This window comes from Terrapene carolina, unplaced genomic scaffold (genome assembly GCF_002925995.2).
Source record: "Terrapene carolina triunguis isolate 2854851 unplaced genomic scaffold, T_m_triunguis-2.0 Scaffold95, whole genome shotgun sequence".
Classification (NCBI taxonomy): Eukaryota; Metazoa; Chordata; order Testudines; family Emydidae; genus Terrapene; species Terrapene triunguis.
The window spans coordinates 8,608,825-8,753,003 of NW_020664446.1; the positions used below are offsets into that span (position 1 = coordinate 8,608,825).

A 144,179-nucleotide genomic window follows, 5' to 3' on the forward strand; every position below is an offset into this window, starting at 1 on the left:
AAGGGAATTTGATGTTTGTTTGCAACTTTTAGACCATCAACCTACATTATGTTCCATTACTAATTTGTGATCTTAAACAGTTTTTGAAATTTTTTGTAATCTTTGCCTTTCGTGTTTAATGAAATTTCCAAATGAGGCTCCACTCACTGATTATCCCAGTTCAGGGAATTTTTGAGAGAGAAAAGTAGTTCTTGCTAGTGTTCAGTGACTTTGAGCCAAGATCTGTGATCTGTAATCAAGCAAAACTTTGACTGACTGCCAAATATGACTCAGGGGTGAGCTGGGTGAATAACTGATTTTATCGGTTTCCTGGCGGTTTCAAAAATTCAAAAAAGGCTATTTTGGGTCGAACCAAAATGTATGTTTGTTTTAATTTTTGGCAAACTGGAGAATTAAAAAAAAATTCAGGTCAAACAATGTTTTGTTTCCATTTTGAGGTTTTGGGCATTTTTATGTTTAAAATTGAAGGACATTTCACAACAAAAAGTCATCTTGAATCAAAAAAATTAAAATGTTTTGTTTTGAAACTGTCAAAATGAAATGTTTAGGCTCTTTTCAGAATTTTTTTTTAGATTTGTTTTTACCAAAACAATTTGGCGAAATTGACATGAATCTGCAAAATATTGGGGTCAACCCAAATCTGCATATTTAATCCCCCCCAAAAAAATTTTTTTGCCAAAAAATATCATCCAACTCTATCCCAGAGACATTGTCAGTAGGGGCAATTTTCAGGAAATCTAGTATCAGTGCAGCTCTGCTGGTGATAGCAATGGTGGGAGAGCTAGTGTAGACATGATGCCAGCAAATTTTGTTCAGATCTGCTCTTTGTAGATGATCTCGTTGTAAAACACCTGTGCCATGTTAGCAGTTCTACTGCGGGACTGATGGGAAATTATTCCAAAATTGTCAGTGCAGACACAGTTATAGTGTCTCATAGCTGAGGAACTGAGGCCCTGACTGAGAATGTGTTTTAGTCCCACTGAAGTCAAGCTCAGGTTAAGTATATGCTTAAATACGTTGCTGAATATGGACCTGAGTAAATTCAGAAAAAAGTGGGTGAAGCTAAACTCTGATTCTACTGAAACATGTATAAAATCCGTCTTAAAATAAAACTATTTGGAGATGTTTATCTACAGTATCTCTAGAACATAGGCTTAAATCTGGCCCATTACTGTCTTCTAGAATTTAAAGACATCTTCTCCATGTGCTGCTGGAGCTACTGTGCCCTAAAGGTGTGTCTCCCCCTATTGCATTGTTTGGGAGTTTGTTTTCAAGTTGGGTAGTTTTGTTGTCATTACTGCCAGTTCTAGATCTCCTGGATAAACCACGAGGAAAAACCTTGTAAGGAACAATCTCCTGAAGCCAGATATGATTTTTTTTTGTCCATCTTCTGTCTATTTTCCACCTTTTTAAATATGCTTCCCCTCTAATATATTTTGACAGTCATGCTTAGAAGATCTAGGACCAAATTCTGATGTGTTAGTATCTTTCACAGTGCAATTATCATCATAGTATCTGAACACTGACCATAGGTACTTGCCAGAAAACAGGCAAGCCCTGAGTGGCATGGGGTTGGGTGGTTTTTTTGTTTGTTTTTGGCAGGAGGGTGTGTAAATGGATTTGGGAGTGGGTTGTATGCTCAAGGAGCTTTTAAGATTACATCACCTGACCCAGGAACAGCTATTATGCTCTGCTTCCAGATATGGGTTCTTGGAGGAATCTTCTGTTTGGAGAACATGAACAATGAGCAGTCACTGACCAGACTACAGATACTCAGTAAGGATAGCTTTGCAGTATACATCTGTGCCTGCTTTGGGAGCATGGGCCAAACTATGTCCAGTAGACTTAACTTTCCAAACTAATTTTTAGGCTGGATTTTAAAAGGGCAAATTCATCAGACCCATGGTTTGAGTCTGACCAGCTTTTCATTTGCCGGCCAAGCCCACAAGGGCGATTCTCCCTGCCTTAACTCACAAATTTCTGAAGCACACAAATGGCTTAATATCCGGAAAATTTAAATGAAACGTGGCAGCATCCCATAAGAAGAGAGAAGAAATTCTGGTATGCAGGGAGCATTCTTCCATGTTAGTCTGTGTCCAGCATCTGATTAAAGACCCTTGTGTTGTGTGGACTCAGCCATGCTCTCACTGAGGCATTTGAGTGTGTTATTTTTTGACAGCTGCCTCTAATTTGATAGATGTGATTAAGGGATTGATTTTAGGATTAGCCATCGTTACTTTTCTGGCCTACAAGGAATTACAATGCTCCTTAACTCTCTTTGTTAACCAAAAGGCTGGCAAAGTTGTAGCTAGTTTAGCCCTTTATTCCTGCGATCTGTCTTCAGCAACCTAAAAGGACATTTCTACTGGCCAGCCAGCTGCATAGACTTAGGAGTTGGGATATAACAATCCCACACATTTTCTGGGCAGACAGATAATGTCAGTTTCTTGACATCTCCTTTTATCCCATTACTCCTACGTTGTGTTGTATCTATTTTCTGTCTGTATGAATTACCTTGATAGCCTAGTTAATTCTGTGTGCTATTTGCATTCACTTGGTTACAATTGCTGGAGCAATTATTTAAAAAGAATAGTAAAATTGGGGGGGGGGATTCAGCTTCTAGAATTCTTGGTTAAGAGCATCTTTGCAGCTCCCACTTCATATTATTTCCATCAGGTTTTTCATCTCCATCAGCTGTTACTATAGTTTTAAAAAAAAAAATTGTGTTTTGCACAAGATTTAAAAACACCTCTGATATTTTCCATGCTGCATTTAAGAAAATAAAATTAATGCCCTGGGTGACTAGGGCCTGGTATTACAACTTTTCCTCACTTACGCTCCAATTAGCAACACGTTTAAGCATGTGCTCAACTTTAAGCTTGTTGTTGACCTGACTGAAGTCAATGGCACTACTCGCATGTTTAACGTTAAATATGTACTTAAGTACTTTGCTAGACTGAGGCCTTGAGTCCTGATTCAAAAAGCATTTAAGCAAATACATAAGTCCATTGCTATTCAGCAGAATACTTAAAAACATACTTAAAATTAAGCATGTGCTTAAGTCCCTTTGATTTAGAGACCATTTCTTAATTAATTTCTCCTCCCCTCCCCCCCGTGGTGTGTCATCTCTCTTCCCACACCTGCCTACCCATAACAATACCCAACCAAAAGCTCCTAGCCGGGTTCACACACACCTTTTGGCTGAGGTTGGGGTTTATGCTTACAGTTATGTTAACTGAAGGGTGAGTAAACACCTATCAATCTCAATGAGATTTTAACTCAGCCCATAACAAGGTTTCATCCAGTTCATAATAATATATTTAAGATCTAATTATTCCAGCTCAGCTTGGTTCTGGTCTTGGGCAATCTGTACTTGTCTGTTAACCCCTTTTTATGTTTCAGTCAAGTAACTTTTTCTGTATCCTCACCACTTTTGTTACAGCTGGAATAGCTCATGTCAGTCTGTTGAAGAGAGAATTTTCCTTTCTCTGAGTTACCTGCTGCCTGTTCCTCTAAGACACTTGCCTTTCAGATGCTCGATTGTGTTGTATGTGGGTGAAAATCCGGCACCACTAAGTGTATAGGAGTCTTTGTTGTTATCAATTTGTGTTAGGGTAGGGAGGATGATTTTGTGGTGAAGGCACTGGACTGGGACTCAGGAGACCTGAGTTCAGTTTCCTGCACAGTCACAGACTTCTTGTGTGACCTTGAGCAAGTCATTTAGTCTCTCTGTGCCTCAGTTCCGCATGTGTACAGTGAAGAGAATGGCCCTGCCCTACCTCACAGGGAGTTTGAAGACAAAATCTACTAATGATTAGAAGAGGCTTCAATACCGTAGTAAAGGAGGACATGTGGGTACGTAGACAGATAGGACGAGACCCTAAGTGCAGGGAACTCAAGTACAAGGCTAGACAGTTTTTTAATATAAGCCATGCATTGTAAGAACTCTTTTAAGCAAACCCATGAACGGAAGCCAGAGCCCAGGACAGAGATTCTTATCACATTTTTCATCGTTTATGGTTTGTTCGAATTTTTTTTCCTACTCCCCATTGTTTGCAATGACTCTCAGGGAGGCTTAAAAATAAACGCTATTTCCCCACTGGCTTTGTTCTTTTCCATTTTGGCAAGCCTTGATTTCCTGCCCTCCTAGAACAGCCTGAGACAAAAGCGACCATTTTTCTTTGTTTATTTACTTCCTCCCTGTGTTCAAACATCATTTGGTAACATCACCTCACCTATGGGAACAGGGTTTAATAAGTAGCTGCTGCTGCAGTACTAGCAGAGGGCACACAAGAGCATAACATTATTTTCATAAGGGCCTACATAAATTAACCTTTTGTTTCAGGGGTGGGGTGTGTGAGTGTGTGTGTGTGTATTAATATATATTAATGAATGTGTGGTGGATTTTACCATGCATGGGTGACATTAAAATGAAAATGCTAGTTTATGGTGCAGAATAGCCTAGGGCACCTAGATGATTCTGGGGCACTGGATTGGAAGAAAAAGGATACCTCTACACACCAGTCAAAGACCCACAGCACCAAGTCTGAGCCTGGGTCAGCGGATTCTGATTTCTGGGGCTCCGGCCATAGGGCTAAACATAGTGGTGTAGACCCTGCAGCTGAGCCTAAACCTGTACGTCTTCACTGCAATTTTTAGCCCCTCAGGCCGAGCCTCATGAGCCCCAGTCAGCTGACCTGGGTGCTGGGGATACATCTACACAGCCATTAAACACCCAGAGCTGGCCCGGATCAGCTGACTTGGGCTCAGGGGGCTGTAAATGTGTAGATGCTCGGGCTCTGAGGCCCCATGAGGCAGGGAGATCCCAGACCCGGGCTTCAGCTTGAGCCTATACATCTACACAGCAGTTTTTAGCCCCACAGCCTGAGCCTCAGGAGCCCGAGTCAGCTGATCTGGGCCAGCCACGGCCCTGCCACAGATCTTTTATTCCAGCATAGACATTCCTTGAGGATCAGTGTTGTGGGTCTTTTATTGCTGTATAGCTGTATCCTAAGAGATCTGAGTTCTATTCCTGGCTCTGCCACTGACCAGCTGTGTGACCTTGGGCAAGTCAGCTTCCCTTTTTATGCGTCTGTTTCCCTCTCTGTACAATGGGGATAAACTATACTTACGCTTCATTTATAAGCCACTTAGCACTTTCCATCCCAGAGATCTATGTAAGAACTAAATATTTGCAATTATTCTGTAGATCGAATTATGTCCCTTTCTAAATGAACCTTAAAATATACACAGACAGTTGTTTTAAACCAGATGACTCGACAATGAATTTCAGCAGCAAAACCCCTTGCGTCTGATTTGTTTTAAGGCTTATTTTGATGTTGATATCTAAAGTTATTTAAAGTGACACTGACTAACCGCTTAGAATGTGTCAATATTTAAGGAATATTAAGATCCATACAGTAATCTGTGCAACCACGTTTACCTCTATATCAGTACTGGATGTGTGGCTTCTACCTTGTTACTCATGGTGGCATTATATAAAGTTAGGATGTAAAAACACGTTCACTGAAAAGGGAAGGGCATAGGCACATGTAGCTTTTTATACTGTAGGGCATTTCACGCTGCAAGGAGGGATTAATTTTTAACTACTTGGCCCTTATTTATAACATCTTGGGTGAAACTGACTTCACCTGCCCACAGCCCAGCTAATCGTGTGCTGGGAGCCAAGTCTGGGAAGGTGAAATTCGCCCTACAGCCTATGAGAGGGAATGGGGCGACAGCTGCTATTTTATCCTATGGTCACAGCCCCTCCTCACAGTCAGAGCCCCCCATCCTCTCCAGCCTGAGCCAGTTGCATGTGATGTTAGAGCCACTGGATTCAATATCCACCCACCCCAATGTCACCATCCCAGAACCTGCCCCAAAGATCCCAAAGGGTAGAGTTCCCCCCCGAGACACGGGCACAGCTACTCCTCTCAGTCCCCATCTCTGGAGAGGTCAAACATGGGTTATAAGCGGGAAGAGGACCTCCCGTGATTATCTCTAGCTACTCTGCATCCCAGGAAACCTTCCCAAGGTTCTCCTGAAGTTGTACACCAGTTCAGCTGTTCACAAGGGATTGCCTGCCTCTCATGTGACCTTATTCAGTTTAACACTCTCTTCTCCCCTTCCATTCTGCCAGGACAGACTCCAATGCTTCAGCGCCTAGTGACCTTCAGGACCCTTCCCTCTGGAGAACTGACCCACAAAGCAAAGAATCATGAGTTCTCTTTAGCTCAGTCTGCTTTGCTGCGTGTCTGTAATTCAGAAGAAGTGGAAGGATTTGCTGAAGACAGAGTATGCCCCTTATGCATAAGAATCAAAGAGGGAGTGTAAAGACTTAAAACCAGAGGGAGCAGCAGGTGTTTGTGCATGATGGCAAACTTCAGGGCAAGTGATGCAAAGCCAGCCAACCCTCCAGCAAGGCCAGTGATTAGACAGAGGAACCCAATTTACTTTGACTGTGTTGTAATCTCCATATATAATGAAACCACCCTTGCCTTAGCTTCCATAAGCCACCTTGTGCTGCTGCCCAGTCCACTAATCAACCACTGGGTTTCTAACGACCTGATTATTCCCACTACCTTCTTGCAATTTTGCTTTTATGAATTTAGTTTGAGTTTAGCTAGCTGGCCAGCTGAGCCCTTACCCCGCTTGTTAAGCAGCCCTCCTTTGCCTTTTAAAGAGCGGAGTGTCTCGCAAATGCAATGATTAATAACATGATTGATACATATGGAACACCCAGTGAATGTTCTGTATGTGACTAATAGAAGCCAAGGCACGTGTCATTCATGCTCTCTGCAAGTGACATGGCTTTCCTTTTCTCCAGGATATTAGCTTAAAGATTAATCTTTATAAAAAGCAAATACATTTTAGTGAGGGTGAAAAATATACTTTACACATTGGAATTTACCTGTCTGGATTAGATGCATGGAATTGGTTGAATTACAGAGTCTTGGTCCTGATATGCTTATCATACTGGCACTTAGTTGCATTTTGACAAGCCAAGTTAATTAATCACACTCAACCTGACTGAAAGGTCACCTGCAAAATCAAACAAAGATTGGGTTGGGTCTCTTTTATGTGCCTCTTTATGGTCCATAAAGAAGGACCAGGGAAGATTTTTGTTTGTATGTTCTATTTTTAACCCGGATTGTTTTGAGTTTTTTTTCCTGCTTAGAACATAAGAACGGCCATTCTGGGTCAGACCAAAGGTCTGTGTAGCCCAGTATCCTGTCTTTCAACAGTGGCCAGTGCCAGGGGCCCCAGAGGGAATGAACAGAGCAGGTAACCATCAAGTGATCCATCCCCTGTTGCCCATTCCCAGCTTCTGGCAAACTGAGAGAAAAGGGACACCATCCCTGCCCATCCTGGCTAACAGCCATTGATGGACCTATCCTCCATGAATTTATCTAGTTCTTTTTTGAATCATGTTATAGTCTTGGCCTTCACAATATCCTCTGGCAAAGAGTTCCACAGGTTAACTGTGCGTTGTGTGAAGAAATATTTCTAGGGCTGTCGATTAGTTGCAGTTAACTCACGTGATTAACTTTAAAAAATGAATCGCTATTAATCGCACTGTTAAACAATAGAATACTAATTGAAATTTATTAAATATTTTGGACATTTTTCTACATTTTCAAATATATCGATTTCTATTACAACAGGATACAAAGTGTACAGTGCTCACTTTATATTCTTTTTTATTACAAATATTTGCACTGTAAAAATGAAAAACAAAAGAAATAGTATTTTTCAGTTCACCTCATACAAGTAGTGTAGTGCAATCTCTTTATTGTGAAAATGTAACTTACAAATGTAGTTTTTTGTTACATAATTGCACTCAAAAACAAAACAATGTAAAACTTTAGAGCCTACAAGTCCACTCAGTCCTACTTCTTGTTCAGCCAATCTCTAAGACAAACAAGTTTGTTTATATTATGGGAGATACTGCTGCCTGCTTCTTATTTACAGTGTCACCTGAAAGTGAGAACAGGTGTTCGCATGGCACTTTTGTAGCTGGCGTTGCAAGGTATTTGCGTGCCAGATATGCTAAACATTCGTATACCCCTTCATGCTTCAGCCACCATTCCAGAGGACATGCTTCCATGCTGTTGATGCTTGTTAAAAAAATAGTGTGTTAATTAAATTTGTGACTGAACTCCTTGGGGGAGAACTGTATGTCTCCTGTTCTGGTTTACCCACATTCTGCCATATATTTCATGTTATAGCAGTCTCGGATGATGACTCAGCACATGTTTGTTTTAAGAACACTTTCACAGCAGATTTGACAAAACGCAAAGAAGGTACCAATGTGAGATTTCTAAAAATAGCTACAACATTCGACCCAAGGTTTAAGAATCTGGAGTGCCTTCCAAAATCTGATCGGGACGGGGTGTGGAGCATGCTTTCAAAAGTCTTAAAAGAGCAACACTCTGATGTGGAAACTATAGAACCTGAACCACCAAAAAAAAAAAAAAGAAAATCAACGTTGTGCTGGTGGCATCTGACTCAGATGATGAAAATGAACATACGTCGGTCCGCTCTGCTTTGGATTGTTATCGAGCAAAACCCGTCATCAGCATAGACTCATGTCCTCTGGAATGGTGGTTGAAGCATGAAGGGACAAGTGAATCTTTAGCGCATCTAGCACGTAAATATCTTGTGATGCTGGCTACAACAGTGCCATGCAAATGCCTGTTCTCACATTCAGGTGACGTTATAAACAAGAAGCAGGCAACATTATCTCCTGCAAATTGTAACCAAACTTGTTTGTCTGAACGATTGGCTGAAGTAGTACTGAGTGGACTTGTAGGTGCTAAAGTTTTACATCGTTTTATTTTTGAATGCTGTTATTTTTTTGTACATAAATCTACATTTGTAATTTCAACTTTCATGATAGAGATTGCACTACAGTACTTGTATTAAATGAATTGAAAAATACTATTTCTTTTTTTACTGTGAAAATATTTGTAATCAAAAATATAGAGTGAGCACTGTACACTTTGTATTCTGTGTTTGTAATTGAAATCAATATATTTGAAAATGTAGAAAACGTCCAAAAATATTTAAATAAATGATATTCTATTGTTTAAGAGCATGTGATTAATTTTTTTAATCGTTTGACAGCCTTTTGTTTGTTTTAAACCTGCTACCTATTAATTTCATTTGGTGACCCCTAGTTCTTGTGTTATGAGAAGGAGTAAATAACACTTCCTTATTTACTTTCTCCACACCAGTCATGATTTTATAGACCTCTATCACATCCTCCCTTAGTCGTCTCTTTTCCAAGCTGAAAAGTCCCAATCTTATTAATCTCTCCTCATATGGAAGCTGTTCCAGGCCCCTAATCATTTTTGTTGCCCTTTTCTGAACCTTTTCCAATTCCAATATATCTTTTTTGAGAAGGGGTGACCACATCTGCACACAGTATTCAAGATGTGGATGTACCGTGGATTTATATAGCGGCAATATGATATTGTCTGTCTTATTATCTATCCCTTTCTTAATGATTCCCAACATTCTTGATTCTTTTATTAGAAATTCAGAGCTTGCTTACCCTGAAATATTCTATGGACCACCGGAGAACTGTTAGGATTATGACAGCGCAGAACTAAAGTGTGAAATCAGATTAATTGAGAGAGGAGGTAATTTTTTTGTCAGGATCTTTAGAATTCTTGGGGTTTGATTGCTGCTTGTACCCTCCTGTTTAACGCAGTTGCCCAAACAACTCTTGAAACAAATATTTTTGCTAAAGAATCGACACTTTGGTCCCTTCAGCCAATGGAGCTTTTAATCCACATCTTTGAGACCACCCCTACTCCCTCCCAAGTCCTACAACAAAAGCAGGGAAGAATAGGCTTGACATTCCTTATATTGCTAAGGTGAAAAGTATGGGGGGGACCCTTAAAGATGTCTTTCAGTCCTTCATCTGTGATAAAGTAACAATACATAAATAATGTAAATAAAACGGGGCACAACCACCTTTTTTCTTCCCTTTTGCGGATCATTGCTAAAGCGGATAAACTGAATCATACAAATGTATGGCCAGATATTGAGCTGGTGTAAATCAGTATCGCTATGGCAACTGAAATGGAGCTACACCAATTTACAGCAGCTGAGGATCTTTACCATAATTTTTGTTTAAACATTTTTCTTCCGGTGTTACAAGATTTTCCTACAACTCTCAGAAACATCTGAAGATGTGATGTCAATACAGTGGTGTCCCACCCTTGTCTGGAGCCACTAACTACAAACGACTCTAGAATTAGACAAACGATTCTCTGCTCTGGTAGCTGTTTGTGTAAACCTTGCTTATCTCTACGATCTGGCCAGCAATGTTAAATTACACTCTGTGTAATGTATAGTTAGGCGCAGACAATTAAATACCAATGAAACTGGTATCCCAGCCAACAAGGCTGAGGAGAAGCAGCCATAATCCACGTGGCAGCTGGGAGAGACAGGCAGAAAATATTAACCTTCTTACTTGTGCCTTTTCTCTCAACTCCATTTTATCTCTGTCTGTCTGTCTTGTCTTGCCAGCATTGTCTGCACGGCAAAACTTAAACCCCTACCGAGCACAACTGCCAGTAATTGATTTGGCTGAATTGCTACTGAGCATGCTAAAGACGCAGGTAGAGACAAAGAGAAACTGTGTGTTCAGCTATTGTGCTGAAGCCCAAATTCTAAGCATGGTCCTTCCTCATCCCCACTCAAAGCCTGACTGCACTCAGGACCGGTTTATGTAAACCAAAGGTTGACAACACATTGAGTGGCCCCTTAATTTTACAGTCCAGAGAAGTCCTCTGGCTTTGATTGGTTTCTAGCATGAAAAGCCCACTGGGCTCCTCATCCCATCCCACTAAGGAAGTCTGAGTGCCAAGGAATGATCAAACTAGGACTAAAGGGCCTGATCCAGTGTCCACTGAAGTTAGTGGGACTGTTTTCAGTGACATTGGATCAGAGCAAGAGCACAAGCAGAGTTGCACTCCTACTGAAGTCAATGGGAAGGTTCTGTAAGGCACGTCCTATCAGTGATCAGAGTCCACACACGAGGTTTGATTGCCAGGAGGTCCAATCCAAGGGGATGGGGCGGCGAGGCGGCTGGTAGGGTTAGGTGCGGCAGCAACATAGGGTCAGGAGTGGTGACAAGGCAGGGTCAGGTGGGTCTGAGTAGCAACTAGCGGGAATTTGCTTGTTGCTCAGACAAGTCCAGAAAGGAAGAAGGAAGTTTATATATAGCCACTAGCCAATCAGGGTCAAGACTATGTGGCCAATCAGGAAGTGAGTTGCAGAGCCCTGGACACTGACCTAACCAAGGAGTTTGCTGGTAATCCAATGTGTCGGGTGTCACAACGGCCACTGTTGCTTCCCAAAAATCCAGTGGGCCTGGGTTTGAGGCCAGGGTCCTGACAGGTTTCCATTGACTTCAACAGATGCTGGCCCTTAAGCCTTAGTTGATTTTCATTGGGAGCGGGGTACCAAACTCACTTAGGCCCTTTGGAAAAAAATCCTACACCTAAAGCCATTTCCTGCATGAAAGTTCTCTACATTATTAGTTCTATGATTCTAGACCCAAATACTCCGTGGGCATCAGGAATTTAGTTGCCTTGTAAACTAATCATGAATTGAAACCATCCATGATCATTCGCCTCCTGTTGGAGCCAGGGTTTATCATTGGGCTGAACTTTCACACAAGAAAGGGATGTGAAGGCAGGCGTGTCCAGTATTTCCACAAGTATAATTTCCATATGCGTGCAATGCAGTCTCCTATTCACCAAGCCCCAACCTATGTCACATTCAAGTCCCTCCTTAAGATTCACTTCACGTCTCCTACAATACCCATAAGAAGAGAACTGTGCCAAATATTTTAAGACCTCAAAACCCTCCTGTGAGTTCTTTCTTCTTCTCGGCTTCCCAGTAAATCCCATCTTCTCCATATCTTTTAGACCGTGAACTCTTTGGAGCAGGGACTCTCACACTCTGGGTCCTCTACAGTGCTGAATATTTTACTGGTGCTTGACAAATGTCGAAGGATTGGAGTCATGTACTCTTAGAGGCTGGCTTGTGCACAGGGTGAATTGGAGCTCTTCTAAACGACATGGTTTAGACTGGGCGCTGATGAGCCAGGCTGATTTAGGCATGTTACCTGTATAAGTGATGTTTACAAATAGACAAGCATGATGGGTTATATAAACCCCACACTGAGCTTGAGGGCATTAAAAAGCAATGCTGGGTCCATTGGCCCAGCTCTCCGGGCCTGCCAAGCCTGCTCTGACTGGAAGAGCAGGTTAAAAGGGATCTCAGAAGCCCAGGCAAAGGGTAGTGGACAGAGTGCAGGAAAGAGGAGTCCTTCTCCAGGAAGCCAGACAGAAGATTGAGCCTGAGAGGGGACTACAGAGCAGATAAGGCCTACAAGCAGTTCCGTCTCTCACCACCACCCCTTTTGAAGCCCTGCTCCTTTCGACTTTTTTGTGGTTTGTTGAGAGACTGCTTGTTTGGCCATGCCCCAAACTGAAGGGACCTAATGGTAGGAAGTAACCCAGGGAAGTGAACTTGGACTTGCTGCCTGGAAGACCCAGCCAGCAGGGCCGGCTCCAGGCACCAGCTTACCAAGCAGGTGCTTGGGGCGGCCACTTCGGAGAGGGGCGACACGTCCAGCTATTCGGCAGCAATTCGGTGGATGGTCCCTCACTCCCGCTCAGAGCGAAGGACCTCCCGCCAAATTGCCGCCGCAGATCACGATCGCGGCTTTTTTTTTTTTTTTTGGGCTGCTTGGGGCGGCCAAAACCCTGGAGCCGGCCCTGCCAGCCAGTATTGCTTTCCACAGGTCCCTAGGCTGAAACTGGGTGTAGAGGGCGGGCCTCGGTCCCCCTACCACACCACTTAAGAGCCGAGGCCCAGATGCTGGTGGAAAACTGAAGATTCCTGGCTTAAGAGCAGGAACAGGCACCACTACCATCCTGAGAGAGGGATGCATGGCCAGAAGTCGGTTGTGCTAACCATGAGGCTACCCAGCCTTCTAAGCCCCCTATCACAATGAGCTTGGCTAGAAAGTGCTCTAGTGGCTGAAGCAAGGACGAGGTAACAGAATTCTTAAGTCTTATTCCTGTCTCTGCCACTGATTTTCTGTCTGGCCTTGGCTAAGTCACTTCTCTGCATCTCAGTTCACCAATCTGTAAAACGGGGAACCATTTGGATCCATCTCTACCCATAGGTCTTGGGAGGTTTAATGCATTAGTGTTTATGAAGTACTTCGCAAGTCTTGAATGAAAGTGCCCAAGATATGCCTAGAACGTTACATGCGCTATCAAATAGTGAATAATTCTTAGCAAATAATGTATTCCAATTCTGTCTGTTTACAAATTGCCCATAACCAGCTGCTGATTTTCTCAAATTGATGTGTTATTGCTAGTTAATGTGAATGACTAGTCCCTGGCCCAGAGAGTGTTCATGAGCAAATTGTTGTTAAAGTCCAATGTTTGAATTATAAGCCATGGTGGTTGAGCCTGACCTATGTGCTCCTTAGTGCTGACTCCAGTTCACATATTCAAAATTCACTTTCTGTGGATAGTTACTTAAAATTCACCACCTCCATGTACATTTCATGCCTGCAAACTCATTCACTAGGAGAATTACAGAAAATGAACGCAAAAAAGGGGCACAAATGTATCCAGAGTGAATTCTGCTTTTTATTTCCAATATGCACGGAAAACATTTTTCAGGTACTTGTCCAGTTCTGCTACCAAGTTCTCATACAAAACCCACATCCCACTTCAGAACATCTCCCACAGAACCAACTCTGCATCTTCTGGAGAGGCCCCTAACCCCAGGGTATATCCCACGAGACTTCTGACTCCCAGTCTGCGGTCACTTTATGCCAGCGAAGCTGATGCAAAGTGGCCACACCACTGGATGCTGTACTTCCATCTGTCATGTGAGGATGATATTTGCCTACTCCATTGGATGCTGTGAGACTCAATGCACTATAAAGTGTTTTGAGATCGTTGGAAGAAAAGTTGCTAAAAGTCACTGAAACGTATTTTATTTATATTTCAATACTAATGTGAGCTCTTTACTAATAACATAATATGAGCCACCACCATGTTTCAGGCCCTTTGGTGGCCTCAGTGGAGACATCAAGTCTGCTACGAAGGTCTGGCTCTATAGAACCACAGTTGCATCAATGCTATCATCCAGCAGTGAAACGTGGGCATGGAGGAAGGTGAAGAACACCAGATTGTTTTTGTCATCTTCCTCAGCTGCTTCATATTAAATGGCAGAAATGAGGATTTTTGTAGCCAAACCCACCTCCATCAGCACTCGCTCGGTTTCAGTGGCTTTCTTGGTACAGGCATATTAGTAGGATGAAAGACCAATGAATTCCAAAGCATGTCTAACAAGTAATGCTGCTCCATGGCCGGTGAGCACGGATGTGTTCACCAAAAGCTTTGGTGGCACAATAAGATTCCAAATGATGGACGTTAGATGGTCTGGCTGGATTTTCAGTTTTAAGGACCTAACTAGAGATCGACCTGCAAGGCATTTGATCTGCCAGGAGGCTATGTCCCCTTGGGATTTGCCAAGATGATGAGCTACATAATCTGAAGTAACCAGACATAAGCAAAATAGTATCCAAACCCTGCTGAACTTTGAGGGTTCTGATTAAATATACCTTGGATCTGAACTGTCCCTTGTTTACTTCAGCTTGGGTAGATGGGGGCACATTTAAATACAGTATCATGGGCCTGATCCTGCTATTACTGAAGCTTTGTTTCTTTGCTGTTCCCCAGCAGGTGCTGCTAAATACTTTATCCCCTTTGGGTCTGAAGATGCCACTTGTGTAATGAGAGGAGATCCAATTAGAGGGTTATCCAATTTACCTTCCCAAAAGGCAAGTCCTGTTGAAAATGACACAGCAGGGCTGCCTGCTGCTGTGGCCAGTTCCTTGGATAAAGTAAGATCTTGGGAAGATATTTGTGTGGGGGTTTTCTTCATTGTGTATTCCCACAGCTTGGACCCCAGTGCTCTCTGAAATAGCAGGGAGCTACAGACGGGTCGTGTGGCAGGGGGCAGCGTGTCCTCTCTGATCACTAATAAGCAAGGAGTTAATCTCAGTTCAGCAGCCTCTCACAACCATCACCACTTGCACCCAGTGCTCGAGGGAAGGACTATATATTGGCTGTTGGGGATACAGAAAGGAGAGGAACTGCCTAGGCCTGTGCTGAATCCACAACTGGGCCTATCTTGACATTATCCTTTAAAGTGAGCTCTGGTCCCTGTGTTTTGTTTCTGCCACCTCAGTCTCCTAGCTTGCAGGGCCAAACCCAGACCCTGGCTCAGAACACTGCAAACTGCGGAGAAGTGTAGACTCGGATCTGAACCACCTAGCTGGCAAATGAGCAGCACACCCAGAACTCTCCCCTTCAGTGCTGCCACAAGAAACACTTGTTAAATTGGAGCAGGGTTTTCCGAGGCCAGGTAGGTAACCACACATATTCCTTTATCTTACCGACACCGCTCTGAGCCTGAAGTTAGGTCAGTTTTGGGAGCAGAGTTCAGTTCCATAAAGAAACAGAAGCTTCCAGACTTATGGCCTGCCAAGCACAGAGCATTTGTGTATGACGTGAATTAGTCTCTTCCTTGTCCTTCATAACCAGTAACTGTGGAACATTGGGCCATAAGGTCTATGGCCAGTATATTATCAGGCTTCCCCTAATGTTAACTTCCACACCTTGATTGAGGTGGCTTATTTAGCAATATTATCATTATTATTTGAATTCCCGGAGCATCTAGAGGCCTCCGGTCAGGATCAGGGTCCCACTGTGTTGGATGACGTTGAACAAATAAAACAGTCGCTACCCCAGAACTCACGGCCGCCTTCTTCATCTTGAAATCTCAAAGGCCTCTGTTGTCTGGAGAGACAGAGGCCATTTTGTGTTTAAAACTGGTGTGTGTTTCACTGCTTTCCCACTTGCACCTGACGTGTAATGTGCCGCACCATTTAGGTCCTTGCTGAGCTGGACAGTCTCCTCTGCTCTCCAGCTGTTGCTCACGAACTAAGAAGGAGCAGCAGTGCAGGTCAGGGGAGGAGGAGCTATGTTTCAAAATTCACTTAAAAGCAATATCAAAAAACCTGGAAAGGCTTTGATCTTTCTAAATATTCCCTTTGTTCTGTCGTTCGGCAAGTCCTGTGTGCTTCAAAGGTAAGATAACAATCCGCTCTCTGTGCTCTTCCCTGAGCTGTGGTCAGAAACTCACCCCTGAAATACAGTTTAAATAACCCAGAGTCCTATAACCTTCAAATCAAGTAATGAAGATCTTCCCACTGTTCTTTTTGTTAGATTAATAAAAGGTTACACATTTCCTCAAGGCTCTCTCCTTGTGGTTCTTTCTCCCTGTGATGTAGCATTCGCTGTTCAAAGACGTACTGGGACATTTCCATCAGTAAATAACAAAGTAATTTTGCTGCGTCTAACCATAGACAGCACTGGCTTGGGCCTAGCTCATGCTGCCCACTTACTGAACGGTAACAGTGCAGCATAGGGGAGACAGAGTAACACCTCTGCTTTAGCGTGGAGTCTTCTACCTTTAACAAAATAATAGCGGATCGCTCAGCCTGGAGGCACTCTGGGGAATGGAAGCTAAATCCAATGAGGAAGGAATGTTGTCTAGTGGCAAATGCAGGGGACTGCAGATGGGGAATCTGCCACATTCCCTGTGCGTGAAATTCAGCCACAGGGCAGGGGACCCCAGCACAAGGCCTATGTTTAAGTCCTCTTTTGAGGACCTAAGTGACGTATGAGCCGTGTGCTGGCCCTCCGCACAGGGGTGAATGTCTCTCCGTATGACCTTGGGCAAAACACTTAACCCATTTGTGAAATCGGTGTGGGAAGTTGTTTGTGGGATCGCATACAGGAATGTGAACACTAGTAAAGAGACTGGTGATTTTCCTTAATCAGGGAGGCAGTGCGGCTTAGCGGATAGGGCACTGAACCAAGCCTCAGGAGCTCTGGGTTTGGTTCCCAGCTTTATCACTGGGGGAGCCTGGCCAAATCCCTTCTCTGCACCTCGTTGTCCCTGTCTGTTACACGGGGATGTGTCTGACGTCCTTTGTAAAGTGCTTTGAGTTCCAGTACTATAAGTAAGCCTTGTTATGTTAAACGAAAACTGCCAGAGAAATGTGTATTGTTTTATTATGATTTGATTGAAACAGAAACTTTTCATTAAATCTTGTATTTCCCATGGCTGTTCTTTCCTCTCTGAGGAAGAAAACAAGCCAAACAAAGCGGCCTCACCAATGTTAGATAAGAGGGGCTTAGCGGGAAATGCTGGTAAGAAATGAAGGAAATTAATACGCAACAATAATTACACTGTAAGGCTTCCAATTTGTATTTCAATATGTCATTTACATAATAACAAAGCTGAACCATTTGGTAGCTAATGACACAGGCTGATCTCAAGGTTTTGTTTTCTTGTAAGTTCCTTTCAATGGAAGCACTTTGATGTGTGTCAGCAACACACGCTCTTTTTGAGACAGTCTCCTATTTAGTTATTGACACTGTGTCCAAGGGCTGTTTTCCCCCTTCTCATGCTTAGATATTGACAATATGTCTAAGAACTCTTCCCCCCTCCTCTCCTCTCTTCTCTATTTCCAAGGCCAAACTTGGGAGCCAATAATGGTAACTGGGCCAGAAATGTAAAAACTTGAGTCTAGGTACCTTCGTTGGGCCCGATCCTGCGTGGTGCTGTTACTGAGAGCAAAGGATTTCTTAGCCCTTTGCCCCTCTGATGGACCCTGTGCTGCAATATTGTTTCATGGGTGCAGCTTAGGAATCCGAAAACATGAATGCTGTTCCCAGCTCTGCCACTGACTGATCTGCCATGTGACAAGTAAAAATCACATGAGCGCTCTGTGCCTCAGTTTCCCCATATGTGCAATGGAGATAATATTTGATTTGGTAAAGCACTTCAGGATCTTTGCATAAAAAGTGCTCTGAGCATTAGGATTGGCCCAAATCCTGAGGTCCTTTCTCGCTTTGTATTCAGTGCTTACTCAGACATAGCTCCCTTTGATTTGAATGGGAGTTAGTACTAATGACTGCCTTATTCAGACTATTACTTGCTTGTTGTAGAGTCAACAGGGCAAGCACACAGCTTAAAGAACAGTTGCACTTAAAAAAGGTTTTTAAAAAATGAACAGAGGCTAATGAAAATGTGGGGAGACAGGTTACTTCCTGCATATCTGGTGGGGATACCCTCGCTTAGTTCTTGCATCTCAGCAGTAACTCTCTCCCATAGGCTCCTGCAATCTTTCTTATGGGATCAAGCATTGAGGAAATCCAGGAGATAACTGAATTCCCAGCTCAGGATGGCTGCAATATCTTACTGAATACAGAAAGAAAAACTGATGTTGAAACTTTGATGGCCAAACTATGGGCCACATGAGTCATGGAAAACCTGATCAACTCGGAAAGTCTACATGAGGGAGACAATCTCAAACTATTGTTAAAATTAAGGAAACACAAACCATGCCCCCATCATTTTACTGAAGCCTTTACCCCTTGGAAAGTCTTTTAATTGTTGTTCTTTGGTTGATTTGACGTTTGTCGTGTGTTTGGCTTCCTACCGACCTTATAACATGAGCTTGAAAAACAGGTGCAATGCGGAGAGATAGGTAAGCTCTTGGGGGCAGGAACTCTTTGCACGTGTACAGCGCCTAGTACAAAAGGGACTTTAAGCATGGTGCAGAGGTTCCAAGATTTACAGTACCTAAATATGAAACAATACGAACGGATAAACTAGCAGGTGAATATGCTTTCACATTAACTATGCTCCTGCCATAAATGCAACCCACCACCAATAAACTCCTGCCACAACTAGAAGAACAAAACACACATGAACAGCAAGATGAGACTGTCTGGATTACTCAAACTATATGCATGCAATTTGAGGGGGAAATCCTCCAGGTTGTGGTTGTTTAATTTGTTTGGTTTTTTGCACAATCCTTGTGCCAGAGTTCACGTGCCCGATTTCAGATTTCTAGTGATAACCAACACAAACTGATGGGCGACCCTTTCTGATTTTTGTTTGATCAAGCTGGATACAGAGCAAATGCAGCTCCTGCATAGGTTCCAAATAGCATGGCCAGCATGTGCACTAAGGGATGTTTGTAAACCCTGCCCAGTGCCAAAACATCAATCCAGTTTTGTCCATGATGTTAATAGCAGAGCATTGCTGGGATTGTCTATGTATATTTTCTTCTGAGAGAACTGCTGCCTTTTCTTTCTATAGATGGTTTTTCTTCCCATCATCACCAACTACCTCAGAGAGAGAGACAAGGTCCAGTCTGCCTCGAATTAGGGACTGAAAGAATGAATGAATCACTTAAGTCTTATATGTGGATCCTCAATTATGAGAGGTCAATGTGAAAAGAACTAGCTTGGGCCAAATTCATCACTCATTCAGTGGAGTTACACCAAAGATTAATGTGGCCCCTTGATGCTGACTTCCTCTTTGGCCTGTGGTGAGTCATTTCACGTTTCTGCTCAGTTTCTCCATCTGTAAATTGGACAGAACTAATTGTGAGGATTAGTTACTTAAAGGTTGTAAATGCTTTGAAGGTGAAACATACTGAACAAGAGTGAAAGCATAGTCATTAATACAGTAATTTCAAATCCTAATAGTACGCTCAACTCCCTTTTCTCTACGGATCAGGAACCATTGTACAAACTGTATAATGATACATTCTATCATACTGTATAAAAGTCCAGGCCTCTAGCTCTTACTCATATGAGTTGTCCCTTTAAAACCACTGGGTGTGTGTGTGTCTGTAAGGGGTGTGGCTTCAGACCTAGCACTGTACATAAAAATAGCTGGGTTAATCATTGTAGCAGCAGCTGACCCAACACTGCAGTCACCAGGGCTCCAAGCTCCTCCTTTACAGTCATAAAGGAAACTTGGTTTAATGGGGTTGGCACAGAGTCTCAGTCGTCATGAAACTCCAACCAGGAGGCGATTTGATATGAAATCAGTTGGGGTGTCAGGTAGTCAAAATCAGAAAAGGCTCAGGAAATGATTATCCACCTCTGGGGTATAAGCCATTCCTTCCACACTTTCCCCTGAACACAACCTAATTGTGTTCCAGATGATTTACTTGTGCATTGTAAAGCATCCAGGAATGCCTCTTTTAATAAGGCCTTTGCTATTGGCTCTTCAGTCCACTTATCTGTTGCTGGTGCTCCCTGGGAATCAATTGAAATTGGTTATTTGGATCCATGGAAGGTTAGAGTGAAAGGTTGGCAAGTTACACCTTGTACCACTCAGTAGCTATATTATGGTGTATGCAAAACCTCAATACATCATGCACAGGATGGTACATAAAGCAGGAAAACTCTTCTACATTCCAATAAAAATTCAAAAATCCATTGCAAAGCATTTCAGGAATTGCTATAGTTTGGAAGAAAGTGTTACTTAAAATTTTATGAATGCCCAACCATATTTTAAGGGGCAAATTCAGAGCTAACGCTGGCTTATCTTACTCAGCCGAGCAGGTCCCTTGTCTTCAGTGGGACAACTCGGATGAGTAAGGCAACAGGACTGGCTCTAAGGCAGTGCTGGATACAGTGTGTGTTTTTTCTTCCTTCTCTGCCTGCTAAGGAATGAATTCTGCTCCCATTAGAATTAGTGTGAGTGGTAGGTGTAAATCTGATGGCATAATTTGGCTCTTAGATGCATGGATGCCACAGTGATTGGGCTTGATAGAAGAACTCAAGTACATTGTGTGCAAAATTGCTTGCTGAAAATAGTCTGTGTTCCTTCTGCACTGATAATGCCAAATGACCTTCTCTTTAGCCGACAGCCTAGACTTGTTTTTAGACAGTGGATCAATCAATGTATTCCTAAGAGTGGTGTAAAATTCACATTTCAGTGACTAGAGAACTAGATCCTCCATTTGGCCCATCCCACCAGGGACATGATCTCAAGACTTTTGATGTGTCATTCCATCTACCTAAGAAGATAGCTGATCCCATCTGTGCCATACAGAGCCACCCAGACCGGTCTGGAATATCTAGCAGCTAATCCATCCACGGAAAAGATGTACCTCTCTCCTGCCGGTGCATTACAGCATGAGGCCGCAGTTGTGCTTTCCCTTTAAGGATGGAAAGAGGCACATTGTTGTTTATTATCTATATTTCAGTAGTGCCTAGCAACTCCAATCAAGGATCAGGGCCCAAAGGTGCTAGGCACGGGAGGACCAGTAATAAAGATAACTGTACCTGGGTCTAGAGAGAATACAATCTAGGTGTCAGGACAAAAATGAGACAAATGGGGGTGGGGAATTAAGTGAATGAGGTAGCCATAAAAATAATTTATCATAAAAGCAGAAGTCAGTTTGCTACATGCTTTACCTGTGCCAGACAGGAGTGGGTTTTGGGGCATCACAACAGAGGTAAGTTTCAAGGAGGGATTTAAAACATACTGAGGTTGCAGCTTTACCAATACTGCAGAGGAGTTTCCCCCATGTGCAGGAGTGTTAGAGGGAGAAGTGGACAGGTGGGCAATTGAAGCTGCCCTCTGTCAGAGTGAAGGCAGAGGTTGGTATCTCAATAAGCTAGTAGATATAGGTTGGGTGGGGCTAAATGCAGAAGGCCCTGAAAGCAGAACCAATGAGGGAACACACAGCGTGGAGTGAGGTGGTCAGTACAAAGAGCAGGGAAACTGAACGTAACAACAACCTTTTGAATAGACCTGAGGGGAACAAAGCGGCTGGTTACAAGGCTAAATAAGGGATTGCAGTAGCTAAGGGGAACAGGAGAAAGGCCTGAACAAGAGCCTTGGCAGTCCATACAGACAAGGCTAACTCTGAGAAATGTTCCGCAGATCGAAGGGGCAAGACTTGGATGTGAGCTGGACATGTGGGCAAGGGCCATGTACAAGATGACACCTGAGTAACTGGGCGGATGGTGAAGGAAAGGCCTAGGGGGATGAGGATCAAAATCTGTTTTTGTCCCTGATGAACTTAAGTTCCCAGCTGGCCATTCCCAAAGACGTCAGCTGTATCATGATTTGAGACAACACAATTTCAGAGTTGACATGACAACCAACATTTGTGGGCTCCACTTCTGGTTTTTGGAGACAACCCCTGGGTCCAAGTAAGTTTTGAACTGCACACAAACCACTCAAACCAAGAACAACTTAAGGTTTCATGTACAACTACGATGCGATGAAAACTACACTACTGTAGCCCAGCATCAAATTCATCTGTGCCACAAACCGTACTGGATGGCTGAACATGTCAGTATGAGGAGGGGGGTACTTTGAAAGTATTTCTTAGGGGCAATTAAACAGAGGAAAGACTAATTACTCTTGCGGGACAACTCAATTCATTGGACTGTAGATGTGCTACTAACTTAGGCCTGTATGAAACATAATGAAAGCAAACCACTCGGAGTTTCATGTCAATCACCTGCCTCGGGCTAGTAGACTCGGCCAGGTGCCAGGACTACTCACCCAAGTGAGGACTAATCTCATGAGTAAGGGCTGCAGGAACAGACCCCATCAACATTAGAAGCAAAAGATCCAAAAAGCCCAGGGGTTTAGGTGAAAAAGACCTGTCCATTCACCTCTGGGGCTGCAGTTCAAGTTCACCCAGCATTGAGATTATAATCATTTGCATTACATTAACACTCTCCATAGTGTGCATTGTCACAATTTGGAGTACGGGGGTGATCTTTCTCTGCTCTTCAAAATGCCCAGGAATGAGTCATGATGGAGAATGAATTACCTGTCACTCCCTGAAAAGAAGTTTCCTCCAGACAATGGGCTGAGGTCAGTGTTGTGGCAGAGTGGAGGAAAGCTGATGGAGGGTCGGGGGAGGGAGGGAAGGCAAACTTAATTTTCCAGGACTTTATGTGCTTGTAAGTTATTTTTGAAAGCATTGACATTCCTACGGTGAGAGAAGAATGTAAATCACATGCGCTAGAGTGAAATGCTTTTGTGCAAGTTAAAGATCGTCTCGTGACATAGGACCAGATCTGGTGTAAAGTTGCTGCCACAGCCTTGCAGTCAATGGAGTTGCACCCACGTCTGCCTGGGCTGCATTTGCCCCAGAAAGAAAAGAAAATGAAAGAACTCCTATATCATTTTGAATGAGTCATTGGCAACTGTACCTGATCTAAAGCCCACTGAAATCAACAGAGAGACTTCATTAAGTTTCAGATCAGGCCCTCAAAACCCATTATTGCATGAAGTTTTAAAAATCCCCCAAATTCCCTTTAAATTCTTTTAAAAAAAACTTTGCTTTTCTTTTTTCGTTGGAATCAGAAAGCTTGCAAAAGAAGTTCCCTGATCTCACCAAGTATCCCAGGTGAGGAGACTCTTGTTCGCTTTACCCAGAAATGCCCGTGAGTGACATTTTGAGCATTAAAGAAAAGAGAAAATAGCATTGATGTGAGCTTGTAGGATCCTAAAAAAGTAAGGATACAAGAAACTACAAAGGAAAACCACGGCGTGCCAATAAAATAAAGTTTCGGGAGTATCAGGTAACAGAACAGTTGTTCTGTCATCTATAGATGAAATTCACTGCTGTGCAGAGGGCTTATACACCACTTAAGTGCCACTTAAGTCATATTTTGAGGGCTTAAGCAGGATTGAATTGGCCTGTGTTGGCCTGCTGTACAGTATTACTCAAGTCTTGTCTACACTGGGATTTCAGCTACTGATGGAACTGCATGAGGGAAACCCCCAAGTGTCAACAAGGAAAGCTGTGATTGGTCCTGGTGGATTTATTCCTGCCTGCTACCAAGATAAATTCCACCAGTGCAAATCCTGCCTTCCCTTGTTGACACTTGGGTGTTGGCACAAGAGGAAATGAGCCACATTAGTGGGTGGCAATTGATTGCTGGATTTGGGGCACAGTTCCTGTGTAGATAAGTCTTAAGGTGTGTGTGTCAATGAGCAACTTTCAATAGCAAATTTCCAAAGGGGCCTTTAAAATCCCACTGGCTAACTCTTCTGCCAAATGGCTGCCTGTGCAAAATGTAAAAAGAACAGGAGTACTTGTGGCACCTTAGAGACTAACAAATTTATGTAAGCATAAGCTTTTGTGGGCTATAACCCACTTCATCGGCTGCATGCAGTATTCCTACTGTATTTTCCACTGCATGCAGCCGATGAAGTCGGTTTTAGCCCACAAAAGCTTATGCTTACATAAATTTGTTAGTCTCTAAGGCTAGGTCTACACTACCCGCCTGAATCGGCGGGTAGAAATCGACCTCTCGGGGATTGAATTATCGCGTCTCGTCGGGATGCGACAATCGATCCCCGAATCGACGCTCTTACTCCACCAGCGGAGGTGGGAGTAAGCGCCGTCGACGGGAAGCCACGGAGGTCGATTTTGCCGCCGTCCTTACAGCGGGGTAAGTCGGCTGCGATTCGTCGAATTCAGCTACGCTATTCGCGTAGCTGAATTTGCGTATCTTAAATCGACCCCCCCCGGAGTGAAGACCTGCCCTAAGGTGCCACAAGTACTCCTTTCTTTTTGCTGATACAGACTAACACAGCTACCCCTCTGAAACCTGTGCAAAATGTGTGGGTTCCGCTTTAGAGGCTGAGTTGGAAATGTATCCCTAAAGGTTTTGGAAGAAATTGAATGGATTCCTTTTAGAAGAAAAGTAAATGATGATAGTGCTGCTCTTTTATGTGTTCCCCTGGTTAGATGTGGAAAATATTTGGGTTTTATCTGTGCTTTTTTGAAAAAAAGAGAAAACAGCATTGGTGTAAACTTGTAAAAATATTACCTCTCTATACCTCTTATTAACTCTAAATAAATCATCGATTTACTGTTTGTTCCTACCTTATGTTCAGCAGCCTTTCCATATTAACAAGGGAAAGAGCTCATTAATATCTTTTTCCCATAAGTAAACCACTCCAGCCGGGGTAGCGTTAGTAGAAGAGACTGTGTCACCAAGATGTAATGTGGGCTGGGTTGCACAGAGTTAAAGGGCCAGCTTGGTCCTGAGTATCTTGGAAATTCCCACTCTCTCTATGCACCAGCATGACTCTAGACAGCAGTTGTGGCACTGCTGATAATAATAGTCTCTAGGTTTGAATGTCTGGGGCCCACGGACAGGGTGCCCTCAGTGGAAGGCCCTTGACTCTGGAATTCATTTCTTCCACTGGTCTGTCAGAGCCCAAGTCTGTTGTCATTTAGGGCACAGTGTAAGTTTCATCTGCTCCTGGTCCCATTATAATCAATAGGCGTTTTGCCATTGACTTCAGTAGAGCCATGATTTGGCCCTCGATGTCTTGCAGGAAGGGGGGGTGATTATTTAGACCCCGATCCGGCAATCCACTCTGTGCTAGTGGATCCCTGTGCCTGTGTGGACCCGCACTGAGATCAAATGGAACTTCATGTGTGCACAGGGGTCTGCTAAACATGCAGCAACAGGCAGGTTAAGGGCCACAGTCTGGAAGTTCTGTGAGCCAGAGCGTCACGTGTCATCCATGTTCAGTAACAGTGGTAAGCACAACTGGATGTCTGCAAAAGATGAGGCTAACAATGAAGGATGTGGGATGGAGGCTGAGACCCAGATTCTCAAAGATATTGAGAGGCCTCACTGCGATGAAATCAATGGGAGTTGAGGATCCAGGCCTGAGTTCATTTAGTGTCACATTGCCAATGAACACTCCGTCTAGACAGTAAGTTTTTGTATACATGCTCACAACCTCTTGTTAGAAACAGAAAAATAAAATAAAGACATCGATCAATTTGGAAATGGAAAGGCAGAGGCTACAGTGTAAACAAGTCCCAGAAAAGAAATGCTTATCCTGGCTATTGTTCTAACAATGCTTTCAACCTGCCGTAGAGTCAGCTAAGGTCACTCCCCCCCCCCCACTTTCCGTGTTGAAGTGGTATGGGCCACATATGCAGGGTCTCCTACATGCACAGATCAGTTCTTTGGAGTAGGGACCATCTTTTTGCTCCGTGTTTGTACTGTGCCTAGCACAGTGGGGTCCTGGTGCATGACTAGATGCGCTTGCAATACAAATCATAATAATGGGAGCATGATCAGGCCATGCACTTAAAGGTCAAGTGAATTTCTGATCCCTTTAGGACTCACTACACTTCCGTCACAGATTGATGTTGGTAAATCATCAGAGTGAAGTTTATTTCAAAATAATAGTAGCAGTAATAATACTCTATCACTATATGAATACTAATGTATAGAAAAACATGGAAATAGATGTCACAGCAACCCAAACCAATTCTTTTTTTCATCTTAATATTATCACTATTGCATGGAGTGAAATGTCTGCCATTGACAGATGGTCAGTATAATTATCACTAGAAAAACAGGTCCGTCCTTCAAAAAGGGCAGCAACAGACTTTTAAAGGCAGGTGAAATTTTTAAAAAGGATTAGAATGGGATTATCCCTGCGAGAGAGAGAACAGGTGCCTCAAAGATCCTCTGCTGAGAGAAAATCCACAGTCATTTTTAATGACATACTTTAAAATATTCCCTTCAAAGTCGGCGATTTGTGTTTCATACCAGCAATTTACACCCAAGATGGCATCAGTGAGGATCGGGAAGTTAGAATGGCTGCCAGAAAAACAAGTGACTATTCCTAAGTGGAATACTTTGCATGCTTGCTTTCATTCTTTGAATGAAAAATACTACAAAGGTCTGGAAGCTAAGAGTGGGCAGAGCTTTCCACTATTCCAACTAGAAAACAGGCTCAAGTCTAGCCCCTGCCTTCTATTTTTTTACAGAGCTCAGACACCAGCGCTGCTGCCTGGCCCTCCGTGAAGAAATTCTTTAAAAAAAATACAAATGTTTGTTCTGAATGCTAGTGCCCAGTGAACAACCACCACCACATCTATCGCTGCCATTGCATTGAATAGAGCTTTATGCGTGCATTTGTTGAACTGGATTAAAAACATCTGTGGTACAACTACAGATGCTGGGAAAGATCCCAGGTGGAGTTAGGTCAGTTTACCCCAGCTGCTGACCTGGCCCAATATTTTTGCTCAAATTGATGGCTTTGTTTTCAGTTGCTATGCATGATTATGCAGTAGGATATGAAAAAACAAAATCACAGATCAGTAAAGCATGTCATTCAAAATCAATATAGGCACACAATAATCCCTTGGGTTTCTGGATCTCATGGTGTCCGCTAGATTTGCACTTAAGAACATATTGTCCTGTACTATTAAACTTTCTAAAGTGGCTAGAGTTAGAACAAAGACACTTCATGTTGCTGTTTTATTTATTGTGACTCTCCCCTGGAAACTTACCACTTACATGATATGTTCCAAAAATACTGAGCTTGGTTCTCTTTCCACTTATGCTGCTGTAAATTGGGTGCAACCAATTTTAATTGATGTGCAGAGGCGTAAAACTGACCTCGCTGAGAGAAGAGACAGGCCCTCTGATCTTAGTCTGTGATCTTCAGTTATATAGGAGTACGCTCCCCTCTGTTGCACAATACGGAGGGAAACAGATGGGCACAAGTTGTTGCTCAAAGGGACCCCGAACCTCCAGCACAGATAAGTAATGCCGAAGCAATATGCTGTCTGAACAGGATATGTTCCAGTTAAGCAGCAGAGCAAATGCTCTGTCAACACAGTATTGCCAGCTCTCACAATCTTATTGTGGGTCTCACAATATTGGGTGTTTTTCTGAGCATCCCAGCTGCTGGAGTCAAGAGAATGCATGCAAAGCTCAGCTTTCATTTTAGAAAGAAGGAAGTTTCTAGCCTCCATTGCTGTGGAGAAAGACTTGAAAACAGGGTCCTGGTGAGAGCTCAGAAACCAAAAGGCAAATAAAAAGAGCCCAACATTTCTTATTTTTTAAAATGTCATGATTTTAAAGCCAATCTTGTGATTGTGGGGTCCTGACTCATGATTTTTAAACACATGGCGTTAGCAATGCTGCAATACTTCATGCTTTAACAATTGTTTGCGTCTGAGTTGTGGTTATAGTGTTTATCTCCTCAAACAACAGTATCTTTTCCCCCGACTTGTCTCTTTCTGCTTTCTTGCACAGTGCCCCCGTGCCTGTAACACACTCCTGATGTCCGTGTGCTACATGCCTACTCCTTCCTCCTCCAGATCATTCTCCCCACATGCTCCTTCTGTGAGTCTTCCCAGGATTACTCCAATGGTACAAACATGTATGCATTTTTGTATGCTTCAGTCCCTCTACGTCCGAGTGCCCCAAAATCTTTAACATTCGGCCCCATTTTTATCAAAGCAGATGGGCTCAGGCCTAACTTCCCTCTGTCCTGGGCACACAGTTTTTCTACGGGTCAGCTGTTAATGAAGCACGAGACAGCTAAGGTATATGCGGCTATAGCAGACTTACCCGCACAGGTCCCACGAGGCTGGATGAGGCAGGGGATGAGGCAGGGGAGCAGTGTTCCACTGGGGGGCACAGGCTGGGGAGGGTGGCTGAATGGGGGTACAAAGTAACAGGCTTTTAAGGCGGGGGGTCCCTCATCCCCAGCTCATCCCACTATTTGGTCCCCCTCCCTCCAGTCTGTTCCCCTTGACGACCCCATCCCCCATCAGCCCATCCCCACCATTGGGTTTTCTCTGCCTGAGCGGCCAACCCCTGCATTCATCCCCCCTGTTGGCAAGGCCCCACGGTTACCCATTGCCACTGCCATCACCCACCCACCACACATGCTGGTCAGTATCAGCACCACAGCGATGCCTCCAATAATCCAGGCAGAGTCCCTGCAGGGGACTCCCTGCTCACTCCCTGCACCCTGGCTGGGTGTCAAGGAGAGACTGCAGGTGGAGCCAGGACAGGTGCACAGGGGAGTCCAAAATCCTAAGAAGCCATTGGCATTTTCTTCTTTTCCACGTGGTAAATACAAAGGACAGAGAAGAGTTCTGGGTCCTCGCAGACACTGCCCACAGCTTGAGAAAAACCTGCTCTATATAATGACCTGTGTCTGATCCTGTCATCTTTGGTTTGTCTCTTAGATGATAAACTTCTTGGGGCAAGGACCAGGTCTATATCATGCTGATCATAGTGTTGCTGCTCAGTAGTTACTTTTAATAAATACAGCCTTAAATCTTCAAGAGTGACTAGTGATTTTGGGCACCTCCGTTTTTGTGCGCCCTGCTTCAGATGCCTTAAAGGGGTTCTACTTTCAAAAAGTGCTGAGCATCCACCATCTGACAGTCAGGGCCCCTCAAGGTGTCTCCAACTGGGTTCCCAAACACTGAGGCACCCCTAGTCCCCTACTTGTTGTTGAAAAAATATGCCTCGCAATCCAAGTTTCTTGAGGGACATCTGGACCCTTTGCATCATCTGAAATTTGCATGAACGAAATGTGTTTTCTTGGGGATGAACTTTTGGGGGGATAATTGGAGTTTGGATCATTTTGTTTTCCCTGTCATAACTTCCATGAATCACAGCAAAAATTGGACTGTGGTCAGATGAGAAGTAGGAGAGCCAGGGTCACAATTATTATGATTCTTTCTTCACACCTGTGGATGTTACATTGGGAAAAGCAGTGTAAATTAATGATCCCCAAGTCAGCACTGATTCACCCAACATGCCTTTAAAATCCCAGCGGAGGGGGAAGCTCAGGTGACTGCAGAGAACCAATAGATGTGATGAAGGTGGGAATGGGCTTGTGATCTGCTGTACAAGGTCTGAGGCTCTTCTGCGGTGGATCTTCACAAATGTTCTTGCCTTCTACGGAGACAGGGCCCAAGATTTATAAGTTCTATGATTTCAAGTGAATAGAATATTTTCCTGGTAGGCACTTTTCCTTTGCCGTGTTCCCTTCAATCCTCCTTCAGTGATGGAAAACTCATTTACTGAGTTTGAACAACTATAGTAAAATTCCTTAATATGAAGTTGTCTTCAGATTTACTAGTGTGTTGTATTCCTCTGTACTGTGTGCTGCTGAGTCTTAGGCTGATGTTGATAGTGCTGGATCTGAATGGCAATAGTCCGATTCCCTCTTACTATTCAATTCATGCTGTGGTTGGAAAGCAATAGTCTCTGTGACTGATGTATTAATGTGACTGTTTTTCAGGGCACATTTGTAAAACAGGGACTGGGTCTTATCTCAGTTAGTGCAGCTAATAAAAACTACATTTTAAAAACCCTTGGCATGTTCAAGTGGTTTAACAACACCCCAAATGCAAATTCACCTCTCATGACTCTGTGGATGACTCACATCTACCTCTCCACTCTGGACCAGTCTCCATCTGTCCAAATTAAAATCTCAGCCTGTCTTTCTGACAACTCCTTGTGGGTGTCCAGCTGCCAGCTCAAGCTAACCATGGCTAAAACAGAGCTCTTAATGTTTCTATCCTAGCCCTGCCTGCTCCCTCTTCTCAGTCACTGTGGACAATACTACCATCTTCCCTGTCCCTCTAGCTCATAACCCGGGTGTCATCTTTGACTCAAACCTCTCTCTAGAGCCTCACATGCAAACTGGGTCTAAATCTTACGGATTCTTCCTGCATAACATGAATGATAATTGGGAGTAATTTAAGAGCGTCCTACTAGATACCCAAAAAGATCAAATCCCACAACTGGTTAAAAGCTGATCTGGTTTAGAGGAGAAGTGAAGGCAGCTACAAAAAATAAAAAGTATATATAACAAAAGGAAGAAGGGGGAAGTTGATAGTCATGAACATAAATCTGAAGTTGCAGGAAATTGATAAGGGAAGCAAAGGAACACAAGAAGAAATCTATGGCTAGCAGAGTTAAGGACAATAAAAGGGAGTTTTTAAAATATATTAGGAACAAAAAGAATCCTAACAATGGTATTGGTCCACTACTAGATGGAAATGGTAGAATTATTGTTAATGCAGAAAATGCAAAAGTGTTCAATAAATATTTCTGTTCTGCACTTGGGGGGGAAACAGATTATGTAGTCTCATCATATGGTGATGGTAATACACGTTAAACAGAAGGTACTAAAGTTAGACATGTTTAAATCAGAGATCCAGATAACTTGCATCCAAGAGTTTTGAAGATTTGGCTGAAGAGCTTGATAGACTATTAATCTTGCTTTTCAATAAGTCTTGGAGCACTGGGGAAGTTCCAGAAGACTGGATGAAAGGTAATGTGCCAATTTTTAAAAAGGATAAACAGGATGACTCGGCTAAGTAGAGGTCTGTCAGCCTGACATTGATCTCAGGAAAGATAATGGAGCAGCTAATAAGGGACTTGAATTAAAGGAGGGTAACTGATGCATCATTGTTTCCTTGTGGTCCCCTGTCCGTCTGTATCCACCTTTTGTCTTATACTTAAACTGGGAGTTCCTTAGGATAGAGACTGTCTTTCTGTTCTGTGCTTGTATAGCACCTCACACAATGGGACCTGGGTCTAGGACTGGGGTTCCTGGGGCTACCACAATACAAATAATAAATAATAGTAATAAAATTGGGTAAATATTATGCATACATTTATAGAAACAAGAGATGGGAGAGACCTATTAGATCACAGATCTAGTATCTGCTGCCATTGCAGAACCTTTATTGTATATACTATTCTCCAGTGCTTTGTCCACTTGTGTATGGCCCTTCAATGACACTGTAGTGTTCTACGTAACCATTACTATGTAGTAATAGCAAATCTTTTAAAAACTAACTCCCTTAGTCTCTCAGCAAGGTACTTAAACATATGCCTAACTTTAAGCACATTACTTCAATGGAACTTCTGGCATGTGTAAAGTTAGGCACGTTCCAAAGTACCTTGCCTAATCAGAGCCTAAATTATCAGGGTACAGCTGTCAGTAGTGTCACTGGGTGCATAAGTGTTTGAATGATTGTGTCTTGAGCGGGGTTGAGTCTGATCTTGGCTGCTGAGCACCTAAAAAGCAGGCCTTAAATTGGACACCCAAAAACAGAGGCCCCTAAGATCACTAATTGCTTTGAAAATGTAGGCCAAGCTGTTCTAGTGTGCTTCTGTACAACCCTTTTCCCCCACTTAACAAATGTGGTCTCAATTTAGTCTCTAGGCGATGTTTGTAAAACCTAACATAAAACAGTGTGAGAATAAAAGTAGCATCTAATCCATGGAGCCCAAGTCTGGAACAGCAGGTGTGTTACTGCCCAGAACCAAGCTGTGTTAGCAGAGGTATCAATGGCAGAAAGAAGGAAGGTGCCACTTGCACACTGCCTATCTGTTCTATACTTCAATCAATTTCACAAACAATTTTTTCAGATTGCTTCAAGATTAAAAATTGTACAAGGGAGAGGGCACGTATCGAAACATTGTTCTAAAGCTAAGAATCATTTTGTTTATAAAGCCCACCCTAACATGCTTCGCCCACTAGTCTAACATGCTTCTCCCACTATAAATCATTATTAATCTTTAGTTTTATTGCGATAGCACAAAGAAGCCACTGATGGATTGGGGCCGTAGTGTGCTAGCCACCATACAAACACCATTCGAGTGTGGGCAGCTCTGGGATGGAAAATACACAGTTGGTATGTAGTACAGTAACAGGACACGAGGTGCCAGCTGAGACCAGAGTACCAGTGTGCAGAACACTGTATAAAGATATAGTAAGAGTCAGTCCCTGTCCCAAAAGCCAAGACAAAGGTGGTAACTTTTAGTATCCATAGAGCAGAAGCAACTGGGAGGGTCTGGTTTTTGTAGGTTTCATCAGAATGTATAAAGTGCTGTATATAGCTGGCCCAGTAGGGAAAATATTTCCTCTCTTTATTATAATTGTATGAGATGGTAGCTGAAAACCTCAGAGGTTTATATAGTGAAACGTTATCACTTGGCAGAACAAACAACTTTGCAGTTGAAAAGTGAACCCAGAATATGTAGGATTGAGAAAAAGGATGAGGCAGTAGTTTTAAGTCTTCCATAGTCAAACTACAAGCTATTCTAAATTCACTCCATCCCAACATCTCCCCCCCCCCCATAGCTGTTTTGATTGGAAGCAGGATTAACATTGTGTAGTCTAGCCTGAATTTACAGGGCCTGATGATGTACTTACTATCTGCCCAGGGAAAATTTCCATGAACTTAAACGGCGAGTGAAGAGCAGTTTAAATTAAAATAAAACCAAGTCACCCTTTCCATTCCCCTTTATTGTTTAGAACTCAACTAGCACTAGGACCACAGCGGAGTCTCGAAGTCAGGAGATCCCTTGATTCATTCAATCTCTCTCTCTCACACACACACACAAACTGCAACAAGGGCAGAGGAACAAGAGAAGTCGGGGAAAGAGCTTTAAATTGTAAAGTTTGAATTTCCAAAGCAATGGGGAAACGTGGCCGGCCGAGGAAAGAACTGAAATGCCAGGGTGATGTTTTGGCTCCTTTAGGTCAGCAGCAAGAAATGCCAGCAGCAGATATGTCCAGGTGCCCATTCAGTGACATTTTCAACAGGAGTGGGGACTCCATGGAAAAGATCAACACTTTCCTGCAGAATGTGCAGATCTTGCTAGAAGCAGCCAGCTACTTGGAGAAAATCGAGAAGGAGAATAAAAGTAAGTTTGGGTTGGGTTCCCTCCCCCTTTCTGTTTTTCTTTAAAGAGGAAACCGGCAGGAATGTTTGATGACAACAGAAAATGCGTATGAAGATGTAACAAAGAGAGAGAGCTGCTTGAGCTCTGACTGCCAGACGAGACTGTTAGTTTCATGACAACCAGACAGTGATATTCGGAGAAGGGGCAACCATTTAAAAACGCACCGAGTTTCTTCATTTACAATCATGTGCTTAGGCTAAAGTTGATTTGGTGGTTCGGTTTTTTCCAGTTGTTTTTTAAGAGCCCCAAGAACACTGGCCCACAATATGATGTGTGTATATATCGAGAGAAGCATGTTTTCATCCCAACCATAGTCCGATAAGTACAAAGACGAGTGTAAAATGCATCAAAAATGGACTAAACTAGGCTTTGAACAGGGGGGTCCAGTTTGAAGCAAACTTTATGATCAAGCAGGGAGCCAAATTATGAACAGTTCGAGAGCTTAATTAAATATCTTGTGCATATTTCAACTCTCCCCTAAAGCTAAGCGAACGTTTTTATTTTCCTTTTCCAGATTTTTTAAAGCAGTCTGAACCGAATAACAAATTAATGGGGGGGGGGGGGGGGTAATTATATGTAGTAAGGGATTTCCACCGCCAGCACCTTGGGTAGTGTACTCGTCAGCAAAAAATAAATAATCCAGAACGATTCACACGTTTGCAACGTCTCTGAGCACAACTAATAGACAATAACAGCAGGAAATAAATAGCCTGGCTGGTGTTTAATCTAGCCTCACAACACTGAAGGTCAGCGAAGGAAGAAAATAAATGATCAGATGCACCGTCTCAGCCTCCGCAATAAAAAAACAACCCCTCATCCAAACCTTAGCTCCCTTCCGAATTAAGTTGTTGATCTGTATTTAAGGGGGGGAATTGTTTGGTTTGGGGAAATAATCCTTAGATAGTGTCTCTCCCCCCCGGAAAATGATCTTTTTATGTTTCAATCGCAATTAAATCAGCCAAGCCTTTGTTGATCGCAGTCTCTTTTATAGTGGAGTGGGGGAAGTGTGTGTGTAAATAGAGAATTGTTTCCTAAAAGGATGGTGTAATAGGGCTTTTTAAGAAGAGGGGTAATACCTTGGAATCAATGGAAGCTTGATGCTGGAATCAATCAATGGAATCAATGTGAGCTAATGCCTTGGCATCAATGGAAGTAGTTCTTAGAGGGGGGGAGGGGACGTGCATACAAAAGCAGTTTCGGCTCCCCAAACAAGGGGTCTTAGATTGATCCAGGGCCGTTTCCCCAGTTTAGGGGAGTCACCAAAGAGGGGAAGGATCGTGTAGTTAACTGAGCGACACGTCCTTGTTTTCCTTTCTCTCTTCCCTACGCATGGGGACAGTCACGTAGGCAAGAAGCAAAACTAGCCAGGTAGCCAGCAGAAAAACGTGCGAGGTTGTTGTCGCTATAAAGGACTTGGCTAGAGCGAGGTTAATCACTTTATTGGTCACCTCATTTCATTAGCGCGGGTGGTAGTGCAAGTACCTAGAATAACTGGATCAGACCTGCCCTCCCAGTCTTTGAATCAGGGCAAATTGCATGCAGTTCTCTACAACACACACTAAATATCCACCCAGACGCTTATTTTTGACCCTGTTTTAATTATTCCTCTTCTTCATTTTGTTATGACTGTCAAAGCATAATGGGAGAGGCGCAGACTGAAGAAGGATCAATACATTTGGGCAGCTAGGATCCAGAAATATGGACTTGAGATACAATTGAAGCGACAGAATTCCCCTCTGATGATATTCCTTCTCTGGTCTCTGTCTCTTTCTCTGGCCTGATACCATGCAAAATATTGTTACAGCCACTGTCTGCTAAGAGATCTGGTGCATCTCTTGAAGGGCTGTAGGAATTATCTAGTATTATGCATTTGAAACATTAAATGTTAAACTGCAGCCAGAAAATCCCACCTCCATCCCTAACATCTCTCTGGAGGGGGGAGAAGGTATCTCTGCAGATAAAGCCTGCATTAAAGAATTAAATGTATTCTGCATGCTATGGGGAAATGACTTGCTTAACATCCTAATATGCGGCTAACAGTTTGCAAAAAATACTTTTTTAAAACAGGAGCCATTTTTTTTAAAGGGGACATTATCGAATTAGTATTTTTTTAAAAAAACACACAAACATCCCCTCTGTATTTACAACTGCAATCCGTACATATGATTTAAGAAAACCCAAAGCAACTACCCTTTGTGTGTCAATAATGCCTCAGATGATGAAAAGAGAGCGAATTGTTTCCTTTACACTTTTTTCTATGGTTGGTTCACTCTTTGCTCTGTCTGCTCAGGTTGGACATTAAATGAGGCTGGCCAGTTTCACTGCTTGTTCCTGATGCACTAGCCCAGTGCAGCAAATGTTTGGGGTTGCAGGGCTCCCAGGGAAATGTTTTCATCTACACCGAAGTCTAGGGGTCATTGAAATATATGTGTATATTTTTTTCTAAGCTGGAGGGTTTATTATTTTTTAAAAAGACATAAATATTGAGCCTCAACTACTTGACTGTGTCCTTTCTTGTCCTACCCTTTCCAAAGTTTATTTTGAGGCCACAATCCATCCTGCTGCTGCTGCTGCTGCCGCCCCAGGTGCACTCTGTCTCCCTGCCTGTATCACACAGCCTGCTCCCCTCATCAGTTGATCCTAGGCTCCTCCTCCCAATAGGAGCCACATGGTTTCCACATGGAGACAAACTCCTCTCATCTGACTGGACATGACCGAACTTAGGAGGCGTGGTTCAGGCTGGCCTTTCTGCCAATGGGAAGCTCCTGTGTCCTCCCTGACGTCACGCGTTGCTGAGCCTGGAGCTTAGGGGGTGGCACCAGTGGCAGAGCAGGGTACTTGTTCGGAGTTGAGTATCGGGGGTAGCTGCGTTAGTCTGTATCCACAAAAACAACAAGGAGTCCGGTGGCACCTTAAAGAGTTTTGGGCATAAGGTGCCACCGGACTCCTTGTGGTTTTTGCTGGGAGCTGTAGTCAGATGTCACAGTCGCTGCTTAAAGTGGCAGGGACAATGCGGGACATGGTACTGCTCACTAAGTTAAAGTTGGCTTTGTGATCACAAGGGAATGATGGGTGCCTGCCGAGATGTATCCCAGCCCCATCCTGTTCTGTGCAGCGGGTTAGACCGTCAAGCTCTACTTGGGCCTTTATGTTAGTACAAACCAGGTGACGAAATGCCTTGTGTGGTACAGCTGGCCTGCGTCCTTTTATGCTGCTTGTGCAACAAATCATGTGTATGCACCCTGTGTGCCTGCAAGTGGTTCTTCTTCCTCAAATGCACGATGCTCTTGTACTGCCGTTGGATGTATTTTAGGGGGAGGGGAGAGTGAACTAGTTGATGATTTTTTGCAGAGAGAGAAAAATAGAGCACCCAGCTGGTGGGATTCTTTTCCTCTGTCTTGTCAAACATGATCAGGAGCGCCATTTAGGGAGGGTGGAGGGGGCACCTGCCCCACCCTCCCCCTGAATTTCGTACCACATTTGGGTGAAGTTTGCAGTAGGAGGGAAGATGCTGCCCCTCCCCTCCGCCCTCCTGCGCGCCGTCTGCAGCAGAAACGGGAGCAGAAGCTGTTTGTGCCGCTGCACCGGCAAAGCTGCTCTGACCAGGAGCCTGCCTCCTGATCTGCTGTATAGCGTCGGTGTCCCCCTCCCCTGTACCCAGTCTCCACTGAGTGGGGTGGGGGGACAGGGAGCCTATCTGTGCTGGTTGGTGCCTGGGGCTCAGGAGTGGGTGTTGGGGGGGCTGCTGTACTGAACAAGCCTTGAGGCTCCTGAGAACTCAGCTTAAAGAGACAGTGCGCGGACACACTCAGACACGTACACAATCTGCACACATCCCCCCCACTCTCTCTTTCACATACACAGTCTCTCTGACACGCACCCAACACACACACATTGTTATTGTTACTTGATACTACCTGTCAAAATGCACAATGCAATTTATTCTCGGTGACTGTATTCTTTCAAAGTTCGTTAAGGATTACAGTACTGTTATTTTTCTGACTGGTCTGTGCATTTCATAATTTTATTTCTATCTTATGTTTAAATTCAGTTCTTTGAATAGTGAGTTTTAAAATGCCTAACCTGTCCTGGATGGAGTAATTATCATTATTACTTTTATTACCATATTGTGCTTTGTTATTTATTATTTAAAATGGTGGTACAATCAAATAATAGCATCCTTCTAAAATGTAAATTTAGCTTGTAATCACCTTAGCAGTGCCAGTTTTAAAAAATTAGCTAGTAAACACATAACTTTAGACACTGTGCAGACAGTTGCTTATTTTCAAATTGTAGATGTAGTTATATCTGGAAAATAACTTAAAATTCATACAAAAATAAATATGTTTCCAAGTCTGATACTAATAGTAATGATGGAATCAAATGTTAGTGAGTCACATACATGACTGTGATTGGTAAAAATACATGCCAAAATAATAAATAAATTTCCATTCTTAATAAAAGAGGAAAAAAACGTAATCACTTATGTTAAAATTAAGTAAAGATGTTTTTAGTGGAATGAAAAACAATTGATTAAAATGGAGTATATAATGGCAGTAACACAGAGTGTGTCTGTTACAGAAAGTAAGCAGATTTTATTTATTTTTATCTCTACTAAAGATAATGTACAAAGTATCAAACTTAGGTTTCTGATAGTTTTGGCGCATTACTACAGATATCTCAAGGCTTGGGAATATCTTGCTATATTATCTCCTGATTGTTCTAAACTTACATATGAATTTAAAATATGGCTTTAACTGGTGTTTGTATATATTTTCCTTTCCTTATATAGGAATTAGATACAGTGCTCCTGTCAGTTAATTTCTAAGTTATCGGCAAAAAAACTACCGTTTTTGGGTGTCTAAGTAGCCCTTGGAATAATGGTTAAAGTTGCCCGCTCCCACTCAAGTGCTGCACCTGGACATGATCATCACTTTAAGAATCAAAACTAAAGTGTCCCCCCTCTTTACGAAATCTGCTGTGCTTTCTGTTTGTTTTAATTTTGTGAAGCCCATTACAATGCTTGTGAATGGCACTATACAAATTAATTACCGTATATCTTCGTTGAGAAGACTGCTCTTATTAGTGGTCGCTGTCATTGAGCAGCTGCACATTTGCCATGCAGTTTTTAATATAGGATGCCATTGTTTAGTAGGCACAGTTTTATCCATACAAGCTGCAAAAGAAAGTGATCATGTTTCAGAGAAGCTGCCTTTCTATCAAAGCCACAGGGGGCATTAATTGAAAGCTGCAGCTTCTAAGTGCTAAAATATGGTTTTGCTAATACTAAATGAAAGAACAAAGTGCATATTCATATTTTAAATAGCTAAAATCACTTATTTCTTTACATGTCAATAATTATTTTGCAATATGTCTCTACAAATGACAAAACACCTGAATATATAAACAATCTAGATATCGAGTAGAGAAAACCTACACGGTACCTTACAATTTCCTTATGTAAAAAACCCTGAGAATGACTATTATGGGAATCAAATCTACTACTGCTGCTTTTTTAAAAATAATAACAAAAAACCCAGGATCTATCTTAAAGGGACACTGTCAAAATTACATATTTTTAAAACAGAGATTTCCTTACTCTTGTGGCTCATAACACCCAGTTGTTGGGGTGTTTTTTTTGGTTTTATTCTCCCCCCCCAAAAAAAATTTTTTTTGTAATTCTTATCAATTTCCTTGTTTAGTTTCTGCATTTCACTCAGCTGGGAACATGAAAATGGACAGGTCAGTTTCACTCTCTCAAGCGCCAGCTTGACACAAAACTGGAGGACTTAGGTTGGAGGAAACCTGATGGGGAATATTTATATCAGACAAAAAACAAACACAAACCAAAAACCAAAGGAAAAAAACTCTCTGTTTTCATTTAAATTTGCCATAATATTAATAATCATGAAAATATTTCTACTACTAGTAGTAGGTTTTGCAAAAAACTTTTTTATATTTAGACTATTTAAATTTCAGGTCTAAACTCCCTTTCAACAAATGGTTCATTATTCAAGAACTGCAACAACCTTGTGCTATATTCTATTTGCAGTTCAAAATACGACTGTCATAATACAGCTGGATTGTGCAGTTAGTGTGTTGCTCTCAAACAAAGAAAAAGGCTACCTCAATTAGGAGATGAACTCTCAGCATTACAGGCCCTACTATACTAAAGAAGGGCTGTAGCGGGAAGAGATGTATCTAAAAGTATATTCTCAGTCTTATTGGACAGGGATTTATGGTCTCAACTCAGATTATTGCACCAAAATGATCCTATGCTCTTTAGCCTGCCAAAGCAGGAACTATTACTCTGTGCACCCTTTGCTGACCAGCTGACAAAGGCATCGGTGATGTCTGCTCATGTATCTTCACAGCCTATACACACCAAACGGCAATAGCATAGGTGAAAAGTGCAGAAACTGTGATTCTAATGATGGATATTGCAGCAAAACTCAAGGTAATGAACATCAACATGTCTCCCCTTCCCTGCATTATGCTGATGTCACTGGACCTCTCCCACTCTTTTTGACCAGATTGTTATTATTTAATGGTTATATTATGCTAGCCTCTAAAGGACAACTAGGTCATAGCCCCGTTGTGCTAGGTGCTGTACAAACATATAGAGTGACAGTCCCTGCCCAAAAGAGCCCACCCACTAAAAGATTAGGCATAGCAGATGGATGAGACAAACAAACAGACCATAGTGAATGAAGGAGATGGGATAACAAAAAATAATAGGAATTCTTAGCCAGTCAGGAGCAGTAATCACAACTCACCCACCTACCTAGCTGTTATCAGGTGGCAGTTTTCTCTATGCGTTATTGCAGAGGTGCATTTTGAGGAGTGCATGAAGGAGGGTAAGGTGGTGGCTTTATGGATTTTGCTGGGAGTTTTCCTCATGTGGAAGGGGAGAAAGCGTGATGGTGCTTGTGGGAGAGGTGGAGAGGCAGGTGATGGAGGCTGGCATCATGGGCAGAGTGAAGGGCAGGAGTTAACCTTACAATAAGATAACAGGGCAGATAAGAGAGGCACTAAATTGTGAAGGGCTTTGAAAGTAATAAGACAAGGACAAGAAGTTTGCATCTGCAGTGGAAGAAGGGAAGCCAATGGAGGGAGTTTAATAGAGGGTAGCATACTCAGAGCGCGAGCCAGGAAGATGACCTCAGCAGTAGCAAGATCAAGTTTGCCAGCTATTCTTCTCTGTCAACATATGTTCCCTGCTTGACATACCAAGCTAATTGGTGCTTAACTAATCATTACATGGATTTAAAACACTCACAAACTTTCTTCACAGGGGATTAATAATTCAAGGGTATGGAGCCTTTCACCTGTAGGGCAGGTTGGTAGTATGCTAGCAGTTTAGTGGCCTATGAGAAATGAGTTGATGTTTTTTCTGCAGTTCCCCCTAGACATGTTTATAATCCCAGACACCATCACCATGGTTGTGATTAAAACAGAGGAGTCAAGGATCAAATGGGCCACGTGGAGACTGTACTGCCTGTTTATTCCTACTGATGATCCTTCCAGGTCAGAGATGAAGTGTCCATGGAGCAGTATAGAGATGTTGGCATCACCACTACCTGAGCAGCACATGTCCTGGGGCTAACCAGAGAGCTCCACAGTCCAGCACCTGTCACCAGCATTAAAATCCCTTACAGTGGTTAAATTCACTTTACCTTATCAGAGATCTTAACTCTCCACAAAACAATGAGCATGAGGCAGCCATGTCAGTGTGTGCTATTGCTTCATTAGAAAGATCTGTTTATCCATTTAAAACACTGTATTTGAACTATCAGGAGGTAGCTGTGTTAGTCTGTATCTACAAAAACAACAAGGAGTCTGGTGGCACCTTAAAGACTAACAGATTTATTTGGGCATAAGCTTTCGTGGGTAAAAACCTCACTTCTTCAGATGCATCTTGATGGATCAAGATGCATCTGAAGACGTGAGGTTTTTACCCACGAAAGCTTATGCCCAAATAAATCTGTTAGTCTTTAAGGTGCCACCAGACTCCTTGTTGTTTTTGTATTTGAACTAGTGAATATAATTGAGCTGTTATTTTTCCAACTGGGCTTCGGGAAATGAGTCGCACTGCTGACTGGCTGTTTGGCATAGTTCTCGCTACACCACCACCAAAAACTCAGGACCAACACATCCTGGTATGGGTTTCAAGATGACCTGTTCCTAGAAAGTTAACCCCGGTTTGAAAGAGGCAGAAACCTCCTGTGAAAAATGCCAATGGCTATTTTCAGAAATCAAAGGTCTCTGAGGGTAATCCTGTTGGCATATTGTAAACCAGGGGCAGGCAACCTATGGCACGGGTGTCGAAGGCGGCACACAAGCTGATTTTCAGTGGCACTCACATTGCCCGAGTCCTGCCCACCGGTCCGGGGGGCTCTGCATTTTAATTTTAAATGAAGCTTCTTAAACATTTTAAAAACCGTATTTACTTTACATACAACAATAGTTTAGTTATATATTAGAGACTTATAGAAAGAGACCTTCTAAAAACATTAAAATGTATTACTGGCACGCAAAACCTTAAATTAGAGTGAATAAATGAAGACTCAGCACAACATTTCTGAAAGGTTGCTGACCCCTGTTGTAAACTCTGGAACTCTACGTCAAAGACAATGATAATTGGAAATAAATTGCAGCACCCAAAAGTGGCTGAAGGATTGAGGCAATAACTGCTCTGGATTGTGGAATAAAAAGACCGTTAGAAGGACGTAGAGTGAATTAAAATGATCTGTGTTCAACAACATGGGCCCAGCTCTGCACTAGCATGTACACATGGGACTCCTCCTGATGTCGATAGCAGTCGCACAAGCATGCACTGACCTCATTTGATGTAATGTCCACAGATGTAATAGGTACAGAACACAGTATGTACTATGCTTATTACACAAATGGCTACCTGTTGCCCAGCTTCTTTTCAAAGGCTTGAGTGCAAGTGAAGACTTTTTTGGGACACTGATGTCCTTGTTTGGATGCCTAGCAGAGGTATTCAGTCATGGGACAGTTGACTTTACCCTCTGGCAGAAAATAACTACAACTTACTATAAGCCTGGCTTTCAGTTGCTAGCTATGTTTACTGACCTTGCATGCTGGGAATGGCTAACGAGTGACTTTAGAATTGTCCCTAGCTATTGAACAGTAATTTCTAAGGTAGAGGAAAATTGATCCTTGAAGGTGAATCAACACCATCTTTTTAATGCAACTCCTCCCACTGGCTGTTACTCTTTTTATCATACAGAGGTAACAATGCAAATATGTATTGCCAAGCTGTACTTAGCAAAGACAGAATTTTTAACTTCACTGTGAGCACAACTCCCATTGAATCAATGAGAGCTTTACACATGGATCAAGGGCAGTGGATGTGGTCTTAGAACTTAAAGCAATATAGTCAATTGAGTAATATAGAGCTTTTCTTCCAGCCAGCTAGCAAGGAGTCTCCATCCATTCCTCCCAGATTTTGATCTGGCCACAGTGATTTATGCATTGGTCACCTCCAGGTTGGATTACTGTGCCTCACTCTGCCCGGGCCTTGTAACAAAGTTCACGAGGAGGCTACAGCAGGAGAAATACAACAGGGCACTCAAAGGTAAAATCCTAAACCAAGAAGACCACTGCAAATTGATCATACTTCTCAATGGTAAAGCATTTTGAGAACCTCTAAAGAAATGCCTTATTTATCCATATTCAGAGAGGTTAGCTTCCTTGCATCTTACGTTAGGCTTTCTCTTCTTGGATATAACATCCTTTTTTAAGCAAGATCCTGCTCTTACCTAGCTTTGCAGTTGGATCAATCAAGGCACAAGTCAATCAAGTGACTTGACCAAAGTCATGAGGTGAGTCATGGACTCAACTTGGATTAGAATAACCTGTGGAGGAGTGCAAGTCTGAAAGCAAAGCATCCTTCTCCAATCTACCTGAAAGTGGCAGCTGAAAAACATATCTGGCTTTGGGGGTTTACTTACTGACCTGCTGTGAGATGTCCTATTGACACTTTGGCCTGGATCCTCAAAGGTATTTAGGCTCCTAACTTCCACAGAAATCAACCTTTGAGGAGCTGAGCCTTTCTGCCTTTTCCAGTCAAGATGAACAGAATTAGATTTCATGTTTAGGTCCAACAGCGTTGTTTTTTTAATCTCTTTACAACTGCAGCCTGTTGGAGGGACAGAGTATCACAAGTAGTGTAACTCAGAGGAGACTCAATCCTCTTCTGAGAGGGGGTTCAAACAGATTTGGTACAGGTGAAGGTGTTTGTGTCATGCCTTGCAAGAGTGGAAACACAAACCATATTTTAAGTGCACCGTAAGTCCTTTATTGAATGCATTGCAACAACTAGAGGGGTGCAGGTGGCAGGCTGTGCTTGGAAAGTCCTCCAGTCAAGTGAGAGAAATTCTGCCTTATGCAGTGTTCAAAGCTATCAATAAAAGAGTGGTGACTTTGTAGTTATGATCCTCATTGGCATGCAGGAGAATTGGATGTTAGTCCTCCTGGCCTCTTGTTCCGCAGGCCACCAAGAGCTGTAAGTGCTAGAGTTAAGCCCTTCAAATATTTTGTGTTCAAGCCCTATTGATCACCGGTGACCCTTCTGGATCCTGTCCACTCCTCCTTGGTCACAAGGGTGGTGGTTCTAATATAATGCTGCAAAGGCAGGATTAAAAATTGCAGAGGATTGTTAGGAGCTCCAGATATTACCCCTTTACCCCTGCAGAATATGAATTGTTAAAATACAAAGGAATAGTTGTTGTATGTCAGCTATGGCAAATGAGAGATGTACATATATAATGTTGCCATTTCTGTGGTCTTTCTGGAGATTGCAGTAACTATGGGGAGAGAAGGGGTTAATAAACTAAAAAAACATTCAGGGCAGGGATGGAACACCAATTGATTTTAACCAAAAAATAATAGCCCATGTTTAAGATTTATTTCAGGTTTGCAAAGTACTGTATTTTCTAGGGCCTGGTCTCTAGTGGTTAGAGCCAGGGATCGGGTATCAAGGTTCATGAGTTTTATTCCTGATTCCACTACTGGCTGAGTGTGTGACCTTGAATAAATCATGTAACCCTTCCGTGCCTCAGTTTACCCATCTGTAAAATGGGGAGAAAAAACTAAAGCCATGGGATCTTTTGAAGCTTAATTAATTACTTAGTGTAAAGCACTAAGAGATTCCCTCATGGAAGGTGCTACATTAGGTCAAAGTATTAAGTATTATTATTATAAACTACATCTATTCTACTTGATTAAAATAGTAAGGCAGCATTTCAGATGTAAATATTAACTGATTCCTGCACTGCAGATTTCTTCTTGGATTTAAATTGTTGCTAAGGAGGAGGGAAAGGCCATCAGGGAGATGAACAAATCCATTATTAAGGCTGGAAGTGGAGGGCTGCCGAAGTGCCATTTAATATATTGTAAAAAAACCCCTTTCTAAAGGGTGAAGCTGCAGAACACAATGAAAGTGAATCACAGCTGCCAGAGGAGATGCCAAGCAGCAAGCACTTATAACTAGAAAACTGTACTTATAGATCATCCTGAGCCACTAAATTAAATGATCTCACTGTCCCCTAAAATACCCTTTCCTCTTCCCCTCCCCAGCTTTGCATGTGTACTGCTTGACTACATTTTAATTTGACTTTGGATTTTTAGTTGGTATCAATGTATATGACATCAAGCAGCCCTAACCCTCTCAAGGAAGCTGCCTCTTGTCATTCATTTCCACCCACATTTGTCTCCATCTTGTACATATCTGGCATTTTGCAGACTGACCCTACCCACGGTAGAGGCTTGAGATGACAGCTGAAATACTCTTCAAATGCTGCTGTAACACAGCTTGCATACTTCTCGAATGCTCCTCATTCTGAAGGATGTCCTGCGTTTTTAGCCCCAAATTTACCTTTACCGTGCACAGATCTTCTGTGGTCTCTCTCTCAGGTTAATTTTAAGTTATTAGCATTAGAAATACTGTCTCATGACACTACTGCACTCTTTTGTTTCTCTTATTTTGTCTTTGCTCCCACTTTATGGAACATGGATTTCAGGTGATTGAGAGAGAAGTTGTGTCCACACATGCCACACCACCCTCTTTGCAACCCACCACTGGCTCCCCATTTTAATTCAACAATGTCCTCTTAGAGGCACTGTAAGTCCCACCTTGGGCAATCTGAAAAGCTGCTCAGCGTGAATGATGATAAAGGCCTGAGTCCTGCAATCAGACCAGTGTAGGACGACTCCTGCACTTGTATGGAACCCTAATGAATTTTGCATGGATATAGGAATCCAGATTAATGGAACAGATTTCAGGATCAGGGCCACAGAAGGTGAAACTGGGCATGTTATTTGTTTCTTAAGGGTCCTACCAGTGACCAGCTGAAGTGGTGATCAGAGGAGCTCTGAGGGCACTAAACCAATGCAAAATAGTATGGGAAAAATTCTCCTAGAAATGTTTAGACAACCAAGAATCAAGATGCTGAATTATTTGATACAGTGAGATACTTTTAAAAAAAGAGTAATATTATTTAAAAAGTCCAGATTTTTTAAAATCTTATCTAGCTCCCCTCCCCCCCCACTATATGCAGGTTTGGTCATGCAGTAGAGGATCATAGTACAAGACCATAATAAAGAGTTAGATCATTGAGGTCATACGCTTGTGAGGATCTAATCACCTGATGGAGGGACCCTATAAGATATTGAATTGATACTACATTTGACCTGAGGCAAAAACTATTTCAAAGACATTTAACAGAGAAACAACAGAGCCCTTTTCCCCTTTAGATTTTGCTAGACTTATTTGGAGGTTATAGATTTAGAAGGGAGCAATATGATAAGTAAAAAGTGGCACTGCCTAGCTCAGGAATGTTGATGGGTGAAGAACATTTTGCTAACTCTCATGATATTTGCTGTTTTTGTTATAGCCCCAGCTCCTGGAGTCAGGTGATGATGTGAGAATCTCAGCTTTCATTTAAAAAATGAAAGGCCTCCTGGTTGTGGAGGAAAGCTTGAAAATGTAACTTAGATGCATCCTAAAGACGCAGAAAGCAAATGAAAACAAGTCGTTAAAAAACAACACAATTTTTACACCATTCTAATGGGGGGGGGGAGTGTCAGAGTGATGACTTTTGGACATTTGGGGTTGGCAATACTGCATCTGCTCTGTGCCATGTCTCTCATTTTGGGTCTTTGTTCAACTTCTAAGGCTGGTGTCACACGTTCAGTCATTAGCAGGTTTCAAGCTCCGCCATAGTAACCTTAAAAGATGCTGACAGAGTTTCAAGTCCTGCACACTTACCATGATCGTTTGTCACTGTTTACAGAAAAGGAAACACTACAATATATATTTTTAAGTGCACTGAGTAGAATTGAGAATGGGCTGCAGAGCCTGTGCAGCAGTGACTCTCTCCGTGGTCTGTAGCTCTGGTCAAGTGTAGGTAGTCTCTTGGTCTATCCAAGGCCGTGATCAAGTGTCTTGATGTTTTTTGTCTTTTGGCCTTGAGATGAAAACCTTGTCTTTGTTTCTGGGACCTTGAAGTGAAAAAATTCTCTAATTTATATAGCGCTTCAAATGTACAAAACACTGCAATATCATTATGTAGTGCTACTTTGTTCTTCCGTGTCACCTTTTATACATGGATCTCAAAGAACTTTACACACATCAAAGAACTAAGCCTCTCAGAGCTCTACGTGGTAGGTAAGGGCCCTTGCCTATTTTACAAATGGGAATGAGGGACGGAGCAACTAGTTTACCAATGTCATGCAGCAAGCCAGTCGTATCAGAGCTGTGGCTAGAACCCTGATATCCTGACACACAGACACGTGGGCTAAACCTGTTCTGTATCTAAGTAGCAGGGAAACTAAAGGGTATGAAGAAAAGGGCTATTAAAAAACACCACCAACAACAACCCTAACAGGGTCCTGCATCTTTGGTTCAGATCTAAATTCCTCTTATAAAATACTAGATCAACCACTCTAGGCCTGATTCTTCATTGTCTTGTACCTTGTAGTATTTCAGAGCTGTCCAAAGCAGATGTAAAATGCTACCATTCTGATTTAGTAGCATTCTGAACCCACTTTGTACACTCTGCTTTAGTGGTATTATAGCAATTGGCCTACGAATGTGCAACACTTGGAGTATTTTTAAAGGCAGGGACACGGTTGCCTGAAAGTCACTTCTGTCTAGTGTTTGTCATGTGGCCTATGTGAAATGAATTGGTGATTCTTAGCTCTTCTTGTGCATTGGGAAATTTGACTATGTTCAGTTCCTTGCTCTAACAGAGGCTCCCTGTGTGACGTGTCGTGTAAGCCTCTATCTTGCAAGCTGCTTCGTTTCAGCATAACCCTGTGTCTGCGTGGATCCCTACTAGGCTCTGCCCATTCAGAGCAGTTTGTAGGATCAGAGTCTTAGCCCTGGTCTACACTACGAGTTTAGGTCGAATTTAGCAGCGTTAGATCGATTTAACCCTGCACCCATCCACACGACGAAGCCATTTTTGTCGACTTGGCTCTTAAAATCGATTTCTGTACTCCTCCCCGATGAGGGGATTAGCGCGGAAATCAACCCTTCTGGGTCGAATTTGGGGGTAGTGTGGATGCTATTCAACAGTATAGGCCTCCGGGAGCTATCCCAGAGTGCTCCATTGTGACCGCTCTGGACAGCACTCTCAACTCAGATGCACTGGCCAGGAAGACAGGAAAAGCCCGCGAACTTTCGAATTTCATTTCTTGTTTGGCCACCGTGGCGAGCTGATCAGCACAGGTGACCATGCAGAACTCATCACCACAGGTGACCATGGAGTCCCAGAACTGCAAAAGAGCTCCAGCATGGACTGAACGGGAGGTACTGGATCTGATCGCTGTATGGAGAGATGAATCCCTGCTATCAGAACTCCGCTCTAAAAGACTAAATGATTAAGTGCAGCCAGACACCAGGGCGGTTAGAAGAGCGCAGCAGGGTGTGCTGCGCATCAGAGAAGCTTTGAAAACCAGTTTCATGACTGGCCAGGCTACGGTGTGAAAGATCTGTTCCTTCTTGATGAAAACCCACCCCCTTAGTTCACTCTACTTCCCTGTAAGCCAACTGCCCTCCCCTCCCCCTTTGATCTCCACTTGCAGAGGCAATAAAGTCATTGTTTCAAATTCATGCATTCTTTATTAATTCATCACACAAATGGGGGGATAACTGTCAAGGTAGCCCGGGAGGGGTGGGGAAGGAGGGAAGCACAGGGGTGGGGTTGTTGTAGGGGCACCCCCCAGAATGGCATGCAGTTCATCATAGTTAGCAAAATGTTCATCATTTGCCTCTCTAGTTCTTTGGTAGGCTTGCCTGATATTCCAGGCAGGACTGAATCTCCGAAAGTCAACGCTAGTCTCGGTACTGTGGACGCACTCCGCCGACTTAATGGTCTTAAGTGGGGACACACACAATCGACTGTATCAAATCGATTTCTAAAAAATTGACTTATATTAAATCGACCTAATTTCGTAGTGTAGACATACCCTATACTCTTTGAGCCTCCATTTCCCATCTGTACATCCCTTCTCCTACCCTGTGGCCCTTTTGTCTATTTAGAATATATGCTAAAGGGATGAATTTATTTGGTCATAAGCTTTCGTGGGTAAAAAACCCACTTCTTCGGATGCCACTGGACTCCTCACTGTTTTTGTGGATACAGACTAACCCGGGGTCGGCAATGTTTGGCACGTGGCTCGCCAGGGTAAGCACCCTAGCGGGCCGGGCCAGTTTATTTACCTGCTGACGCGGCAAGTTCGGTCGATCGCGGCCCCCACTGGCCGGGGCCAATGGGGGCGGCGGGAAAAGGCGTGGGCGAGGGATGTGCTGGCCGCGGCTTCCCGCCACCCCCAATGGCCCGGGACGGCGAACCGCAGCCAGTGGGGGCTGCGATCGGCCGAACCTGCCGCGTCAGCAGGTAAATAAACTGGCCCGGCCCGCTAAGGTGCTTACCCTGGCGAGCCGCGTGCCAAACGTTGCTGACCCCTGGACTAACTCCTCCGATGCTAAAGGGATGGAAGATCTCTTCCTTGGTGTATGCTGTACTGCCAACTCCATTCATGCACCAGACCCCCCACCGCCATGAGACTTGATTCAAAATCACAAATGTTTTAAAAAATAACGGGGGGGGGGGGGATTTATTTGCCTTTTCGCTTTTGAGCTTTAAGGGGGGCCCATTTTCAAACTCTTCTCTTCCTCCTCCTTCAGAAGGGCTAGATGCTTTTATATTTTAAATTAAAAAAAGGCAAGTTGCGAGTCTCACGTAATCCCCGGACTCCGGGAGCTGATGCTTTAAGAAAACCGGGCCACCCGGCCAGAGTCAGCACCGCCCTTCTGCGCACAGCCCCTAGCGCACCGAGGCACCTAACCAATGCAACATGGGGAGCAGGAAGGACCTTTCAGGGGCCCTTCCCGCTCTGTGAGATAGGTACATAGATATCCCGGCTATAAAACCGCATGAGACCCTGGCTGCTGTCACCCCTGTTGAGGGCGTCGGCAGCGCGCAGGCCCCGGCGGAGGTTACCTTCTCACCCGCCTCGAAGCGGGGCTGCCTGAGGCCCGTCCGTGGGGTGGCCCTGCCGGGGCTGGCCCCTTTCACTGGCACCAGACTCACCTGGGATTAAAGCACGTGATGGCCGGTAAGGGGCAGCGCGCGCCAGCCTCCCCTCGGCAGGCGCGGGAACGTGCAGCCCGGCCAACGGCCGCCCGCGCGGCTTGACTCCGCCCCGAAAGGGGGGGGGGGAGAGAAGAGATACGCTTTCCCACAATGCATCGCGGCGCCTTCTCCCGCGGGGAGGAGGCGGCCGGGAACTACATTTCCCAGGCGGCTGTGGGGCAGCGGCGGCCGTGTGTCCCCTCCCCCTCCCGTGGCCGCTCGCCGGAGGTAAACAAACTGTGAGGGGCTGCTGAACGCCGCTGCCGGGCTCTGCTGTGGGGCGCCGAGGGGACGGGTCAGGGCGAGGGCTTGGCGCAGCGATGTAGGCGCAGCACCGGGGCGGGGGCAGGACCAAGACTAGAAAGGGGGCAGAGTGTGGGGCAGGAGCAGGGCTAGGGAGGGCAGAGAGTGGGTGTGAGGCAGGGTTAGGAGTGGGGGGAGGGGCAGCGTGTGGGGCAGTGTGTGGGGGGAGGGGCAGGGGTAGGACTAGGGGTATCTGGCTGTTTGATTCTCTATTGTTACCCGTTATTCCTGCCCCAGTGGATCTCTGGAGGCAGCAGGAGACGGGACTGCAGCCCCAATCCTGTGTGGCTCCCCCATCCTTCCCTCCCTGGAGGAGACGCATCCGGGGGACGCTGTCATTGATGTGAAGAGTCCAGATCTCGGGGAGAGAAGGAGCTCTGTCACCGCTCCCCTTGGCAGCTCCTGCTGCCTCAGGTGGGGGTTTGGGGTGTGGTGGTTCAGTGGCTGCAACCCCCCGGCCCAAGCCACCTACCTGGGGGCCATGGAGCGGGTGCAGATGATCAACATCCAGCGGCTGCTGGAGGCGGCAGAGTATCTGGAGCGAAGGGAGAGAGGTAATGGGGGGAGGGATGCTGGGGTGACAGCTCCCCATGGAAGGAGTGGGGTTGGGGTGAGAAGGGAGGGAGGGTTGTGGTGAGAGAATCCCATGTATGGAGGGGAAGCACCCTGGGGGTTGGTGGTGAGAGATCCCCATAGAGGAAGGGAGATTGAAGAGGTGGGGATAGGGGTGAGGGGCTTCCATGGATGTTGGGGGTGGAGATCCCTGCAGAGGGGGAAGATTGGGGGGAGAGAGAGACAATTGAAGGGGTTGAGATTGGTGTGAATGGTTCTTGGGGATCGGGGTGAGCTTTCCACAGAGAGAGAGGGGGAAGGTCTGGGGCTGCCGAGAGCCTGAAAACACAATGGGAAATGCCTATTTTACACTGTGTCCAGGTCACACAGCTTGAGCGAGGACCAGAGAACCAAGATGCCCAGGCCACTATGTCAGCTTTCAGTGTTTTCTGGGATCTGGGGTTCTCTCCCCAAGGTTTACAGGGGCTTAAACCTTCTCCCCTGGTACTGGGTTAATAGTCCCCATCTCCCATGATGACATGGCTCTAACCCCTTTCTCCCACAGAGTTCTGCCTCCCTCCTGCTTATAGCAGATCACTCGTTCCCCCACCCCCCGCACTGGGTTATTTCATGCCTCTGGCCTTCCTTCCTTAGGTCATTGGATTCAAGTAAATGAACCTTTCTTCACTGGTTTCTCTCATCTGTTGATTTTTGTGCAGAGTGTGAGCATGGCTATGCCTCGACCTTCCCCTTGTTACCAAGCCCTGGACTGCAGGATCGAAAGCCAATGCGAAGGCTGAGCCGGGTGAGGAGAAACAGCAGCGGGGGCAGCAGTACAAGCACTGCCAACAGGTACCACACTGGGAGGCAGGGATGGGAAGTCATGGGGTGCAATGAAACCCAGGGCTGGGGGGAAAAGGGGAGATGAGATGAAAGCCCCTGGCTGGAGACAGTGCCTGCTACCGAGAGGTACCCTGCTGGAAAACTGGGGGGAGTCTCAGCACAGGGAGATCCAGAGCTAGTAACTGCCATGCTGGGGACCTGATGCTGGGAGCAGAGGAGGCACAGAGGGGCTGTAGGTGGCTTGGCACTGCCACCTGATTCCACATCACAAACTTGAAGCTGGAAAGAGAGGGAGCATAGTGAGGTCTTGGGCAGGGACAGCAATACTAGTATGGCCAATAGGTGTCCCCTCTCTCTTCTCTTATGCTTTATGCTACCTTCTCATCTCAGAAGTTTGCTGCATTTCAGCAGGTAGACAGCAAGTGTAGCACTTTGGGATTGTAATGATAAATGTCAGCCAAAGGAAGGAAATGACATCTCCAAAATGGATCTGGATATTTACTAAATAAGCATCTTGTAAAATAACAGAGTGGCGTAACTGGCTTCTATACATGACACACTAAACTAGATACTAGAAAATCTCTGGCTGTCTTTCACCCAGATTCCTGGCTTTCAGAAAGTTGGAGTTTCAGTCTCCTTTCCATAAGGAGCTCCCTGCTTTCTGACTGCCAATCACAGAACTCGAGTTTAGGATTTTTTTTATAGGAGACCATGTTGTGTTGGTTGCTGGCCTGGTAAATTTAGGAGAGACAACCAGCTGCAGCCCTAACATATTGCCTCTGATTCCTTTCTGCCACCTTCTCTTCCTTCCAGCTGAGATTTAACGCCTTTTCTGTTACTTTCTCTCATCCCTGAGAGAGTGGACCATTCTCACTGGGACCTCTTGGGATGATGATGCTACAGAAATGTAAAGAATTATTATTAAACCAGGAAACTTCCAAACTAGCTATATATTCTTCAAATAGAACTCAGCCTTACTACAATGAGGCTTACATGATATGTAAAATGAAGGAGGGCTCTTCAAGTGATTAGAGCTTTCCCAAGAGCATGAGGAAGGGGTGGTAGACTGGGGTGCTCTTGTGTATTCTCTTCTATTTTCCCTACTCCACTTTCTACATGCTTGGTAATAATGTGGCTGGGAGTAGTGTTGGAACTACTTGCTACAGAGAAAGTTTCCTCATCAGGATCAGCATCATCCTGGATTGTTTCCCGTGGTTGAGAGAGGAGTATGTTTTAGTTTGCTGCATTGCATAGCTGCACGATCTTTTCCCCGTTGATTTCAGTGCAGTTCTCTTCATGTTTTTCTGCCCCTTAATCCCAATCCCAGGTCTACGGTAACTTCTGCCTGTGCTGGAAAATTATTGTGAGTGCAGCATTAAGATCTGTTTTCTACCTGGCATAGGGTGGGTCCATGGAGCCCGAAAGTTTCCCCTCACTTTTTTTCCTCCTGCACCACTTTCCTTCAAAGGCCTTTGTCATGGCGACCTTGCCTCTGACAAGGAGGGCTAGCAGCAGATCCCTTGGGAGCTTCTTAGCACCAGTGTCTGCATCTTCTATAGAGTTATGAAAAACACTCCCTCTCCTGGGGTCTGAATGCTCTGAGTACCCTGCCAGTACAGAGCCCTGATATGCAGCCCTCATGTGGTAGCATATGATATTAGACCAGTATGCTAGTGGGCAGGACATGTACAAAATAAAAATCTCTGAGGCCACAAGAAAATAGAGACAATGTTTTGTAGCCTTATTTAATACCTCCTTTGTATGCTTGGTACAGAGGGTATTGGGTTTTTTTTTTTTTTGGTTGTGGTATTAACATGAGGCATGTTGGCGCTCTTTGATTTTTGTAAAGCTGTTGCATGCATGAGAGCTTGTCATGAACTGGCTAGGGAATGTGTCTAATAGTGCCCTCTACTGGATGGAATTGGACCTGCTTAACTGTATGTCACTGGCCTTATACTGCTGACGGATAGGCTTGGCAGAATTTGATTTTTTTATAATTAAGATGGATAATATCAATGTTTATTTTTAAGCATTTTTTTCTCTGTTTATCTAGTCAGATTTTCACAGTTGCACAAAATTATGGGTTTTAAGCATTTTTTAATTTTTATCAATTACAGTTTTCACAGTTGCAGGAAATTATGGAGGTTCAGACAGTGGGGGGGCAGAGAATATTTATTTAATGACAGCAGATGTTGAGATACAAAACGTTAAAGCTTTATAACCGTTAAAACACAAATTGTCAACATCATATGTCAAAATATACAAATTAAATAGCCTTAAATCAAACTCAAGCACCATATTCCTTATTTTGCCTGTAGGTAAATTTCACTGATCATCGCTGGAAATATTTTTTTCATCAGTTTGTCTGTGTATGGTGAAATCCACATTTATCAATTTAAAAATCTAGTCCTTCCAAGCCGACTTATAGATAATGGGGATTCTCTTTTAGCTCAAGTCATAGCCAACCAGTGCTTCGGGAATGAGATGATCAGAGTTCTAAATGGCTATGATGTGCAGTATGGTGACAACTGTGCAGTTCTAGGAGACCCCAGATTTTCTAGAATCTGTTTTGCATGGCTTTGTGAATGCAGCATGAGCACTAGTTAAAATAGGGTCCATTGAGTCCCTTTCTGTTAAAATCAAAGGGTCACTTCAGTAGTCTGTGTCGAGTAATTGTCTAGTCAAGTCGTCTAAGCTTTGGTATTCAAAACCTGGTACTGGTTTATGGGTAAAAACTTAAGTTTTGTGGTGGTAGTTGTTTGTTTTTCTCCTGAGATGTGTAATCTTTAAAAAAAATCTATTTATTGTAACAAAAATATGGGAAATCCTGTAGGTGATTTCCTACAGGATTTTGAAATCTAAAGTACGATTGACAAAAAATTCTCTCAAGCACCTCTAATGAAATACACTGAATTTGTTTTGCTTTCTTTGTGTGTCTTTAAATTGGGACACTTTGGTTCATTTAAAAAAAACCATGCAGGGCTAGATGGCTACAGATCCTGGATGTTCTTGTTTTCATTGGAGAAAAGATACATATAGTTAAAATCCAAACATTTTCCTGCAGCATCTGCAACCCAGACATTGCAGCTATTTCTTTCCAGCATGTTCCATCCTGTCATGGCACAGTTACTAGAGAAACACAGAAGAATGTAGAGGCAGACTATAGGAGTGGTGATGCAGTCTCTCTTTTTTTTAAAAAAAATGTGCAAGTTCTTCCAAAGTATGAGAGAGATTTTTAATGTTATACCTCAAATGTAAATAAAATAATGAAGAAAAACATTCTCTCTATGTATAATGAAACAAAAAAGGGAACAAACAAACAAAGGTGAGATTCTATGGCCTCTTGTCATTTCCGTGCCCCAGTGGCAAATGTGAGGTGATAGTGACATCATTTAGAATGTTTGGGGCACTGCATTAGCATTGCAGCTGTGGTGGAAATGGGAGTTGCTGGATGTGAAAGACATGAAGTCCTTTTTTAGATGATAATACATGAACAGCCCAATTCAAAGCCCATTCAATGAGTGGAGTTCCTCCACTAACTGAAGTGCATTTTGTTTCCACCCCATGGTGTGGAAAGCCCCTCATGGTCGACATGAAGCAGTGATGTTCCTGGAATTCAGTAGTTTATTTCTAAATTGCTCTGCTTGTCTAAGGTGTGTCTCATGTGGTACTATGTGCTATGCTGAACACCACTTTCAGCGTCAAGTATCAGGGGGTAACCGTGTTAGTCTGTATCTACAAAAACAATAAGGAGTCTGGTGGCACCTTAAAGACTAACAGATTTATTTGGGCATAAGCTTTCGTGGGTAAAAACCTCACTTCTTCAGAGCTGAAGATTTTTACCCACGAAAGCTTATGCCCAAATAAATCTGTTAGTCTTTAAGGTGCCACCAGACTCATCACTGTCAGTGTGTTGCTTCTCTTCCCAACTTTGGCTTGGATCCTTTAGTTGATGGTACAGGGGCAGATTACTGTGGCTGTGGGGCAGTCCCTCTAAAGTTAATGTTGCTTGCAGGATTGGGGCCTATGTCTATTTTGAATAGGTATTTTAAAGGTCGCCTTGGACCAGTGACTTGTATTATATAATAACGTCCCACTACTCAAACATCTAGACACCTGATTAGTTTTACTTGCACGGTTAGTCCTGTTAAATTCAATGAGACTACTCGCGTGCTTAAAGTAAAGCACCTGTGTACGTATCTGCAGGCGAGGTTCTCTGTGCTGCAGAACCCATAACAAGGGAGAAGTTTAAAAACAAAGTGTTGTGATGCTTAACTCTTTCCTTTGCTTTAGTTAAATCCCCAGCATTTTTTAACATGGAGGGCTTTTTTACACATTCTTAACAAGATTAGGTTGATTTCAAGTTCTCTATGAAGGTGAAAAATAGTAATTTTTCATGTTCGCATGCAGTGTTGTTTATATAATTTACCATGTGTTAGGAAGCAAACATTTGTGGGACAACAGTTGATTTCTGAGAACTTGTAAGAGGAGAGTGAAATATACCATTGGAGGTTATATTTGTATTGGTGTATCAGGAGGTTACTGTCTTTGGTATTACTGGGAGCTACTTTTGTGGATCCTCCACATATCAGTGAAAGTGATTAGACCTGATACATTATACTTAAGGCCTGACGTGTCTGACTTTTATTTATAAATTTTGAATAATAATATTAAAGGTTTTTTTTAATCAATTTAAATTGTGGTATGAACAGGAAATAAAGTAAACAGGGATGCTAACTGGGATTTTACCAAAATGTAATCAGTTTAATGAAGTTAAGACTTATTACAGATCAGAAATTAAATTATAATATTTGATCATCATCATTTATATTTGTTTTGTGATCTCCCAAGCACACCGCAAAGCCTATGGTATCTTGGAGACATTTAGGGGCTGATACTGTGAGGTGCCTCATATCATATATCATATATTGCCTCTAATCCATGGTACGCCCACATCTTGGATACTGCGTGCAGATGTGGTCATCACATCTCAAAAAGGATACAGTAACTCCTCACTTAAAGTTGTCCTGGTTAACGTTGTTTCGTTACGTTGCTGATCAATTAGAGAACATGCTCATTTAAAGTTGTGCAGTGCTCCCTTATAAGGTCGTTTGGCAGCCGCCTGCTTTGTCCACTGCTTGCAAGAAGAGCAGCCCGTTGGAGCTAGCTGGTGGGGGCTTGGAACCAGGGTGGACCGGCAGTCCCCCTATCAGCTCCCCGCTCCCCTAAATTCCCTGTGCAGCAGCCACCCAGCAGGCTATCAGTTGCCGGGTAGTTCAGCTGTCCCTCCCCCACTGCCATGTGCTGCTCCTGCCCTCTGCCGTGGAGCTGCTCCCCGGAGCCTCCTGCTTGCTGTGCGGCGGAGGGGAGTGAGGGGGGCTAATGTCAGGTTGTCCCCCTGCTCCTGCATCCCACTTACCCCATCTCCGTAGAGCGGGGGGGAGGGGGGCACATGACAGGGCTCAGGACAGAGGGAGCCTGCTCACAGCAGCTGCTGTCTCAACTTGCTGATCTACTTTAAAAGGCAGTGTACTTAGAGTGGGGTCAGCGTACTTAAAGGGGCAATGCACATCTCTCTCTCTCTCTTTCTCTCTCTCACACAGGGTGTGTGTCTCTGTCTGCCATGCTGTCCCCTCCCTCCGTTCCTGCTGCCTTGTAGAGTGTGAGGCTACATTAATAACAATGTGTTAACCCTTGAGGGCTCAGCTGTTCTAGTTCATCATTTAGTAGTAAGGCATTCCCTGGAAAATATCCCACCCTTTTCCACCCTCTGACTTCACCACCTCTCTCTCTCTCTCTCTCTCTATATATATATATACTTTTGTCTGGTGAAAAAAATTTCCCTGGAACCTAACCCCCCCTATTTACATTAATTATTACGGGGAAATTGGATTCGCTTAACATCGTTTTGCTTAAAGTCGCATTTTTCAGGAACATAACTACAACGTTAAGCAAGGAGTTACTGTATATTGAAATTGGAAAAAGTTCAGAAAAGGGCAACAAAAATGATTAGGTTTCTGTATGAGGAGAGATTAAAAAGATTGGGACTTTTCAGCTTGGAAAAGAGACGACTAAGGGGGGATATGATAGAGGTCTATAAAATCATGACTGGTGTGGAGAAAGTAAATAAGGAAGTGTTATTTACTCCTTCTCATAACACAAGAACTAGGGGTCACCAAATGAAATTAATAGGCCGCAGGTTTAAAACAAACAAAAGGAAATATTTTTTCCAGGGTGGATTTGATTTAAATCCTCAATACATATTCTTCACAACTCGCCGATAGATGTAGGTTTCATTTTTAGAAGGTACACACTAAACATTTTTAAAGTGATTTATTTTGAAAACTTTTCAGATTAGTTTTACAGCTATATCAGAAAATGAATAATTGTTTGGTTATTTCATTTACCAAAGGTTATTGAAGCAGATAGTTCACTTCCCAATGACTTCATAAATATCTCCAGTTCAACAGGTTAATCATTAATATTTGGAGGATTTTCTTTCCATGCTGTATTAGGAGGAGAACATCACCAGACAGACATTTAAATTGTTTTATTTAACTGTTTGTTTCTCACCTCTATATAGTATTTTATTTAAAAACATTTTTGCTGTTAACAAGCAAGTTTTCTCTGGAGACACAAATCCACAGTTTGAGAACTGCAAAACTAAGCATCTCTGATGGTATCTTCTAGACTGAGCACTGAGACCCATTGAGTAGATAGAAAGATTAACCTAAATAATCTATGCAGAAGCCCCTGGAACCGCATAGGATTGGGTCCCTAATCCATGAACTATTGGAAATCATTTACAAAACTTTCCTTAAACATTACATGAGTATATTGTCTCATACTATAGAATTAGAATTTATAATCCCTATTCCATGATGAGATATCTTTGAGCTATAATGTATCTTAATTAAAACTATCTTTAGATAGGTTTTTTTCCTCAAAAAGCATTTTATCAAAAACACCCGATTTAAATAAAAAAAATCTGATTTTTTTTTTCATCATTGATTTTTATCCACCCTGATTTTTTCACACAACACACAGTCAATCTGTGGAACTCCTTGCCAGAGGATGTTGTGAAGGCCAAGACTATAATAGGGTTCAAAAAAGAACTAGATAAATTCATGGAGGATAGGTCCATCAATGGCTATTAGTCAGGATGGGTAGGGATGGTGTCCCTAGCCTCAGTTTACCATAAGCTGGGAATGGGTGACAAGGAATGGATCACTTGATGACTACCTGTTCTGTTCATTCCCTCTGGGGCACCTGGCATTGGCCACTGTCGGAAGAGAAGATACTGGTCTGACCAAGTATGGCTGTTTTCATGTTCTTATCTGTTCTGCTTATGACCTGGAATGAGTTTGTTGTACTACTTGACTCTGACCATGTACAAGGAGAGGATCTGAGACCACTGTCATGGGAGCTCACTTTTTCTGTTGTCTCACAACCTTCATGTGGTCCCCTTAATTTCCAAGCTCTGTTAGAAACAAAGAAGCTGATCCTGCAAATGGGAGCCAGGTGGATATTCTGGTTTCCCACTACAAACAGATCCCTTTGCAGGATCAGGGAAGAAAATCATGATTTGCCAAATAGAAAAGGACGAAACTGTTAGGGAAAGCACCCTTCTATTTAAGGCTTCTAAGACAATATGGTAGGCTCTAAAGAGCACAGGCAAATGTTTACAAGGGCTTTTCTTTGAGCATATTATTTTGAATCTTCTATTCCGAGAATGGGTTGTTGATTTTCCCCACCCTCCCGTTTCCCTAATGTAGTTCAGCTTGGCCAGACTGGTGTAAATTTCGCCTCTGATTCTGCCATGATCAAGGAGAGAAAATCTAAGTTTTCAGTATTGGAGGTGAATTCACTCTCTGGTGGAACCAACTGCATGTTAGTACAGGAGTGTGGGTGTCCTCCAGAAAATGTTTTGCCCTATAATACAGTAATATAGCACCACTAGTGTACATATCTCTGTACAGTAGGTAAATGTGCCAAATGCACAATGGGCCAAATGTCCTTCCTGTAATACCATTGGCTTTGACAGAGTTACACTAGGGATTTTGGTGGCTGATCTCAATGGATTAACAAGTGTGAGTGTCTTCAGAATCTGGTCTTTGAGCCTTGTCTACCTGGTGATTTGCCCTCATTTCATGTGCTTGCCATCAATACAAACTGCAGGTATAGACATTTACATTGCTAGAGTGCTTGAAACCAGGGTAAGTTCCGCTGATGCAAGTTGTAGACAAGGAAAGCAACACTTGGGATTTGCACAAGTGCCTGATCGCTGACATTGGAGTTAATTCCCAGTATAGACAAGGTCTCATACGCGATTTGTTTTGAGCAGAGTTTAGTGTTGTCATTCTATTATCTACAATTGTCATGTAAATGGGAAAAATACATAAAATGAGGGAAGGCCCAGTAAAAGTCATTCAGGAATGTAAATCACAGTACAGAAAAAGTAAATAGACCTTTATAGGTGAGATTAGGCTGGATTTAGTAGGGTTTCCAATTGCGAGACTCCTGTGATATCCTATAACATCTTGTTCATTTTACAACCCACCACGTGGGAGAATCCTGCAGAGTTTCAATGAGCGCTCTCCTGGTTGTGCTTTATTATTAATATAGCACCATAAGTGTACACAGCCTGTACAATAGATGAGCTGTTCCAAACACGCAATGGGCCAAATTCTTCCTTGCTGTAATTCCATTGGTTTGAACAGAGTGACACCAGGAATGAATCTCACGAATTTAGTGCTTTACCCTGCGGTTCAGGAGCCCTCAGAAGCTGATGCACACTGTTACCAGCAGCATAGGAAAAACACTACTGTGCAGTAACACAGCAGGGATATCATTGACTCTGTGCCTAATTGTCATTTATACTAAGGCACTTAAGTGGGTGTAATATCATTTAAGGCTCCTGTACGCTGTTGATGTGGTATAAAGGGGCCCTAATGTAAATAAGAATCAGGCTCATATGTTTGGTTTGTGTATATAATTTATACTGCTGTACCTACCTTCTATAAATTATTCTTCTCTATGGCCAAAGGTCCATTAACCCACTAGGAACTTAGGTATGTTGGTCATTTTAGCAAAACATCCCGTGCTTACTCTAGAAGTGGCACCACGCAGCAGGTGCCGTAGCAAAATTGTTAGCAGACAAGACTCAGGCATTCTTAGCACCATGTTCTCTAGCCCTGCTCATGGTTAGAGGAGCATGTTAAAACCACTAGTGGCCAATCTACATTGCTTACACTGGGGAAGCTGCACTGGTGCTAGAGCAGGGGTGGGCAAACTACGGCCCAGGGGCTGCATCCGGTCCTCCAGACGTTTTAATGCGGCTCCCGAGCTCTGTGTGGCTCCCAGAAGCAGCAGCATGTCCCCCCTCCGGCTCCTACACATAGAGGCAGCCAGGGGGCTCTGCCTGCTGCCCCTGCCCCAACTGCCGCCCCCGCAGCTCCCATTGGCTGGGAACCACGGCCAATGGGAGCTGCAGGGGTGGCACCTGCGGACGGGGCAGTGCGCAGAGCCACCTGGCTGCACCTCTGTGTAGGAGCTGGAGGTGGGACATGCCGCTGCCTCTGGGAGCTGCTTGAGGTAAGCACCCCCCCAGAGCCTGCACTGCTGATCCCCTCCAATGCCCCGACCCCCTGCCGCAGCCCTGATCCCCCTCCTGCCCTCTGAACCCCTCAGTCCCAGCCCGGAGCACCCTCCTGCACCCTCAACCCCTCATCCCCAGCTCCACCCCAGAGCCCGCACCCCCAACCAGAGACCTCATCCCCCCTGCACGCCAACCCCCAATTTTGTGAGCATTCATGGCCTGCCATACAATTTCCATACCTAGATGTGGCCCTCGGGTTTGCCCACCCCTGTGCTAGAGCAATGGTGGATTTCAGTAAGTGTTCGTTAGCTTCATGGCATTTTGACGTCAAGCCCCTGCTGCTGTGAAGAATTAATGCTGTGGGACAATGGAACTGGTATTTTGGCTAGCCTATGTTGTTAGTTTCTGAATTCCCCTTTGTCTGTTTTCTCATGTTTCCACAAATAAGTGTATATTATGTACAGCACACAGTTGATTCCCTAGTTTTAATTAGTATTCCTTGTTCGTCAGTTTTTTGTCTCGCCCTCATTTCACCCCTGCCGTGTCTACTTCTGTCTGGAGTGCTTTGTCCACAGCTCGAGTTTGTGTTAACTCACAGTCTTGCTGTCTCTAAAGTTTAAACCTTTGCTTTAGAAGAGACTTGGTTGATACCTCTAGAGTTGGCTCCACTGGCTGCCCTGACTCTTAGTGGTTTTATCCTTTTCCTCGTTATTGAAGGCAGTGAAGAGAAGCGAGTGTACTTGCTTTACCTTTGGCTCCTGGTTGAGCTTTAAGATCTGATTCTTTGCTGGCCAGAGCTTCCAGTCCGTTTTTTCATATCAAGCTGCTGAGTTAATTGTCTTGTTTTTTGGAGTTGCCACTGTTCATTATCTACCAGGCCCTCCTGACAAACTTGTGCCTGAATTCAAAGACTGGCTTCTTTTTTTTCTCTTTCTGGGAAACGTGTCTCCTCCTTCTCGCCGCCTTTGAGCCAACAATGATACGATTTGTATTTTTGTTGTTGACTATTTTGGACTCTCTCTTGATTGGAAACTGTGGGTCTTCAGGGCTGTGCATGTGGCTGGCCTTTGCCCAGATCTTGAGACACTGTCCTGTTGATCTTGTAGGGAACAGTCATGCATTTTCCATCCCTCTGGATATTTTCCCAACTCTTATTTCTGTGTTTTCTACTATACATCCATTCTTTGGTCCTAGTTTGATTTTCATAGATATTTTGTTTCAGTACTCTGTTGTTTTACCAGTCTAGGTTGAATTAATCTGGATGATTTTAAACATGATCTTAATCTGTTGTTTGTATCATGCTTTCTTCTTACAAAGCTGGCATGGACTGAGTTTTAAAATGTTGCTCTTTCTGCTACATTGATTAAAGTTGCTCTGTAAGATTCTCCCCACCCCACCCCTCCCTTTTTTTTTTTTTTAAAAATAAAGCTAGGCCAGATTCCTCTGTTATGCCATTTTAAATCAGAAGTAACTGAAAGCAGAATATACCTGTCTGTTTCTTTGCCTTTATTTTCTATAGGTCTCCTAAGTGCTGAGATACTACACTCCTGTAGATAGTGCTCAGGCCTAGAAGTCAGAAGACCTGGGTTCTATTCCTGACTTTGTCATTGTCCTGTGACTTTAAGCACATCTGTGCTTTTGTTTCCCCAACTGTAAAGTGAGGATGATGATAGGTATCCTTCTTTGTGATGTGCTCTGAGATCTAGAGTTGTAGATAATATAATGGCTAAATTGTTCCAATGAGACAGGCAGCTCACAGTTCTGAGCAGAAATGTAAAAAATCTTGTCTAATTGGAACTTTGTAAGTACAATCATTTTCTCTTCAAACAAAGTTGTTTTTAACCAAGTGGCATTTTGAATCAAATAGCCCCATTTCCAGCTCTCTCTCAAGGGAAACCGCCCTCATTTGGGGGAACTTCCCAAGGTAAGAAGCAGTTCTCACAGTTTGAGCATGGTGAAATATGTTTTTCTCAACAGAGTTTTTCATTGCAGTGGACGTTTCTGAGGCTATTTCTGGACGTGACCCTCTTACTAAAAAGTAATGTCACGTGGGAAGAAGCATGGTGTAGGGCACAGGGCTGGGATTCAAGAGTCTTGAGTTCCATTCCTGACCCTGCCACTAACTTGTTGTAAGACCTTAGGCAAGTCATTTAACATTTACAGATCCTGCCATCTAGAAAACGAGGACAATTGGTAAAATTTTCAGAAGTACTAGTCCCATTTTCAGAAGTGACTTACGCACTATACACCCCTGGCTAAAGACTTCCTTTTGCTACCTATTTCTAGACTTGTTTTGGTTTGCTTGTTTTTAATCTCTCTGATTATCATATAGTGAAGTTTGGATGTGTGATTAGTGTAGTGTACACTTACACAAGCTGATCTCATCCTTCTGTAGGAGGCTCCCAGTAGAGATCCGGAAAGGGAGCCTGTGACAATGTTAGGAACGTTCTGTGCAGGAGAGATGTTTATCTCTAATATTGACCATTGGAGTGGAGGACGACAGAGATGTCTTGACCTCTTCTCAATATATTGTAGGTGAGGCTAGTAGCACTGCCTATTTTAAGGTTGCCTGATACTTCCCATTCTAAGACCTTGTTTTCAGTTACATATAACTTTGCTAAACTTTAACTATTTGAAATAAAATTGTTTGTACTGGTTGTCTGTGTCAAGCTGAATTTTTCTTGAAAGTTTCAGCCAAACGGTTCAGCGGTTTCCAAGAATAAGGCTAAAGAAAAATGTTGTCCCCCCCCCCCCCTTTTTTTTTTTTTTATTTTCTTAGGACCATTTTTTGAGAAGCTCTAATGCCCCCATGCTTTGCAGCATGGACTTGAAATTAGTCAGGGTATGGCCTTAATGTTGGAGATATCTTTTCCTGTTCCTGTGAAAATCTGTTCAAATCTGGCAAATTTATAAGACTTAAAGTTTTAGTTCACACATGCTCAATTGAGACTTCAAGAGCTTTGCTGCCCAAACTTTGTAGTTTCTGTTTTCACTGGACATGTTCTAGCCCCTTATTGCTCTTGCGCCCCGAGTTCCCAACCCCCCCCCCCCCCCCCGCCCCCAGAGCACCGAAGCATGCATCATCCCAGGGCTATGCGATAAATCCAGATTTTCCTATAATCGCTGTTATGACTTTAGCCAAGATGGTCAGGGATGCAAACCCCACGCTCGGGGTGACCCTAAGCCAGCCAGAAGCTGGGAGTGGAAGATGGGGGCGATCACTCTAACTGCCCTGTTCTGTATATGCCGCCTGATGCTCTGTACTAGCCACTGTCAGAGGCAGGATAATGAGCTAGCTGGACTGTTGGACTGACCCAGCATGACAGTTCTTATGATCTTATGTTCTGGTTCTGTATGGCCAAATCCTGCCCTTTCCCCGGGTGGAATGGAGTGACTCTTCTACAGATATTGAGGGCAAGATTCTAGGATCAGCACCCTTTATATGGAGCCCTGCATCCCAGTGTGTAAGTTTGTAATGGATTGGTTACATTGCCGTACATACCATTCTCTCCTGTTAGAGCTGAGTATAAGATGGTGCCAGCATCGCTGCAGCTTTGGCCTGTGACCCCTTGGGATACCCTGGCTTCTGTGCTAAAAATGGGGCTTGAAAATATCCTTTCATTCTATAAAGCTGGGATCCAATATTACTACGGGCCTTTTAAAGTAAAGTCAGTGGAGTTCCTGGCTGTGATTTGTGGGACGCTTTGTCCCAGTAGGACACTGTTTAAAGTGTCTGTCTGAAGACTTTGCTATCCTGCTCTCTATTGAGGGTCTCTTCCCCATTGTCTGCCCTTCCCCTGATTAGTAACTGAGACCATCTGCATGGCCATTGCTTCTTTTGCAAGTATGAGTAAACGGTAACAGATGCCAGTGACTCTGTGTCCCCTGCTCTGCTTCCCTGTTGGAGACTGAGAATGTGAACTCTGGAAGGGGACTCATTTGGTCCTGGGAAAAAGGCTTTGATCACAGCCTTGGAAGGATTCAGATGTCAGTCTAAGAGTAACAAAGGAACCAGCCAGAACTTGGGGCCACATTAATCTGGTGCAACTCCAGTGACGTCAGTGGGGATGTAAACCTTAGCCTATTCTGCCTTCTCAGTTTAGTCCCTTGTAGAAAAACGTTTTCTTCAGATACCAAGGCCAGCACATCTGAGGGGATTGGAAAATAATGTTGGACAAAAATGCTGAATAAGAAAAGAACCTATGGCTGTTGCGCTACCCACCAGGAGGTGTTTGGGTTCACTGATAAATGAAGTTGAGCTGGGACTGTAGTATGTGGCATTTGTGACTTTGGACTGTGGTTTTTTCCCAAAGAACGTTTAGGCCCACAAATCTCATAGAAATTCAGTAGGAATTGGGCAGCTAACTCCCTGAAGCTCCTTTGAAACTCCCAGTCATGAACTTCTCCAGCTTAACCAAAGATTTGGTTGTTTCATGCACAGGCTGTACTATTACTATGATTTGCATTACTGTAGCACCTAAAGGCCCTAGCCAAGATCCGGGCCCCATTGTGCTAGATGATGTACAAATCCATGGTAACAGATAGTCATAAGAACGGCCATACTGGGTCAGACCAAAGGTCCATCTAGCCCAGTGTCCTGTCTTCCGACAGTGACCAATACCAGGTGTCCCAGAGGGATCGAACAGAACAGGTAATCATTAAGTGATGCAGTCCCTGTCACTCATTCCCACGATTGCTAGTTTATGGCACAAAATATTAGATCAGTTTTCAAAGTCATGGTTGCTTGGTTGCACTCTCTCTGTATGTCCAAGGAAGATACTTAGATTGCAAGCTCCTAAGGGCAAGGGTGGCTCTTGTTTTATCTGTGCACAGAGCCTAGCGCAACAGGGCTCTAAATTTCCCTGATTATGGCCTCTAGGCACTACTGCTATACAAACAATAAATGGTAAGAGAGAGTTAAAAGTCCTATCTATATAAAACATGGAATTTGTGAGGACATGCAGTGTGTCTTCATGGATCATCTAGCCAGCAGGCTCTCTTACATCCCCCACATACTGCACCAAGCATTTTATCGTAAGAGGGCTAACACACTATATTAATGAACTGCTTCTAGACAAACTCACTGCATCTTAGCTGTTGGAAGGAAAGGGGGATGGAAGATGAGGGTAACATTCATAGAAAGTGCACAGGGCCTGATCCCGAACCTGCTGAAGTTAATAGGAACCCTTCTTTTGACTGTAATGGACTTTGGATCAGGCCTATGTTTTCATAGACTAGTTATGAGTTTGATCCACTGCCTTTGGAAGCCAATGGAAAGACTCTCATTGACTTCACTGGGCATTAGTTCAGGACCTATGTACGCAACTAGGTGACTCTGGATCAGGGCCGGCTCCAGGCACCAGCTTAACAAGCAGGTGCTTGGGGCAGCCAAAGGAGAGGGGCGGCACCTGCTGCAATTCGGGGGCGGCAGAAATGCTGGAGCCGGCCCTGCTCTGGATCAATTAATAAAAATAAATAGAGACAATAAAACAACCATTGAACATTCCAACTTTCCATCTGCCTAGCCACTGTCAGTTGGCACCTTTCCAGCAGAAGTAAGTTTGAGGAGAGATCTGAAGGAGAAGGGGTCAGCATTTGATGTACTAGTTCTGAGAGGATGATCCATGCTCACAGGGTAGCATGGCAGGGTGTGTGTTGGAGGAGTAGATGGACAGGTGATCAAAGGTTACAGTAGTTGGCAGAGCCAAGGGGTGGCGCAGTAGAATACCAGAAGGGATAAGCATTTGGGGGGTAAGTTGTGAAGGGCTGTGAAACTAATAACGAGAATCTTATATTTGATGTTCTAGAGAAGGGGCAGCCAGTGGAGGGACATGAAGGGGAGAGGGTGATGTGGCCAGAATGACAGGTCACTGGCAAGACAGATAGGGTATACAGGCAGTTCCAGTATCTATCAATATTATATTATGGGATTTCCTAAACTCAGTCAAGGTAACTATATTATGGGCTAGAAAAATATCTTTCATTATAAGCCTCCTCATGGTGAAGGGAGGGATGAGTAGATTTTTGTCGGGGTTGCTGGGCAAGGACCATCTTTTGTGTTTGTACAGCACCTAGCACATCTGGTCCTGGACCATGACTGTGTTCTCAAGTGCTACAGTCATACAAATAATAATGCTAATTTTGCAAAGCTGAGCTATATACTTTATTTCTACTAACAGCCCAAAATTGCTCCCTGAGGATGAAATTCCCTCTACTGTGAAGGCACAGCGGAAAGCTCTTTGTAAAACCTCATGGCAGAGCTGTGTGTGGGGCTTAGGGTAGAGTGGTGGCACAGTGAGCCTTTACACCCCCCATAAGCTGTGGAGGTAGTCTCCTTGCCACAGCAGAGTGGTCTAGGTTGAAGGTCCATGCTTATACAGATTCAGAGCCCTAAATTCCCCCATAGGAGAGTCAGCTATTCCATGGGATAATCTCTGTCACAGCCACATAGCCTGCCTGTGGATTGGGTCTGTGGGTAAATTCTATCTTCTCTACCCTAACCTTGCTTTGTTCACTACATACAACCCAATTCTTCAGTTTGTGTATTAGAAGTGACTTTTTGCCCCAGAAGGACTAGTATTTTGCATTCATGTATTTTGTTGAAACTATTATACTCAGAGGATTGCAGCCATTACTGCAATTTCTGCTCCTGTGAGAGGTTGGGTTGTGATGCTGTTCAAATGGAGATGCAACATGTATAAAGAAATCCCCATGATTTGTAATGAATTCCCAGGAAAGCAATAAAGCTGCTATCCTGTCAAGCATTTCTTGCTGTACATCGGTGGGTGTCGAAAGCTTGTCTCTTTCACCAACAGAAGTTGGTCCAATAAAAGATATTACCTCACCCACCTTGTCTGTTGGTGTTAACCTTAGGCATTCATGAGACTGCTGATTTGAAGAGAGTTAATTAGAACTGGGCATTGATTATGGGCATTTATTTTTCCAGGTTAATTTCATATGCCATGAGAAAACATATTTTATTTAAATAAAAAAACTGGGCTAAGCAGATGTATTATTTACTGTGTCTCACTCTTAGTTTGGTGTAGCTTAATATTTCAATAACACATTATTAGAAAAGGACTAGGATGACAAAGTTGTTTATAGGAGTGTAATAGCTTATTGTGTATTAAACTATAGTGGATTATTATAGTCCTTGTTTTGCATGTTTTCTATATGGACATAATGCTTTATTATTTTTTGCATACAGCTGTAGAAATCTATGTGATGAAGGCTTTGGGAAGCTCTTATTTCAGTCTCCATTTCAGGTTTCATATTAAAAACAAACATTGTGGGGAACTGGCTAACTGCTCCATTATTTCTGTCATATAGTTTCCTGAACTTCTCGTGCTTTAATCTTTTAAAGATAACTCCTGATCTCTTCATGAGTTGTTTCCAAAATATCTTAAATCGGGTCCTGTTGTATTAATTTGATGGAATATATAGGCTAAAGGTGTTAACATAACCCAGTCACTGTCCAACATTAAACTTTATTAAACTAGGTCTGGGGTTTGGTATACAGAGACCTCAGCCTGCTTAGTACTATGGCGCAAACACCATTTAAAAATCCTTTTAACCTTTAATTAAAGACACAGAAAAGAAGGAAAAACAGTTAAAGCATTTGAAATGTTAAGTATTAAATAAGACTTTCATTTTAACAACATCGTGTTTTCCTTTAGCTGTAGACAATTTTAGTTAGGGGAAAAAACCCTGTTGTAGATGGTATCAAAGATGGTAATAACTGTCCTTTTTGGGGAAAGGAGAAGTTATAAATCCAGTGTCTTGTATTTAACTGTGGTACTCTTTTTGTACTTTTTCCATATCCTGGGACCAACACGGCTACAACAACACTGCATACATGAAGAGGTTGGCATATTTGGGGAGCCACCCTAGTAGTCATGTCTGTTCCCATGATTTGGACAATGTGTTTTTGTTTAATGTAAAATTGTTATGGATGAGTTTGGCGATGTATTTGCGGTGGATATCTGTCCACTGGGTTGTCCACTGTCTTGTAATATTTGAGGCAGGCAGCTATGCTATCATTGTTAGTGATGTTGGTGTGTAGGGAGGTGACATCCATAGTGGCAAAGATGGTGGTCTGCGGGAGGTTGTTGGTGTTGCGGAATTTGTTGAAGAAGTCACTTGTATCTTGGAGGAAGCTGTCCCTTCGTGTGTTGAGTGGTTTGAGGATGGTTTCTATGAGACCCTATATTCCTTATGATGGGTCTGCCTGGGTTCCCTTGTTTGTATATCTTGAAACATGTAGAAGGTCCTGGGGTGGGTTTGTGAAGGATGAGTTTGTTGCATTTCTCTTGAAGTTGTTTAGGGAAGGATTTGATGATATCCTTAAATTCCTGGGTAAATTGTGGGGTGGGGTCTTCTTTGAGTTCTTCATAGTAGGTGGTGTCAGAGAGTTGTCGGTTGGCCTCGTTAACATAGTCATAATGGATGAGGACTACTGTGGCGCTCCCCCTTTGTCTTCTGGTTTGATCACTATCTGGTGGTTAGGTTTCAGGGACAGTATAGCTGTCCCCTTAGCGGTGGAGCGATTGTCACAGATCTGATGTTTAAGGATTTCACAGTCAATCGGTGTAATGTTCAATAGTATGGTTTCGTCCACACTTAGATTGTATTAAAGATGGTACAGTAATAACTGTCATCCCAGGTGGTGGTTGGGATTCAGCTGGAGCCAGTAGGGGTGGCGATGTCATCTGGGTCACACTCTCTCTAGCCCATTTGGGCCACCAGATCTCTCCGAATCAGGAAGATGAAGTCCTGGGGTGCCAGGATATGGTGGGGGATGGCAGCCATGAAGGTAAAGCTCGCTCCAGTAGCTTCTGTCCTTTCAGCCTTTGTTTTGTTCTTTCATTCTTTCCCCACAAAATCTTTCTTTTAAATACCCAAAAAGGGAGTCATGGGTGGAATAACCTATTATTTTGTTCACCAATTAGACCTAATACCTGGCATACCAATTTTGGCTTATTAACTTCCAGCTCCATGCCTCCTATTTTTAACAAGCATACAACACAGTCCTTGAATCATATCAATGTGGCCTTTTTGTTTAGACTAATTCAGTTATTCTGTCTCCCTTTTGTACCTTTTGCCATTAACATTTGTTGTTATAGGTTATTTTGACATTTTATGAACTTTCACATACTTTTTAGCGTTGAGCTCATAATCAGAGTAAATTTGTAAGCCCAATTATCACAACAGTCCTTCCATTTATGTGACAGTTTATTAAATTTAAAGGAACACTGCCAATTTTTTTTCAGTAAATGATTAATGTATAAAACAAATCACCTTTCTGATTGAGCCCACTTTGAATAGGATGTCCTGGATTTTTAAATTTTAATGTTTTTTTTTTCTCCTAACCTGCTGATGCTTAGAAAGGTCTTTTTGAGGGGGGGAATATAGGACAGGCTGAGAAAAACAATAACAACCATGCTTGGGCCCTCCCCTTTCTCTCTCTGATCCTGCCTCTGCAGTTTCAGCTTTGCTTAGCTACTGGTAAACGCCCTCTGGCATAGCCTGTGTGGCAGCATGAATGTGAGCTCCCTCAGTTCAGTGCAGAGAGTGATGTCCTAATGCAGGAGGCACAAAGTGCAACAGACCATCAACAACAGTGAAACTGACTGTATACAAAGTACTGCCAAATATACAAAGTAAAACAAAAATCCAAGAGAAATATGTCTAATCTCATTGGTGTAACTTTAGGACTACTTGCAACAACTTACCATCCTCTTGAAAATCTCAACATTTTGTATCTCTTGTACCCATGTTGTTGGATCAGAAAGTTGATGGTGTTCTATAATTCTGAATATTTAACCGTCAAAGTAAAAAGCAATCGATAGCCTGGTTTATGTCCAGATTCTGGTTGATATTAATCAGAAGAGAAATGAAGATTTTTTTGTTTAAGTAAAACTAGCAGTCAGTTTAGACCCAATATTTTGTGGTTGATTTTTGTAGTTATTTTTTTTTAAAGTTGTTAGAAAATATAATATTAACAGACATGGTCATGAATTTTATTTTTTCCATTTCAATGACAACAGTGTCTTATTTAAATCCAAATAAATCTTTGTAATGTTTGCAACCCAAAGATAGAAAAAATCATGCCAGATGCAGAAAGTGAAACTGACTATAAACAGAAGAGAAGAGAAACTGCCTTTTCTATTTTCATTGTCCAGGCTAAGTAAATATAAAAATGCAAGTGAGTCTAAATGATAACGAGGATATCAGACTTTTGAAAAATGTTTGTAGTTAGCTTAAATCTAGCTGGTGCTAATAGCACAGGTAACAACTTGGCAGGATCCATTTATGTTTGCTGAGCTTCTTTTGTTCGAATTCAGCTGTGCTGGGAAAGTTTTTTGCAGGCGATATGGTTAAAAGTCACAGCATAAATTTCCTGACTTGATGAAAAGACTGTGACCCCCTCAGAATTGTGTTGTTCATTGGAAAGAAGATAGGTAATAAAGAGTCTCCTGTGTGAGAGGAATAGGGGGAACCTGCTGTTTTAATTTTGTTCACAGCAGTGAGCCAAACTTTGTTCTTTCTGTGCTGGCCTTGATAATTGGCTCAATATAATATAGGAATTCAATTCATTGCATATCTTTGGCTTTATAACTGTTAATGGAATAGCCAGGAAGAGTGCAAAGTCTCCTGCAGAAACATACAGTAAATAAAACTAATAACACGTTCCAAAGAATTTGGGGTCAGATTTTAAAGGGGCCTTGACCCAGTCTCTGGGAGGTTCCGTTTTTTGCAAATAGTTAATGAGCACTGTCATTTGATGTGTAAATGATAGAATTTACAGTCCAGTTGCATGAGCAGATGGGATTTGCTGGTTTAAATTGTCACTTGCATAAAAAAAAAAGGGTGCAAGCCACTTCACTCTCACTCATCCAACAAGTAATCAGGCTTTATGTAAGTGAAGTACAGGGGACTCAAAAGGTGTGAGAGCCCCCTTACCTAGGGCCAGGGCACAGGGCTGCAGTGCAGTTGCTCTAGTCTATGAAGTAATTGGCAGACTTATGCCCTCTGTGTCAGTTACAGAAGCTGCTAGGGCCACTGTATCCACGTAATTATGAATCTGTCAGCTCCTTGTCTGTCCTAAATAGTGCTACTCTCTAGGCCAGCCTACATTGGGCTGGCACAGAGACCCCCTCCAAGGCAGAAGTTTAAGTAGTATGGGCAGCTGCCACTTAGACTTGCACTAACCGTACACATGCAGGTGACTTGCATATCTACAGTCACACATGGCCAAGTGGACGCCACATTTTGAAACCTGATCCTTAGTGTTCAGGTTTACCAGCTGTCAGAAGATATATGTAAAAATAAAATTAAAAATGTACACTCAAGATCCAGCATTAGTTGCTCATTTAACCAGGAAAATAAAAAGTTGCTTCTTTTCTTTCACTTTGAGGGTGACCCCTTTTTAGGGATTTGCATGATGGGAAATTAAAACAATTACTTTGGGAGCTTGTCTAGCTTTAGGAGTCTGTGTTAGTATACTGTGCCTTTAAAGGTATGTCTGCACTTCGAGCTGCTCAACCCCCGCTCCGCCCCATACCCTGCCCTCACTCCACCCCTGCCCTGCCTCTTTCCACCCCTGCTCCACCCCTGGCCCCACCCCACTCTACCCCTTCCCCCAAGGCCTCGCCCCCACTCCACTCCACCCTGCCTCTTCCCCGCCTCTTTTCGCCCCCTCCCCAAAGCGTGCCCTGTCCCTGCTCCTCTCCCTCCCTCCCAGTGCTTCCTGCACACCGCGGAACAGCTGTTTTGCAGCATGCAGGAGGTGCTGGGAGGGATGGGGAAGAGGTGGTCAGGGGCTGCTGGTGGGGAGGCGGCAGGGGAGCTGGCTGCCGGTGGGTGCTAAGCTCCTGCTAATTTTTCTCTGTGAGTGCTCCAGCCCTGGAGCACCCATGGAGTCGGCGCCTATGGCTGGTGTAATTCCCAGCTCGAGAAGACGTACCCATGCTAGCATTGAACAAGCCAGCCTGCTAAAAGTAGAGTGTAGCTGCACTAATGCAAATGAGTATGTGCTCGTCAGGTTAGTGCAGGTGTATCTCCTCAAACTGGAATTTACGCCTCCAGATTGAAATGCAGATACAGCCTGAGAGACCAGTGTCCAATACCAAATCAGACACATTCCACTGACATGCCTTAAAGATTTTGTCCATCTATTTATAGGCTCTGAACTGTGGCTAGTTAAGCTTTAATCTTCAGGGCTTGTTTCTGTAAAATTGTTTTATTTCTCAAATGTCTACAGGTTTAGTTGTGGTCTTTATAGAACTCCTAACACCTGTTCAGCACTTTTCCCTCCTTTTTTGGGAAGCGCCTAATTACTAGAGGGTTTCCCTTGGAGCTGTGAACCTTCATTCAGTTCCCTAACTGGAGAATTCTCTGCAGGATTCTCCAGATGGGGGATAGAGGATAATCTTCTCAGAGCTCCGGAAGAAATGTGATGCCAAATTACAGAAAATAGATCCTTTTTATTAAGCTCTTGGCTCATTTACTCCTATTTTAAGATGACCTTATATTAAAGGGACATGTTAAATTAAAATTTGTATATTTTAAAATAAAATTACCTGGGCTGTTAATAACACAGTAGATCATAAACACTGATGAAAAGACACTAATATGTCAGGCCGTGAAAAAAACACCCCCGTGAGCAACATAAGTTTCGCAGGCATAAGTGGTAGTTTGCACAGCGCTATGTCAGCAGGAGAGCTTCTCCCACTGACCTAGTTATTGCCGCTCATTAGAGATGGTTTAATTATATCGACGTGAGATTTCTAAGGCTACACGAGAGATCTTGCAGCAGCGCAGCTGCATCAGTACAGCTGTGCCTCTGTAAGGTCTCTAGTGTACCCATCACCTAACTTTGTCTATTCACATTGTCCTCATACACACAGACAGTGAAAATAGATTAGTCGATTTCCGTTTTGTTTCTAGTCACTTTAATTTTCCAGCTATGAGTTATTGTTTGAATAGCAGTGGTGTGCTTGTTGGTATACAGGTATAAAGACAAGAACACACATTTTCAGATGTTTTTAGTGATGTAAGTATGAGGCTAAGTACCTTTTTAGGGTACAGATGCTCTACTGTGAGTCTTGTGAGGGTGCTGGTATCCCCAGTTGTGAGATGTACTGGAGGTGAGCTGGGGAACCATATTCGAATCCCACAGACACTGCCTCAACCCTGTAGTGCTCGCAAGCATGGTAGAGGAAGCATTCCTCTACACCTGTCCCTGTATTTACATCCCACCTCCACATACCCAAATGCTGGGCAAATTTTCGACTCTGGCAGCAAGTGGGATAGATGTTGCTAGTGACCCTTTGGATGACTTGTCCAATGTTGCTTTACAGAGCAACTTCCATCTGAAGATCTCAAAATATTTCAGGTACATGAATTAAGCCTTATTATAGCTCTGTGTGGTAGGTTGTATCAATATTCTCATTTGACAGATGGGCAAACTGAGGTACAGAGAGGTTAAGTGACTCAACTGTGATCACACATGGGGTCAGTGGCAAAGCCAGGAATTGAACCCAGGGCTCCTGACTCCCAGTCCTCTGCTCTCACCATTGTTTCGATTCTGGATTTTGGACGTTTTTAAATATCTGATGTAAATTTACAGTAATGCATCCTGGAACAGCAGGTAAATATAGACCTAGCATGGGAAGGGTGTCTCACAGCAAGAGAGAGTGGAGAGTTATGGCTGAATATTTTAATATATACAAATGGTTGACTCTATGCTGAGTTGTACTGTTGGAAATGTTTATGGCTTGCAGCAGTTGGATTACTGTGCTGTGAGGTTGAAGGGAGCTAATCCAAATTTTTGTTTGTCTTCCAGGTCTACACACAACGAACTAGAGAAGAACCGGTAAGTAGCTAATGAGCTGAATTCTAAGAAATACAAAGCCCAGTCAATGCAACATGCTTTAACATTACACATGCAGGTGTGATTTCATCAGCTCAGACAGCTGGGGATTTCCACCTTGCACCAGGTAGGTTTAAAGTCCAGGCAAAGACTCTAAAAGATTTGAAAAAGAAGCCTTCTTCTCCCCCCCCCCCCCCCCCCCCAAAAAAAGGCAAGAAGTGACCCAGTTTTGCAACTAATCTGTATGCAGAGTAAATACTGTTCCTCTTCTCCTGACACTGAAATCTGATTGGGTTATTGTCCCTACATGAGGTTGCTAAGGTATCTGGTTTCTCGGGCACTGGTTAATACATGTTACCATGAACTGAAGGGCAGTGCTTTGCTTCTCCCCCCCCCCCCCCCCACTTTCTTGGCAGGACTGTAATACTCTCTACAGCATAAAGAAAATGCCATTGTTTAGAGGATCTGAAGTCTGGCTAACAATGCTCCTGTGGAGTGTCGCTCTCGTAACCTGTTTTAGGACAGAGCCTGTTTATCCTTGAGTCGGAGTTTTAGCAAGCCCTGCAGTTTTGTTACTTGGCTAGCTCTGCTATATGACTCAACCCTTTTGTAACAGGAGTTAAAGTAAGATAAATACCATTGAGACTATGGGAGTTAGTTCACACGCAGATCAGATTATAGCATTGCAGTCAGGATGCTATAGTTAAGGTTGTGTTGGGGTTTCCATTATAAATTAATCTTGGTTTTTTGTCAGTTGGAGCAGAAAGAGTCTTCTAGGCTAGCTGCTCCTGTCCTGTGGAAAACCCCACATGGTAGGTTACACTGAGTGTACAGACGAGTGCTCGTTGCTGCATCTTCCCGTCAGTTCATGGGGGTGAGGTAGGGTTAATCTAGGAAACTCCAGCCCAAGTTTGTGTCACGACCAGACCTACAAAGATGACATCCCCCCACCTTCTTGGGTCACTTGTAGGGCCGCCTCACAGTACATACTGTCCTTGTTTCCTTCCCCTCTGTTCATCTACAGAATTAATTTTCTTTGTTCTGTAAATCACAGGCTGGTTTCCTGTGGTTTTACTCAAACCTTCCTTATTGCCCACTATTCCACCTTTGTAGGGCATAATCTTTATCACCCCCGTTCTGCTATGTCCATAGTTACACTCCGTATTCCCCATCTCCCCTAGGACGAAAGCTACCACCATAATAAAATCAGTCTTTTCTGAAAACGTGCTAATAGTGTTTCAACTGTTTCCCTAGTCAGTGCAGATCAGGGCTCAGCATGTTAGAAACTGCAAGCCCATGGCTTTCTTCTTTTAGAGAAAGAACCATTGGAGAATGGCCTTGTGGACTAGTGCACATAAGCAAACTCTGAGGAGGCCCTCCTCCTATATGTAGCTACCACCAGGCTTTGTACGTCTCCTGTCTGTGGTATTTTCAGTTCCTGTGAGAACCTTCTGAACTCACGAGAGCCTGTTCCCCTAGAAGTTGACGCTGAGCTAGCAATGGGCCACTTTTTAATATTGTCGTCATCTACGGTGGAAGATGCAGTGATGGGCAAGTTAAAGGACACATGGATTGAGAATACCTATTTTAAATATCAATGGCATGTAAATTGTCATGAGGAATGAAAACTGATGCATGTTTATTTAGGGGCTCCTGGTTTCTCATTCAGGTAGTGTTTTTATTCAATGACACACATATAACTGGGTATCCTTTAGATAGCTACAGATATAGAAAAACCAATTAGCAGCTGTCATTGCATCCCAATATATATTACTGGGAATAGGACAATGAGTTTCATGCTGGAAATATATATTTCTGGGCTCCAAAGCAATGTTTTCTGAGAGAAGAGGCTCACTTCCAGTGTAGATTTTCATCACACTCTATTTGCTGTGTCTAAGTTTGTCACGTCACTACCTCCAGACTTAGCTATGGCAAAGGTAAAAGCCCTGGTACTAATAGCTTTGTTGCCGACAGTTGCTATTTTTTTCTGTTACTACAGATTATTCCTTTTGAATCTCAGTGTTCTCTCCATTATTGATACACACTATAATTTTCAAAATTGTCCACTATTAGGTCCCTGACTCAGGTTCTCTCCCCTCCACCCTCCTAACAGCAGTCTGTCTAGCATGTGGTTAAACTTTACTTTAACCCATTCAGCAATTAAACAGAGTTGCTTTCAAGTGCAGGCAGGAGTACTGGCTGAAAAAAGAAAACATTTACTAATCCTTGCATTTAAATACACTGTTTTTCTCTAGCTCAATTTTTGCAGGGCTGAGGAAATTAGACTATATCTGGATTATAGTCTTGTTCCTCTTTGATGTCTGAAAGCATTTGAATGTTAAAAGCATAATGAAAATATTTGAGCTAGGAACGTACGTTACTTTATTCTGGAAGGGTGAAGGGTCCAAAAATACCACAGAGATTTGATAAGGAGACGGTGGATTTGGTACCCAAATAAATAACTCTGATACTCAAGTGACCTTTATCTTCCTAATGTTCTTTGATTTGGTTTCTTACGTAAAGTTATTGCGCTGAAGTTTATATCAGGGTGGTGTTGTTTTGTTTATTTACAAAAGATTAAAGTTAATTTGTAGTTACCTGTCTTTAATATTCATGTTGGAAATATTTGTGTTTGTGTGTTTTTATTTAATGAGTGAGTATTTTTGTTTCCCTTTGAGATGAGTCATATCTTGCATATAAAGTGGAAACTAGTTACTGATTCTTATCTGCAGCAAGGTTCAGCCAATAGAAGAGTACATCTTACCCTCAGATTATTCAGTGGTAAGGTTTAAAAGCTGTAGAGCAGGGGTCTCAAACATGCGGCCCGCGGAGCTCTTCCCTGCGGTCCGCCAAGCTCCCCGCGTGCCCCCCCCCCCAGTTACTTCCTGTCACCGCCAAACTCCCCTCACCCCCACCCCAAGTTATTTTATGTGGCAGCTAAGCTCCCCGGGTGCTGCTCCCCAATGTTTGGCGCCGGGTCTCTCCCATGGCCCCGCCTGCCGCCCCCACACACCTCCCCTGAGTGTCCCCTGGCCTCACTTGCTGCCCCCTCACCACCCGGAGCCTGCAGCTCATGCTGACTCCACTCTGCTCTGCCGGCTTCTGGCATCACCTGCTGCCGCAGGGTCCTAGTGCCTCCCTCCACTAAGGCCAGGCACTGCCCTTCCCCTGCCCTTCTGCCCTAGTCCTGAGCCTTTCCAATGCCCCAAACCCCTCATCCCCAGCCCCACAACCCTCACCCCTGCACCCCCTCCTATCCCCAAACTCCATCCCAGAGCCTGCACCCCCACCCCCTGCCCCAGCCCGGAGCCTGCACCCAGCACACAAACTCCATCCCAGAGTCTGCACCCTAGACCCCCTCCCCCATCCAAACTCCCTCCCAGAGCCTTAGGCAGGTGGGAGTGGAGTTGAGGGGGGGCAGGTTCTGGGCACCACCAACATTTCTACAAACCTGCCACCCCTGGAAGAGGCAGAGCAGGGGTGGAGTGGTGGTGCAGCCCAGTGCAGTGGGGGGGTTTTACTGAGTGTATATATTTTATTAAAACCGCTTGGAGGAGGAGGTGGAGAAGAGACGGGGCAGGGGCGGGGCCTCATGGAAGAGGTGGAGTGGGGGCGGGGCAGGGGCAGCAAGGGGAGGCGTCAGTGATGCGGCCCTCGGGCCAATGCACTAGTCCTCATGCAGCCCTCGTCATTTGAGTTTGAGACCCCTGCTGTAGAGAGCATGCAGTGATGATAATCTTACGGTATAGTAGTTTTGGGCTTCTGTAATATATCTGGGTCTTAGGTGGCTAGGAGACTTAAGGAATCCCTGTCTTTGAGTATATGTACGGCTGTCAAGCGATTAAAAAATTAATTGCGTGATTAAACAATAATAGAATACCATTTATTTAAATATTTTTGGATGTTTTTACATTTTCAAATATTGATTTCAATTACAACACAGAATACAAAGTGTACAGTGCTCACGTTATAATTATTTTTATTACAAATATATGCACTGTAAAAAACAAAAGAAATAATATATTTCAATTCATCTAATACAAGTACTGTAGTGCAGTCTCTTTATAATGAAAGTTGAACATGTACATGTTCATTGAAAGATGTACAATTATGTACAAAAAATAACTGCATTGTTTTATTTTTGAATGTAAAACTTTAGAACCTACAAGTCCATTCAGTCCTATTTCAGCCAATCGCTCAGACAAACAAGTTTTGTTACAATTTGCAGGAGATAATGCTGCCCGCTTCTTGTTTACAATATCACCTGAAAGTGAGAACAAGCCTTCTCATGGCTGCAGCTGGCATCGCAAGATATTTACATGCCAGATGCGCTAAATATTCATATGTCCCTTCATGCTTCAACCACCATTCCTGAGGACATGCATCCATGCTGATGACAGGTTCTGCTCGATAACGATTCAAAGCAGAGCGGACCGATGCATGTTCATTTTCATCATCTGAGTCAGATGCCACCAGCAGAAGATGGATTTTCTTTTTTTGGTTGTTTAGGTTCTGTAGTTTCTGCATCGGAGTGTTGCTCTTTTAAGACTTCTGAAAGCATGCTCCACACCTCATCCACCTCAGATTTTGGAAGGCACTTCAGATTCTTAAACCTTGAGTCGAGTGCTGTAGCTATCCTTAGAAATCTCACATTGGTACCTTCTTTGCGTTTTGTCAAATCTTCTGTGAAAGTGTTCTTAAAACGAACAACGTGCTTGGGTCATCATCCAAGACTGCTATAACATGAAATATGTGGCAGAATGTGGGTAAAACAGAACAGGAGACATACAGTTCTCCCCCAAGGAGTTCAGTCACAAATTTAATTAATACATTATTTTTTTTAATGAGCATCATCAGCATGTCCTCTGGAATGGTGGCTGAAGCATGAAGGGGCATATGAATGTTTAGTATATCTGGCACGTAAATACCTTGCAACCAGGGCCGGCTCTAGGATTTTTGCCACCCAAAGCAAAAACAATTTTGGCCGCGCTCCCCTCCCCCCCGTTTTTTAATTACCTCACCCCCGGCCCCGCCTCAACTCCGCCCCTTCCCCAAATCCCCAGCCCTGCCTCCTCCCCCCAGGCCCTCAAGCCTGGGAGGGAGGGGGAGCAGCGGCGCGCGAAACGCCCAGGTTTGAGAGCCTGGGAGGGAGGGGGAGACCCCGAGCCGCCGCAGCGCGCGAATCAGCTGTTTCGCGCGCCGTGGCAGCGGCAGCGGAGGTGAGCTAGGGCGGCCGGGGCACATTTTTAGGGGCGGCATTCTGGCGCCGGCCATGTCGCCCCTAAAAATGTGCCACCCCAAGCACCAGCTTGTTTTGCTGGTGCCTAGAGCCGGCCCTGCTTGCAACACCAGCTACAAAAGTGCCATGCAAACACCAGTTCTCACTTTCTGGTGACGTTGTAAATAAGAAGAACGCAGCATTATCTCCTGTAAATGTAAACAAACTTGTTTGTCTTCCTTCTTGTTCAGCCAATTGCTAAGACTGTGTGGACTAGTAGGCTCTAAAGTTTTACATTGTTTTGTTTTTGAGTGCAGTTATGTAACAAAAAAAATCTACATTTGTAAGTTACACTTTCACAATAAAGAGATTGCACTACACTACAGTAACTCCTCACTTACCGTCCTCCCGCTTAACGTTGTTTGGAAGTTATGTAGCTGCTCCATTAGGGAACATACTCATTTAAAGTTGTGCAATGCTCCCTTATAACGTTGTTTGGCTGACTTTAAAAGGGAGCATTGCACAAGTTCCTCTTCTCCGCCTCCTCCCCCTCCCTCCCAGCGCTTCCCCCGCCGCCAAACAGCTGTTTGGGTGCTTAGGACTTTCTGGGAGGGAGGGAGGGAGGCCCCCCCCGGCAGGCAGGGGCACCTGGAACGCAGGGGCTTTAGGGGCTGCAGGGCCCTGGGCTAAGGGGCCCCCGAGGCCCTGGCCTGCAGCTCTAAAGTCCCTTTCGGAATGCGGCCCTGCGAGCACGGGCCGGAGGACCCAGGAGAAGCAGGGGCAGCCATGCAGCCAGCGGCCAGAGAGAAGTGGTGCTTTCCCCTTCAAAGCCGGCTGGAGAGAAGCGGCACTTTGAAGGGGAAAGCGCCGCTTCTCTCCGGCCGCTGGCTGCGCGGCTGCCCCTGCTCCTCCTGAGTCCTCCGGCCCGTGCTTGCAGGGCCGCATTCTGAAAGGGGCTTTAGAGCTGCAGGCCAGGGCCTCAGGGCCCTCTTAGCCCAGGGCCCTGCAGCCCCTAAAGCCCCTGTGTTCCAGGTGGCCCTGCCTGCGGGGACGGGGGGCGGGGGCAGCTCCCAGAATCGCAGCTCCCAGAATTGTGGCCATGGGGGCGGTGCTGCGCTGTGCAGAGCCACCTGCACACCCCCTTCACCAAACAGGAGCTGCCCCAGGTAAGTGCTCTGCACCTCCTGCCTGTCCCAGCCCTGAGCCTCCTCCTGCACCCCCACCCTGAGCGCCCTCCCGCACCCTAACTCCCTCCCAGACCCCACACCCCACCCTGAGCGCCCTCCCACACCCTAACTCCCTCCCAGACCCTGCACCTCTAGCCCTGAGCCCTAGGGTAAGCCAGGGGCACCTCCCCTCCACAGTACAGTACAGTATTGTACAGTTTCTAATGCCTTTTGTCTGCCGCCAAAAAATTTCCTTGGAACCGCATTTACATTAAATCTTATGGGGAAATTGGATTCATTTAACATAGTTTCACTTCAAGTTGCATTTTTTAGGAACATAACTACAACGTTAAGTGAGGAGTTACTGTACTTGCATGAGGTGAATTGAAAAATACTATTTCTTATTTTTACAGTGCAAATATTTCTAATAAAAATAATATAAAGTGAGCAACTGTACTGTTGTAATAAACATCAATATATTTGAAAATGTAGAAAAACATCCAAAAATATTTAATAAATTTCAATTAGTATTCTATTGTTTAACAGTGCGATTAATCGCGATTAATTTTTTTAATCGCGATTAAACTGCAGTTAATCAACAGCCCTAATTATATGTTTTGTTTAGTTTTTACCTTTAGAATATTGCTTTTAACTTGCAGTAATACATATATTTATTTGAAGTGTGGAGTTCACTTTAGGAAAATAATACATAATCAAATCCTAAATTCCAAATGCACGAGGCTTTGAGTCAAGAAATACTATAGAACATGCACAATACCAAGCATTTTGATTTCAGTGGGACACAAGTATACGTTTAAGTGCTTTTTTGATTGGAGATGTTTTCCTGAATTAGAGCCAGGGTAAAGAGCTCAGGAATTGGCCCCCAGACTGTCAAATAGTGAAGAGTGTTTAAAATAACTAGTCCACTTCCAAAAGGCTGTGCAATGGAAGTGTGAAGAGATTCCCAGTGAAAGCATGTTGGTGTCAAAAGAAGCATCCCCTTTAAAAAAATAAGAACGCATTGGTGGTTGTTTTAGAAGCACATTTTAGTTCCCTTTTTCCCCCTAAAATTCTGTCCTCTGAGGAAATATTGGTCATTTGCAGAATAGAAAACTCTTGAAAAGCTGACTGTTGAGCTTTGAAGTTTATTAGGATCCAGTTGTGAAAGTACGTTCTCTGTTTCTCAGACTTAAATATGAAAAAAAAACTAGATTTGCTTAGTAGTAAGTCTAATGTTATAAAGACAGCAGGTGTGACTGATATTCTCTAGAGTTATTGGAAGGATGTGGTTGCTGTGGTATAAACGAACGATTCATGGCTGTGAGATGACTTCCTTGCTTTTTTGTAAAGTGGCAATTTTGGTAAACCAACATGGTGTTATCATTATCTGTTGGAACATCTATGTCCTCATCTGCATAGAGCAGTGGTGTTCTCAAGCTTTTTTTTTTTTTTTTTTTCCACGGACCACTTGAAAGTAGCTGAGGGTCTCGGCTGACCATTTAATGATCTTTCCAAATATTGTTTGTACCGTTAGCTAACCATTGTAAAACGCGTTGGATAAAAGCGCTATATAAAGAAAACCTTAATAATAAACATTTTTTTGTTCTACAAATAAAAGCGCACAATTCATATTTTTATATTAGTAGTCTTACCTTTCTAATGCAATGGATGTTCCCTCTCTTCCCGCCATGACAGCCCCCGAGCTGGGGCTCAGAAGGAGGGGGGTCTCTCCCCGGCCGCTGCAGCCCTTGAGCTGCGGAAAGTCGCCTCTTTCTCTGACTGCCGCAGCCCTGTATGTCCCAAATTCCCCCCCACCCTCTCTTCTCACCCCACTGTCCCCTCCCACCTACTCTCAATTCCCCCCCAAGGCCACCACCTCGCCTTACATGTGCGTCTTCTCCTGGGTCCAAGCACCTAATTAGTGGAGCCACGCCTGCGCGGCTCCTCTAATTAGGTGGGTGGCCCTTCATTCTCTCACACCTTAGAGGGAACTGTCCGCGGACCACTTGAATGGAGCTTGAGAACCTCTGGCATAGAGTAAAGTTTACTGGTTTTTATGAAGTAGCAGATTTAGTTTTAAGGATAAACTTAAATTTGTGAACTTTATATTTTCACACTTACTTGACTGGCCTTTGTGTTTTCAGTGGTGAACTTTGCATCGTAGGGGTGAACCATGTATACGTGAGTGTCTGAGTCCACTATAAAGCATTTGGAAGAGGAAAATTGCTAAGTACTGTAACAAAAAGCATTGTATGTATTAAGTAGTGCTTAGAGGTGACCCGGCAAGGAAGAGCATATGTTCTTTTCTGATTTATGAAGAACACCCAAAAGCTTTTTTTTTTTTAAATAGCTTTTGCTTGTATTTTATTTTACAAATTTTCTCCTATCAGAGGGGTAGCCATGTTCGTCTGGATCTGTAAAAAGCGACAGAGTCCTGTGGCACCTTATAGACTAACAAAAGTATTGGAGCATAAGCTTTCGTGGGTGAATACCCACTTCATCATGCGTCTGACAAAGTGGGTATTCACCCACGAAAGCTTATGCTCCAATACTTCTGTTAGTCTATAAGGTGCCACAGGACTGTCGCTTTTTACAAATTTTCTCATGTTTCTCTTGGGAGACTCTAGAGGTGGCCAGGAACGAATGGGATTATGGTACAGGTAGGGCTGTCAAGTGATTAAAAAAATTAATCGCGATTAATCGCACTGTTAAACAATAATAGAATATCATTTATTTAAATATTTTTGAATGTTTTCTACATTTTCAAATATTGATTTCAAAGTGTACAGTGCTCACTTTATATTTATTTTTCATTACAAGTATTTGCACTGTAAAAAAACAGAAATAGTATTTTTCAATTCACCTAATACAAGAACTGTAGTGCAATCTCTTTATCATGAAAGTTTGAACTTAAAAATGTAGAATTATGTACAAAAAAAACTGCATTGAAAAATAAACAATGTCAAATTTTAGAGCCTGCGAGTCTACTCAGTCCTACTCCTTGTTCAGCCAATCGCTCAGACAAACAAGTTTGTTTACATTTGCAGGAGATAATACTGCCTGGTTCTTGTTTACAATGACACCCGACAGTGAGAACAGGAGTTCTCATGACACTGTGTAGCCAGAATCACAAGATATTTATGTGCCAGATGCACTAAAGATTCATATGTCCCTTCATGCTCCACCATTCCAGATGACATGCGTCCATGCTGATGACAGATTCTGCTTGATAAGAATCCAAAGCAGTGCGGACCGACGCATGTTCATTTTCAGTATCTGAGTCAGATGCCACCAGCACAAGGTTGATTTTCTTTTTTGGTGATCTGGGTTCTGTAGTTTCCGCATTGGAGTGTTGCTCTTTTAAGACTTCTGAAAGCATGCTCCACACCTCCTCCCTCTTAGATTTTGGAAGGCACTTCAGATTCTTAAACCTTGGGTCGAGTGCTGTAGCTGTCTTTAGAAATCTCACATTGGTACTTTCTTTGCATTTTGTGAAATCTGCTGTGAAAGTGTTCTTAAAATGAATAACATGTGCTGGGTAATCGTACGAGACTGTTATAAAATGAAATATATGGCAGAATGCAGGTAAAACAGAGCAGGGGATATACCATTCTCCCCCAAGTAGTTCAGTCACAAATGTAATTAAAGCTTTTTTTTTTTTTAAACGAGCGTTGGCATGGAAGCATGTCCTCTGGAATGATGGCTGAAATATGAAGGGGCATACAAATGTTTAGTAAATTTGGCACGTAAATACCTTGCAATGCTGGCTACAAAAGTGCCATGCAAATGCCTGTTCTCACTTTCTGGTGACATTGTAAATAAGAAGCAGGCAGCATTATCTCCTGAAAATGTAAACAAACTTGTTTGTCTTAGCGATTGGCTGAACAGGAAGTAGGACTGAGTGGACTTGTAAGTTCTGAAGTTTTACATTGTTTTGTTTTGGAGTGCAGTTATGTAACAAAAAAAAAAATCTACATTTGTAAGTTGCACTAAGGTACTTGTATGTGGTGAATTGAAAAATACTATTTCTTTTATTTATCATTTTTACAGTGCAAATATTTGTAATAAAAAAAATATACACTTTGATTTCAATTACAACACAGAATATAAGATATATGAAAATGTAGAAAAACATGCGTAATTTAATAAGTTTCAATTGGTATTTTACTCTTTAACAGTGCAATTAAAACTGTGATTAATTGTGATTAATTTTTTTAATCACAATTAATTTTTTTGAGTTAATCGTTTGAGTTAACTGTGATTAATCAACAGCCCTAGGTACAACAAATACCCAGAGAGTGAAACTGAGAAAGTGAATGGAGAAGGAATTGTTAACCATACTTTATTTTTGCTACCCGCTATTTAACTCAAACATCTGACAAATGGGGAAGAAAATACATTTTGGTGAAACATTCAGTAACCCCATCCCTTTAAATTGAGGCCTTCTGCAAGCTTCTGCACCAGTTCTCTGGTCCTCCAAAGAGACTTCCATTAAAAATGGGGAAGGTGAGATTTGATGTCACTGATGCTTTAAAAGTTAAAAGTAAGCAAAAACATGCACGTGCGCTCGCTCTCTCTCTCTCTCTCTGAGGAATGGTGCTGAGGGGAACCTTTCAGGAGTTTATTATACATCATCAAGGACAAGGAGTAAACAAGGCTATTGCGTAGGAGATTCCTGATTTTATCTCCTCTTTCCTGAGCTCCTGCACAGCTGCTTCCATCTCCTTACTAAATAATGCACAGAACTTGGGAGCTAGAGATGTAACCTAGAGCACCTTCCTATGGTTACAATTCTCCCAAATCCTAGATGGAATCTTTGTGATTAGTCTTCCAAAACAGTAACTGTAGAGACCTGGCTTAGATTGCTTCAGGTCACCATCCAGAGATACCAAGCCCAGACTATCAAGTCAAGGCAAATATGTAGAAAGAAAAGTTACCACCACTTCCTTAACACTCCTATGAGGAATTGGTGTAGAAAATATATTCATTCCTCTTTTGTGTCCCAAAAGTGAGCCCACACATTTGGAGGAAACCTGCAATTCTAATGTAGGAACCTCCTATGGACTGACTTCTTGCATTCAAAGTGCTCTAGTTATTATTTCTGCTGCAGTCAATAGAAGTATGAAATGGTGGCTTGATGTCTGTTCATTGTCTTAAGGGGCCCAGGAGAGGCCTGGGAGCTGTGTAGAGAAAAGTGGAAGACATAGTTATCTGTACCTAGATGGTATCTAACCTGGAATGCACCACAGCCAGCTCTGGATCAAGAATCTTGAATCTCTGCCGAAACTTGAATCTTCAAGTTTCCATTTCAGCATGTTGCTAAGACTTTATTTTAGGATGACTCCTGTCTTTGTTACATTTATGGATGGGCCTAAAAATGAAGACCAGGGCCAAATTCATCGATGGTAAACCCTCACAGAACTTGGTAGCATTACACTAGGGAAGTATTTGGCCCTAGATACACAGATGAACAATCTACTTTCCAAGTGTAGTTTTGCAAGCACACAAATAATACAGGAAGGCAGGCTTCTCCTCTGGCTCTCCCAAATCCATCTCCAGAGGCTTCACAGGCTTTTTCCTCTATATAGCTTGAAGTGCAGTTTGTTGAAGTGTTGAGAGTCAGAGATTCTGATGCAATGACTTGCATTGTTCAAGTGAATAACATTACTCATGGGTCCATAAGCGGCACTAGCTAAAAACCACACGGGGAACTCCTGCCTCAGAGAAGATGAAGTAATGAACATAATTTCTGAAATGGGCTACCAGTTAACTACAACTTTAAAGGCTTTGTATGCTCTGACAGGAGTTAGGATTGCCTGCCTCTGTTTATAATAAGAGCAGCACAGAACAAAAATGCCAAGGGGAACTGTAATATCCCTAATGCAGCTACCCCACATGTATGTGATAACAAGGGAATTTAATTTAGAATAGAAAATGTAGGCAAGAAAGTGTTCTCTCCTTTTGTTTTATTCTATCTGAAGTGCTTATATGGCTTCCATCTCCATAGTGTCTGAGCACCTCACAATCTTTCAATTGATCTTCACCACACCCCTGTGAGATAGGCAGTGCTATTATCCCCATTGTACAGATGGAGAACGGGAGCACAGAGACACTTAGGCTATGTCTATACTTAAAATGCTACAGCTGCAGCACTGCAACTGTGGGTTCTTTGTCGCTGTAGTATCTCGGCTCTCTATGAGCTGAGGGGTGAAAACATAATCCACCTCCCCAAGAAGTGGTAGCTAGGTTGGGGAACAATTCTTCTGTTGACCTAGCGCTGTCTACATGGGAACTTAGATCAGCTTAATTATATCTCTCGGGTGTGGATTTCTCACATCTGTGAGTGATGTAGCTGGGTTGATCTAATTTTCCAGTGTAGACCAGCCCTGAGTGACTAAATCGAGGTTGCACAGGAAGTCTGTGGTGGAGCAGAGGTTGAGCTCTCATGTCCCAGGCTAGCACGCTTACCATAACTGAACCCTTTCCTTTTCTCTTTGTTACATACTTCTCTCCACCACCCCCCATCCTCCCTCTTTAAAACATTCTCCTTTCCTCATTATTTTCCTTCTCGTTCTCTTCCTGTACGAGGAGAGACTACAAAGATTAGGGTTAGCTTAGAAAAGAGATGGCTAAGGGAGTGGAAGGGGATATGAGGGAGATCTATACATCATAAATGGTTTGGAAAAAGTGAATACGGAAGTGTTGTTAACCCATTCCCACAATACAAACACCAGGGTCACCCAGTGAAATTAATAGGCAGCAGGTTTAATACAAACAAGAGGAAGTAGTTTTTCCACACACTCAGTTAACCTGTGGAACTCATTGCCATGGGATGTTGTGATGGTCCAAAGGATAACTGGATTCAGAAAAGAACTAGATAAGTTCATGGAGAATCAGTCCATCGATGGCTATTAGCCAAGATAGTAAGGGATGCAGCCCATTTCTTGGGGCGACCCTAAACCCCAGCTGTGAGGGGAAAACAGGGTGGATCACTCCAACTGCCCTGTTGTGCACACTCTGCCTGAAGCTCTGTTACTGCCCACTGTCAGACAGGATAGTGGGCTAGATGGACCCCTAATCTGACCCAGTATGACAGTTCTTATGTTCCTTCTGTGTCTCTGTCTGTCCCCTGAGTCCTGTTTCCTCCTTCACTACCAGAGGCCATAGGGCTACAATTGACCCAAAGATTCTCCCACCCTCGTGCTTCCTGAGCAGTCCTCCATGCTATGTGCCTGTTTTAGCTGTTCTTGGCCATGAGTGGACACCGCTTCTTTTCCTGGCTGAGAACGAGTATGAAGCCTCTGGGTCTAGATGCTAGAGCTGAGCTGGTCCTCTTATTAGCGGGCCAAAGAGTTGGGTGGTTTATGCATCCCGTGAGCTGTGGTATCTAAGCAAACTCTCCCTGTAACTGAGATTCTTGGAATAGTGCGGGGGAGGGGAGTAACCTCCCCTTAACGTTATTTTAGTCTAGTTGAGGTTGTTTGGCTGTGAATAGCTCTGTCCTTCCCTGATCTTTGTCTCTCCATATCGCCACCTGCAACTCTTTCTTGCACAAAAGCGGTTTGCACAGCTGTGGGCAAACAGACCCTGCGGGTTGACTCCCAAACAGCACATGTGACAACAGTAAAACAATTAAATGGGCAATGTGCAGCTAGGGGTCAGGAATTCTCCTCCCATCCCTTAGTGCCGGGGAGACCGCCTGCAGCATTAGCAAGGGCGACTATCTGATAACACAGGCCATACCTATACCAGTGCCACATCCCCACCTGGCGTTCAGCAGAGTGTCATGGGGAATCCGCCTGTTGCCTCTGTTACTGCCTGTCTGAGATTTTATTTGTCCAGAAACATGTATTATCACTTACACAGTGCTCTTTATCTTCAAAGCACTTAATAAATCCTCATGATGCCCCTGGGAGGTTGGTATTGTCCCCTTTTTACAGAAGGGAAGCTAAGGCACGGATGTTGTGAGAGTTGCCCGAGCCTATGGACGGTGTTAGTGTCAGAGCCTGGATAAAATTCGGGAAATCCTGGATCCCAGTGTTGTGTGTAGACCCATGTGTCTCTTCCAGTGTGTGTTGAGTTTAAAATATTTGTGGCAGCCTTTCAAGTGTGGCCTTGTAGTTTACACTGCTTGAAGTTCACTATGATTGTAAGTAAGATTGTTCTTCACCTGTTAATTATTATCTTTGAGAGAAAATACATAAAACAGCATGATTTATTTTTAAAAAATGCTCTTGCAGGCATCAGATGACTTTGCTGTTACTCTGCCCAGGAATCTAGGTTGAGGACCTAGCTTCTTGAGAGGGGGACTGTGGTGAATGGGGAAAGTTGCAAGACTAGCTTTAGCATAATGCTTTTCGAGAAGTGGGGGGGTTTATACCAACTCATAACTGACTGTGTGTAATGCAACCCTGTGGCAGGACACTTGGATTGATAAATCAATAGAAGTAAAGTTAGATCGCAAACACACTAAAAGCACCAATGGAAACAGGACAGCAGCTTGAAATACAGTGTTGCTTTCCTAGAAATAGCTGCTGTGAATTGTATCTTTGGGTTGACACATGTTCCGCTTCTTCTGATAAATGCATTTTCTTATAAGTTGCTGTGTTACTTACTATAATTGTAAGTAATAAACATTTGCATTGAATCTAGATATTAATGTAAAGTCAAGTAGAACCTGCTGTCTGTGTGTTTAGACCTATTATTGATCTAGGGTGGGCTTTTCAAAGCACCTAAGTCACTTAGGATACATCTACACTGCAAAAAAAAAAAAAACCAAAAAACACTTGGCTATGAGTCCCAGCCTGGGTCAACTGACTCAAGTTCGCAGGGCTCATGCTAGAGGGCTGAAAACAGCACTGTAGATGTTATCGCTTGGGTTGGCACCCAGGCTCTGAGACCCTCCCCCCTCCCTGGGTTTCAGAGCCCAGGCAAGAACATCTACATTGCTGCTTTTAACCTTGTAGCATGAGCCCTGCGAGCCCGAGTCAGTTGACCGGGCTCTGAGACTTGCTGCTGTGCCTGTTTTCTTGCAATGTAGAAGCACCCTCAGGAGTATGCATTCCATTGACTTTCACAGGGATTTATGCTTCTAAATCACGTAGGCATTTCTGAAAACTACATGCCTGTTATTTATACAGCACCATAGGTATGCCGGATTCTTCTCAGACAGCAGACGCGATTCTTGCCCCCAAAGAGTTTACAAACTAGCATGGGCAAGGAAGGACATGACATGTGAGAGAACATTGGTGGGGGGGGCATAAAAAGGGAAAGGGACTGTCTTGTATTCTGATGTGTATTTTAAAATGTGCTTACATTTAAAGTAGTCATGTCCTGTACATTCAGGAATACCTTTTTCTGCTGTTCTTTTTAATCGCACAATTCCCTAATGGGAATATGTCTTAATTTAAGCCAGCAGTTCTTGACCAGGGTATGCATACCCCTGGGGGTACACAGAGATCTTCTAGGGCAGGAGTGGGCAAAATTTTTGGCCTGAGGGCCACATCGGGGTTCCGAAACTGTATGGACGGCCGGGTAGGGAAGGTTGTGCCTCCCCAAACAGCCTGGCCTCCGCCCCCTCTCCTCTGACTCCCCCCCACCCCAACCGCCTTCCCGGGACCCCATCCCCTATCCAACTCCGCCTGCTCCCTGATTGCCCCGCCCCCTATCCACACCCCCGCCCCCTGACAGGCCCCCTGGGACTCCCACATCTATCCAACTCCCACTGTTCCCCGTCCCCTGACCGCCGCCCCCCCAGAACCTCCGCCCCATCCAACTGCCCCCTGCCCCTTATCCAACACCCCCGCTTCCCACCCCTTACCATGCCGCTCAGAGCAGCAGGACTGGCAGCCGCGCCGCCTGGCCGGATGTGGCCCGCGGGCTGTAGTTTGCCCACCTCTGTTCTAGGGGGTACATCCACTCATCTAGATTAGAGTTCCTCAACCTGGGGGTCATGGGATGGGTTTCAGGGGGGTTCGCAAGTGCAGGGCCAGCATTAGGGGGTGTCAAGCAGAGCAATTGCCTGCATGCTTCAGCCCCTGGCGGTGGGGCTCAGGCCTCAGCCCCTGGTGGCAGGGTTTGGGCTTCAGACTCCTAAAAGGGGTACAGTACTCTGGAAAGGTTGAGAACTACTGATTTAAGCCTCTGTACAGTGAAGTATTGAATGGTTTTCTTATATAATTTGTGTATATAGCACTTTTTTTCAACTGTAGATCTCAAAGCATTTTACAGAGGTAGAGATCGTTACCTCCCAGAAAATGGATACAGATTAGAGGAAAGTGAGGCAGAAAAGATCCCAACATTACACTGTGACTCAGTGGCAGAAGCTGGGGATGGAACCCATATCTACATGCCTTATCTTACTGCCTTCCCATCCCCAATCTCTGAATTGGTGGGATGTGGCCATGTTGGGAGAGGACACTGTTGGTGTAAGGATAGTTATGAGGGGAAATGGGACCAGTGTTTTGTGGGGGTGAAGAAGAGCAGAAGTGTGTGCCAACTTGACTGGCTGGTTGGGGAAGGGGAAGAGTACTGATACCTGTAAGGACTAAGCCAGGTCTGATTTAAATTTCTGAAGGTGGTGGGGGGGAGTGTGGGTAGATGTTCAACCATGTGCTGAGAGGTAGGAATAGGAGAAGACAACAGGAGACGGTTTGGAAGCTAGCATGCCTCCATAAGGGGAATTTGTAAGTTACTCAGAACTTGGAATAGCTGTAACTAAGCAACCACTATGTTTTGCAGCTCTACCAAGGCCCTAGAGCAGTGCTCTTTGAGGCTCTGTAGGCAGCCAGACCTCTCCTTTGATGCATAACCGTATTTACTTTCCCTTCCCCACACTCCCAAATACAGATATGTTGTGGTAGGGAGATTGCTTGGCTGTCCCAGCAACATGGCATTTGGGAGGCTGATGGATGGTACATTCTGCACTACCTCCTCCCAGGAGAGACATTCCCACACTGCTTAAATACCCAGCGCATTGAATCCTTTGCTCTGCATAATACACAGGGGTTGGCTCAATAGTGAGTGTGGTTACTAGCCAGTTCCTACCTGGGGAGTGCCGAGTCTCTGAATTTCAGGAAGGAGTGAGTTTGAAGAAGGAAAGGTAGGAAATTAATATAGTTCATTGAAAAAAGGTTATCTGGTCTCTTGGGTCTTCCAGTGCTTTCTCTTGCTAACTCAGACTTGCTCCCTGCAGAATGTTTACTTGTGCTTTATCCAGTCTGGTTTTAAATGTCTTTAGTGATGGCACTTCTTCTGCTTCCCTGCTCTTCCACAATCTAAAAAGATCTCAGAAAATATAATTATTTCCCACTGTTTCAGTAGCACCTTGAGGCCCAGGGGCCCCATTGTGCTAGGTTTATTGTACATCGGTACAGTGGCCTGCAGAACACTGGCTGGTGGTTTGTAGAGAGCTGGCTGGTCACATGGTGCTGGCTCTCCTTTGCTTCCAGCTGTTAAATTACATTAAAAGAAGCTAAAAATACACAAAATACTTTGATGTAACCAATTTCTGCTCTTCCCCTGGGGGCATTGTGCAATCACAGATGAGAGGGGGAGTTGGTCTATGTGATCATGAATGGGAGCAACTGGAGAGGGACCTTCAGACACTGATGATGTGAACTTTTAAGGGCAGGGATTTTCTCTTCCTAAAAAAAGCTGCATCTAGCATAAGGCCTTGAAAATCTCCTCTCTCCCACCCCTCCTTACTTCAGTCTCCCTACTCCCATCCATGCATCATCGCTTTCCAGCTGTGGGAGGGTCAGGTGGAACTCCCTTTCCAAAGTAATCATTCGCCTCTCTCTCAATCAATTGGTGGGGTCACAGCTGAGTGATGCAAAACTGTCCTTTACTTTCCAGAGTCTCAGCAGGCTGCCTCTGTAGCACTTGCAGATTCTGTAAACTAGATGGAGAAAGGGAGGCTCTGGATTGAGCTGGATTGTTAAGGTTTGCACAATGGTTCAGTGAGAGAATGGCTTTAGCATTGCTGGTTATCAGGATAAAAATCAACCTTCCGGATGTCTTTGGTACCTTAAGAGGAAAGGCCTGAATGTTGAGCAAATTTAATTACCTTTGAAGGATGAGTGTGAATGTTCATTTAGACACTGAAGCTGTTTCACAAAACACAACATCCACCCCCTGCCCCTTCCCCCTCCCCATGCCTCCCTTGATGCCTGAAGAAGTAGGAAACCAGATCAGAAGAACAGTTTGTCCCTGTAGGATATTCTGGGTAATATGACCCTCTTAGGAAATGTGCAGTGACTGTGCTCTCCAGCGTGACCCTTTCTAAACTTTTCTTGGCTTGGAAAAGCAGCTTACAGGCTTGATGTTTGCTGGATAAAACACATATGGGGATACATTTCAGCAAAGGGATTTCAGGGGGCTGGGAGGGAGCGCAGCCTCTATTTGCTGTGATATGATTTCACAAAGCCTTGATAAGGTCGTCTTGAGTCACACACTCAACTTGGGGTTTTGTTGATGGAAAGTTTTTCCCAGTGATCTGTGGGAAAACTTAGTGTTGTGGGCCTAGGAGGGCTTAAGCTGTGGGCTGAGCAGGGTTGTGAATAATCAGCACTTGCTAAAGCAGCAAGCTTTCTGAAAACACACAAAGCAGAAGCAGTGGATTTCCATAAACCTTCCACACCGGAGTCATTGGTGTTTAGAATGTGCTATCCAGTGAGTGCTGCCTAGCGACTCATCCCTAAGTCATTCTGGGTAGCCAGATTGGATTTTCCAGTTTTTAAAGAATAAAATAAAGAGCATTTGTTAAAACAATTCAAGGATTTAAAATGAAGATAATATCAGTGTTGCCAAGTCTCACATATTTATCTTAAGTCTGATATTTGCTGCTTTTATTAAAGATCCAGTGCCCGGACTCAAGCATTCTTAGGTGAGAAACTCTGCTTTCATATTTAAAAAAAAAAAAAAAGTGTCTTGCTCTCATGGCTTCAGAGAAAAGCATGACCCAAATGTAACTTAAAAATTCAAAACCCAGAAGGAAACTAAAAAGATCCCCACATTTATTATTTTTAAAAACCATGTGACTCTCTAAGCCAATCTGATAATTTGAGATGGGGATGACTCATTATTTTTTGGACAAGAGGGGTTGGCATTAATGAAGGGAAGACTGGTAGTTTAAAGAAGAAAAGCTCTGTAAATAGTTATGGTTGCTGGGTCAGCAAAATCAGCCTGATTGTGCAGTCCAGACTGATCCCATGGACTTCAGTATAAATTCCACCTAAGTACAGCCTGCAAGAAGAGGTTTTTCAGAGGTTGGTATAGGGGTGTGTGTGTGTGTGTGTGTGTGTGTGTGTTTATAGTGTTAATTGGATTTGATCTATTAAAACTCATGCACACCCAGTGCTGGTTATTAACCTGATGTGTGAATACTGAATTAAATAATTAACACTTCAAACCATGGATCTCTCTCTTGGGGCTTTATACATGGCCACCATCACTGTACTGTCTGAGCATCTAACAAACATTAATGGATTAAGCTTCACAACATTGTTGTGAGGTAGGGAATTTGTATTTGCTGCATTTTACATATGGGGAATTGAGGCACACAAAGGTTAAGTGACTTGCCCAAGGTCCCATAGGCAGTCTGTGGCATAGCTGGGAATTGAACCCAGTCCCCATTCCACTAGATCATGCTTCCTTCCTACCCAGGCAGTCAGCTGAAAATTCTGCTCTTTGGAGTTGCCATTTTACATGGCCTAAAAACACATCGGAATGCAGCCAAACGGGTCAGACTTTTGCTGGGAAAGGCTATAAATCTGCACTCGGAGATTAGTTATTTGTTTTTCATGATGATAAGCTGCACATCAAACTGAATTAAAAGCCATTCCTGACTGGATGACTTTCAATCAAAATTCCTTAATGGTATTTTTTTTTTTTTTTTTTTTTAAAGATCGGAGATTTAGTTGAGATACATGCAGGGAGTGGGTGTAGTGTAGGCAGTGCATGGAAATGGTAGTGTATGGAGAGTCATTTTTGTGTTCCAAATTAACAACACTACTTGGAAGTTCTCCTGAGCAGTACAGAAGTATGTAATGTGCTTTGCCAGTGCTTTACTTTTACAGGGTGTGTGTAATATGTAATGCATTATTATTGAAGATAATTCTGTAGTTGTAACTTATGTGGCTTTGTTTGATAAGTTCTACCCCAGAGTTTGATACTGAACAAGTAGAAACAGACTTAAGGACTACACGTTACAGCTCCTTTTTTAAAAATTTTTCCCTCTCCAAAATCGTCTCCTGATTTATTCCCAGATTGAATCCTGACCCTTCCATTGCAGGATGGATACTGAGCAAGTGAGCACGTGGCAGCTAATCCTTCCACAAATGTTAGTAGTGTGGACTACAGCTGTCCTTGTTCTTTTGAAATTAGAACCATGGCCTTTCACTGTATCACTTACTGAGACAAGGGCCTTGAGTAACCTTATACACCAGATCTAGGGTTCAACTAGCAAGAATCTGTTCTTAATAAAGCGACTCCTTGAATCACATGGGAAGGATTGTTGAGCTGAAAAAACAAAGTCAACACAACTGATTTTCATTTCCCATCAATACATTTGCTTTGCTTGTTGCCCAAGAAAATGATTCCCAGATGGTCAGTTTCACGCGTTTCCATTGTTCTGAGGCTGGAGCAATGGTAGGAGGCAGCCTTAGTCTTATTCCCTTGGCAGGTCAAAGGTGCAGAAGAAGATGGGTGTAAAATAAGATGGAGCTTTACTTAGATCCACATAGTTCCTGACTCTCTTGGTAGCAAATTCAGCTCTTTGGAGTACTGATCCCATTTGCACCAGCACCCAGATCTGAAACTGGCCACCACAGAATAACAAATAAGTAATGTGCATTTTTTGATCCACTGGGCCAGGTTCTGTTCTCAGTCACAGAGGTTTCTATCAAAGGCTTTACACACTTGTACAGGAGATCAGGATCTAGTGCCAAAGTGGTGCGATGTACACTACTTTGCCACTGATTGTCTTTTTTTCCTGTTTGGCTTCCCCTGTTGTGTAATATGCACAGTACCTTAACATCAGTACTGAACATGGCACCTAGTGTGCAGAATTTCCAGACTCTTAAAATACAGTATCAGTATTATTTCATTGATTTAATTCATCTACAAAAATCCATATCAAATAGGAGATAATGCTATTAGGGTCTCTTTAAATCCCTTTGCCCAATTACAATGCTGTTTTTCAACCACAAATTTGCTATATTTATGGTGCTTTTCTCTTAATTGGTAACCTTTTTTTTTTTTCCTGGGGTGGCTTACAGCTACAAGATTAAATTACATGCACTGCTTCGTCTGTTCCAGATGCATGCCCTCTGCAGCTGAATGGTACAGTAGATATTTGATGGCTATCTAAATATTTCTGACAGTGTGAAGAGACGTTGGATTAAGAGCACATGCTTTCCTTGTGATATAAAACCCTATACGTAAACCAGGGATTCTCAAACTTCAGTACACCGCAACTCCCTTCTGACAACAAAAATTACTACACGATCCTAGGAGAGGGGCTGAAGCCTGAGCCTGCCCAAGCCCCACCGCCACAGGTTGGGGGGAACAGAACCAAAGCCCGAGCCTCATGCGCCAGGAGGGGAGGAGAGGGGGGTTAATGCGTCAAAGCTGAAGCCCCACAGCTTCAGCCCCAGGCAGGGGGCCTATAACCTGAGCCCCACCACCCAGGGCTAAAGCCCTCAGGCTTTGGCCCCGGGTCCCAGCAAGTCTAACGCCAGCCCTGGTGACCCCATTAAAACAGGGTTGCGACCCACTTTGTGGTCCCGACCCACAGTTTGAGAACCGCTGGTGTAAACAAACATTCCCAGCTGCCACATTTGTAGAGTTATTTTGATCAAACAATTGTGATTTTTTTCATCCCCCATTTGAAGATGACCAAATATGGTTTCATAAAAGAAGGGGTAAATCTTGAGTCTCATATTAATGAGCATTAACAACATCTTGGCTTTCAAAGTTGTTGATTTAGCTTTGTAATTTAGAGAATCGCACAACTTTTTTTTTTCCCCCTCATGTTTGTGTATATGACAGACATTGACTCTTAATACACAGTCATTATATAACTGTGATACTCTGCATATTCCTTACCTGTAATTTACAAAACAGGAAATATATTTGGAAATATAAATATACCCAAATAATTGGCTGATAGCATCCTTTATTCTTTCATCAGCAGTCACATATCTGTTATAGAGCAAGTCCTTGCTGCTTAAATTGATTTTAACAATAATATTATTTTAAAAGTCTGAAATAATGTTTGCGTTGTATGTGCTTTGCTTCTGGCATGTGTAGTGTGTGTTTTCTGTATGTCTATGCACAAAACGCCAGGATCCATTTGATAATATTTTTAAGAAAATGAGCCTCTAACTAGAAATACTGTGTGTAAGAATACTGTGAGAATACAGGATGATAAGCTGAGAAGTGGTGTTGTGGGTTTTGTAGAAGATTTTGCAATGTTTGGGCTTTTTTAGTATGGCTGAGTAAGCGTGCTCCGGAAAGTGACTAATAGCATTGACTTGAATCAGTTATGCTACGCACAGGTGCTGTTCGAGCCTCTCCACAGATCACCAATAATAATGTGTTTCAGTTTTGAGAGGCAACATGCCTCTTCCAGTCCTAGGCTCCTTTCAAAGAGACTGCTAGTTGTACCAAACTAGTGGCCTCTTCCATGCCCAAATTGGCAGCCACCCCACAGAGCTCATCACCCAAGATTTTCAGAAGCAACTAGTGATTCTGGGTACCTCCATTTTTGGGGCCCCAACTTGAGACACCTTAAAGGAGCCTGATTTGCAGAGGGCTGGGGCTCAGCACTATCCGAAAATCAGGTCTCTTTAAAGGCTCTCCGATCAGGCGCCCAAAATCGCTAGCTACGTCTGAAAATCTTGGCCACTGTCACTTGGGACCTCATTGAGGCAGTAAAGTTGCATGTCCAGAGGTGACAGAATGGTTTGTTAATGAATGTCAGTTGTTCATCTTTGCTCAGATTTGGCAGCGTTCTATAGAATTGCACAGATGTCTTGCTGGGCAGTTGGTGGAGGAGAGGTGTAAATTCCTGCCGTTTGTGAGTGTTTGTCATGCTTTGCAACTAACAGCACTGAGTGCATCCTGAGGAGAGTGATTATAATGGGATTAGCAAGAATGAGGGTATAAAACAGAGTTGGCTATTTAAAGAGTACTCTTTTTTTTAACTTAAAGGCAGAATTTTATTAGTCTAATCTTGGCTTTGTAGTTAACGTGGTTAGCCTCCATATTGCCTTTTAATGCTTGCTTTGCAAGATGGTTTGGTTTTCTAAGGATAAAGACCTCTACAGCATGTAAAGCAGCCAAATGCCTGGATGTAACTGTATCATAGTTCCAGAACCTTGCTGGAAAATGTTTGTGTTATCAGAGGAGTGCATGACCAAGGATTAGTGCCACATTGTCTTGTCCAGGATTTACCAATATGAACCATACCAGCAGGAACTAGGCCTTGTTTTCAGGTCAGAAAAAGAATGTGATGTTGTGAGCATTTAGAGACAACGATCACTATAGGGTTTAGTATAATGTAATAGGCAGCTGAGCCTAAAAGGAATTTGGCATGTAACATCATGTATTGCACCACACCACAGTACAATAAAGTTCAGTTAATCAGAATCCGTGATTAAAACACTTGGCGGCTAACGGCCAAAATCATCATTAGTAGACCCTCAATATACAATTTTAGGAAAGCATTTAGCTTTGGTATTAATAGACCCCACTCCAGAATGTCCACTATAATGTGCTGTTTCTCTCCAAAGCCTTCCAGGGATGTCCAAATTCCACTGCATCCAAAGAGAAGAGGAAACACTCTGTGTGGACAGTGGGGAGAGAAACTGAACCCTACAGCTATGCAAACATTTTCAGCAGAAGCTTTTTTCAGCAAAAAAATTAAGATTTGGTGACCCTGAAACATTTCCAAAATTCATGCGAGTTTCACTGAATTTGGTTTAAAAAAAAAAATCTAAATGCAAATCAGAAAAAAAAAATCAGGTTTTGGGAGTTTTTTTTATTCGAAACAATATTTTGCTTTAAAAATGTCCTTTTGCTTTTTAATAAAATTAATCAAAAGGTTTTTCAATGGTCAAACCAAAATGTTTAGGCCCAAAACAAATTTTGTTTTCAATTTTTTTGAATGATCAGTGAACCAAAAAATCCATTATTCATACAGCTCTAACACAAAGCATTAACAATTTTATACTAGAACTGAATGGAAAAAAGTGCCTTTTTTTTTTTAAGTCACTAGCTTCTTTGTCTTCTCCTTTCTAGATGCCCACTTGCACTGAGCTATTCACCTTCTGTTTGTGAAATGTGCAAAAATACCTGGCCTTCTCTAGTGAGTTGGAACTAAATTTAAGTTTCGCATCGTTGTCTCTAAAGAGAAATCAAGTACGGTAAAAAGCATCAGTGGTCATATTACTGCAAGTAGAGAGATTCATTCTGGGATAGGGCACCTCTCTTTAGGATTGTCCTTTATTATTTATATCATTTTTGCCACATCTTGTGAGTTTATTATGAGTCTTGCAATTTTTTTGGTGTATTTTCTGCGAGCCTCAGCTGCTGGAATCATGAGATTGCATGAGAATTTCAGCTTTTATTTAAGTGTCAGATCTTCTTGGCTGTGAAGAAAAGCTTGAAATTATGTTGCCAGGATCAGAATCCACAAGGCAAATAAAAATATCCCTAAATGTATTTGAAAACAGTCTCATGTTCTTTAAGTTAATATCATGGCTTTTGGGTCCTGACTCACAGTTTTTGAACAGTTGGGACTGGTAGTGCTGTTGTTCTATGCTAGAACTGAGAGGCCTCTACTAAGATCTAGGCACTGCATGCACACGTGGTAAGAGTCAGACCCTACCTTGAAGAGTTTCCAGTCAAATAGACAGGACAGACAAAGTGTGGGATGGAAACAGAAATGCCAGGAGGGGAAGTGACTTGCCCAAATCACCCAGCAGGTCAGTGGTAGAGCTGCAAATAGAAGCCAGGTCTCCTGACTCCTGTCCACTGGACTGTGCTGCTCCTCGCCCTGGTGCTGTCTCCTGAGCAGAGCTAGGAGGAATGCAGCACAGGCTCAACCCAGAGAGCAAAGCAGTCTTTGATCTCAGACATATGGGTGCCAGAGCCCTCCGGAGGAAGGTCGGCCTGGCACAGGACTGTTGAGTTTGGTTTGGGGACTGTTTCTTTTGATTTACTATGAGGAGGACTGTTGGGCTGTCTGGGACAGGCTTAAGGGGCCTAACGAGACTGTTGCAGAAAACCCAGGCCCAGGGGCAGTGTGGGGAATTGCCTTGATAAACTTCCTGGACTTTTGTACCCTACTCAAGTCTGCCCTGGTGTTTGTCTTGGACCCTGAAAAGCATGGTCACATAGGTATAAAAACATGTGATACTAGGGTTGCCAAGCCTCCAGGATTGTCCTGGAGTCTCCAGGAATTAAAGACTAATCTTTAATTAAAGATTATGTCATGGGATGAAACTTCCAGAATACATCCAACCAAAATTGGCAACCCTATACCAGACAGATCTTTAAGTTGAGGGAAGACCTGCATGAGCTATTTTAAAGGGACCTAAAGATAGAGAGAACAAACCTGGATGTATGGTTTGTGACTGCTATTGGTGTGTTTTATTCTATTTCATCTTTTATTTTGTTGTTAATTGAAAACAAAACACACAGCAAGAATATTTATGTGGTCTGTTCTTGAATCTATCAACTCCCAAGGACTTGTAGATCTTCCCAGACTCAAGTCACTGAGATGGTTATCTCTGCAAAGATTGGAGGGCAATAGAAACTGTTTGATTATACACACAATTTGGCTGGCCCGATCATGACCCCTTCCCAGCCACTTTGGGGCTGTGTGGGAGGACTCTTGGTACTGAAGTTGAGACCAGGGGCAGAGTTTCTGCTTCAGGTGCCAAATCCTGAAAGAAGCCCTGCTGGACCAAATATCAAAAGTTTCTGAATTGTCTCTCTGGGGTTTGAATAGTAGGGGTTTGTATTAGGTGCTGTTCTCTTCTATAGTAGTTGAATGGACTTTCCTTTTTCCTGGAGGAAACTGATTCTGTTTTTTGAAGCTGTTATGTATCTGGCATTTTAAAAATTCTGTATCAGCTGTGGAATTAAGGAAACTCAACAGCTATGAAATTGGCCCTTGTATTGACAGCTTCTATCTTACTGATCTCAGTGATCTGTAGTATAGCCCCATGTATTTACAATGGATAGAATGTACATTGTTTCCTAAAATGTACTAATATATTGTTATTACTGTTGGTATTTCGGTAATATCTGGAAGTCCTAACTGAACTCGGGGATCTGTACAAATAGAAATCTCCCTGGTAGGCTTAATGTTACTTCTAAAAAATAAGAGGAAAGTCACAAGGCCTGACTTTCATAGACTGGCAACTTCTTTTGCACTTAGTTTTACCCTGTCCCTGATATGCAGTTACAGTCAGGGACATACTCATCTACATTGATTATTTGTGCATGCAAATGAGGTCTGGTTAAGACCAGGCTGAAAATTTGGCCCATGGAGCTGCTTTATTTGTGTTGGGTTTAGTTTTTGTTTTTGTACAACAACAAAAAGCTTTTATAAAACATAAGACCAGCAGATATATAGATATCTATATATAGATATATAACAATTTGCACACTCTCCTGGGGAGTTTGCAACACAAACACCTAGCACCACTGTTCATAATGCATGGGAACCAGCAAGTGAAACTGACTCGAAACGGAAGTGAAATTGACTAAGTCTGTCTTCCTTGTCCCTGTTTGAGTGAAACACAGAAGATAAACAGTCTGTGAATAGTGAGAAATAAATGAGGGTTTTTTAAAATCTTTTCTTTTGGTTTAAAAGATCTAGTAACACAGGTGAGGAATTTTTTGTTTTGTTTTTAAGTATATCCTTTTGAACCAGAGTCTCTTTTAAAAATATATATCAAGTGTAGGGTAATGTGCCAGCGGCCATCATGTGGAATTGTGTGTGTGTGGAGTTATTGAAAACTGGCTGTACGCCATGGCAGCTTTACTGTGCGTGGCTCAAGGGCTTGGAGCAATTACATAACACTCTGCAGCAAAGAAAATACAGGCCCCAGCACTTGACTGCCTTCAATTTCTGATTTAGTTACTTGGCAAAATCTTAGATTTCTTCTTTCTTCTGCTAAAGGATGAATCATCCAATAAAGAGGAGCTCTGAAACTGCACCAGCCAATAGGTGTTAGGTTGTTCGGGCTATAGGGGGAGGGATCGTTCTCTTTTGGGTCAGAGGCAAGAGTATAGGAAAAACATTGTCATGTGATGGCTATAAAAGATAAGTAGGCATATGACCTGTGAATTGTTTACAGAAAGAAACTCGATTTCCCCCCGTCCCCAGTTGATGCATCTGCTTCTCGGTACTTCTTCCCGAAATCATTGTCTCCTGATGAATTATTGATACAGGGTCCCTTCCATTTTCCTGGAATTGTTTTCTTTAAACAGTGATCTCTCTCTTGAATTTTTTAAACAAGCTGTTAACTGTGAAATCCAAGCAAAGTTGCTGGTTTCGAATTTCAGGGTTAAATTAGACCCAACTCGTTGATAAGAGAGGGGATAAAATTAATTTTTCATTTCCACATGGAGATCATCCTCCTCTTTTTTTAAAAGGAGCAAGCTCCTGATTCAACCTCAAAAGGACTTAAGGATGTGCTTAATGTGAAGAATGAACTAAACTGTTTTGTTGAAGTAGGGCATTAGGGATCTGGTAATTGGCTTTTTCATTTATCCCTGTTGTCTAATTCTTATCAAAAGAAAATGCAATCCAATCCAATTTGGAAATACTTTGCTTTCTAGAAAAATTACTCCTTTGCTGGCCCCTTTCCTTCCATGAGTGAGATGTGGTTTTTCCATGGAGGTTTGCCTGTAGCCTATTCCAGGTCTCTGTTTATTACAAGAGTTCAGGCCCTGGTTTAGCAAAGCACAGACGCATATGCTTAACTTAAAGCATGAGTAGTCCCATTGACATCAATGATACTGCCTGCAGACTTAGAGTTTAGCATGTGCTTAAGTGCTTTTGCAGGATCAGGGCCTTAATGGAGGAGAATTTTATTCTATCCATTTCAGTCCGTTCCCCCCCCCCCCCCCCCCCCCCCCCCCGGTAATGAAAAGGAAAAATGAGCACAAGTAAAGGCGGGTGTATCTACAGTAAGGGCCTGACCTGGCACCAAAAAAATTCAAGGGGAGTCTTTTTGTTGACTTCAGTGGGAGTTGAATCAGGCCCAACTCCAGGAGCCCATCACAGGGATATAGATGCCTGATATAGCAGGTTGCCTCGCTTGTCCATATCACATCTGCACCGACACTCTGGTTTTGATGGAACTGTCCACATGTACCAGTGCATTCTGGGGTTTCTGAAGCACCTGCCCTCATAGCGTCCAGTAGCTTTCAGGGTGATTTCCAAATGGGAGGCATGGAGTTAGATGTAGCTGACCTGGTGCATCTGCAGCACTTACGGCTTCCAGGCCATGCCAGGGGGAAGCTATTACCATCTGCGTCAGAGCCCCGCTGAAGACCTCATGTAAAAAGTCCAAGCCTGGCTCTTGTGGGTGGAGTTGTACAGGGGTTGCAAGTAAAAGATTTTCTTGCAGCCCATTTCTGACTAGCTTAGACCAGGCTGAAAGCTGGGTCAGCAGGTTCCAAGGTGAAATTCAGGGGGCAAGCCTGATGTGTCATCCACCTGCCCCATCCCTGCCAAGTGTCTGCCATGACTAGTCCATTTGAAATGTTCCCTTCTGGCTCCCATGGAGGGAAGCCTCGTTTTCCCTTGCAGTGGATGCTGCCATTGTGTTTACCCCTGTAAGGGCAGGGTCATGGGCCATGTCTCAGCAGACTTGTAGCCCACCTGTGGGGAAGAAGGATTGTTCTCTAGTGCCCACATGCTTTTCTGTCTGCATGCACAGAGCTGGAGCAGGGTGGAGGTGAGTAACAGGAGCATTTCCGATCCTGGCTGCCTGCTCTCTGGGTATAGGGTGGAGTGGGGAGTGCCCTTGTGTTTGGCCCTCCGTCCCCCATGTTTTTGTGTGGGACAAACTGGTCTCACTGGTCTTCCCTGAGGGGCTTTTTGCAGAGTGCCAGCTGTCGAGTTCTATCCCCCACCCCTCGGGGTATCAGCAAATACTCCCATCCCTTGAAACCTGGAGACTTGTGCCCCCAAATCTCTCTCCCACACTGCGGTTTGGGTCAAGGAAGGAGGGAGGAATGGCAGAGCAGTTCTTGTGGCAGGACTTGGACGCATATTGTACAGCAGGATGACTGAAGCTATGAAGCAAACACATAAATATATGCTTCCCACCAGAGCTTTATATAATCAGAGACAGTGATGTCATTGGTAACTGCAAAGAGCAGGCTCTGAAATTACAGCCCTCAGCAGCCTGGCGAACGCTCTCTTAGCGTCTGGAGGGGGTCGCTTAGAATGTGGGCTGACTTGTCAGCAAAGCAGGGGGTGGGGGGTTACCCTGAGGGTTTAGAGCTTGGAGAGGAGGGGGTGAAGTACCAATCCAAATGCAATCAGCCTTGAGGGTGAAACTCTCCCTGCCTTTGTGAAAGCCACTTAACGAGGGGGGAAGGAATGGGACTACGTGCGCATGCACACCGCTACCCCTGTATTGCCGCCCCTCTGTGGTTAATACTCCCCCGAGTAGGCTGCAGTAACATATATGCAGGGCTTTGGAGCTTTACTGGATTTGTTCCTTGGCCCCTCCTCCTCCTCCTATCCAGAAATCTCTGCACCGGATAGTTTGGGGCGATTGCATATCTCCCCACTAACGGGGGGGGAGAGGTGGGGGGGGGGAAGAGTTCTTTCTGTGCCAGCCCCTCCACAGCTGGGGTGAATTTTTCTCTTAATGAGTCTGAGAAAGGCACTGTCCTCTGACTCTGGCATTCCCACTCCAGCAGCACATCCCAGCCGAGGGCTGCAGCCTGACAGGCCAGGCTCTTGATACTTGAGCCCCAGCTATTCCATTATTCGCTTTCTTTGCACGTAACAGTTGCACAAGAGGACCACAATGGGCCAGCTTCGGCCCCGATCTAGTCGGGTGCAGCTCCTCTGAATGCAGCAACAGTAGTTTGTTGAATTTAATGGAGTTGGACTGTCTTCTGCCAGGGCTGAATTTGACCCAACATATCGAAAGGGAAAAGCTAAGGCAAGCAGCCCCCCTCTGGGGGCTGTAGCTCTAACCAGCCAGTGTTTCTAGCCTGCCAAGTAAGCGGCAATGTTGCCCTGTGCTTTTTCTGGGCCAAGCAAAGGAGCATGTGGGGCACCAAGTTCCTCAGCCCTCCGTCCTCCCAGCACTCAGCTCCTGCTTCCCAGGAGTCGTGGTTTTTGTGTCTTCAACCAGACAAATCCAAACCACCCGCTGGCTGTCACTGTGTGAGACAAGCCATTGCACCCTGTGGGCCTCCCCGTGTCCCCCAGAATAGACCGGAATGAAGGGGAGAGGGCCAGCTGGTTAAGGAAGAGTAGAAAGCCCCCTCTCTCACATACTCATGCATTCATCCTGGCACAGAGTCAAGGCTTTGGCATGTCTATTACCACGTCTCATGCTCAGAGAGCAGAAACCTCTGTGGTAACCCTGTTTTCTGAAGCATCTTTCCTTCCTAGGGACGGGAGTGACTATGAAGATCCTGCCCCCACTTCTCCACTTTTACCTGTCACTCCTACAACTAGTGTACATGTGCTCAGATCTACTTTGAAACTGGCAGTCCCTGAAAGCTGATTCATCTCCATCTTCTAATGCCCTAAGGATTCCCTCTGATTGTAAATTAATTCTCCCTTTATAAAATATAATGCTTCTAGACTTGTTTTTTCCAGTTATTAGCATGATCTAAATGGAAAGTCGTGTGGCTTTCTTGTGTGAAGTTTGGGCAGTGCTGGTATTTTCGCTAAGTGCCAGGGAGCCCGAAGCTATGTTAAAACCACCTTACAATAAAGCACCAGATAGATTAAGGGGAAGGAGACGCATAACTTTGTCTAGACTATGGGATTATAACTGCCAAGGTAAAACTCCAGGACTTTTTGATAAGGGACTGTAGATTGGACAGTGACACCTGTAAACTCTGTTTGACAAGGAATTTTAGCTCAGCTGGTCAGTTTCCTTTCTTGATAAAAGTTGGGCTTTGATAGAAGTTGATTTGTGTGTGACATTTAGCCTCCCATCAATGAATCAGAGCGCTTTCACATTTTGTGGCTTAATTAACATCAGTGATCAGCTTGATTTCAGACCACAGAAGCCAAAAATACTTAACAGGTTACACACCTGCCAACATTTGAAAGCTGAAATGCAAGATATTTGGGGAGAAAAAACAGACACATCCTTTAAACCCCATTAAAATGTGCTGGGCTAGGAGAGGTGGGCTAGAGTGGGAGACTTGGTGAATATTTGGCTGAAAAAGTAGGAACAATTGGCCTGTTGAGTCTAAGGGCTTGTCTACATGGGGCAGCTGCACAGTGTAACTTAAATCAGTTTTTAAGTTGATTTAGGCCTTGTCCACATGCACAAACTGTAGTGCTAGTATATAGTGCAGCCCACTCATGTGATGCAGCAATATAGGTATTTAGGTGCTTTACTCCAAGATTACTGTTTCCATAGGAAAGAGGGGAATAAACTATGCTGATATTAGCAAATTTTTACCAGTATAAACACATCTATACTAGGAGTTGTACTGGTTTAACTTTCAGTTCTACTGCTACAAAACCTGTGTGTCGACCAAGCCAGAGTTAAATTGGAGCCAACCAATGTGTGTCTGCTCTTATGTTGATGTAAGAGTTCAGTTAAACCTGTTCCTAACTGACTCAACTTAAACCAGAAGAAGCCAATTTTAAAAAGACCTATGAACCTTTTGCACCAGTTTGATTCTGTTGCTTTACATTCACACCCTCTACATTATCCAAGTGTAACTTTTTGCATGTAGACAGGTCCTCAGACTGCTTTATCCCACATAAGACCTTGTAAAGGTCTCCAAACAGCAGCTGCTTTTATTTGTGTTCCACCTTTCTTGGGCAGAAAGAAATTAAAAAGTTGGCATCTCAGTGTCCCTGGCTTTGAGATTTTTTACATTGCTTAATTTTGTGTAATTCTCCCCCTCCCCCCCTCGCTAACAGCCATGGTATATCGTGCCTTTTTGAGAGCTCCTGAAATTCACTGGGAATTGAGAAGCCAAACATTAATATCCTCTTCCCAACCATCAGGGGTCTCTGGTACTGAGGCAGTTGCCTGGCACATGTTCTAAGTTTGTGTATCTCCACTCTTCACTGGTTCCTAGCACAGTTCTACAGTGTTTTCCTAGGTTCACCCTGGCAATAAAAAAAAGGGGGGGGTTTAGAACACGAACTTCCCCAGGCATGGTAAGGAACGATGCATAGCACAGAGTTTGTGTGGCAACCTGGACAGGCCCACCTGTGCGTACTAAGCCGTGGTGGGTAAACCATCTAGAATTATCCTTGTTCTGGGACAGTGACCTCAGGTTTCTGTTAGGAATGGAACTGGAGGTGGTAGCAGTTGGTGTTGCCTCAATTTTGATAACTCCACATACAGTCCCCACCAAGATTGGGGCCCATTTGTGCTAGGCTCTGTACAGAGACATAGGGAGAGAGAGGCTGGATATAAACTACAAAGGTTTTCCTGCATAGCTATGTCAGCACACCCTTCCCCCTCTCCCCCCCCACCCCCCATGTAGATGCAGCTTATACCAACAAAGGAGTCATTTTGTTGGTATAGTTTGTCGTTTGCGGAGGTGGTTTACCTATAATGGCAAAATAACTCCTTTTGCTGGTATAATCTGTATCTCCATGAGGGGCCTTCGTTGGTATAGGTGTACTGGAAAGGCCTTTAACATGTAGACCAGCCCATAGTCCCTGCCCAGAAGAGCTTACAGTCTAAATAGATAAAGATGAGTAAAGGATGGGAGAAAGGAAGTAGTATTATACCTGTGGGAAACCACAGAGAAACCAGTCTTCACTGCCTTGTTAGCTTAAGGTCTAACTTGAGTGTTGCCCCAACCTGATTCCCATCCACACACGCACATCTCTCATTGGTGCTTTAACATCAACCTAGGTGGCCCATTGGGGGGATGGATTGAAGCTCAGGTGCTGCTGATGTTGGAGCTAGTACTGCAGTGGGGACATGGCTTTTAGGTGCTGCTAATGCAAACATTCTGCAGCTCCAGGGCCATTTTGTAGTGGGCTCATTCTCAGTTGAACTAGGCTCACTCGAGAGGAGTTAATTCATTTGTAGATAACTCAAGCTAACACTACAGTGAAGACAAGGAGGAATCAACTCCGTCTCCCCTGAGTCCCAGTCCAGTGCCTTAGTTACAAAAAGAACAGGAGTACTTGTGGCACCTTAGAGACTAACAAATTTATTTGAGCATAAGCTTTCGTGGGCTACAGCCCACTTCATCGGATGCATAGAATGGAACATATAGTAAGGAGATATATATACACATACAGAGAACATGAAAAGGTGTTACAAAGCTACCCTTCCTTTCTGGCGCAATGGTGAAATGCTATGAGAGAGGCCATTCTGAGCATTTCCAGCTGTAACAGGAAGCGGCAGTGGTTGACAACTCCTGAGAGACTGGTATCTTGCAAAATGTCCAGCCCAGTTTTTGTGGACTCATAAACAATAGGGGTACGTCTATACTTACCCGCTGGTTTGGCGGCAAGCAATCGATCTTCTGGGATCTTGTCTAGACGCGATAAATCGATCCCAGAAGTGCTCGCCGTCGACGCCGGTACTCCTGCTCCGCGAGAGGAGTACGCGGAGTTGACGGGGGAGCCTGCCTGCCGCGTGTGGACCCGCGGTAAGTACCTTTAAGTTCGAGCTAAGATACTTCGACTTCAGCTACGTTATTCACGTAGCTGAAGTTGCGTATCTTAGTTCGAACTGGGGGCTTAGTGTGGACCAGCCCTAGGCTAGTGTGCAGGAGCTTCATGTCAGAATTCAGACTTTTGGATGCCAAACTAAACCAAAGTCCATTTCCGAACCTGTTCATGTCAGGATCCTGGACAAAGGTAAGCAGGACTAGTGGCGGGAGTTCAGAAGCCAGGGGTCAGGGCCAGGCTTGTAGCCAAGAGTTAAGCTGAGGGTCAGGAATCAGGCTGAGGGGTCAGTACCAGGTATCAGGGTCAGTGTTGGCGTTCCAGGGGTCAGTCGGGAGTCTGGATACAATTTGGAGCCGAGGTCAGTACTGGGAGCTCAGAGGCAGAGATGCGGGGCTGTCATGGTAGCTATCTGGGGATCCACATTGTTGCCTGAACACTTCCTGGTACACCCCATAGACTTATGTAGGGGATTGCTACTGTCAGTCAGTTTAGCTCGAGGCGGAACTTCCTGTGGTGGTACAACCTCTGTGGGTCGCTGGAAACAGATGAAGTTACAGACTGGTGGCAGTGTGAGCTGCCTGCAGGCCCAGGTTCAAGCCCCGCCGCTCCTTACATTGCAGGTTTGCCCAGCGTTGGGTCGAAACGTCCTTGTAATGTGATTAGCAGAGCACCTGTTGCTGACCATGCCCAGAGCTGTTTATCTACACGAAATGGCTGTCAATTGAAATTGGTTTTCCCAAGTAGTGAAAGCTCTTAGTCAGCAATAAGGATTAAATGCCAGCGGGTTTCATTGTAGAAAAAGCTGAGGGGGAGGGTGACATTGACATGGTTTGGTTTTTTTATGTTTATGACACTTTTAAAACCAAATCTCTTAATAAATATTTCATTAAAAACACGCATTCCTGAGCCAAAGCCCAAATTTCAGCCCCGAGGCAGTTACTGCGGCTGAATTATAGACCTTTTGTAAGAGGTTTTTATAATGGAAACACTGACAAACCCATAACTACAGTGGTGCTAGTGGGTGCTGCTCTTGTACTGACAGTTCATCAGCTAAACCCCTGACCCTTCTACCCTTAATCATCCTTGCTTGTCAGTGACATAATTGCATGATTACAGACTCCTCTCCCCATCCCTTTCAAACTGCGAACAATAGTGAATTTCAAATACAAAATGTAAATGAACCGTCCAAACTAATTTGTTTTTCTGCATTCAGATGGACTGAGTTTAGATTCCGTCCCTTTGTGTCTGAACAGGGCTGGTAAAGGCTTTCAAGAACCTTTTGCACTGGGATACCTTGAGTATAGACTGATCGTCTGATGTCATTGTGCTATTGATTGGGATTACAAATTCAGACATAAATCATTAATGTAGGGTCTGGAAAAAAAATAACTTTACTGTTTTCCATAAATCTACTGTGAATTCCTGAATACATAATACAGAATGGGAGAAAACCGAACTAGTTTTACTGCAGTATCTGAGTGGGGTTATACTATGAGATTGCTCCCTGAGCAGTTTTCCATATTTAAAAAAACAAACAAAACTACAGTGTTCTGTAATAATGGTCCAAAATAAAATAGTCACAGTAGTTCTGTACTGTTTGGGGTTGTTAGTGTAGAATATAGTGCAAGGGGTGGAAGCAGAAATAGGCAAAGGGTCTCTGCTCCCAGAGAACCTGTATTGACAGCAAGATTCCAAACACCGGGCTAGGAAATATGCAGCCCTGAGTTCCTTGTGGTCAGAATGCCCAAAGAGTGCAGATCTGACCCTTTAATGAGTGTGATGTGTAATTCAGTCACTTTGCGGTAAGGAGTTTGCTGCAGTCCGTTAGGTTCCTTTTTGCCTGATATGGCTGGAAAAAGAGGAAGATGGGCAGTGAATGTTACATAGCTCAATATATAAAGTTAGGTTTTTTCCTTAACCAGTAATGTGCTAGTGTGTAAACGCCATTCGACACTTGAAAGTGCCTTGACGTAAAACTCTACACAGTGTAGTAGACTGCAAATAGCTGGCAGCTTGAAGTTATGTGAAACCAAGCAGACTACCGTTGCCTCAGTGCGTCTTTCCTCCCCAAAGTTCATCCAGCCGAGACAGGTTATCAGGTGTGAGTGCAAGGAAATAAACTGTCTGTCCGAGGTTAGCAATAGGGCTAATGTTGTTGAGTGACTAGTGTTTGCAGTGTAAACATTTAATGGCAGGGCATAAGGTATCTGAGGGAAACAGGGTGATGCGTGGAAAATCGAGCCTGCCTGGGGAGAAAAAGAGTTTGATTTTTGTCCTTTATAAGGCTGCAGCTCCTAATCAATGTCTCTCCCCCTCCAGACGTGCTCACCTACGCCTGTGCTTAGAACGTTTAAAGGTTCTGATACCACTAGGACCAGACTGCACCCGGCACACAACGCTTGGGCTGCTTAACAAAGCCAAAGCACACATCAAGGTAAGAACCGCTTTTCCCAGGCTTCCCAGACGCTTTCCATCTGGGCTGTTTCTAACTGCACCAATCACTCACCCACTGTCCAGAGGTAAATCTGCTCTCACTGAGACTAATACCTCTCAAATGCATTGCTCCTTCAGTTAAATCATTATTACAACATGGGTTGTTCGGAGGGTCCATAATAAACTCTGTTAACTCTGGAAATGATTGATTAGGAGAGCAGGGAACCTGTTCTGTATTGTGATTGGGAGAAGACAGTAGCAGATCTTGCTCTTTTTTTAAAGTAGAAACACATCTAATGTGATTGAAGGGCTGCAGTTTGATGGAAAATGTAACTTCTGTCACTCCAGTGCATTCCCTCTGCTGGCAAATCTGTATAGGCCTTTAGAGTGAAACAGAGTTGACGTCTTATTGTTTCCATCGTCTTTCATCTGTGGTTCTGCCAGCTTCCCAAAGCCCTTCATAGATTGCTTCTGGCAAAGTAAAGTGTAAAAAGAAAATCCAGTCATGTAGGGATCAGGAATATACCTAAATCCTTTGTTGCAGCTCCGGGTTGGTAAGGGAGGGAGCGCTGCTTAAAGGAAAGTGTTAGCCTGAAATGACTCCCATCTTATGCAACGGGTTGGCCATCCGGAAACAAAGAACATTAGCCTGGTAGATTTCCCAGCTGTGATCAAAGGAGGCTGTAGCAGGTTACATAAATTGCTATTTAAATGGAAAACTGCTTCTGAGAAATACCTACTAAACCAAGCAACAAAAAAGCCAAACATCCCAGGATAAATTTTTGTGTTACGAGTGATCATAACAAATACAGAATCTGTTAGATTAAGGGAATAGAGGCCCCCTGGTGGATGAACTCAGTGATGCAGCTTATTGGTTAATTACACGTTTATAAAGAACAACAATTTAAAAAAAAAATCCTGTATTCATTCACCCCCAAAAATCCTCCTTGTACAAATATGTAAGATCTAGCAAAGGTGTAAACCAACAAAGACACAAGTAGACTTAATTTCTACTAGTGACTGAAGGGCAGTCTGGTCCGATACTTGTTTGAGCATAAATCCTTTCAGAACATGGGAAAATCTGAAGCAGAGTATACGGCTGTGCTGTAGAAAATAAGAATTAAAGTCATAATCAAGTGCTATTTTATCATGTCAGAAACTTGAGGAGGCCGAGAGGAGAAGCCAACACCAGCTTGAAAACCTGGAACGAGAACAAAGATTCTTAAAGAGAAGGCTGGAACAACTGCAGGGTCCTCAGGAGATAGAACGAATACGAATGGATAGCATTGGCTCAACCATTTCCTCTGATCGCTCGGATTCAGAGCGAGGTAGGTGTTCTAATGCGTCCAGTTTAATTAAAATAGCTCAAACAGGAATTAATTAGGGAAGTCTTGTGGCCTGTGGTATACAGGAGGTCAGATGAGATGACCACAGTGGGCCCTTCTAACCTTAGAATCTGTGGAGCTACAAAAAGGGATGCATCAGGATAAAGACTGACCTCTCCTGAAAATTTGAGAGAGTGGCGAATGATTCCTTCCTTCCATTGTGCTCTTCCTGTTACTTGCCTCTTCGCTTTGCCATTGAATGGGTCTCTGTATTTGCCAAGCAAAAGATGTGTGCTTTGTCATGTCATTCTGCCTCAGTTGTTAGTCAGTCTTGCTTAAGTTGAGGAAAGGGGTCGTGATTGTGGATTCAGGTGATTCCTGTGGCATTTGAACTTGACCGCTGTATTTGAACAGTTGTCTAAAGTCAGAATGCAAAAGCTTTGTTTTAAAAATAATGATCCATGATCCCAAGTCAGTAACCAAACACATGCTTCAAAGTATAAACATGGATTGTGCTCCTCCTCTTTCTAATGTAAAAAGAAGGCCTAGAAGGAAGTTTCAAAAATCAGCGTTCCATTTTCTGCTTGTTGCTGCTATTTCTAAGTTAAGGTCTTGTCTTTACCATTTTATTGGACAATTCCTCTGAAGGATTTGCATATGAAGCAAGTGCTTTCTCCTCCCTACACTGAAGGGGGTGGGGGGGAGGAATTTTGAATCTTTCACAGAGATTTTTTTTCCCTCCCAACTGTGTGTCAAGTGTTAGAGTTTATGGTTTTGTTAAAAACACATTTGTTTTACTCCGCCACTTGCTATGTGGGGAGCATAGCCACGGCTCCTGCCCCAGCCATGGCTACCGCACCTCTGTGATTTCTTCAGCTTCAGCTGCCCGCAGCTGAAGCCAGGGCTGGAAGCTGCGGGCAGCTGAAGCTGAAGAAATCACGGAGGTCCGGTAAAGTCACAGAATCCGTGACTGCCATGACTTCCGTTCCTAAATCATAGCCTTAATCATAAAGAACCAACAAAGAGCACAGAGATTGCCCATCTAATTATTAGTCATCTGTGAGCTTCACTGTTTTAACAATATTTTTCATTTATTTTTTAGTGTCGTTTTTAAGGTCTGTGGGTAAAATTTTCAAAAGCATTTCAGTGACTTGAGAGCCTCCGTCTTACTGACTTTGATGGCCCAAAGTCACCGAAGTGCTGTTCAACATGCTACCCTGTGTCCCTATAGAAACACACTACAGTGCCCTATATAGCTCTGTCTCAGCTATCACAACCGTAAGGTGTCCCCCAGCGCTGCTATTTGTCACTGTAGTCTCCCAAAAGCCCCAGATCTGTGTCGCGCTAAGCACTGTGCAAACACAGAAAGTGACAGCCCCTGACCTGGAAGAGCTTATCATCATCTTGGTATGTGAGTTGCAGAGGACATTGAAAGCAGTCCACTCTCATGGTGATAAAGTCAATCCAAGCTGGGGGGAATGCCCAGGCCCACAGAACCAGGTGGCAAGGATGGCAAAGTAGCTAGACTCCACGCCGGGGGGCTGAACGCTGTGGTGCTGCTTAACACAGGTTCTTCCACTGCCCTGCAGAGCAGAGCCACTGACTAATGATGAATCCAAACTGCTGAGTTCTTCATCTTAAGAACATAAGAATGGCCATACTGAATCAGCAATGGTCCATCTCACCCAGTATCCTGTCTTCAGACAGTGGCCAGTACCAGATGCTTCAGAGGGAATGAACAGAACAGGGCAATTTATTGAGTGATCCATCCCGTCATCCAGTTCCAGCTTCTGGCCGTCAGAGGTTTAGGGACACCCAGAACATGGGGTTATGTCCCTGGCCATCTGGCTAATAGCCATTCATGGACCTATCCACCATGAACGTGTCTAATTCTTTTTTGAACCCAGTTCCTAGCTTGGAAGTTTGGGGTTGGCTGGCAGCAAAAAAGTTTAGTAATGCCTTTGAAACACATTGAGACAGCATCCTCCTTGCTGAAACAGGCACTCTGCCCCTTCCCCCTTTTGGAAATCATTGTGAATTGTACTGCGTGGTGCTTATTTTATACCTGGAGTGTTGATCGTTTGTCGATTGTAGAGTTCAAAGCGTAGCTGCCTGCGATGACAACTAACCTGCGTGTGTGTCGTTTTCTTTGCAGAGGAGATTGAAGTGGATGTTGAAAGCACAGAGTTCTCCCATGGAGAAGTGGACGATATCAGCACAACCAGCATCAGTGACATTGACGATCACAGCAGCTTGCAGAGTATTGGGAGTGACGAGGGTTATTCCAGCGCCAGCGTCAAACTCTCGTTCGCTTCCTAGAACAAAGTGAGACATCAATGCAGGGCGGATTATTCCACTGGAGTAATCTGAGTTCAGACTGGGTTCTAGATGCAGTATCCTCTTTTAGAAATGACACGTCAACAGCTAGACCCGAACAGACCTATATATATGTACCCCCTTGGGCAATAGGAGGCCTCCATAGGAACCCATGTATGTCCATTGGGTCATGTTGCGAAATCCTGATTTTCCCCTAGCGTAGTGAGACTGAACCCTGGTCCTTCTGAAGTCAGTGACAAAACTCCATTTGGCTTCAGTGAGACCTGGATTTGGCCCTTACATGATGAATTACTTTGCTTTGGTTTTGTTTATTTGAAAGAGGATACTGGAGATTCATCTCTCTCTCTCTCTCTCTCTCTCTCTCTCTCAATTTGTCATGAGATCTGAGAAACGTCCAGTTTTTCTCAGACTGCATTCAGATAGAACAACTCAGTTTAGACCCTTCTGGAACTTTCCTGGTCCTGAAATGACTCTGTCCTAATATTTGATCACCATCAGGCATTCTAGTAACATAGCAGGAAGCTTGGCCATGAAGACGTATCACACAACCTATGAATAATAATAGGTGTTCAGTTCATGCCCAGAGAGAGAGGCAACAGTGAAGATTGTTCAGGAGAAATCACCATTCAGCTCAACGTTCTATTGGACATCATTTAAAGCAAGTACCTCTATCACACTGCTAGCACTAGGGTACTAAACTGTAATCCACCAGCACGTGGCGGGCTGCATTGTGGAGTCCAACAGCAGTGCTCCCCTGGAGAGAGAGAGAGACAGACACACACGTGCGCGCACACACGCGCGCACACACACACACTCTTGAGGACAGAAAGAAACCAGCGTGTGGAAAGTCATGCCCAGATACTGAGCCACTATGACCTTTTTTATTTAAAGATCTTTTGATAAACGTTTGTAAATGTGCTGGGAGTAAAAACACTCCAAATGTGACATGTCTTTTTAGAGCTTGTCCATATGAAATCTTCGATGTCTTTTATAATGGATTAACGCCACTGAAAAGGTATCTATTTTGATGCAGCACTTGACCTGATGAAACACACAAATGCTCTTTGCCGTGCACAAAACAAACACGGTCTGTGCTGGCTTGGAAAGGTCAGGGTTGCTGGGTTTTTTGGTTTCCCCCCCTTTTTTTTTTTAGTCATTCCCCTTGCAAACTTTGAAGGCACCTGATCCCCTACAGTAGTCACAATTCAATAGTTAACATAGTTAAGCTCAGCACTTGTCTCATCTTAATGTAACATTTGGCCTGCGCACATCCCAGGGCGTATCCGCTATCTCACCTGTGCAGGTGCTGTTGCTATTGAGAGCTATTGTATCGAATATTTTATAATTTCCTTGGAGGTGAGATTTCTAACCTGCACTTTGAGGGCTTTGCTTTCTTGTTTTGTCTTTTTTTTTTTTTTTTAAATGGTGAGAATTATTTTTGTTTTCCAAGTTAAAAACCACCTTACAGAGACCTCACCAATGGCATTGTTTGAAATTTTGTATACCTTTAAGTAATTTAACTACCCCCGCATTACTAAGGAAAAAAATAAAAGGAAAAAATGCTTTATAAAATTCGTAACTTATTGCTGATTTGAATGGGTTGTTAATTTCAGTCCTGTTGATTTTATTTTATTGTTTTTAGGTAGGGCTGGGCCAAAAAAAAAAAAAAAGAAGACAACCTTATTTAGCAGTGGAATTGTGTTTATATGTTAGAATATGGTCCCACATTAAAGTAGCACTTTAACACCATTAAACATTTCTGGATCTGAAATGAATTGTGTTCCTCAGTCTTGGTTGCTCATATGACTTTAGCATACACATGTTCTTTCTTGTGCCTGGAGGGGAAAAAAGTGTATTCCCCTTTAATCCCGTGATAAGAAGATCGTGAATCATTCTAATGTAGATTTTTGTCTAATTTCTGTAAATTGCACGTGTTTGAACATTCCTATGTTACCAAATTCCCCCTGTGATATGATGTCATACAGTATGAGAGACACAATCCCTTCTTCATGGAGTGGGGAAATAATCTTTCCATGCTTTGATGGCTGTCCTCAGCAGCAATACAAACCAGCCAGTTAATGGAGTTATTCCTTTAGCTGAATTGGTTGGGGCTTCTTTGTTTTATTTTCAGGCTGCATATCATGGAATTGATCCTTGATAACAATTCTAGAACCTGTATGTAGGCAGCTATGGATTGTTACATGTATTTATCAGCTTAAGTCAATGGGGCTACTCACATTAGTAAGAAGAAATCAAGTGAGTAAAGATTGAAGGATCACGTGTGAACTGATAATCATTGACTGAGCCCCCACAACTACCAATTTTTGCTCATACTAGAATGATCAACAGCTGGCATTTATATCTGACACTGTTCAAATGAGCTCTGATAGCCACCATTTTGTGGCAGTCTCACTGCAGCAATGAAATGGTGGAAAAGAACAGAGGTTGATCTTCGGTTACTGTCGATGGAATCTTGTGGTGTTCAGCTTCTCTAGAGATGAGTCCCACCATTCACGATCACTAGGGAACTCCAGCCATCCTGGACAACCTCACCTTCTGGTTCTTCCTCTTTGGCTGTGTATTTTTTGGATCAAAAAGTACACGTGGGCGATGGTAAAAAGGTTGCTTGGCAAAAAAAATCACATTTGAGAAATATAAAAGTTAGAGAACTTTTTTTAAAAAAAATTAAAATAGATAAAGGAAGAAAATCAGTGTTGGGCAATCCTGGAAGAGCAGGGCTATCCCAGAGTGTGTTTTTGGAACCAATTTTTCTGAAAGGCTTTCCAGTAAAGCCACCCATTTGTGTGCCCTTTGGGAGCACTTTGATATTGGCTGTCATCTTCAGGAGTGCAGTCAAGGGTCTTGAAATGTCTGGAAATTTCAATTCCAAATACTGCAGCTGGAAGGGAGGGAAATGTAATCCACTTGGTAGCTTCCATCAACACTGTCTTAAGTGACCCACCCAATGGATCGGCAAGTATCAGTGTCCTAGTAGCGAGAGCCTTTAAAGGACAAACACAATTATCCTACAAACCTTTATAGTAGTAGTTAATGACAAAAGTTGGCTGCTTATTGGTGATTGGGTCCTTTGTAGGGATTTCATTGTATCCGTTTCTTTCACACCTCTGGACATTAGTAGAAGATCTGCTATGTGAGAGAAATGTTTCCACAGCTGCTTTGTGATGTTGGTTCAATCCCTTTTTCATTGCTTTAATACTGTATTGTTAGCACTAGCTTTTCTTTATAGGTTCTTCTAAAAACTAAACTAACGTTAGTTCTTTTGTTTTGTTGTTGTTCTAGCCTTTGGCATCGGAATGTCCAAGACAGCAAATTGGCCCAGAGAAGCCACCATAAATGATCAGATCATCATAGCTAATTGGCCTATACTATGTAAATCAGATTAGGTGGCGATCCCTTCTCGTTATAAAACATAAAAATCAAATTAATCGTCCCCTTTGTGATAAGCCAGAATAGTCCAATGTTTTGGATCTGCTTAAAGATCACCACCAGCCTTAAAAAAAAAAAATCAGTTGCTGTTAAACTTCCCTTCTGTATTTTCAGAGTCAGCATCTTGAGATGTAGATCCAAGGAAGCATGTCTGATCTTGTTTTCCCCAGGAATTGAAATTAGGGGGGTGTTTGAATTTACGGGGGTGGGGGAGAGGTCAAGGATGATGAGGGGTGAGTCCACGAGGGTGAAGCTGGGCTATATGGCACCATAGTAAAAACTGAAAATTGTTTCATTACCATTTTATTAGATTTAACTCATGTTTTAAAATCATCACACAAATTAAAGTTGACTACTCAAGCCTTCTATGAAGCACTACATCTACATCCTCCTTGGTTTCTTGTTATAATTTTGCACAACTCTGTTAATGAACTTGTTGAATGCAGTGCGTTCATCTTTGGTGCTTCTCGAGTGTCTGGTACTTCCAGTCCTTCAATTGATATGCTCATTAGTTCATTCACATGATCAGGCAGAAGGTGACTTCTTTCAGAACACAAAATTCTATTCAATAATGAAAATGAACGCTCAACTGTAGCTGTTGTGACTGGGAGTAGCAAGTGATGAATTCCTATTTCTTTCATCCCAGGAAACATAGCATAAAGATTGGGTTGAGCCACTAGTGATGATAAAAAAGAAGTTGAAGTCAAATCTTCATTCATTTGTCATATGATATTCCATTCTGTGTTCAAATTCTCTATTCTGTCCTGAGCACATGGCAGCCCCATTGTTGGTAGTGCCTCACTCCATTCAACTGTTGGTGTTTTATAGGACAGGGATCTGTAAAAGCGACGTAGAGGTTGAGTAGAATCTAGAAGTCGCTATTGTAGATTTTTAAGAATCAAGTCGGTGTACTTTTTCAGTTGTCAACAAACACTTCTTGTCCTCTTCACTTAAGGATTCAATATAAATGCCTTCATTAGTCAACTTCTGGACTGAAGTCTTTGCTTCTTCCAGTACTTTTTCAATGGATAGCTCTCTGATCCAAATGTAACTTCTATTGCTGGACAAAGATCTACTATTGTTGTAGCAGATGCCTGGATGGCATTGTTTAATGACCCAAGTGGTTTCAACAGTAGACTTACAAGAGAGAGAATGGCAATAGTCTTCTCTGAATGTAGTAGCAAAAGTAATCCACCATCCTCACTGCTTAGATCCATACCATCTTGGTAGATACTTTCCAAAGCCAGTAATAACGGCTGGAGTAATTTTAAGACAACAGCCAAGAATTGCTTATGAGAAAGCCAGAGGATTTTCCCAGGTTGGACTAATTTGAACTTCAGTACCAGTGTATCTTCTATATTTTCCAAGATATTCAGTCTTTTTGGACTTTTGCTGAAAAAAGAATATAATGAAGACATTAAATTTATAGCTTTTTTTTTAATGTCTTTTGAAGAGTCTGCAGCTTGTACTAGCGCTAGTTGGAATAGATGGCCTCTGCAGTGTGTATAAGAGAGATTAGGGTTAAACTTTTCTCTGAGCAAAGCTTGTACTCCACCATGTCTTCCAGAGAAGTTTGCAGCTCCATCAAATGAACAAGCAGCCCTCTGCTTGGGGTCCAATTGACAAGCATTTAACTCTAAGATGTGGGTTGTCACAGATTGTTCTATAACTTGAACATCTAGAAATGCATCTACTGGCCTACCACTGACATCAAGATAATGTACACAGTGCCTTAATATTTGATGCCCATAGACATCAGTGCATTCATCAGCCATGTATGCAAATTTTTGGAATGTGGTGAGAGAGTTCTTCGCTTTTTCAACTGTTGAGTCTTTCACTGTTGCACCACATGCTTCTAGCCAGTCAGTTGAGTTTCTTGCAGAAAGATAGTGAGCATTTGCTGGTCTTGTTCGGAACCAGTGTTCAACTTCAGGATGAACAAGTGACAGTGCACTTAACATTGGCCTCCAGTTTGTAGTGTGTGGTATCTCTTGCTTAAATAGAAAGTATGATGCCACAGCCATGTTTGTTTGCATGAACTGTGTTGTGTCTCCAGCATTCTTAACAGCCTCATTAACACTCACTGGTGTTGTCCTTGGTCAGTGGAGACTCAGAGTTCAGAGATGCTTTCTCATGAGTTGACCTCCCAGGTGGGGGAAAGAAGGCACCTTGCTCATTCCTCCAGCTGCTCACTGTTCGCTCTGGCCACTGTTGTTCATTGTGCCACTGTTCACTCCATCGCTCTGTTACCAATGGCCCTGCGCCGTCACCTTCTGCTGCCACTGTGACCTCTGCGAATTGGTCTCTTGAGGTTCCACCCAGCTCTCAGTGATTTCAGCTGAGCTCTCAGTGGGGGAACCTCGCTGCTAGTGCAGACTGGGCCGTCTCTTCCACAGAAACACCGTCCCACAGCAGGTCTAAGCACTTAGACCTGATTATCAGTGATTTCAGCTGCAGTGGTCACTTAACAAAACAAAAGACTATCTATGGAGTTTAATCAGCTCTGTCTTTAAACAGTGGAGAGGGGCAGGTGAAATCATACTTGTGACTCAGGCAGACCATCAAGCAAAACACCTGTCCCCACCCTCTCTCTTGATGCCCTCAATCAGCACAGGCTAAGTACAGTTCTACTGCCCTTTACTCATACAATAAAAATAACATTTAGTTACCCCCCGCAAAAATGATTTGTAACCCAACCCCAGCCAAAATCTGTCACTTAGGAAACACAGCTCTGTTTGCTGGATACCTAGGTAGTTTAGGTGTGACTGTAAATACAATCTGGTCCTGAAGCCTTTTCTCCAGCCCCCAGCTCATCACTAGCTGTCAGGGAGAGCTCATTTAGACTCTGCTTCCAAATCATAATTTGAAATTATTAGGTTGGCCAACGTCACCGAAATGAATGCACTGACATTGTCATAAAAAACAACAGCTGTATAAGGAAGCTAGTCTATGCTCATACTTTTCAAATCTATTATACTTTTTCAGATACACATTTTATCATACACTGTATGTGCTTTTAAAATGTGTATTAATGTTTCAATTTCCATTCAAATTTCCAAACAATCACTAAATTGGCAACACTGCATGTAACTAGTTAACAAAATGGGGGGTTGTAGGGAAATCTCTGGTTCCACCAAAGCACTTAGCTCCAACAGAACTAGCAAAGCAAGTCAAAATTATGCATCTACTTCTCCCCATTCTTCAGAACTGAGAAATGCCCCCCAAAGCTTTTGATCTTCGTACCTTCTCATGTACTATTCTGCTATTACTGAGATAGCAGTAATTTCTTCAGCTGGCTTATGTAATGCAGTTCTTCCTCAAAGTCTCCCATTTGTTGTCTTAAGACACTGTTAATCCAAAGCTGAAACATTTGAGCCTTTAATATACCCGTCTGTGCTGGCACACTTGGATCGAACTCCATGACTAGTTACTGTCCCCTGAGAATCCACTATGTCAACATAAGTCTGGGATCAAGGCTTTTATGTGTGTGTTGACATCCTGATTTTTCCCCTTCTATCTAGTTTTCTGCACTTTTGAAATCAGATCCAACCCCCAGAAGAGTAGGATTGTTCTTTGTGCAAGCAGCTCTTTTTCCAAAAAAAAAAAAAAAAAGAGGAGAGAGAGATTGGAGGACATTTCAAATATTGTCTACACACTTAGAAGCATAGAGGAAGGTGCAGGAATTTTGAAGGGTCCATATAGTTTCCACAGGTTTGTTAACCAATATGGTTAAGTCCAAGTTGAGAAGCTACAGAAAATCCATTCCGGAATGAATGTCTGCAACATAAACCTCCTTAAGGCATTGTCTGAACTCTGTCCCAAAGGTACTTTACACCCCAGAACACCACTTTTAGTTATACTCACTCTCCCCTTGAGAGTTGGGAAATTGAGGCCCTGAGCCTGGAAAACTCCACAGTTTCAGTGCCCAAGACTGTAACTTGGGTACGTGCAGCTCCTTCAAAAGAGTTTATGTGAATGATAATCCCCAAATGGCAAATTATCAAGGCATGTTGGTCAAGTATAATCTTAGTTTATGGCAAGAGGTTCTTTCCTCATTGGAGCATCAGATGAGGGGGAACTTTGATGCTACTGAAACATGTATAAATGAGAGAGGCTGCAGCAGAGTAAGATACTTTTACTCTTGGGCTTAGAAGATGTTGTCAGACATGCATGTCTTGAGGTATTTGAATTACAATAAGATGAGCAGGAAAGTCTCATTAGATGAGCTCTTGCCTAACAAAAATGTTGATAGTGAAGCTACATTTACTTCCTTCAGCCTTACTTCAAAACCTTCTGTGCTTTCCATGCCTTAGAGTTCAAGGATGTGTGTGTCTAGGTGAGGATGTAACTCTGATACATATGGTTCAGTATTGCCTTTTGAGCTGGTTGTGTATCCATTTGTGATCAGGAATTCTTAAATTGTAGGTTAGTAGTATAGATTGGGAGATATGCAATTAGTTCATTCCTGAGAGGTCAGGCACCAAATGGTTTGGTATGTCTGAAGGGGAATCCCTGGAGTCAAGTGAAGGTGCAGCTTTGACTAGAAGATGTCAGTTATCCTATAGGCTTCCCTTCCCATGATGCCAATCACATAGTCCCTTATTGTCCCTATAAACAACTGCATCAGTATCTCATTTCTTCTAAAGCCTTATTTTATTCCCTTAGAAGCAGAGAGTGAAACTCTCATTACCTTTAGTGGGAACAGAATTGAGTCCTTTTTATCCAAAGCACTTTATTCCCACTTTAATCCATTTAGCGGCAATATCAGCTTTCTGCTTACCACCATGTGGCAGACACATGTTTCCTTTTCCTCTATCTAAACTTGTCTATTCTCATCACATAGCACTTTGCATCACAAACTATCTCTTTGGGCCTCATAAAATTGACGAGCCGTCCTCCTTGATGTTTTTCCAGGCTTGTTTCCTACATAAGGTTATTTTTTGTTATGGCAGTTACTTGGGCTTGTAGATTCAGTGAACCACACAGTCTCTAGTGCAAGCTCTAAATCCATCCTCTACTAAATTTTACAGAAATAAGGTGGCTTTCCTTTAATCATCCCATCCGTATTACCCTCCACATATGCTACTTCCCCCAGAAGCTCGTCCTGGTGAGTCCTCTACACATAAATTATGTCTCTAAAAGGTCCTCATGCTACAGAAAAACCCATTAAAAAGGCCATCCAGTATTTTCCTTCTTTTGACACCAATATATTACAGCATGTCATCTCGTGTCTGAGAATAAGGTGGTGGGGGTGGGGGGTGGCTGGCTTGCGTTTGGTATGGTTACTCTTTGGAGGACGGTCATTTTAAAGCCCATTCCATTCGAGGTATGTCACTGACGGATCTATCTATCAAAGTGATCTATCTTGTGAGATCTGTAGGTCGGTAAAAATGGGGTTAACTTACATTTTTTTTTAACCAAATTTTATCCTAGACATTCACGTGCAGAGGAATTTAGTTCTGGCCTTCTTGTTTGGCAAGGTCTGCTTCTGAGCTGCAAACTCCAGCACCTTGTTGTCTGGTCTTTTCTTAGGTTGCTTGCTGCGTTGTATGCATAGACTTCATATGTGCTGCTCATTCTTTGAACTACCTTAGGAGCTGGGCTGCTCCTACTGAAATGAATGGGAGTTTTCAAAATTAAATTAGTGGGAGCAGGAGAGGCCCGTAGTTACTTGCTCCAAGTTGAGAATATTTTTGTCAGGGTCATAACTTTTGTTATGTTTGAATTTCAGTATTTCCCTGGCACTAGGCCACAGTGAGGGAAACTCCCTCTCCACGAAACCTGGGAGTAGCTGCAGTCCCCAGGGGTGATCTCCTGACCCATAGAAGTCAATGGCCAGGGGAGCAGGATTTCACCCCAAGAGTAGAGATGTACATGAGAAGCTCACCATTAAAAGAAAAGGTAGGCTGCTTACTTGAAGCTAATACAATAACTTTGATCCAGATTTCTGTGCACACCTCCCCTTGAAAAATGGGCTTTGCCGTATCTTACTAGTGGGACAGAGAGATTGAGGTTCTGAGGTAGCATAGAAGGGTGTCTACACAGCAAAAAAAAAACCCACGGTGCCGAGTCTCCGAGCCCAACTCACTTTTCTTGGGCTGTGGGGCTAAAAATAGCAGACTGAATGTTCAGGCTTAGGCTGGAGCCTGGGCTCCAAAATCCATCCCCCTCCAGCCTGCGTGGGAATGTCTACACTGCTGTATTTAGGCCGACGGCGCGAGCCCGAGTCAGTTGACTTGGGCTCTGAGACAGTGCTGTGGGTTTTTTCTTTGCAGTGTAGGGACCATAGATGTAGAGTATATTAAGTTTGCTCCCACAGGTGGAGAGTTCTAGAAATGTTGACCTGGGACCGGACAGTGTACATCTTGTGTGCTGGAAGGCTGATAACTAGGACCCTACCAAATTCACGGCCATGAAAAACGCATCACAGACCGTGAAATCTGGTCTCTTCCTTTGAAATCTGGTCTTCTGTGCGCTTTTATCCTATATTGAACAGATTTCACGGGGGAGACCAGCATTTCTCAAATTGGGAGTCCTGACCCAAAAGGGAGTTGTGGGGGGGTCGCAGTATTGCCACCCTTACTTCTGCGCTGCCTTCAGAGCTGGGTGGCTGGAGAACAGTGGCTATTAGCCAGGTGTCCAGCTCTGAAGGCAGCGTCCCGCCAGCAGCAGCACAGAAGTAAGGGTGGCAATACCATACCATGCCATTCTTACTTCTGTACTGCTGCTCGCGGCGACACTACCTTCAGAGCTGGGCTCCCGGCCAGCAGCCGCCGCTCTCCAGCTGCCCGGCAGCGCTGCCAGCAGGAGCAGCAGCAGCGCAGAAATAAGGATAGCAATACCGCAACCCCTCCCCCCCACACACACACACACAATAACCTTGTGACCCACCCTCCCCCACAATTCCTTTTTGGGTCAGGACTCCTACAATTACAACACCGTGACATTTCAGATTGAAATAGCTGAAATCATGAAATTTACAATTTTTAAAATCCTATGTCTGTGAAATTGACCAAAATGGACTATGAATTTGGTAGCGCCCTACTGATAACCCTACCAGTGCTCCTATTTTTTTTTTTTTTTTTTTGGATGGCAGAGTAGAGAGAGCCCAACACACATGCACATCATCAAAAAAAAGCTCTGTGACACTCAAACAACTCTGTTGAGCAACTTCTGATAAACTTGGACAAATAGGTTGCTATGGAAAAGCTCCAGCAATCCTGGTGATCTTTGTTCTTGTACATTGCAATATCTTGCATGCTCTGTGAAACATAGCTGGTAAGATGAATTTCATGTTTATGAGCCTGTACATTGTCCTTTGCTGACCAAATCTTTCTCAGTTGGCGCCTAGAATTCTACACTCTTCTTATGGGTGGATGGAGCCAGGTGATTGCTGATTCCCTACTGCTGTAGGAAACAGGATTGATGGGATGTGAGGGGGGCCATCAGACATTGAAAACATTCTGGTTTTCAAAACATTGTTCAATTGAATGATCATTTTACAAGAACGGGACCTTCCTCTTTTAGGATGTACCTCAGATTCCTGCATCAGAAATTAAACTTTTTTCACCTAGCCTACCCTTTGGTGCTTCCAGTTAGGAGTCTTTCTCTATACTTCTCTTTTGCTGCCATTTAAGAGCACTCCTCTTGACTTTCTTGGGACCACATAATGATGGTGGAAAAGTTCCCTAGTCTGCAAGTTTGTTCCACTGCAGATGAACATCATGTTTGCTAAAAGGAGGTTGCACGGTCTAGTGGATTGAGCACGTCACTGACTCTTTTGGTCTTGGGTGAATCACTTAATCTGTGCCTCAGTTTCCTGATCTGTAAATATAGATAATATTGCCCTGCATCGCAGCCATGTGGTGAGAATTAAGATAATGTTTGTACAGTGCTTCGAACATATAAAGTATTACCCGGGGGGCGGGGAGGGGCGAGCGCTAAATGTTACTTTGTTAGTCTGTTCAGCTAGTCAGGTGACATTGATTGGTGTCAGCATATTTCTAGGTGATTTAAAATCCATACTGAGAAACATCTGGTAGCTATTATGGGTTTGTGAAGTGTACTCAGAAATGCTGGAACAATACAGTGTAAGTGGATCAAAAATCAAGCAAGCACAGTAGAAAAGAATAAAAACCGATGAGTCCCATTAGTTCAAACTCTAGGGGCAGTAGTGGTGTGGCATTTAAAGCATAAGGTTCTATGGAACTTCCTTTCTTCAAGCCCTAGTTTATTGACCTAGAGGACACTTTCACATTTCCCAGTACATCTGACCAAGCAAAGGACCCAAGAGGGCAACATAGCTATCATCAGAACAACCAGATCTTGTATTCTTCTCTGTTCTGCCTTTGACTCCAATTACTGTTAAAAGAAATGTTACTGAGACAGAAGACCCATTTTTCTAAATGCACAATAGGCCAAATTCATCCCTTCTATAACACACCATGGAGATTAACATTACAGCAGGGATGAATTTGGCCCAGCCAGATGATTGTGACCTCCAAGGACATTTGCTGACTCTCCCATTTAGCTGTAAAGGAAATGAAAGCCAAAGAATGGACAATAGAAGCTGATCTTCATGGTTGTTTTAACGTCACAATCATGGTTTCAACTTCCACACAGACTTCATGGTAATAGATCATGTAGAGTACTTGCTTTCGGATACTAGTATTCTAACAAGCAACTCCTAGCATTCACTGTGGTTATGTTTAGAAAAGTTTCCATTTAACCCTCTCCTCAAAACTGTACGTTTCTGAAGTCCTTCCCCCCTCCCCCCCAAACAACAAACAAACCATTTTTTTTTTGGCTGTAAGTTTCCAAACTTGGTTTCTCCCTACTGGTGGCGTGGTGGTCAGTTGGTTGTTTGGGGGGTATTTGTTTTATGGAAGTTTGAGAAAAATCTCTCCAGCTCCTCTGAAGTGATGTGAGGGTGCAAAAATATACACTTATTGCCTTGTAAAAAGAAACATTTGAACCACACTTTAACAGGGGCCTGGTCTACACTAGGGAGGGGGGGATTGATCTAAGAATAGTGTAGCTGAAGTCGACGTATCTTAGATCGAATTAAAATTACTTACTTTGCGTCCTCGCGGCGCGCCGCAGCTCCCCCGTCAACTTTGCTTCTGCCTCTCGCCGAGCTGGAGTTCAGCAGTCGACGGGCGAGCGATCGGGGATTGATTTATCACATCTACACTACACACGATAAATTGATCTCTGATCGCTACCCGCCAATCCGGCGGGTAGTGTAGACGTACCCAGGGTTGCAGCAAAAGCACCTCGAGTTTGAAACTTAGCAAGGGCATAGTCTCACTGAGGAGTAGCGCCTTTGCTGAGTCGGGGAAGAGGAAGCAATTTTTAGACCAAAGTGTTTGAAAAATTATTTCCAAGCATGTTCCATCAACAACTGTTTTTATAGAGCTTTGCACCTCCTATGATAAACATTCTCTCTGCCTAACTTGACCAAGTGATCATCGTAAGGTAGGTTAAATGTTGAGCTTTAGCTATGTGCTAGTGTCCCCTTATAAAATGACACACCATCTCCAGGGGTTTAGTTGTGTTGATGTTTTTACACTAAAAATACGTTGCTTAAGCAGATCTCTTGTTAACAGCACGATGATAGAAATGCATATAATTTAGCATATTACACAGAACACTTTGTTTGGAAATATAGCATTTAAACTAACCCGTTTAGAGATCAAATAAAAGATTTTGATAAGCAGGTATAAGAACATAAGAATGGCCATAGTGGGTCAGACCAATGGTCTATGAAGCGCAATATCCTGTCTTCTGACAGTAGCCGCTGCCAGATGCTTCAGAGGGAGTGAACAGAACAGGGTAATTTATCGAGTGATCCATCCCATCGTCCAGTCCCAGCATCGAGCAGTCAAAATTATGCAAAGAGCAATATGAGCACCAAGTTATCTATATTCTAGCATGACTTCTTTGAAGGGAAAGAGAAACCCTATTGTCCCATACTTACTATTTCGGTGATCGAGACACAAGTGAGTTAGTTTCACAAGATATTTCTAACCATCTACGTGCTGAATAAAACTGGTTGAGAAATGTCAATGAACAATAAACATTTGCCATCTTTTTCCAGCCAGCTCTAGTGCTGAATAATAGTAAACTTAATTATAAGCTGAACAAGGTCCTTTCTTGTATTTACAGACCTCTAAGTCACGTGACAATCAAACTTCGGCATAATTAGAAAACAAAGGAACGGATGTGTATCTGGACCACGAAATTTACAGTAGCCAATATGATTCCCCTAGGACCTCAGTGCTTTGTTCTCAATATTTGAAGCATCTGACAAAAATGCTTATCTGTTTTATTTTTAAAAACTGAGCTGATGTGATGATAGTATTGTCCTCCATAGAATTTAAATTTGCTATTCTTTCCAAAAACCAGTGATGCATATAGAGCCAATGGGAGTTTTTCCATTGACTTGGGAGGGAAATAGAAGTGGGTTCTTACTAATACAGCATAAATATTTCACTTTTCTCCCTATGTACAGAACCATCTCTCTGATTTGTGAGTCAAGTTTGTGCTGTTACAATTTTCCCAATAGGTTACAATCTGCATGTTAGAATCTGTTTTAGGCTGTACTAGATTATGGGTTTCCTGTAGCAATTTGTGCTTTAAGATGGGAAACATACAGTCCCTTATGTGTCAGCATAGTGCTATCTTACTATTCTGGAGATGCAGTTTGGAAATTAAATGTGTATCCTTTGACAGAAAGATATTTTTCTAAAGTGTATCTAACTTAATGTGAACTTATTTGTGATTGTTGCAGTGTACATGAGTTTTTTTCTGAGCTCCCCTCAACATTTTATTTTTTGTGCTGTAACTACACAGGTGCTATAGCCACTTGCTACTTTGAGAAAAAGACCACCACCCAATTGATTGGTGCTGACTCATAAAAGCCAGTCTTTGAAACAATACACAACTGCTGACCACATCTCTGTTTATAACATGGGGATGGTGCTGCAAAGATGTTGCATTTTTCAGGATTTAAAAATAATTTTGTTTGTGGAGATCTGTATTCATTTGTTTAAAACATACAAATAAATTTTATGAAATTTTATTGAGATCAAGGAGGTTTTATTACCACTCTGCATATGTCAACCCAAGTTGAAAGTCAAGTCAGTTGACATTTCAGAAATACATTAAAATTAATGGGTGACTGCTGATATTTACTAGCAGTGCTGTCCTGGTCAGCTCTTGTTCTATTCTGCTTATTTCACTTTCCCCCTGTTTCAGCTTGCTACCATTAATGCCACAACCATCATGCTAGTCCAGACGATTATAGCATTCAGCTTGCAGAAAGATCCCATGTAGTCTTTTTTTTTTTTTTTTTAAAAAGACACTTATCTGTACTGATCCAGTACTGACAGCTTGATAACACAGCCAAGTGCATTAAGGCTGTCTAGCTTGGGACAGCACTCATTAAGAGCACATTGAAGGGAAAGGTACATTACCTAAATGCAGTTCAAGTGATCAAGAATATACCAGTTTCATATAACTCACGTGGCCTTCCACTATGTCAATTAGTTTTACCTATTTTTTTTTTAAAAGGTCCCATGAGACAAGCTAGCTTTAATTGAGGCAGGGGTGTTTCCTACAGTAATGGTGGATCAGCCTGCACGGTTTCATTTTTGGCAGCCCTCTGCCCCTGACATTCTCTTCAGAGAAAGTGGCTAGACACAAAATGCTCTTATGGTGGAGACTTTTCTTATACCAAAAGGGAGAGTGGAATTGCCATTTAAAGTTTGGCTCATGACATACCCCAATGTCTGAGGCATCATTTTTTAAGCTCTTTTTAAAAAAGGTGTTTTCATTCACATCAACCACAGCGCTGTTAAGGACAGTCTAGGCCTAGGCCACCCTCCTCAAGGTCAGGTCCTGCCTGTTTTATAGCAGGAGTTCCAGTCTCTGTTCTTCCTCACACACAGAAAAACAGCTGCTTTTGTCAGGAACCAGTGCATCCCGGACAAGTACAGTTTTCCATGGAATGACAGACAGATGCCTCATTACTCCGCCATCTCACTATCCAGCAGAACCACTGCCCCCTCTAATGACTGACAGGTGAAGGGGTCTTTGTCAAAAGTGCAGGCTGTATTGGATTTCTCTGACATACACACTGCTTTTTAAAATGGCTGTTTTACATGCAGGGGTGGGGCTTTCCTCCTTGCACCAGATTACACTTCATTTTAGATTGAAGTCCTTCTGCAGGCAGAAAAGTTTATATTCCTGCCTCAAGTAGGATATATCTTAAACTAGGCAAAACTTGCTTAGTTTTGCAATGGAGCATAATGAAATTGAAGCACTTTCAGTGTCTGTTTTCCTCTTCACTAATTTGTTTCCTTATCAGTATCTGACAGTCCTTCAGCATTCTGTAGTAGTCCTTAGGGTGAGCTTTGACAGTGCCCAAGCATTGTGCATTTTCACTTTTCCAAACATCTCCAAGAGATTTTAACACTTTATTTAATAAAAGTTAAACATACAAAACTGAAATTAACACACTTTGTATTCATAAAAATCACTTTCTCCCATTAATAGGAAGAATCTTTTTCTATGCATGGATTCTACACTATCAGTTGCAGAGTTTAGCTTGAGTTGTGACTCAGGTAACTGATGGACATTTCCACCAATCAGTGCATTATCAATTGCTGACATGACCTGATCTAATTAACAAATTACAAAATGAGCTACATTAACATAATATACAAGGGAAACATGGTCAGGATTAATGAACAAGAAATACACTTGAATTATTTAATGGAGGAAATAGCCAAAGTACTCCTGTTCATTAACTCAGCCCTAGATTTTACAAAAATAATATCTACATTGTATATAGGGCTATACATTAACCTTTTTTTTTTTTTTAAACACTTTACGGATTCAGAGGTGGTACCAGTACCGTAAGTGGGAGACAAGTAACAGAGGGAAGCAATCACATACAAAGGCAAGAACTTTTACAGGTGGTTTCCTGAATAAAATTGAAAGTGTAGGGCTGAAATTACAATGAACACTAGGGCCACAGCCAGGATTATAGCAAGGCAGAAACTTCAGACTAGCCTTTACTCATTTCCAACTAAAAAATAGGATCCAGGCATTCTTATCTAATGTGCTTCAGTTCTGTTTAAATGGATGGGGGAAAAAACCCACACAGGCTGCTCAACAAGTTGGGGATTTACTGTACAGTTGTCAAGTCCCATATCCAGCCCACGGAACCCAGCAGTGCATGGTGTAGAAGGGCTGAGAACATACTTAAATCTTCACTTTTAAAGTGCAGTTTTACTCTGAAATCTGACTCTCTAAAAATGTCATCTTCGGGTTCCCTGGTTGTGTCTCAGTGACTTCCAGTTTAAATGTGCTCAGTATACATGTAAGGAGATTCCTCCCCCTAATTTCCAGCCCTGCAAATTCAGTCTGGAATCTCAAAGTGAAGTTGTATCGTTTCTAGCACGTGAATCATCACACTACTCCTATGTATTCTGTGGGCCACATTCTGCCCTCAGTTACAGCTGTACAAGCTGACTGTCTTCAGTGAGATTGCAAGGGAGTAACTTAGAATTTTATTAACAATTCCATTTTATATACAAGCTAGGATGGAATCCAGCTAACTTTCCCAGAGCTGTACTGGCTCTGTAGTGCTAGTGTAGTTTGTCACTAAAGCAAGGAGATAGGACTGTGAATACAGAGGGAATGAGAAGCTTTTAAAGGTGCCATTTTTACACAGTCATTTTTCTGACCCTACCCTGGCTAAAAGTATGAATGGAAGATTCTGGAGACCAGCATTTCAGCTAACTGCTGTTTCAGTGTAACTGCAAATAGCTCACGAAAACATCTGGCTGCAGAATTTTGCTTTAAGATGACGATATAAAAAGTTTAGTAATGATGAAGGGAGTCAACTGAATAGCTGTAGATTTCTTTAAGGCTCACATCAGCTGAAGCCAAGTGATGGTGACAAAATGAACTATTCACTACATGCCAACAAATAATTTACTTTTAGAAAAATATAATGATAAAAAGATAAGTGTAAAGCCCTGCAGAGATGAAGTTTAGCCTTTCCCCCTCTTACTGAGGCATCAAATGCCTGACGTTATATTTAGAGGTATCTTGATATTGTGTCATGGGTTTGTCTGCAATTCCACATGTTCCAACTCCGACTTTGCCAGTCACGCTCTCAGGGGAAGCAAAAATACTCCTCTTTACCTGAGAAGGAAACAAAAACACCATTCCTGAGTAGTCAGTTCAAGACAGTTTGCTAACTGAATACATGAGTATTGATTAGTCCGGTCTCTAATTCTACAAACAATCCTCAACACTCTACTTTATAGATGGCAAACTGACACATTAATGTACTTACCCAAGGGCACGGGGGAAGTCAGTGACAGAGGCAACGTTAGAACTGAAATTCCTGGCACCCAGTCCCATGTTCTAATCATGCCTCTCTGTGAGCACTTATAGCCAATGTTCAGGAATAAAGGCCACATTACTTATCATAAGACTGTTTTGTGCTAAGTGCTCAAAAGGACTGACGTTTTAGCACTCCGCCAGCAGTTCCACACTGCCCCTGGGTGAGTGGGAGGAAACCAGAGTGGGCAACAACACTTCAGCCTCCCCACCACCTCCTCTGAAATACGGCTACTCTACCAGACAGGTGAAACGGCTGTCAAGTTGGCCACACACCAGACTTTCAGGATCTCCGCTCCAGTGGACCCTAATCTTCCCAGTCTATGCTGCCACCAACAGTGGACCCAATGCTTCAGCCTGGGCAAGTGCAAGCTTGATTTCAATAGGGAAAACACCTCACCATGCTAAACCAAAGCATATCAGAAGGGTTTATTATGGGCTTGTATTGTATTTTTTTAAATTTCTTGGTTTTTCATAATAATGACTAGCAACAGCTTCCAATTCCTATATACTATTGATGTAAGTCACAGGTGCATAGGTCTTCTTACAGATCTAGGTTGTGGCAAGAATTCTTTTCCCTGAATAACTTTGACAGAATGTGCATCACTGTATTTCTATACAATGGCTAACATTACCATTGACAAAGCTAACAGTAGTGAGCTCTCTGAACAGTGGCATGAATATATATTAGCGAAAACCAAAATACGCACTGAGGAATAGTGCTACCACCTTTCACTGGTATTTGTTCTAGGCTTTTCCTTATCTCCTGCACAGTTATCAACAGCCATGAAAAGCTATGCTGGGTGTATAAGAGACCCAATTACACACTTGCCAGCATTAAGGTCTCACAACAGTTTCCCCAATATATGGCATGATGTGGAGCAGTTTGGCTGCTCCTCCAAATGCAAACTTTTAGTTAATTTATACTAACAAAAATTTAAAAGGCAACCCCAATTCTTGCATAAAAGTGACCAAATTTCCCAACCTACACAAGCAAAGGCCTAAGACTGACTTTTCATATTTAAGCATGATTACTCAGCCTATTTACACTTACTCTGTTTTGCAGCTGGGCTGCCTCAGACTGTGAAGCTGAGCCATTTGCCCCCAAAGCATCATCTGGGCATGGTGTTTTTCTGTAACTAGTAGGTCAGACTATTCCTTTTGCTAACTGTTCACACACTGGCAGCATATACAAACCTGGCCTTTTTTGTTTTTAGAATAGGCTCTGTTGTTGAACTGTTGCCACTTGACTTTCTGGTCCTCTCGCTCCTGTTCAAGTTCTTTGATTCTCTGGGCTTTTTTCAAAGCTTTCTTCTTTTTATATTCTCGTTGCTGCGCAATCATCTCTTTTCTGTAGGAAGGAAGGATAGCCCATGATTATGTTTGTGCCTCCATTTCCTCTTCATAAAGCACTCTGAGGGGTACACTAAGTACCAAATAAGAAACTAAATGTAACTATTGTAAGCCATTAGGTGTGTAAAACAGGACTCTCAAACGAGTGATTACCCAATCAAGTCAGGACTATGTAAGCTTATGAAGAATACTGACAAACCTCCCCAAACAAGCTGTACTCCATAGATGCAAGAGCAAAGCTGTGAAGTAAGTTATGTGTAACACATGGGTACCATGGTGTGATAGGATCATCTTAAGCCTAGTTTCATCTGCTGCCTGTACAGAACAGATTCATTCTCTGATTCTAGAAAGAACATTAAGTCATTTCTTCTGTAAGGCAGTCTATCAATTGAGAGTATCATTACAGCATTACACTCCTGTAATATTTATCATACAGAATCAGGAGCAATAAAAATGCCCTAAGCAGGCCATTTCAAATAGAGCAACCCTCAGATCTGGCACAGATGACAAATTCCCAGTTTCACAAATTCTCAAATGGCCCTTTCAAATATAATCAAATAACATTCTGAATGTACATGGCTCTTTTCCAACATGGACCAAATCTCACCATGGTGATCTGCCTGAGAAGAATGCCCTTGATCCAGGACTCCTGCACTGATCAGGTAAAAATCAGCAACTGTGATGGGGATTAGGGAAAGGGAGAAATGGTCTGAAGTATATCATCCCCTCCACTAGCCTCTCTGGGGAATCTGCAAAGAACTCGATAAAACCCAAATGTGTATGGCCTTTTCTGCAGAAGCTTTCTTTAATCCTGTGGAACCCCTTTTGGCATGGAAGGGGTGTTGCAAGAACAGTAGACTGAGGAGAGGAGGGCAGTGTGGCGCTAACAAAGCCATAATGCCAGGAACCAAGGGAAGGAACAGGAGTGCTGGGGAGCTAGGCCACAGGCACAAGTCCTTTATACTAATGTGGATCACAGGGGATCTGTATGTGACAGGAACCACATGCCAGGCTTCTTCCAAAAGGGGAGGGATTAAGCGCACACCCCCCCGCCACTCCCTCCCTCAAGGATCACATTAGTGTCCCCAGTTCGGTAAGGCAGAGTCAGTACCCATCCTATGAGTTTCTCCTACAACCTACCGTAGGCTGGAGGAAGGACGCAAGAGCTGCTCCAGTACTTGGGTCTCCAAATAGACTGGTTCCCAAGATGTAACCCCTCTACATTTTGGTTTCTTATCAGGAAGCTGTGAATCAGGAACCTCTTGGTGCTAGCTGGCAGAGGGCACAGAGAGTGCCTAGAGTTTTACAGGGATCTCCTGGGTCAGATACATGCACAATAATTCACTATAAGGTGGCATGCAAAGTCTCTACCAAGAGCCAGTAGCCCACTGGCCATCATAAACACTGTGAAACATGTGTATAAATAATATTTGAAGTGTGTGTCTGTGCTGAGAATTATGTTCTTAAAGCAGGTAATCAGAAGGTGACGTGCCTTGGACAGGTTCCTTTCAAGCAGCAGGTAACAGACACATCTCTCTGTCTGGTCATATGTGTATTAGGCATTGTATGTCTCACAATGGATGCCTGTTTCAATATTGAGCCAAGTTTATCAAGAGACTGCAAAATCTTGGAGAGGAAATTTACAGGAAGGAATAAACAGCAGGTGTGAATCCTGTTTATGAGTAAAGACAATGGATTCCTGGGGTATATCTGGGGGTGCAGAGGTACAGCCTGGATCCTTCACTGAGAAAGCAATTAGCCGCATGTGTGTCTTATGAACAAAGGGTCAGAGTCAAGCCTGCTGTAAAGTGCTGGAAGGACTTTGGGTGAGCACTGATCTATAAGACAGGAAAGTATCTAGTTAAGCCTAGGTTCTAGAATGCTTGTATGGTATATGTAACCATTTGTTTCCAATCCTTTACTTGCTACCAACCGGATCTCTCTATTCTGTTAAATAAACTGTTACTAGTTTTTACTATAAATATATCTAAGTGCTGTGTGTTAAACAGAATAATAATCTGAGGTGTAGTAAATTGAGATGCACTGCTTCTTTGGCAGTAGCAAATCTGTGAATACTGTCAGCATCCACTGGAAGAGGGACAGGACACTCCAGGGAGATGCTTGGAGGAGGGAATATGCCTATCACTAACCTGAAGCAAGAGTGTGGGACCTGCCGAGGCTAAGAGGGGAGTGCTTGTGTTGCCCGTGGACAGTGAAGTCAGGGAGCTGACCTATGGCAGACACAGACCAGGCTTCCTCATGCTAAGGGCAGTGGGTAATGAGGTGCCTCACAACCCTGAGTACTCCCACAAAGAATCAAAGAAGCTTCACTTGTTGAAGCTATTTTTTCATTCCTCCAAATGAAAACTTGTCTATACAACACTTACAATTTCAAGCAGGAGCTCTGAAAAGCTTCTGCTAGGTTACAGGCATCTACCACTTCTTTAATCAGTAATTTATAATATACTCACTATTTCACCACACACACAAGTCTCTATCTTCTCCTGAAACACAAATTGTAAGCATCATCTCCATATTGCATTACTCTTTACCTGATCATGATTTGGAACCTACATTGTTTAGAACTGGCCTCTTTGCTGGCAATTCTAATTTTGTCTCTCACATTAATATCCTTGATAAATATGACAGCAGAATTGGTCTAAGAGTGAGATGCTAACAGGCTGTTTTACCAGAGTATGTTTTCTTAAGCAAATTCCATCCATCCATCCACCACAGGAACGTAACATGCTTGGCTGGCCTAAGTTCTTTGTTAAAGTACACATCTAAGGTTATACAAGTCACTTACTTGGACATGGGTTTGTTGCCACTGTCCTCTTTTGCCTTTCTTCCCTCTTCTACAGGTTTGAGGTTGAGCAGAGGCGTGACTTCAGCATTGCCATATCCAGCAAACGTGATTGCAGCAGTACCATTCTCCTCATCTATCTCTTCAATCTCAGCTTCGTAACACCTGTAAAGATATCATGGCTGTAAGCATGTGAGTAATGGTTTAATACTCAGCCCTACAACACCTACACTATTATTCAGCTACTAACATTAAGTTAAATACTTTCTACCAATCCGCTTCATTTTTGGGACAAAATACAAATCAAGCTGAGAAGTTAATGTTCTTTAAGGACCTAAGTACATCAGTCCTGCACAAGAGCTTAACCTCACTAGCTGATCAAGGAACCAGTGACAATTTTAAGGCCCAATAGCTATTCAGGCTAGAAACAAATGCCTTGTGCAACTGCAAAGTTGAGAATCTCACTTTTTTTCCCTAGTTGATAGGTCATACAATATCAGACTGTAAAACTATGGCATTCTAGATACCACAGATTAGAGCTAGTCAGGAATTTTCTGACAATGCTTTTTCCACCAGAAAATGCTGATTTGTTGAAACTAAAACTGTTCACAGGAAGGGCTGGTTTTGAGTTTCACAAATATTCTGATTCAAATTTAAAAAAATAAAGTTTCAAAATTGTTTAAATGTCCTGTTTTGTCATTTTCTAGTTCAAAACAACTTTTTATTTCGAACCTCTAGTTAATTTATACTAAAAAATTTTAAAAGGACATACTGATTCTTTTCGGATCATCTGTTTACAAAGGTTTTGAGACTGACTTTTTATTTCAATTTGGGACGAGGAAAAAATTTGAAGTCTCAATCTCCCGCCCAGCTCTGCTACAGAGGCTAGAGACTATACTTACAGATATAATTCCAATTAACACCTGCCTACTTTGTTTTGATATAGCCACCATCTTGAGAAACACCTGAATTGAGTTAAACACCAATGCTTTATACTGTATAAAAACTGAGGGGAGCCCGAGCTTTTGTGTGGTAGGAAGCATTAATCTCTAGCTAGCAGTTCTTGAGACACTGGCTGCTTAAATCATGTTGCAGCTTTAGTGGAAAGAAACAAGATAGTAATCAAAGTGAGTAAGGTCCAATACCACTTGACCTGCTAGAACTAGAAACATCTAAGTGGACCAGTACAAATGCTTTCAGATCCAACAAACTTTTCATTCTGATCAGTGGTTTAGGACCAGACCTTGGGACCCAGTAGTGACCCAAGAATTTAAAAAATGTAACATTTATGATCTTAGGTGAGAAAATATTTCAGCCATCAATGCCTAGCAACAAAAGAAGTGTTTTTATTTTTGAACAGTTTGTTTTCTACATGAAAATATCAATAATTCTGCATCAGTGCATATATTTGGTTTTCACTACATTAGCAGCTCCATTGTACAAGGATTCAACTCTTTTCTAAGAGAAGGAAATGGGATGTTTACTCAATCTGAACAGTTTGATTAGAAAAAATTCAGAAATGCTTCTATGTTACAAAATAAAGGATAAACTATCATTTTGAAAATATATATCTTTGTATTTCAAAGACTACAAGATCAGACTAAATTGAAGCAACCTCAGAAACTCTCAATAACATTAGCTGAGGGAGTCAAAACTAACTATTTTGGTACAGCATCTCCAGAGCATGGTACAGCCAAGTATCAAGCCCCTAAAGACAGAGCAATATTGCAATCGCAATAGAACTACAGTTCCTTTACAATCAAATGATGGTGTTCCAAGTTAAATGCACAGACTTAAATCTCGCAGTCATTTTTCATGACAGTGAGTAAATGTAAAATATATAAACAGAATGGCAATTACATACCCCGGTACATTTGACAGGCACTACACTAAATGATTATAATTAGTTATGAAAGTATAGGGTTTTTTTTACAGTTGTATATGTTATATTTCTTTTGAGGGTGGTGACAAAAAAAGGTGTTTTGAGAATCACCGAATATCAAATTCACTTTGTCTATAATATTGAACTTCACTAAAAGGAAATACAATGGTTACTTAATTTCTCTTAGCTATTCTTTGTTAGTATTACTCAAATGGGGCAGTTCAAGCTGAATGAAAATCTCTTACCATTGTACTGTATTATTTCATGTAACTGTTAGAGAAGTTTGTTTTCTACACTTACTGTCCATCTTCACTCCATATTGCCATACATTTATCCCCAACCTTCCAGGAGTGACTGGGTAGGGCAGAAGCAGAACTATCAGAACTTGCAAGGGCTTCCGAAGGTTGTGTTGAAAGGAGATCTTTGGTTAATTCTATAACTTCCTGGAAAAGGAAGAGGCAAAAAATACACTTTCAAACACCATTACTGTGCTTTATTTTCCCCCCAAGTTGACAGATCTATTTTCTAGTAGTGATTGTATTAAACGTATATCTGATGTAAAGCAGACTGCTGGCTATTTACCACTAATTACAGTGTATTAGCCTTAGACATCCAATATGTAGAAGAAAGCGATGTATGACTGTATGCTATATTAAAATGAGGCCACCTCTCCACCCTTGGTCAACTTTCAAAATTCCCCAATGTTTCCTTTTTACAGCAATTATTTCTAGCTGAACTGCTTTTGCATAGGCTCAGAGACATAGCCAGCTATTCATGTGGAAACAATCCTTGATGCAACTCTCTTTGCACGTGTGCTGCACATGATTCTCAGTTTTTGACTGAAGAGCACATCGCAGCAATGGGGAGTGAGCAGCCAGTGTTACATTCACTGCTCATAGGGAAGGCAAGGGCTAAATTGATTCAAATAAACTTTAAGATAGACAATTGTGAATGTTTTGCTTTTCCGCCTCAACTGCAGTTTATTTTTCATTATTGATTATTTTAAAAATGATTGGTTAGCCCAGAAATTACACATTGCTTAGTTTTAGAATACTTGCATATAAAATAAGCATACTAACGATAAGCACCTCTGAATGAGAGGTGCCATTTTTTCAGTTCCTTTGAAAAAGTGGGGATTGGCTGAGCTGAAGTATCCACGGAGATATTATGGAGAGAGGAGTGTCTCCTTTTTGAGATCCCAGTTTAGGAAAGTATCCCATATCAGGAAAGCATTTAGGAACATGCTTAATTGCCTTCCTGAATAACGATGAACTTAATTATGCACTTAAGTGCTTTCCTGAATCAGGGCCTCAAAGTGTGGGGCCAGAACCTCCTCATTAACCTGACAGAATGACCTGAACAAGAAAAATGGCAGCAGAAAATATATCTTTTTTCTATTAATTGATTTTTAGTGCCTTTAGACACTACAGAGTGAAGTCATGTATTCACAGAGCAGATACAGCACAGTACACAGCAATGCAAGTTTCCACCCACCTCCCTGCCATTGTGATTGGACCTGGAGGGACAACTTCTATGGGTAGGTGTTTATTTCAGTCTCAATGTTATCTATTTTAAAACAAAATAACTTCCCCAATTAGGTAGCCACCATCTTTGTTGACTCAGGAGCCAAAGTAGGTAGGCAAATTTCTAGGTTTTCTATAAACTTCATAAACCAGTGGAAGAAAATACATAGATAGTTTAGAGGGCAAGAATTTAAATGCATATTTTTCACCTTAATGAGAAAGATATTTAGTGTCTACTCCTTTTATTGCAATGTAGCAAATGCCAATTGAATCAGTGCTACACTTTACTTGCCAGTGTGAAGACTCTTGATCACGGCTACTGAAAAAATACGTAGTTCAACAACTAGCAGATAAAAGCAAAACACAAGCACATTCCTACATGAGGAAAGGCAACTCCACAATTCATAAACAAGAAATGGTGTTAGCCCTTACAATATCCCAATATTTTTATCTGATGCAAGTTGCAAAATTAAGGGCAAATATTTCAATTAAGGAGATTGCAGACATCCTGCGTTTCCCCCCCACTACCTCCAAATAACCCTCTCCTCTCGACAGATTTGCCCCACAACACATTATGTCTATATGCTGCTGCTCCCACAAATAATACTGCCCAGTGGCAAGGCCAGCAGCAGGATGAACTGGAAGCAATTCTAATCAGTTTTGCCAGAGCAGAAACGGCACGTGTTGGTCCAGCACAGGCACAAGCATTCTTTGCAACTACTGGCTGTGGGGTGATTTAAATAAAGAAATTGTACTTGTGATGAGGAACAGCCTTTTTCAAAATGGATCTCCATGTTAGCTCATGAAACAATACAAAGCATGAAGATTCAATGTTCCTGACTCCAGTGTTTTCCTTAGTCAAGATCCAAGATGAGAAGTACTTTTGGTAAGTGGTACACCCTAAATAAGATTTGAAAGGCCCCAAAAGGAACTCTCTACAGTCTTGATAGACTCCCCCATCCCACTTTTCTTAATAAATGGAATCAACAACTATCTAGAGAGTGGGACAGGAAGGCTGCGGGACCCAGCAGGGTTCCTCTCTCAGTTCAGCAGAGATGAGAGAGAACAGCTGGAGCCTGATTCACTAAACCTCATTGATAAGTAAGGGCCTATAAAGAGAAGGAAAGCTCAAGGCAGAGAGAAGGCTGCTCTTCATTTCTCCAGAAGTTTGAGGATTCTATTCCCAGAGACCAACCCCATAAAGTGTTTAGTTTTCTTATATGTTTGTTTGACTAGCTAGCACAGAGGCACAAAGGGCCTGACAACTGGATTCTCTTTTGTTTGTCGATATAATAATAAATAAATAAATGGAGATATCCTATCTCCTAGAACTGGAAAGGACCTTGAAAGGTTATTGAGTCTAGCTCCCTGCCTTCACTAGCATGACCAAGTACTGATTTTGCCCTGATCCCTAAGTGGCCCCCTCAAGGATTGAACTCACAACCCTGGGTTTAGTAGGCCAATGCTCAAACCACTAAGCTATCCCTCCCCCCGCAACCTAAACCTATCTGAAGCAACCTAAATGCTTTTCCTAACAAGGAGGTTTGTTTTTGCTTTAGAAGACCCTCTGGTGATTTTGTGGCAGGGACTGGAACAGAGGATATGGCCACAGTCTACCTTTACTATAATCTTTATTTTGCAGAATATTGCATATGGGCCAACACTGATTTTGATATTTAGAATATTTCATTTGAGGGAGCTCCTTAGAGTACATACCATTAATTACTTTTCCTTCCCCAGGTCTGAGCTCTAACACTGCTCCTTCACTCACAGAGCGGGTGGTAGTAGCAGTAATCTGCAAATCCAGGAAGCATCATGGCTTGTGATATGTGTATCAGCAGGTCAAATAAAGTACAGCTGTGCACTGATTACCTGAAGGTAAGCGTTTCAGATATACAGAAACCACTGTAATTTGAGACAGTTGACTTACTCCTGCCTCCTTCATAAGTTGTTTATCTATTAAAATAGCTTATTGTAGAACTAGAGTGAATATGCACACAGATTACTCAATCAACAATTCCTTGACTTTACCAGTTGTTTAAAGGGTAGGCAATAAACAAACTTGTGGTAAAATCTTATTTTGCCTACGTATCTTAATACTGGACACAGATAGTGGACAGAAACTTGAACCATATACAGCATGTGTTGAATTGGTTAGGGTTCCAATACATCTGTTTTGTTGTTCTAACATATAGCATACTATAGTGCTAGTGAGAACACAACTGGAGTATTGCACATAGTGGGGGGCATCACATTACAGTAACAGCTGAGGAACTGCAAGGTACAGAAAAGCGCCATTAGGTTTATGCAGAGTTTCAAGGGCTAGGGAAACTAGATTTGTAGAAATAACAAGGGAATGGGAGAAAAAAAAGAGAACTCTATCCCATAAAATTCTTAAAGAAAGTAGCAAGTTGAAAAAACATGAGGGCACCAACTGAAACTAAGAACAGACATTGAAGGAAGTTGAAAACAAGAAGTTTATTTAAGCAGAAAATAATGTGGTACCCACTACCAAAGCAGGAAGAGAAGCTGCAACTGTCTCATGTACAGTATTCAGATGTCAGATCGCATTTATGGGGGCGGGGTCTCTGGACTCTAGATAGACTAGCTCATGAACTACAGTAAAATAACACTACAGACATCTTTAAAGGCTGAAAGGCTCATTTTTAAAGCAAGATTTGTGGGGAAGAGTTAGAATGTGCTGTTACTGTCTACTATAGCAAAACTTCTAATTAAGGTAGCCACATGCAGACAAATAAGCTATACAATGTGACTTGCTGCCACCTTCCTGTGACATGGAGATGCAACCTGTGGAGACTACAGGTCCCAGCATGCAAAGATCCATCCTTATGAGAGTGGCCTTCCACACAAGTCAAGATGGAGCTCTGTATTGTGGAGTGCATAGTTTCCACAGCTTGTAACATCATATTAAAGAGGAGGCTGGTTGCAATCCACTCTAGTTCATGCAAGTTAGATTTGATCCTTGGTTGCATAGGTACCTTGCTAGAAGTCCCTCAGTAAAGTA

The 144,179-nt window shown here is 43.0% G+C and overlaps 2 protein-coding genes across 4 annotated transcripts in view; one reads left to right on the top strand and one right to left on the bottom strand.

The window, feature by feature from the left end:
- Positions 1 to 33,256: 33,256 nt before the first annotated feature.
- On the top strand, positions 33,257 to 117,459 carry MXI1 (MAX interactor 1, dimerization protein). 2 transcript variants are annotated; one of them, XM_024204646.3, is made up of 7 exons: positions 50,414 to 50,422; positions 50,735 to 51,051; positions 51,769 to 51,901; positions 75,337 to 75,366; positions 111,953 to 112,067; positions 113,223 to 113,394; positions 115,547 to 117,459. In XM_024204646.3, the coding sequence occupies exons 2-7, from the start codon at positions 50,979 to 50,981 to the stop codon at positions 115,708 to 115,710; spliced, it is 687 nt and encodes a 228-aa protein (XP_024060414.2). In that variant the 5' UTR covers positions 50,414 to 50,422; positions 50,735 to 50,978; the 3' UTR covers positions 115,711 to 117,459. The 2 variants fall into 2 exon arrangements, with proteins under 2 accessions (XP_024060412.2, XP_024060414.2); XM_024204644.3 differs by lacking the exons at positions 50,414 to 50,422; positions 50,735 to 51,051 and adding an exon at positions 33,257 to 33,485.
- A 14,181-nt stretch (positions 117,460 to 131,640) lies between these two features.
- Positions 131,641 to 144,179, bottom strand: part of SMNDC1 (survival motor neuron domain containing 1) — a 16,773-nt gene continuing 4,234 nt past the window's right edge. Inside the window, exons 2-6 of one of the 2 annotated variants that reach the window (XM_024204642.3) lie at positions 142,871 to 143,026; positions 139,932 to 140,074; positions 137,753 to 137,914; positions 134,791 to 134,944; positions 131,641 to 133,392 (exon numbers count right to left, since the gene is read on the bottom strand). In XM_024204642.3, the coding sequence (XP_024060410.1) occupies positions 133,255 to 133,392; positions 134,791 to 134,944; positions 137,753 to 137,914; positions 139,932 to 140,074; positions 142,871 to 142,873 (600 nt within the window). In that variant the 5' untranslated portion in view covers positions 142,874 to 143,026 and the 3' untranslated portion in view covers positions 131,641 to 133,254. The remainder of the gene's footprint in view (positions 133,393 to 134,790; positions 134,945 to 137,752; positions 137,915 to 139,931; positions 140,075 to 142,870; positions 143,027 to 144,179) is intronic. The other variant, XM_026650924.2, reaches the window with a different exon arrangement.

Coding starts and splice junctions, on each gene's coding strand:
- MXI1 (XM_024204644.3), top strand. CDS start 33,257: ATGGGGAAACGTGGCCGGCCGAGGAAAGAACTGAAATGCCAGGGTGAT. Junction 75,367..111,952: donor AACGAACTAGAGAAGAACCG/GTAAGTAGCTAA, acceptor CTCCCCCTCCAG/ACGTGCTCACCTACGCCTGT. Junction 113,395..115,546: donor TCGCTCGGATTCAGAGCGAG/GTAGGTGTTCTA, acceptor TTTTCTTTGCAG/AGGAGATTGAAGTGGATGTT.